The sequence below is a fragment of the Gymnodraco acuticeps genome, unplaced genomic scaffold, assembly GCF_902827175.1.
Source record: "Gymnodraco acuticeps unplaced genomic scaffold, fGymAcu1.1, whole genome shotgun sequence".
NCBI lineage: Eukaryota > Metazoa > Chordata > Actinopteri > Perciformes > Bathydraconidae > Gymnodraco > Gymnodraco acuticeps.
Window position 1 is genome coordinate 729173 of NW_022991436.1, and position 144179 is coordinate 873351.

Here is a 144179-nt window from a genome sequence, read left to right on the forward strand (position 1 = left end):
ATATCAAGGCAGCAAGAGGAGGATTTCAGAAGTTGAATAATGTCCTCTAGGTTTTTATCATTAATCTGATGGAATTGTGTCATGATGTCTGAATTGATGTTAAGTGGAGATAGGGACAACACATTTGCTGTTCCTGATGCAGAGGCACTGACTGCTTGTCTGATTTTCTGAATTTTGTCAGTGAAAAAGGAGGCAAAATCATTGCACGCCCTGGTGGATAGAAATTCAGAGGCTACTGACACTGGGGGGTTAGTTAGTCTGTCGACGGTAGCAAACAAGGCACGTGCGTTGTTTTTGTTTTTGGTAATGATGTCAGAGAAGAACGATTGTCGTGCGTTTTTCAATTCCAAATTATAAAGGCCAAGTCTCTCTTTATAGATTTCAAAGTGAACCTGGAGATTTGTTTTTCGCCACCTGCGTTCAGCTTTTCGACATTCTCTTTTTTCTGTTTTCACGGTCATGGCCTTTCTCCATGGAGATATTTTCTTGCCAGACACTTCCTTTACCTTAGTTGGAGCAATGGCATCTATAACATTTTTAATTTTTGAATTAAAATGATCTACTAGCTCATTTACTGAGATGTTGGCAGGGGCAAGTGTGGAAGAGAAATTCTGAGTAAACATTTCCCTAGTATTTTCAGTTAAATATCGCTTTGTGGTTACCTCTTTTGAACATTTTTGTGAACAGAAATAGAGCTCTCAAAGAAAACACAGGAATGGTCAGAGAGTGCAACATCAGTCACCACAACCTTAGAGATATTCAGACCCTTTGAGATAATTAAGTCCAGAGTGTGCCCCTTATTGTGCGTGGGCTCCGTCACATGCTGAGTCAGTCCATAGCTATCAAGAACACAAAACAGTTCTTTAGCCCCCTCTGTCCTGGGGCTAACAGGCCTACTCTCTTTATTTGCTTTAGTTTAGTAGATATCTACAAACAAAGAGTCGATATTTTTCTAAGACCATTGCTTCACATAATAAAATACACAACGGCTTATGCTTTAGGAGCTGTAGGTGTGTGTGGTACAGTGTGTAGGTGTGTGTTGTACAGTGCGTAAATGCGGAGGACAGACGGGTCTCAGTTGGTTTGGTGTCCTCTGCTTTCTTTTAATAGGCTACTTGTAAATACAACTTTTGGCCCGTAATTTCAATTCCCCATTTCAGCGACCAGAGAGAGGGGGGGATATATCCAGTCTCTGATTGTGTTACGTTATTATGAGAGTGCTCCAGTGCTTGAATTGGAATGAAAAAGGTGCCAGTACTCTAAAATCAGCAACTTTTTCAAGTCAATTTTATATATACAGCCCACAAACAAGAATTTGGCTACTATAATGCTGGTGGGTTTGTCTCTTTACTACTGTATATTTTAGAAAGGTTCACTGTACTTAACATTTTTATGATAGGCAGCGGATATGGCTAAAGCTCAGTAAGGTCAATATTAACTGAAAATATAGCAATCAAAGTCTAGATCTTCTGCTGAAGACACATGAAGCAGAGACCTTTCAGGTGAGAGCCCCTCTGGTGGTGTTCAACATTAATGACAAGGAAACAAAGCTCTGGTCAGAAGCATTTTTTATAAAAAGCTTTAACAAAATTAAGTATTCTGTACATTTTGAATGCAATCTAACTTTCCAACTCAGAAAACGAAAAACGAAAAAGTGCCAAAAAGTCTTCTCACATGGCTGAGCTGCTTTGCAATATACTTCACCACTGAAGAATACAAATATGTATAAAGTAAACTATGATGCAATCTAACTTTCCAACTCAGAAAAATGATAAAGAGCATGAACAAAGAACATGTAAAAACAAATGCAAAATTTGCACAATCTAAAATGAGAAACTGTAACTGCAAGTAACAAAGTCTGAGCCATGGTAAAGAGTTACATTGAACACCAAGTTGATCAGATAACTCCCTGGTTGGTCTGAAGTCCTTCTATCTCCAGGATCTGTACAAATCGGCACATTATGCCAAAAGTCTTCTCACTGGGTCAGCTGCTTTGCAATATACTTCACATTGTTAGAAAAGGCTCCAGAAGGCCTTAGGGACATCAGTATCAGGGGCTGGAGCTGGACAGGCTCTTTCATCAGCACTTCTCCTTCCATTTGCCAGCCAGGACCTCACATACTGTTCCGGATTGAACTGTCCTAGTGATGGTCCATTACATTTAATGAAAACCAGGCTGGACAGTCGGCTGACAGAGAGAGCATTCCTTTTTGCAGTAAGGATATCGTTCATGCAGCTGAATGCCCGCTCACACTCACTAGTGGAGACAGCGATGGTTCGGACTGCTTTCAGTAGAGGCTCCATGGCAGTAGGTGTACGGGATGCCCTGGTTTCCTTGTATTCGCGAAAGCCCTGAACAGTCTCTCTTCTGTCCACTTTCAGCACTTCGCACAAACGTAGCACCTCTACGTCCCCATACTGTACGTCTAACTCCTCTTCAGGCCAACTTCCAGGATGGATAACTTTCATGTCCTGGATTAGCTGATTGTCCCGGGCCTCCCGGCCATGTAATGGGATTTCTCTTGTGCTGACATGAGAGGAGGTTGTGGAAGTCATTCTGTGTCTCAGATTCTCTACCATACTGCGGAAAAACTGACCTGCATGAATCTGTACAAGCCTGCCATTCTCATGCAGGGCAACACCCTTGAAGGACTTCTCAGCTAGAGCTGTATGAACTGTAGTCATGTGTGCGCCAGGCATGGTGACCATGGATTCAAAAACTCGTATTTCTCGAGTTAAGAGCCTATCTGCTGTAGGCAGTGTCATCTCTCTTTTTTGGAGTTGCCGAGAGAGGTCGCTGAGCTCTGTGAGCGCATCGTACATCAGTCCCAGATTGCTGACAAACGTTGCAGATGTGAGCACATCATCCAGGCCCTTGTACTTTGCTCTGTCTCTGGAATCCCTGCTCGTGTCGTTTGCAGCATTTGTGAAGTGATCATGAAGCACTCGGTAGTTTTCCCAGACTGCTCTGACGCTCCTTTCACTTGAAGCCACCCAGCGGATGGACAAAACACGCCCTATCACCAGGAGACGCTGTCCGACTGCTTGCGCACACTGCGCTAACTGCCTCTGATTTTTGGGGGAGGCATGGAACAAGGAATAGAGTTTGTCAAAAAAGATCTGGAAATGATTGAGCCCTGAGACCTCCTTGACCACATCCCCAACTGCCAGCTCTAGACGATGATTGGAGCAGTGCCACACAAACAGGCTTGGGAATTTACTACACAACTGGGTAGCAACGCCTGTTCTCTTCCCTAGCATGACTGAAGCCCCATCACATGCAAAAGAAACGAAACACTGACCTAAAAAGTCCTCGTTAAAATCTCTTCCAAGACACTCCATTAATGCCTTTGTGATGTCATCAGCCGTTGTTCCATCCAACTCGATCAGCTCCCAAAAAAACGTTTCGGACTCAGCATCAGCTAATGCTGAGCGTAGACACACAACAAGCACCGTTTTACCACTAATAGTGGTAGATTCATCGACCAAAACACAGAGTTTTCTTTGGTTTTCTGTAATGTCTTTTGCCATTTTTTTCTTCAGCTCATGAGCTATGTGGTCGATGATTTCGCCACAGGTTTATTGGAGTGCAAAACCCTGCCCACGTTCAGCCCATTCAGTTTCTGTACATTCAAATCAATTGGCATGTCTGTGAATGGCCGGCTATGTTTGCCAATTTTATATGCCGTTCGAAAAAACTCTGATAGTGGTGTCTAATTCAGATGTATGCATAGACTGCACTTGATGTTGAATAGTTTCACGTGAAGCAGATGTAAGGATGTCAGCAGCTTTTACATGGGCTTGTGATTTTTTATGTTCTTTGATTTTTTTTCTCAGGCTAGCTTGTTGTTTGCCCTTGTCAACACCGAAATGAGACACTGTACACTCACCCCATTCAGTTGACAGTTTCAGTCCTTGTCCAGTGTGTATTCCCAAAGATTTGACATCTCTGCATATCCGACATCCTAGCTTCTTATCTTTAAGAAGGAGCCATGCATTGGTCTTGCAAAAATATTGCACCTGGTCCGTTGTCCAGCAGTCAGGTGCATCGCTTTGCCCGGTGTTGGTGGTGGCAGTTGCACCAGCAGCAGCTAACGTTAGAGGCTCTGGAGGAGGCGGCGGAGCTAGTGCTAATGCTAATGCACTAGAACTTGGAGCAGGAGGATCAACCAAAGAAAGCTCCCCATCAGACACAATTTCCAACACAGGCACAGCATTCTCTGTATTTGAAGTTTCTTCCGGCGACAACCGCTGTCTTTTTGCACTTTTATTAATCCACTCTAACATTTTAGAAATGCTAATTTGTGACGTGACTTGCTTTCCTTCTCTCGGGGGTGTGCCTGCTCTGTTCTATCACTCTACATAGCCACCCACTGGGTGGGAGTTGCACTGCATAAACACAACACACGTGCATCTAGGTATGTAAATTGTAAAGCATTAAAACATGGTTTTACTAACAGTTTTCAGTATGTTGTTACTTCGGCATTATTATTATTATTATTATTTTGAAACGTGTATTACTATTAAATCACGGTCAAATAGGTTAATTTTGACATAGTCGTTTCCACCACAGTATTTACATGGAGAAGATAAGCCCCGCCCCCTCTCCAGCACGTTCTGTTTGAATGACAGGAGTAAACAGCTGACAGCCGCTGTGAAACTCCAGCGGTTAGAGCGATGAGAATGTCCGTTCGGCACCTCATGACGCATCTACTGAGTAAAATAGGCGGCTGTATATATATATATATGGATGTATAATAAGAACGGCGGGAGAGTGTTGAGTACTGGCACGGACCCGGTGCATGAGTACCGGAGTACCGCCAGCATGCCGGTACTGAGCAAGAAGTGCCGGTACTCCATGGGTCAGAACCAGAAGTGCCGGTACTGCGTACCGGTGAGTACCGGCCCAATTCCAGCACTGGAGTGCTCTCATACTTTAAATTGTATATATTTATATAAATATATTTGTGTGTGTGTGTCCGCATCTGTAGCCTGTTATTGTCTCATTATACCGCACTCTCAATGAATTCAAAGTAAATATGTGGGGGAACAATGTTCAGCTGATCTAACAGAGATACAGCGCTATGACAAAACACTCGACAGCTGATGCAGCTGTTGCCACGTAATAATGAACGGACGTCTCTTTAAAATGACCGCTCAGAGGAGAGGAGTTCTCATTTCTTTAAACGTCTGCTGCTTCCCCTCCTCTCTCCTCGGTTCCCCTCCTCGGTCCTCCGCTCGCATCTCCTGTGGGCGGGTCTAAAGAGGCTTCTCAATACTCAAAATTTCCCCTCCTCGACTCCTCGGTCCTCGGTCCTCCGGTAGTGACCCGGAAAATGAAATTTCAGCGCGCCATTTTGGAAGGACGTCTCATTTCTCTAAATGCACACCGAGGATCGAGCGTCGAGGAGGCTCTCTGGAGGAGCTCTAACTCATGAGGTGCCGAACGGACATTCTCATCGCTCTAACCGCTGGAGTTTCACAGCGGCTGTCAGCTGTTTACTCCTGTCATTCAAACAGAACGTGCTGGAGAGGGGGCGGGGCTTATCTTCTCCATGTAAATACTGTGGTGGAAACGACTATGTCAAAATTAACCTATTTGACCGTGATTTAATAGTAATACACCTTTCAAAATAATAATAATAATAATGCCGAGTAAGTAACAACATACTGAAAACTGTTAGTAAAACCATGTTTTAATGCTTTACAATTTACATACCTAGATGCACGTGTGTTGTGTTTATGCAGTGCAACTCCCACCCAGTGGGTGGCTATGTAGAGTGATAGAACAGAGCCGGCACGCCCCCGAGAGAAGGAAAGCAAGTCACGTCACAAATTAGCATTTCTAAAATGTTAGCGTGGATTAATAAAAGTGCAAAAAGACAGCGGTTGTCGCCGGAAGAAACTTCAATACAGAGAATGCTGTGCCGTGTTGGAAATTGTGTCTGATGGGGAGCTTTCTTTGGTTTGATCCTCCTGCTCCAAGTTCTAGTGCATTAGCATTAGCACTAGCTCCGCCGCCTCCTCCAGAGCCTCTAACTTTAGCTGCTGCTGGCTCAACTGCCACCACCAACACCGGGCAAAGCGATGCACCTGACTGCTGGACAACGGACCAGGTGCAATATTTTTGCAAGACCAATGCATGGCTCCTTCTTAAAGATAAGAAGCTAGGATGTCGGATATGCAGAGATGTCAAATCTTTGGGAATACACACTGGACAAGGACTGAAACTGTCAACTGAATGGGGGTGAGTGTGCAGTGTCTCATTCGGTGTTGACAAGGGCAAACAACAAGCTAGCCTGAGAAAAAAATCAAAGAACATAAAGAATCACAAGCCATGTAAAAGCTGCTGACATCCTTACATCTGCTTCACGTGAAACTATTCAACATCAAGTGCAGTCTATGCATACATCTGAATTAGACACCACTATCAGAGTTTTCGAACGGCATATAAAATTGGCAAACATAGCCGGCCATTCACAGACATGCCAATTGATTTGAATGTACAGAAACTGAATGGGCTGAACGTGGGCAGGGTTTTGCACTCCAATAAAACCTGTGGCGAATCATCGACCACATAGCTCATGAGCTGAAGAAAAAAAATGGCAAAAGACATTACAGAAAACCAAAGAAAACTCTGTGTTTTGGTCGATGAATCTACCACTATTAGTGGTAAAACGGTGCTTGTTGTGTGTCTACGCTCAGCATTAGCTGATGCTGAGCCCGAAACGTTTTTTTGGGAGCTGATCGAGTTGGTGGAACAACGGCTGATGACATCACAAAGGCGTTAATGGAGTGTCTTGGAAGAGATTCTACGAGGACTTTTTAGGTCAGTGTTTCGTTTCTTTTGCATGTGATGGGGCTTCAGTCATGCTAGGGAAGAGAACAGGCGTTGCTACCCAGTTGTGTAGTAAATTCCCAAGCCTGTTTGTGTGGCACTGCTCCAATCATCGTCTAGAGCTGGCAGTTGGGGATGTGGGTCAAGGAGGTCTCAGGGCTCAATCATTTCCAGATCTTTTTTGACAAACTCTATTCCTTGTTCCATGCCTCCCCCAAAAATCAGAGGCAGTTAGCGCAGTGTGCGCAAGCAGTCGTACAGCGTCTCCTGGTGATAGGGCGTGTTTTGTCCATCCGCTGGGTGGCTTCAAGTGAAAGGAGTGTCAGAGCAGTCTGGGAAAACTACCGAGTGCTTCATGATCACTTCACAAATGCTGCAAACGACACGAGCAGGGATTCCAGAGACAGAGCAAAGTACAAGGGCCTGGATGATGTGCTCACATCTGCAACGTTTGTCAGCAATCTGGGACTGATGTACGATGCGCTCACAGAGCTCAGCGACCTCTCTCGACAACTCCAAAAAAGAGAGATGACACTGCCTACAGCAGATAGGTTCTTAACTCGAGAAATACGAGTTTTTGAATCCATGGTCACCATGCCTGGCCCACACATGACTACAGTTCATACAGCTCTAGCTGAGAAGTCCTTCAAGGGTGTTGCCCTGCGTGAGAATGGCAGGCTTGTACAGATTCATGCAGGTCAGTTTTTCCGCAGTATGGTAGAGAATCTGAGACACAGAATGACTTCCACAACCTCCTCTCATGTCAGCACAAGAGAAATCCCATTACATGGCCGGGAGGCCCGGGACAATCAGCTAATCAGGACATGAAGTTATCCATCCTGGAAGTTGGCCTGAAGAGGAGTTAGACGTACAGTATGGGGACGTAGAGGTGCTACGTTTGTGCGAAGTGCTGAAAGTGGACAGAAGAGAGACTGTTCAGGGCTTTCGCGAATACAAGGAAACCAGGGCATCCCGTACACCTGCTGCCATGGAGCCTCTACTGAAAGCAGTCCGAACCATCGCTGTCTCCACTAGTGAGTGTGAGCGGGCATTCAGCTGCATGAACGATATCCTTACTGCAAAAAGGAACGCTCTCTCTGTCAGCCGACTGTCCAGCCTGGTTTTCATTAAATGTAATGGACCATCACTAGGACAGTTCAATCCGGAACAGTATGTGAGGTCCTTGGCTGGCAAAGGGAAGGAGAAGTGCTGATGAAAGAGCCTGTCCAGCTCCAGCCCCTGATACTGATGTCCCCAAGGCCTTCTGGAGCCTTTTCTAACAATGTGAAGTATATTGCAAAGCAGCTCACCCAGTGAGAAGACTTTTGGCATAATGTGCCGATTTGTACAGATCCTGGAGATAGAAGGACTTCAGACCAACCAGGGAGTTATCTGATCAGCTTGGTGTTCAATGTAACTCTTTACCATGGCTCAGACTTTGTTACTTGCAGTTACAGTTTCTCATTTTAGATTGTGCAAATTTTGCATTTGTTTTTACATGTTCTTTGTTCATGCTCTTTATCATTTTTCTGAGTTGGAAAGTTAGATTGCATCATAGTTTACTTATATACATATTTGTATTCTTCAGTGGTGAAGTATATTGCAAAGCAGCTCAGCCATGTGAGAAGACTTTTGGCACTTTTTCGTTTTTTCGTTTTCTGAGTTGGAAAGTTAGATTGCATTCAAAATGTACAGAAATACTTAATTTTGTTAAAGCTTTTTATAAAAAATGCTTCTGACCAGAGCTTTGTTTCCTTGTCATTAATGTTGAACACCACCAGAGGGGCTCTCACCTGAAAGGTCTCTGCTTCATGTGTCTTCAGCAGAAGATCTAGACTTTGATTGCTATATTTTCAGTTAATATTGACCTTACTGAGCTTTAGCCATATCCGCTGCCTATCATAAAAATGTTAAGTACAGTGAACCTTTCTAAAATATACAGTAGTAAAGAGACAACCCACCAGCATTATAGTAGCCAAATTCTTGTTTGTGGGCTGTATATATAAAATTGACTTGAAAAAGTTGCTGATTTTAGAGTACTGGCACCTTTTTCATTCCAATTCAAGCACTGCCGAGGATACACTGATGGTTCCTCCACGGATGCATTTCCGGGAACGGTGGAGGCGTGACGCACGGCCGGACTTATCTCAGCCAATGACAGCTATGCATGCATCCCCTGGATATTATTTTAGAAACTGCTCTCATCGCGTCGCGATGTTTCCAGATAGAACAGCTGTAAGGTCCATGCAGAAAGCAGAGCAGTGTGTATAATATATATCACTCAGTATAACAGGCCTACTCTCTTTATTTGCTTTAGTTTAGTAGATATCTACAAACAGAGTCGATATTTTTCTAAGACCATTGCTTCACATAATAAAATACACAACGGCTTATGCTTTAGGAGCTGTAGGTGTGTGTGGTACAGTGTGTAGGTGTGTGTTGTACAGTGCGTAAATGCGGAGGACAGACGGGTCTCAGTTGGTTTGGTGTCCTCTGCTTTCTTTTAATAGGCTACTTGTAAATACAACTTTTGGCCCGTAATTTCAATTCCCCATTTCAGCGACCAGAGAGAGGGGGGGATATATCCAGTCTCTGATTGTGTTACGTTATTATGAGAGTGCTCTCATACTTTAAATTGTATATATTTATATAAATATATTTGTGTGTGTGTGTCCGCATCTGTAGCCTGTTATTGTCTCATTATACCGCACTCTCAATGAATTCAAAGTAAATATGTGGGGGAACAATGTTCAGCTGATCTAACAGAGATACAGCGCTATGACAAAACACTCGACAGCTGATGCAGCTGTTGCCACGTAATAATGAATGGACGTCTCTTTAAAATGACCGCTCAGAGGAGAGGAGTTCTCATTTCTTTAAACGTCTGCTGCTTCCCCTCCTCTCTCCTCGGTTCCCCTCCTCGGTCCTCCGCTCGGATCTCCTGTGGGTGGGTCTAAAGAGGCTTCTCAATACTCAAATTTCCCCTCCTCGACTCCTCGGTCCTCCGGTAGTGACCCGGAAATGAATTTCAGCGCGCCATTTTGAAGGACATCTCATTTCTCTAAATGCACACCGAGGATCGAGCGTCGAGGAGGCTCTCTGGAGGAGCTCTAACCGAGGATACACTGATGGTTCCTCCACGGCTCCTCCACGGATGCATTTCCGGGAACGGTGGAGGTGTGACGCACGGCCGGACTTATCTCAGCCAATGACAGCTATGCATGCATCCCCTGGATATTATTTTAGAAACTGCTTTCATCGCGTCGCGATGTTTCCAGAGAGAACAGCTGTAAGGTCCATGCAGAAAGCAGAGCAGTGTGTATAATATATATCACTCAGTATAACAGGCCTACTCTCTTTATTTGCTTTAGTTTAGTAGATATCTACAAACAAAGAGTCGATATTTTTCTAAGACCATTGCTTCACATAATAAAATACACAACGGCTTATGCTTTAGGAGCTGTAGGTGTGTGTGGTACAGTGTGTAGGTGTGTGTTGTACAGTGCGTAAATGCGGCGGACAGACGGGTCTCAGTTGGTTTGGTGCAGTGGCGGCGCCAGAGATTTTCTCTAGGGGGTGCTGTGGGGTAGCTTGACGTTTCATAGAGGGTGCTCAAACATTTAGGGTTTCCCATTAATGCACCAGCGCTACAGTTGCATTTTCTACTGCAACACTCCCCACGCACACACACACAGTGCACCCGCGACTGTTACAATGAAGGCTCGATAATTAGCTCACGGCATATAGGCAGGGGTAAAGTGCTATTTTTACAAGTGGGGAGCGGACCTCACCTCCTCTAGGAGGGTCCTCACCTCCTCTAGGGGGGTCCGGGGGCTAGCTCCCCCGGGAAGATTTTTTGTTACATATTTAATTTAAAAGCATCAATCTGGTGCACTTTGAGAGCAACATTAAGAGATCTATGGATACATCTCAACACCCATACGAAACAGAACTGTCAACAGATGTTCTATTTCTTTATAGATATTTTACAAATCACTCCCCTTTTAAAACAAACCGTTTGAGACCCACTGAGATAACTAGACTAAAGTTAACTATCTAAACACTGAGAGAGTCCTTTACTTCACCTGAGTTGAGGTTACCTGAGACTCTCCGTCTGACAGGAGAGAGTTCTCCCTCCACCTTGTTGTTGAAAAAGCTCCTTATATCCATTAGCTTGGCTAGCTAGCACCAGATGCTAACCACAACGATCTCCGGTAGATACCCACTGGTGCGCGAGGCGAGCTCTCTCGCTCGCTCGCGCACGCACGCACACAAAATGGCTCGTGCCACACACACACACAGAGCAGGGCTTGAATGAAACACAGAGACCCAGAAGTAAGCTACTTGTACTCACGAGGCCTATTATGTGCAGAATCCCTCTCGCTTTCAGTTGGTTTTGATTGAGTGTCCACACGTGGTCGTTTAAGGACTAGAAAACGATCAATTTTTCACTTTGCTGTTAGCAAATCATTTGGCGCTCTAGCTAACAGGAAGTCAATCAAGTGTCACAAAGTAATTTAGCCTATGGGTAGGTCAAAAATCGAATGGGTGCTGACCATTGGCCTAATCATATCACCTGTGTTGGCTTTATGTTTTTGGTCAAAAATGTGTTTGTTTCACATATGCATTGATGTAATCAATAATATTTCTAATTTAATTTAATAAAAATAATAATAATAATTTTCGAAAAAAAAAAAAAAAAACACATATTTCTTGGGGGTGCTTAGGGGGTGCTTTGGCAATCCTGGGGGGTGCTTCAGCACCCCCTAGCTCCCCCCTGGCGCCGCCCCTGGTTTGGTGTCCTCTGCTTACTTTTAATAGGCCTACTTGTAAATACAACTTTTGGCCCGTAATTTCAATTCCCCATTTCAGCGACCAGAGAGAGGGGGGGATATATCCAGTCTCTGATTGTGTTACGTTATTATGAAAGTGCTCTTATACTTTAAATTATATATATTTATATAAATATATTTGTGTGTGTGTCCGCATCTGTAGCCTGTTATTGTCTCATTATACCGCACTCTCAATGAATTCAAAGTAAATATGTGGGGGAACAATGTTCAGCTGATCTAACAGAGATACAGTGCTATGACAAAACACTCGACAGCTGATGCAGCTGTTGCCACGTAATAATGAACGGACGTCTCTTTAAAATGACCGCTCAGAGGAGAGGAGTTCTCATTAATTTAAACGTCTGCTGCTTCCCCTCCTCTCTCCTCGGTTCCCCTCCTCGGTCCTCCGCTCGCACCCACTGTGGGCGGGTCTAAGTCTCGAGGAGGGGAACCGAGGAGGGGAGTCGAGGAGGGGAAATTTGAGTATTGAGAAGCCTCTTAAGTCTCGAGGAGGGGAACCGAGGAGGGGAGTCGAGGAGGGGAAATTTGAGTATTGAGAAGCCTCTATGGTGTAGTCCCAAACGATAGCTGAGGATTCTGGGTAGTGTAGTGTCTTCGGCCATCCTAAACTGAACAAATATTTGTTTCTCCGAATCGAAGGGGAAAATTACAAAAGCATTGCACACAATTTAAACCAATCAATGTTGTGTAATCAACAAGGATAATCTGGTGTTTTTGAGTTGATGAGTAGTGCAGATATCACTGTACAATCAATCGACAGTAAAGAGAACTTACTTCCGGGTGTAAAATCCTCCGTTATCCAATGGGAATGGACGCTCACATTGCTCTCCGTAATACAATAAAAGGGACATGATCAAATAGGAATATAATGTTCTTTTAAAAAAAAAAACGTTAACTAAAAGGGAACAATCTATTTGACACAGCTGAAATGCAAAACCGCATCATTTATGAGAAAACATTTCATAACATTAACACAACATATTCGAGGTGGTTTTAAATAACATATCCGTATTTATTTATTTCTCCAAGTTATGTTTTTGTGTGCACTGAGGAGTCTCAAACAGGCGTTTGTTTAATCATTTTAAGATTGGCTTTAATCAATGTTTGAAAATGAATTCTTCATATGATAAATGAGAGGTAACATTTTGTTTATGGTATTATTTCCACATATTTCTCTCCATTCTTCCTTCTGCCAACGCGGTGTCGCAGTTTCTCGTCTCTCCCGTTTTTGTGCTTAGTGCGTACGCATGGGTTAGAGTTTGCGTGGAGGACCGCACGTTTTCCCGTCAAGTTAGTATTTTATAAATCGCAAACATTGCGTAGAAACTATGGGTTACTTACATAACCCCAGTTCTCAGAGTAACATGAAGTGAGATGTCTCACTATGGGATGCGCCTCATCGCGGAGCAAACAGAAGCATCAATCTCATTACGCCAATCCTGATTGGCTGGTGATCTTGACGTCAGCGTCAGGGAATTCACCCCCTATAAGTAGCTTGCGCCACGACATTCAAAATAAGCACCTCTTCTCGCTTCACCATAGCAAGGAGGGCCGTCTGGTGAGACATCTCACTTCATATACTCTGAGAACTGGGGTTAGGTAAGTAACCTATAGTTCTCATTCATAACACTCCGTTCGATGTCTCACTATGGGAAATTGTAGCTCCCGTATTGTCAGACGAGCTTATCTCGAAAATCACCAAACCAACCAGAACTTAACAGGCAGAGCTCTGACTCAACCAGGTGCCCAGCACTGCTTGAGTCACACTGGGAGCAGAACGTCCAGCCTGTTAAGAGGCGGACAAAAGTGAGCGGCGAGGACCAGCTCGCCGCTGCACCAATGTCTTGGATGGGAGACATCCTGGACAGAGCCCAGGATGCAGCCAGACCCTGAGTCGAGCTCGCAGACCCGAGGGTGCCAACCACACTCTGTTTGCCCTGGGGCGAACTGAGTGCACGAAGACTGTACAGATAGTGCATGAGTGCCACTGGCTCGCTTGGCAGCTGCCAGGGTCAGCTTCATGTCACACTGTATTCAGATTGTACCACTCACGGGCCAGGCCCATAGAGCCAAGCGCTCTGGGTGTGGGTGAAAAGATCGCCCCCCCCCCCCCCCCCCGCTTGGGACAGTATGTCCCTGCGTAGTGGGAGCTGCCATGGCTGCCCACACAGCAGCTGATATATCTCCGCTAGCCAGTACATAACTGGCCAGTGCGGAGCTATCAGGATAAGTGTGTGGCGTTGCTCTCTCACTCTGGCCAGAGTTGGGGGTATCAGAGCCAGGGGTGGGAACACGTACAGAAGGCCCGGGGGCCAATCGTGCGCGAGTGCATCCACGCCTAACTGTGCATTTAGATCGCGCATCGAAAAGAACAGCTGACACTGAGCATTGTCTTTCGATGCGAACAGAACCACCGCGGCTCTGCAGTAACGCACCCACAGCTGACTCACAATCCTTGGATGTAGAGTCCAGTCTGCATAAAGTGGTATACCTCTGGACAGTAGATCTGCCCCGAGGTTCATCACTCCCGGTACGTGCGTCGCTCTCAGAGAGAGGAGACGTCTACCGCTCCATAGGATCAGTTTGCGCGCAAGTGTGTGTAACTGGAGAGAACGCAAACCCCCTTGGCGGTTAATAGACGATATTGTGGTCGTATTGTCTGTCCTCACGAGGACGTGATGTCCCCTGAGGAAAGGCAGAAAGCGTTTTAGGGTGAGAAACACCGCTAAAAGCTCCAGGTAATTTATGTGCGCCCGCTGGAGGTCTCTGCTCCAGAGACCCCTCACCGGGCGACCTTCATAAATACCTCCCCAACCTGTCAGACATGCGTCCGTGGTGACCACTTTCCGTGAAAGGACAGCACCCATAGGCACACCTCGCACTAGAAAAGTCGGGTGCAGCCAGTGGCGCAGTGCCATTACGCATTTCACAGTAACCATCACTCTCCGCGCGCCATGTCCGGAGAGACAAAGGACATTTGTCTGCGTAAAGGCCCTGACACACCAAGCAGTCACCAGAGGACTCGCCGACGCTGACGTCGGCTGTTGCCTGGCCGTGTTCTCCTGCGTCTTGGCCATGTGTCGCACGGGAACACACCGCAAAGACTTCAGTGCGTGAGTGGCAATAACTCTCCTTACCAGCAGGCGGCGGTAGTGTGTATTCGTCATTCAAAAGAGGCAACAACCGGAAGACAGAGAAGAAGAACAGACCGTGATATAAACAACAAGAAATAGCTTGTGCGTTCCATTTTCCCTCTCGTCCATCTAAAACATGTTTCATGCGGCACTGGAGCTATCAGCCATTGCAGTGTTACTTGTGGAAGACATTCTCAAGCAACAGTCTCTCAAGAAGCGGAAGCGAAGAATTAGGAGAAACCGCACTAAATGGGTGAAGTCATGGATACTACAGCGAGAAGCTCACGGTGCTTTCCCAAACCTGTGTCGAGAGCTGGAATTCAATGAAGTGCCAGATTTCAGAAATTTCGCTCGGCTTTTTCCTGTGCAGTTCCACACGTTGGAGGAACTCATCACTCCAATCACCCAGAGGGAAAACACCAACTACCCGGATTGCATCTCCGTGGGGACACGTCAGATGGTTACGCTGCGATTTTTGGCAACAGGTATGCAAGCTAAAGATGTTGCTATATTTAAATATGAATAGCAGTCTGTGTGTGCCTTCTTCTTAAATCGTTTGTTTACGTCCCTCACTTCCGTATCGCTTCTCATGCACTGATTCGCTAGCTGAACAGCCAATCAGAGTGATTGTTTGGTACGACTGCCAGACCCGATCCATGGCCGGTTCAACATGTTGAATCGGCCATGGATCGGGTCAGGCAGTCCAAATAAGGCGTGTCACGGTCGACTGTTCGGGACACACCAAATTGAGTTTGGGCGACAGGACACGCTTCGTCTCCCGACTTACGAGAACAGCCGATATCGGCTTGGTGTGTCAGGGCCTTAACAGCCTCCTGCTCCGACTGTGCGAGAAGCAGCCAGTCGTCCAGGTAGGTCGCCAGGCGAATACCCTGTTGTCTTAACGGGGCTATCGCGGCTTCCGTACATCGTACAAACACCCTTGGACTGAGAGACAGACCGAAGGGGAGTACTCTGTATTCATAACAGATCCCCTGAAATGCGAATCTCAGATATTTCCTGTGTGGGTAAACCAGTCGTCTTGTCGCACGAGCCGCAGCAGAGATGTGTGAGTGAGCATTCTGAACTTATATATTTTTAGATATTTGTTCAGAGCCCTCAAATCAAGTATTGGCCGAATTCCGTTCCCTCCCCGTTTGGGAACGAGGAAGTAGGCCTACTTGGAATAAAAGCCGCCCTGACTCTGCTCGGCGGGTACAATAGATATAGCCCTCTTTTCTAGGAGTGAGAGAATCTCTCTCTCCATAATATGGGCTGACTCTCCTCGGGCCTGCGAATGCAGAATGCCCGAGAAGCGAGGGGGCGTGACAGCTAATTGGAGTCTGTAGCCCCGTGTTACTGTCTTGAAAACCCAAGCAGATGATGTGAGCATCTTCCACTGCATGCTCCTTAGAGCCAGTGGAGATGTCACGTCTCTTCCCCTCTGAGTCTCTATTTGTTGTGTTATGGGGTCCTCTAGTGTCTGAACACAGTGGTGCCCCTTTTCGACAATCCCCACCGACACTGCGCATGCGCATGACGGTGGTGCCTTCACAACCCCAGCCGGCACTGCGCATGCGCGTGACGGTGGTGCCTTTAAAGCCCCAGCCGGCACTGCGCATGCGCGTGGCGGTGGTGCCTTCACAGACCCACCTGTAATCCGCCTTTTGAGAGATGCCGTAGCTGCTCTCAGAAGGGGAACAGTTGACGGGCTGTTTATTGGTTTTATTTGTTTTCTTTTCATTTTTTTGAGCTCCGCCCTCGGCCTGAAGCCTGGATGCGTCAGCGGCAAATGTTTTATGACAGAAAAATCAACAAATGTGTGACATGTGTTTGTGCAGACTTGAGGATGGTGTTGAGGCATCTCTCGAGGCGGCGGGAACACATTTAGAGCTGGGGAACCGTGGACTTCCAGCTCTGTCACAGAGGGGAGAAGGAGGGGCTGTCACGCCGCTCGCTTCTTCTTCCTCGACTGCTGGCCGAAATTCTGGGTTGGCTGCGCCTGAGCTGCAGCCGGAACCGGAGATTTTCTAGGCCAGCTCGCCCTCGTCTCCAGCCTGGGCTGGGGACTCGGGGCGGGCTGCGACCTCTGCGTCTTCGGTGTTTTAAACCGACCAGGGTTCGAGGCAGCTTGGGCGAAGGACTGCTGCTGCGAAGGCAGCGGCTGGACCCTTTGAGGGAGGCAGAGGTGGAGTGCCTCGTCCTCCTTCTTTTTCGACTCACACCTCCTTTGCATGGAGGCGAGAGCGGAGCCAAAAATTCCCTCGGGAACGATGGGCATATCCAGCACATCCTCCTTTTCCCGGTCTGGGAGGTTGGTGAGGTTGAGCCATCTCGCTCTTTCCTGCACCACCATGATCCCCATTGCCTTGCCCGTGGCCTGGACGGCTCAGCGTTGGACACAAATGTCCGTGACCGCTGCCATCTCGTCCAGAGTGGCTGCCCCCGGGTTACCCGACAGGTCCTCGCAGAGCTCCGCTTGGTAAGCGGTTAGCAGCGAGGACACATTCAGGGCCCTGGCGGACAACGCTGCGGCTTTGTAGGACCGTTCAGTCATTGTCGACTGAAATCGGTCCAACTTTGCTGGCAGCGTGGGGTTCCTGCTTGGTGACAGGCCCATCCTCGGTAGGAGGTGGGCCGCTACCAGCGGTTCCATGGGCGGTATGCGGAGCATGCCGAGCTTCTCCATTCCGTCACAGTCTAGGGAGGAGGCACCCTGGATTGGGACCTTGTTGCTGAAGGGCCGGTCTCTCCACGAGACCGACACCTCATCCAACATCTCCGGGAAGACCGGGAGGAGTTGCCTCTTCGTCCGCGCTGCTTGGGGAAAATGTTTCCCTTCGTAGCGGGACCTGGAGGTCTCCTTGGCCATTTCAGGCCACGGGATGTCGAGTCTGGCCGCGGCGCGTTTACACACGGCCTGCAGGTCCATGCTCAGACAGGGCGAAGCTGGTGTGCTATCGCCCGGGAGAGCAGCCCTCGCTCCAGGCTTTGCAGCCTGAGCCGATGACATGAAGATGTCCTCTTCATGTTCATCCGACTCGGACAGGAGGAACACCGAGGCGTCCTCTTCGTCCTCATCGTAGTCCAGCTCGAGGACATCCTCCGCGGGTGAGACCATGGTGAGGTCTAACCAGGAGCCCCAGCTCGGTAAAGCGTGGGGTCCCGTTCCCGCGTGTCTTGCCGTCACCAGGTCCCGGCCTGCCAGGGCGCGGGATTCCGGTTCTGCAGCCATCGCAGATAATGAGCCCCAGACCGACACGGAGAGGGGTTCACTCTCTGCGTCTTGACTGCCGGCCGGCAGGTCAGTGGACATGGGGGGGTCCTGCTCCGACAGGCTAGCTTGGCGTGCTAGCCGTCGGCGGAGGCTCTTCACGGTGAAGCGGACACAATGTTCGCACGAGCCGGGGTTGTCGATAGCGCCTCGGGCGTGTTCCAGCCCGAGGCAGGACGAGCAGACCTGGTGTGTGTCTGTGCCCGAGATCTTCAACCCGCAGCCGCAGAGTCGAACCACCGAGTCCCTGACTCCTCTGGTGTGAGGGAGAGAGGCGTCCATCTTGTTCGCCTCGTGGCGTGGAGAGGACCCGCTCTCAACAGGTAAGAAAAAAGGTGTTACCACCCTGTCCTTAATCTGGAAAAAAGGACGGTGTGGGTCTTTTATTCCCGGAGAATACTGACTGGTGTGACAGTATGCTCCTTTAATCCTTTCCTCCTCTGTGGGGAAGAGAAAATAAAAAGCTTCCTCGCTACCGTGGTGTCGATAGTGAGGGAGCGAGCTAGCAACAGGTGTGTTGCTAGCTTGAAAAAATCAGACCTACCTTACTTTCCGGGGAAAGAGAACGGCGAGGTCGATTTCAATACTAACTGGCGTTAGTATTACCGTCTTCCTGCAAAGCAGAAGGAGTAGCCGGCGAGCGCCCGTCGACCAAAATGGTTTTATTTGGATTCAGTCTGTGGACCGTTAAGCTTGTCCGGCTACTATAGAGATGTGCTCTGAAGCGAGAAGAGGTGTTTGAATGACGCATGCGTCGTGGCGCAAGCTACTTATAGGGGGTGAATTCCCTGACGCTGACGTCAAGATCACCAGCCAATCAGGATTGGCGTAATGAGATTGATGCTTCTGTTTGCTCCGCGATGAGGCGCATCCCATAGTGAGACATCGAACGAAGTGTTATGAATGAGAACTGGCTTACGCCGTTTTTTGAGCGTATATCCCTTTATAAATGTGGCCCCAGAGCAGCAGACTTCAGATAGCAGTGTGCTAACAGTCCAGCCGTGAAGACATCTACGGGACAGTTTTGAGATTTCTTCAAATGCCGTTGCCATGGCAACACAATGCTCGTCTTGAAACACGGTTTTCTCATAACTTCAGTGAAAATACTCCAAACAGCCCAGAACTTCACAGGTTTGGTAACGATGCAGCCATCAACGCATCTAAGCGTAGTATGGGGTGTCATCAAATGTCGTTGCCATGGCAACAGACCACTCGCCATGAAACACGATGTGGCTGTTAATCCAATTGACACGTCCAATCGTCCCACAATCTTCACTTGTATATCACCGGTTCATGCCTCAACAGCTCTACGCCAAATCTGAGATCTCACCATATGCAAAACATGACTCTTATAAATCACTTTTAAAACCAGCGATGCACTACAGTGTCAGCTTTTCTAAAATAGAAACTTCAATGTTCACATCTTTCTAAATGATTCTACTTTTCAATGACCTACACATCATCCTAATAATAATCCCATTTTCAATCTTCCAACTGTTCATGTTTTTTGGTCAATTAACAAACTTGTTTGATTTATTATTTAATTTATATGAATACTGTGGTTTCTGTATTTTAGATTTTTTGTTCTTCAGATTGTTATTTTCTTTATTAATTGATATGAAACATTTCTATATATTGTTTGTTTTAACTCATTCACTTGTTGACTGATTTAAGAAAAAACTATTACAAAATGGATATGAATAGTTTCTGTATATACTGTATATATTTTTTTATCACTTGTTCTAACACACATTACTTTATTTTTTTTCACCTTTTCACTTGTGGCTTTACTGAATATATTTGTTAGTAATTGATTTGAAAAGTTTTATATATATATATAGTTTTTTTAAAGTTGTATTCATTTTTTTCACGTTCCCTTTGTCAGATTTTATTCAAATAAAAAATAACGCTAAAAACAGCGCAAATGTTTAAATATATAAAAAATGTTTCACCTCACATTTGATAACAAAATAAAAAGTCACCTTTTCACTTGTGGTTTCCTGAATATAAAAGTTTTATATAGTTTTTTCCCCCCATGTTCTGGTTTTTGAAAATAAAATGTGCCAAATGTTACTATTTCACCATGGAGCTTTTATTTTCATAACGCTGCCAGTGTTCTTTTTGCATTTTCTACTTTTCCTACGAATAACCCTACATTCAAAGTCTTACATCTTTAACATTATTTATACATTTGGAGTTTCAGGCTACCTTTTAACATAATATTCATTCATATGGAAACCATTCCGTCATCCAAATATTCCTGCTTCTTACACATTATAATTTCAGCATAAAGCATTCCCACTAGCAATTTCTTCAGGAATTGCATTCTCTAGTTTAGGACTGATCTGCTAAGTAACTAGGTGACTATGACTGTCGAATAAAAAAAGACGAGCATAACTACAATAGATTGTTCTGAAAAGTAGTGTTGTATCAGATGCACAGACAGATGTACTCAAACAATGCTCAGTTTTACAGCCCACATGGGTAGATTTGTATCACACCATCTTTGAAATGACAATCAGTTACAGTGAATAAACCAAATATGAACAAAGCCTTTTGTTGCAGCCATGAACTTTAATTTAGATTATCTTAAACATCAAATGTGAAAGCATCTATTCCCAGTGTGCAGTTCATACATGGCTTCTGTCTAACATTCCCAATCTAAGGAAATATTTACACATTGCTTTGTTTTTTTATCTGTGCTTACCGCATGTTCTACTGAAAAGCATCTTAAGAAATGTTGTTTATCAAAAATAGGACATGTGGATGTTTTGAGAATAACAGCCTTTGACCCTTCCAAGTGGAGAGCAGAGAGCTTTTCTAACAAAGTCTTTACAAGGAAAACAACCCGCTTCTCTCTCTTGTACTTGCCCAACTAACAATCTTATTATCATCAAACACATCCTTAAATAAACAACTGAAAACTATATGCTTACTTCACTTTATATATTCTTACAACAAAGTGCCTTATCTCACAATTATTTTCAAATAAATTAAATACAAAGAAAAACACAGCATATACATATTAACAAAGGTTTCATCTCACTTATTACCATATTTTGTCAAAACTCTCCTGTTTCTGTGATTCCATTAAATAAATGTGTTGACATAACAGGTTATTTTTTGCTCACATATAAGGCGGTGAAACTTAAATAGTTTGACTTAATAACTGATTCTTTGGACAGTTTATAAAACAAAGTAATTAAACCCTCAGGACTTTTTTATGAAAGAGTAACAATTTGCTCTTTATCTTCCAATCAGCCAATCGTTTTTTCTCCATTTTCTGAGAGGCGGGCTGTAGCTCAGGCATGGCTGACGGGCAGATGTGTCAGCGAATGAGACATGAGAGGCTGAAGCAGAAGTGGGTCTGGATTTTGAACTAGGGAAGGTAAAAAGAATGACAATTATTTATTAATCAAGAGGCTATACATTATATCTGAAACAAATAATGTAAATTCAAATGACAGATGTTCTAAAATAAATCTCAAATTCAAACTTTTCTAAATGCTGAGACTATTATAAGAATGTGATTCCTGGGTTAGGGCCTAGCTTTGGTTTTACCTGCCAGCCATAATATACACAGCTTTTCTATTGATTTATATTCTTAGCACTGAGCTAGCTGCGCACTAACTGTATTTATAATCTCCGTCAGTAATGGTGATGTGTGTACATGTTTCTTACCATCCATATAGGTCAGTGTAGTGAGGAGGGGTGCATCCTGGGAAATATAGGTTGTGTATTGCAGATCGTCCATCATAGGTGGCGTCAGCTGACCAGGAGCAAAGGATGCCATAAAGGTTGAGGAGGAGGAATGTGGGCTGATGTATTTCTTTTGACGAGCTCGACAGTTCTGAAACCAAACCTGAATGAGGAGACATGAGGTGAAAAGTGACTCCATCGATAACTTTGATTCCCAACACTAAGATATCATTCTTTCTCTATTGTGAGAATTTATCACAATTGTTGGAGTGAATTTCTCAATCAAGTTGTTGAAAGAAATATAAGCATTCACCAATATTAGCGTTCAGCAGAGCCCTATCTTTAGGGCAGTAACCGTTGCTTTACCTGAATGACCCTGCGCTTGAGACCAGTCCTTTCTGCCAATATCTGGAGGGTCTGGGCATCTGGGTTGTTATCTTTAGCAAACTCAGTTTGCATTACCTACACATGTAGAGATGAGGAGGACATACAAAGGATAACAGAATAAAAATATACAAATACATGTGTTCCAATACAATGTACAATAGAGGGCAAAACACATCCGGGTTTGGCTAACTGTTTTTCAGAGAATAGACATGGTTACTCATGTCATACTTATTATTATTAAACCATTTATTATTTCTGAAACCTCTATAAGAAAAAGTATTGCAGAGCATTTGCTAATGAAAGCATGCAGGTGGTCTCACACTTTAGTGGAAGTTAATCAAATCGACCAGAGTAAGAAAGAAACATGGCCCAGTAATCCTGCAGCAGTAAGCAGACTGGTACCTGTAGCTGGTCCACAGTGAAGCTGGTCCTGGCCCTCTTAGCCGGCCGGGGCATGGAGCTGGCCTCGTCTTTCTCCGACAGCTCTTCCTCCACTTGGGGTTGCTCTTTAAAAACAAGACACAAAGCATGTCAAACAGATCCTTTGACATTCTGAAATATAGGTCGGTTTCAAATGTGGATTCTGCTGCAGCACTTCCCTGGAATTGCTCTTGTGGGGACAGTCCACTATTGAGTGTATGTAAGTTGATTTGGGGAAAAGTGTCTGATCGGCAACAATGTAATCTTGATGATTTGGAATCAAAATCGACATTTCCAACTGCAAGTAAGCACAGTATAATACAGTGGGTTGATAAAGTCTGAATTATTCGGATTAATATGAAACTATCTACGGTGGGCTAGTTTCTGGAAACACTTGCTGCCCCTCCATTGTACTAAAGCAGAAGTAGTTGTTTTTATTTTATACTGGACATGTATTTGTTTTTACTTTTTAATGCCATTGTATTTCTAGTTCAGAAATATTTTGGATTGTTTATTTCTAGTGTCTTAAATTTCTCTTATGTACATTGCCTTGTTTTTGATGCAACAAACATTTCCCAAATTGGGATCAATAAATGACTTCTAGTACAGTGGCTGAGAGGTGCAATCGACAATTACAAAGTGTGAAACACTAACAAAGCTTGAGACAAATTTACATTTTCTAAAACAAAATTACATGAGCAAAAACACTTTTACCAAAGAAAAAATGATTTAACATTAACAAAAACAAATTAACAAGATGCGAAACACTTTTGCAAAGCTAGAGACACATCTACAAGTGTCGAAACACTTTAACAAACTAGAGAATCAAACTGGAAAGGGAATGCCCATCATACCAGAAGTGACGTGCAAGTGATTGACACAAACTGAAGTTTGTTTTGGCCGATAGACCGCCGGTACCTATGGACCTTTATGGTCGTTAAACATGTTTTGTCCGTTCTGTGGAAACCACCTGGGCCAAGTGACATGGTTTTGCTCATCACGATATACTTTCTCGTGCGCAAGAGATACGTTCTCGTGGACACGAGAAAGTTACAGGTTCGCCAAGTAGGAAGTGGAGCTGTGCCTTTTACACACAGCCTTCGCTGTGTTTACCTTCATTAGAACACTAAAGAGCGACTGCTGCTTCATTATAGCCACACACACATCGAACTGCCCGATTATTACGCCTTATTATTCTATTTATGAAGGAGATGTCCGGCCCCCAGGGCGTGTGTGTGACACTGGCATTTGTTTTCAGAAGATATTAAGATACTGTCGTCCGTTCCGGTACTGCGTTCTCTCGCGTTTGCTTGGTCAAATCAGCAGCTCTTCATTTTTGAGTGCGCAATTAAATCGGGCCTTTACGGTAATTGCAGAGAAGCGGCACTGACGCTAGTAGTAGGCTACAAGAGTAAAATAATGCATGTTTTTTCTGCTTTATTTGCGATACAAATCATTTGTACCATAATGCTGCGTTCACACCAGACACGATGCGAATATTCGCTTCGCTCTAATAGCTCCCATCGAATCGCTCTAGTCCAGTGCTTCTCAAAGTGTGGTCCACGGACCACTGGTGGTCCGTGAGCGCCCCCTAGTGGTCCGCGAGTATATTGGTAACATTTCACATTTGAAATAAATAAATACATTTAAGTTGTCCGCACTCTCGCGGGAATATCTCCGCAATGCGAGCTTAATTGTCACTTTCGATTGCATGATATAGCCCAGCGCAACACCTTCATCACACATGTTGCCACTTGTTTGTAGGCCTACTATTTTCAGGCGATTTGTAATTTGTTCTAGAAAAACGATGTGATTTTGGATATTTGTGGAGTTAGGTGGTCCGCGAGTGTTTTTTTATTTGTTAAGTGGTCCTTGGTATGAAAAAGTTTGAGAAACACTGCTCTAGTCTAACGGCCCCTACACACGGCAGTGTGCGTTGCCGCTTCAACGCTTCTGCCCATTCACTTTGAATGGGGTGACGTCATGATTCGCCAAACTGCATCGTGGGAGCAAAGCGTAGCTTCTCTCGTGGTGCTCGCTGCAAAAGTCACTGCAAAAACTGCAGATCTAACAAGTGTAATAATCATATATTTAGATTCTAAATCTAGTTTGTCTTGATTTGAGTTTAAATAGCTTATCTAGTGCTTTCTATGGAAGATTTTTTGACTTAATTCAAGTAAATGTTACTTGCCTTGTCTTGATAAGCAACTTTGTCTTTATTTTAGTTATGTTTAACTAGATACAAGGGACCTGTCTATAAAACATCCACTTCAAGGCTAAAAAGCCTTATTTTAAGCACTAGTATGGCAAGAAGAAACAAATGAATTTCAAGCATCAGCTCTGTGGTTAACATAAGTTATTTTCTCAGCTGGTAAAGACAGTAAAAGACACAATTCAAACAAGAATTAACATCTCTTTTAATGATCATCACAAAATGAACTGATAATCATCATAACACACTTTCCTAAAGGATATGGACCAGAATAACTGATGATATGCATGACATTGACTCTTGAGGTAGGTGTGCAATCTCTACTCTGTTACTGCCCTGGAACTGGTAAGAAGGTGGGGGTCCCCGAGCAGTGAGGACACTGTTGGGAGGGGCTGCCAGCTACTCAGTACCCCCTCCCTCTTCCTTCAAGGAACGTCTCTTTCCCCTGTTATCTGGTCTCTTATTATCTATGGCATAAGCAATACTGGACAAAGAACAATATCTTAATTTCTGAGGTTGTGGTGCTTTGCATTTATCACACCAAACTTGTTCAAACAATCCATGCCACATTACACATTTAAACATGAACAGCTTAACACACCAAGTATGGCTGAGCTATATGGATAACAAAAAAAAAAAATCACAATATCTTTGACTTGAATTTTCACACACTTCATCAGATGTGGACGACTATAACGATTGCTCTCAGTGGTGTGTGCGAATTTGGCGCTTGCTGCATTATTTAATTATGCGAAGACCCGCCCCTACTCTGCTTCTCATTGGCCCTGAAAGAAGAAAAACCTGGAATGTGCATCCATGATGTGTTTGTCATCTCTCATAAAGTCGGAAAATTAGTGACTTTATTTACCATGTGTTTGTCAGAAGCTGGATCAATGACAAGATCCACTAAAAGATGTAAACAACGAATGCCAGTACTATATTATTTACATCAAGAGATCCTCCTTAGTCCTCAGTGTTTACAAGTGGATTCTTTCACACAGTGACGTCACGAGCTACCCACAATGCAACACGCGCCATATATATATACGCCATTTTCAAGGAGGTGCAAATATCCTGGAAGTGCAAATATAAACAGCTAGCTAACGTAGCCAGGCAGAGTGCACTAGGTTTTTTTTCTGAATTAACGACCGAAGAAATCGCTGCATGTCTTCGGATTACATCTCTGGACTTGAGGGGTGTGCTCTAGGTCGTTACCAGCATAAACTAGAGCTGTGTGGGTTGTCGGATTGCCTTTACAGACTGCCTGCAGATGTATGGAAAAACGACCCTCAAAAGTGGCCTTCGTCGATTTTGGCTGCATCTACGTCTAATTTCTGGAAACACCAGGTGAATAGGCCTATCCCACTTGTCACAATAATATTATCATGCCATTGCATATATGTGGTATTTTAGAGTTGACTAGATATTGATTAAGGCAATAGACTATGATATTCAGTACAGGAAGCTTAGCAACACCTAGACGGTGTACGCTAAACCCTTGGCCTGCTTGCACCTTGCGTAAAACGGCGGATACCGGAAGTACGGTGTCGCCCTCGGCCCAATACCCGTATGTGTGTGTGAAAGAATGGCTGTTTGTGTCCAAATCATGGCAAACGGGGAATTTCCTATTTCACGAGGATCACCTGAACGCACCACAAGCCAAGCTCCGCAGCGCCAGTGGAATGTAACACGTTGTTCAGTTGGTTCACCTTCACCAGAGAGGCAGGACAGCGCCCAAGAAGTGCAGTTAAGGTAACGTTAGTAACTGAACATAGGAATAAAAGTCCATAGGCGTATGTAACATATTAGTGCTTTCAATTTATTAAGTAGAAGTACATTCATTGGTTAACTGTTAGCTGAATTAGCTAAGATAGCTAGCTAACTACGAAGCACGTGTTGCTAGCTAACCTTAACCTCACTAATGGGGTATGTAAAAATTAAGCTAGCTAACGTCAACTACTCAGATAAATAAACTGTCTGTAAGGAACACAAAATTAGCCGACGTTAATAGCATACGTTTTCTTTTGGTATTCAGTAATTGATCTGTTAAAAGCTAGCAGTTAGTTAAAAACGCAAAGGGTGGTGGTAGACTAGCTAACGTCGACCTGGCTAGTTCATAGTGAATCACAGCAATTTTACAATTTAGTGTCTGATGCCTTTTTTTAAATGTGATTTTTTTGGGGGTTGACTTTTAAAATGACAGTGGCCGTCTTTTCCTGTAAATTACAGAATGGTGAGATGGATAGATTTGATGACACAACTGTGTCACTCTTAAAAAGGTAAATCTCTTGTTAATTATTTAGACATCTAACATCTGTTTGCTGTTTTCTCTGTATCAAAGTTCTATTGATTTCTACACTCAGGTTTTGGACGAGATGGGCCGAATTCTAGAGGCAGGCAACAAGAATTTCACTGATCAGATCAAAGCCAGATGGGAAAGCTTTTGCGAAAATGCGCTGTTCTTTGGAGTGTGGAACAAGTCGTTGAAGCCACCAATGGGTCTGGATAAATGTAAGCATACTGTATAGATAACAGATGTTTTATAGGTTGGGGCAGTGGCGGTTCTAGACCAATTTCACTGGGGGGCCAGTTATTTTCTGAGGGGGGCACAATACATGCAGGACGAAAAAGAGAACTAGACAGTATGAAGTAATTGCGCATAAGAAAACAATGCAATACAGTTATTGGTATTTGTTTCAGTACACTTATTTATTTCAGATAGATCTTATAGTTATTACTGTTAGCTTCAGCTTAAGTTATAGTGCAATGTTTGCACTCACACCATATTTATATAAAAATAAAGGCAATGAACAGTTACATCTCTACTTTACATAAGGGTGTCTGCACAATCTCACATTACAGCAACAAAATCCTGCGGTTTTTGGCAAACCGAGTACCAGAAAATATACATTTAAAAAAAACAAAAAAAAAACTTTTCATTGTTAGGGGGGCCACAGGGGGGTCAGAGGTCAGTGTTAGGGGCACTGCCCCCCCCCTAGAACCACCCCTGGGTTGGGGGTGACCATTTAATGGCCGCATGGGATGTGATTGTATTAGCTTATTTTCATTATTTTGATAGGACAGGATCTCCTTTTTGATGACTGAATTATGGCAAAATGGTAGTTATAAGGTAGTAGTGGTCACTAGAGGGTTTAAACACTACTACCTTATGTCATGCATACAGGTGACCCTTATTGTTTTGCTTTCCCTTGTGCAACTGACAAGTGCTTTTTATATCCCCTGCAGTGAAAGTGTCAGGGATATTATAAATTCACCCCGACCGCTGCCCCCCCCCACTATCCAGCCAAACTTTCAGTTTGCTGATCCAATAACTGCAATCGTTTTTATTTCACTCTTTCATTTCGCTGTGCACATTCAATATCCCTAGGAGAACCATTTGATTTTGGTGATCCCACGCTCTCTGTCTCAGGCCAATTTTGAAAAAAAAGTAGCACCAGTTTATGTACAATTTCCCAAGGTGACATTAAGATTCATGTCGCTTCAGGGATACACGCATACACTGTCGTTCACCAACAGCATAGTTTTTCCATGATTAGCTTATACTCCCTTGGGCTCTGCACAGAAATATTTTTTTGCTTTTGTGCTTACTTTTCAGGAACACAATACTTAATGTCAAAGTCAAATTGCCTAACAAAACCAAGCACAATGTATTTGATCATGTATCCATATTGTTTTTCAGCTGGACAAGCGATTGCTTTGATAAAGGCACTTCCCTCAATGTTTCCTTCCCCAACTGCCCCACCCAAAAAGCTTGGGTCAGCAAGTGAGGCACTATTCCATGTTCTTGAGGTGAGTCTGAGTCAGTATCAGTTAAATTGAAATAAAACTTGATATGCCCTGAGGTTTAATTTGTTTCTACTTTTTGTCTCTACTTTGTTGCTCTCAGCCATCTGAGGACCCCAATACGTTTCTCCAGAAACGGCCCATCACCAGTCCAGTCATCCTAGACTCTACTAACCTCCTCCTGGCTGTTGGCAAAATCACACTGATGACCCTACCTAGGGAAATGATGCACGAGGCTCCACTCATCCTGATGGGGTGTTTTTACACCTTCCACCTCACCCAAATGTGTTGCTCCTCTCCTATCCGTCATCCAGACTGAGGTACTGAAGGACAGTATTCACGAGCGTGACCTTACTCATTCATACAAAAAATGGGCAGAATTCACAAAAAAGTAGAGAACTTGAATTCTGTGTCCAATGTTTGTCAGTTCTATAAGGATGTATATATGTTGAAGAGCTTTGTTCATTTAATAAATGATCCTGTTTGTTATGGACTGACTTAATAAAAACGTGTTTTTTGAAATAATTGTCATGTTTACTTATTTTAAGAGCATGTGTTCTAATTTAGCTCCCTAAAAACAAGAATTCCATTACATAAAAACAAGAATTTCATTACATGTAACTTGTTATCGCTTTTATCCAAAGCGACTTACATACTCAATACTGTGGGCAATCCCCAAAGGAGCAATTTGGGGTGAAGTGTCTTCAGGGACACAACGACATGCTGACTGCAGTGGGGTTTGAACCTATGCTCCCCTGATCCTAACACCAACGCACTACCAACTGCGCCACACGCCACCCTAAATCTAATTTTAAGTAATTTGATGCTAAAAGTACCCAAGTTTTGAGTGATAATAGGCTTCTTTTGCATTAAATAGGCTTAACTAGATTGCTTGAAATTAGTCTTTTTAATCTTATTTCAAGATTGTATGTGCTATAATGATAGTCGGACAGCCTGACTTGTTTTAAGACATCTTATCAAGTGAAATTTGCTTACTGCACTGGCAGCCAAATGTGCTTGTTTTAAGTGCAAGCATGCTTACATCTAGAACGTTTGGCCTTAAATTTGACAGGGCGTTTTTGCAGTGAGCAATGTTCTACTTTTGACGCCTCGACGGAGGCGTCAGCCAATCAAACCCCTTTTATGCAAATATGCCAGTACAAGCGCTAGCCAATCAAACCGTGTGTATGATGGGAGAGCTAGACCGCAGTTCATTTCCTCATATAACAAAAAAATTGAGGAGAAAATAATCGTAGCGGTAGGGAATCACCCGGTGCTTTATGATCAGTCCCTGTTCACCTACCGGGATACAAACCGGAGGAGGCATGGGGGGAGGTGGCAGAGACAGTGGGTGAAACTGGTAGGTTTTCGCCTGTTTGGAGAGTTTATATCCAGTTTACTTCGTTTGAATGGACAGCTAGCAGGCCTAGATAGTATTTAGCCAGCATGGAATGTTGCGTAAAATAGCACCATAGACATTAATGTCATAAATGTTCATCATGTAAAGTGTGACATGTAAAACCTTGTATGCAATTGACAGGAGAGATTCATGTGATTGGTTGTTGGTCGCGTAAACTCCCCAAGCTCAAGACACGCCCACTGCCAAGCGGCAACGCACGCCGCCGTGTGTAGGGGCCGTAATTGTGCGTTCACACCAGACGCGATGCAAATATTCGCTTCGCTCTAATCGCTCCAGTTTCACTGCGGCTGCCAGCTGTGGTTACTCGCATCATTCAAACAAGACGCGCTGGCTCGGGAGCTACAACAAAATTAACATATTTCACCGTGATTAAATTGTAATACACGTTTCTAAATGATGCCAAAGTAACTACATACTGATACCGGTTAGTAAAAACCATGAATTAATGCTTGACAAGTCTGCAGACAGACGGCAGGCGAAAAACCTTTTAGAATGCTTGTTTTCTGAATGGAGATTGGGTCGACCAGGCTAAGCTAACGTTGTATATGCTCACTCCACACTCATAACAACGGCCTACAGACATAAATATACCAGCGACTGTATTCGCCATGACACAGACAGTCTGTGGTTTGTACTTGTTTAACTTTTGTCCAGTTTCTGAACAGATATGAGGAGCTGTGATCTCTGTGTGTTAACAGCTAACGGCTGATGTTTTCCGGTTGAACATCAGTGACGGCAGGCTGAGATCCTCACCGCTGATTGGCTACAGCGAGATCGTGTCACGTGAATTTGAAAAAAATGGAACTCTCGCGTTTGACGCGGCACAGTTCAATCGCGTGATTCGAGCCGCGTCATGCTCGCTGTCGGAGCAAATTTGTGTCTGTCCGCGTCTCTGCATTGACTTTACATGTAATCGCGCCGCCCCCAAACATCGCATCGCGTCCGGTGTGAACGCAGCATAAGTTCTTAATAAAACTGACACTGTTTGACTCGGTCCTAGTTTGACTGCTACAATAAAATGAAGTAGGCTACTTTTACAGTGTACTTTTTGGGTAATACTCTCTCAAAGTCCCCTCCTACAAAATCATGCCACTTCTGCTATGTTTGATGAGATAAAATGATTTTTAGCCATAAGTTCTTAATAAAATTGGTACTGTTGGACTCAGTACTTCTTGGACTACTACCACAAATACAATGAGGTACTTTTACTGTGTACTTTTTGAGTCAAACTCCCATCCTTAGTACAATAATTCATGTATTCTGCTGAGGGATAAAATGATTTTTTGCAAAAAGTTCTACATGAAATTGATACTGTTGGACTCAGTCAGTACCAGTGTTGGGACTAACGCGTTACTGTAACGCCGTTACTTTTGGCAGTAACTAGTACGCTAACGGCCCATCCACACAGCAGCTTTTGGCGATTTGTCCACCGCTTCCAGCGCGTCTCCGCCCATTGACTTTGAATGGGGATGACGTCACTTTCCCTCGCTTGTCGCCGAACTGCATTGTGGGGGGGCGAGGCGAAGATTTCCAGGATTTCGAGGATGTTCAGGATTCCAAAGTTGAACATTGTTCAACTTTTGAGGCTGAGCTGGAAGCGACAGCCAATCAGATCCGTTTATGCAAATCTGACAGTTCAAGCGCTAGCCCAGGGGTGGCCAACCAGTCAGAGGTTAAGAGACAATTTTTTTCTATTTTACTGCAAAGAGCCACATCAAACACACAGTCACTGATACCGCTTGTTTCAGTTTTTTGTTTTCTGGAGACAAGATTTCAACCGTCACTGATGCATTTTTGTGGCATTGGGATATATATTTTTTAAATCCTCTGGAGCAGAGAGAGGAGCTGTGGATTATTGGTATTGATTAATGCATCAGTGTTTCTTAGGGTCAAAAACACTAAACTCACAACTTAAAATGAAAGCGTTTAGTTTATTTAATAAAAGAGCACATGTTCAATGTGAAAAGTGACAGTAGTTATAGATTATTTGCAATTTGGTGCTATGTATATATTAAAAAATAATAATAATTATATATATTTTTTAAACACCTTGAATTCCAGGGGGGGCGCGGGGCTCCGTTGGCGGGAAGCAGCACCCCTCCAAGACAATGGTAGGGGAAACACTGGATAGTGTTTAATCAACGATAGGTTTTCCCCCCCTCAAAGGTGATTGGTTCACTGCATCACAGGTATTATTGTGATTGGCTCTTGGGCCACATCAAAATTAGACGCGCTGTCATCCTCTCATACTGACTCCTGACACCACACATACACACGTAGGGAGAGCCGGGACGAAAGTAACACGGGACGAAAGTAACGGAGCGATTTTATCCGAGCCCAAACAACTTTGACCGGCCAAATTACGTCAGAATTATCAGCATTCAATACTTAACAGACCTACTAAATATCATGTTTAACTGTCAGGAGTAGCTAGCTAGTGTTGTCACGATACCAACATTTTGTTTTCGATACCAAATCAAGAATTGCGATTCCGATTCTTTTTCGATACTTTTCTTAAAAAAAGGGAAACAGTCTTAAATGTAATTATTGTGCTTTATTTCACACCAGAACCATAACACAAACTTTTAAACAATGAGAACAATAAATAAAACAAATGACAATAATTCGTATTAAATCAAATTAATACATTTCTTACAGACGGGCCTCGTGGTGTCCGTGGCTTGCCCTCACTGTCAGAGATATAGCTAAAATACTTCCAAATTTCGCTTCTGGCGTCTTTTTTGTCAACAAGCCGAGGCGCAGCGGCAATTGCACTCCCACTTGCAGCCATGCTTCTCATTTTCTCACATACTCTGGCAGCTAGCGCGTGCATGAGAGAGGGGAGGGACTTAGAACGTGCTTGAGAGGGGCGGGACTGCAGGCACGGCTGCAGTGCAGGGAATGGAAGCAGAGCGCTGAACACACACGGCTCTTATTAAACGGCGCTTTCTCACCGGAGTACTTTCCCCCGTCATTCTTAAAGTACCGATACTAATGAAACGGAGGAATAGTAACGTTTTTAACGGCAGGGTATCGCGGTACCTTTCAAGTATCGGTACACCGTGCAACACTAGTCAGGAGTCAGTGTCTCTCCCCCAAACTCACACAATTCGATATGAACTGAAGAGCCGCATGAAACTAGGCAAAGAGCCGCATGCGGCTCGAGAGCCGCGGGTTGGCCACCCCTGCGCTAGCCAATCAAACCGCGTGCAAGCTGGGAGAACGAGACCCGCAGTTCATTTCTATATTCCACAAAAATGAAGGAGAACTTAGTTATTGCGGTAGCAAATCACCCGGTTCTTTATGACCAGTCCCTATTTACTTACCGGGATACAAACCGGAGGAACCAGGCATGGAGGGAGGTGGCAGAGGCTGTGGGGGATTTTCGGATAGGTTTTCGCTCGTTTGGGGATTTTATATCCAGTTTACTTCGTTGCTAGTTTACTTCGTTGCTAGCAAGCATAGACAGTATCATTAGCCAACATGGAATGTAGCATAAAATAGCACCATAAACATTAATCTCATAAATGTTCAAAAAATAAATGTTCATCATAGCCCTTCCTATTTGACAATAGTGTAGAAGAACCGGGTTTTTTTGCTTTGTATGTCGGGGGCGGGATATTCATGTGATATTCATGTGATTGGTTGTTGGTCGCGAAATCCCCAAGCTGTCAGACACGCCCAGCTCCAGGATTTTCAAGATTTGGTCAAAGCTGCTGTGTGGACACACCGTAACGCATTACTTTTTAAATTCAGTAACGCAGTTACCGTTACTACATGGTGCGTTACTCCGTTAGTTTTTTTATATAGTCAACAGCCAGGCGAACAGAGATGAGAACTGTACTTAAGTACTTGAGTAAATGTACTTAGATACTTCCTGTGTCACATGCGGAGACGCGCTGTGGGCGTGTTTGTGTTTACTAACAAGACTATCATGGCGGCGGCGGAGCTCAAGTCTAGTTTCTCCACCTGGAGATATTCTCACTATTTCACTTTTGTCGAGCACAAATAAAAGAACGTTTTAGTTAAATGTAAGTTGTGTCCTGGCGGGTCAAAGATCCTATCTACTGCCCAAACCAGTCATTCAAATCTCTTAAAACATCTGCAAAAACAACATGCTGGGACGAAGCTAGTAGCTAAGACCACAGAGACTCAGCCGAAGCCACTCCACCTCCACCTAAGCAACAGCGGCTGGATTTTAACCAAGGGACTGCTGGCCAGGGAAAAGTCGATAAAGCCATTGCACGGTATGTTGTAGAACACATGCAGGCTATTGCTACAGTGGAGTCACCCGCTTTCAGGGAGCTAGTTAGCATGATGGCATGTCCGGGCGGCACACGGCATATGGGACGGAAAATGTTTTCCAACTACCTGGAGAAAGAATATACAAAAATGGAAAGCCAGCTAATATCGATGCAATCCAGATTGCATATAATGCATGTCAAGTTGATCAACAGATTGTATTATTCTCCAATGCAATAACAGTACTGAAAGGAAGGCTATAAGGGCATTAATGGGAGCCCATTTTTCAAGTAACAAAAACGTTACATTTCACAGTAACGCATTACTTTTGGGTGTAAGTAACTAGTAATGGTAACTAGTTACTGGTTTTCAGTAACTAGCACAACACTGGTCAGTACTAAGTACTACTAGCACTAGTACAATCAACTATTTTTACTGTGTACTTTTTGTTTAATACTCGGTCAAACTACAATAATAGAGTACAATAATTCCTGTATTGTATATGAACTATTGTACTAAGGGAAGGAGTTTAACCAAGTATTACTCAAAAAGTACAGAGTAAAATTACTTAATTGTACTTGTCGTAGTAGTCCAAGTAGTACTGAGTCCAACAGTATCAATTTCATGTAAATCTTATGGTAACACATATTTGTATCCCTCAACAAATATAGCAGAATACATGAATGATTGTACTCAGGAGGGGAGTTTGACAGAGTATTAATCAAAAAAGTACACAGTAAAAGTACTTCATTTTATTGTTGGTAGCAGTCAAACTAGTACTGAGTCCAACAGTGTCAGTTTTATAAAGAACCTATGGTAAAACATTTTTTTCGCAAATTGCATTATTTTACTCTTGTACTAGCGTCACAGCCGCTTTTTCGATTACATTACGCCTTTACGGTCACAAATGAAGAGCTGCTGATTTTACCAAGCAAACGCGAGAGACGACGGAGTTAACTGCAGTGTTCCACTGCACTCCGACAGCACTGAGCACCAGTGGCGTAACAAGGTTGTGATTGGCCCCGGTGCAAATATTGTTTTGTGTGGCTATAACGAAGCAGCAGTCGCTCTTTAGCGTTCTAATGAAGGTAAACACAGCAAAGGCTGTGTGTAAAAGGCACAGCTCCACTTCCTACTTGGCGAACCTGTAACTTTCTCGTGTCCACGAGAACGTATCTCTTGCGCACGAGAAAGTATATCGTGATGAGCAAAACCATGTCACTTGGCCCAGGTGGTTTCCACAGAACGGACAAAACATGTTTAACGACCATAAAGGTCCATAGGTACCGGCGGTCTATCGGCCAAAACAAACTTCAGTTTGTGTCAATCACTTGCACGTCACTTCTGGTATGATGGGCATTACCTTTCCGGTTTGATTCTCTAGTTTGTTAAAGTGTTTCGACACTTGTAAATGTGTCTCTAGCTTTGCAAAAGTGTTTCGCATCTTGTTAATTTGTTTTTGTTAATGTTAAATCATTTTTTCTTTGGTAAAAGTGTTTTGCTCATGTAATTTTGTTTTAGAAAATGTAAATTTGTCTCAAGCTCACACTAGACCAGAGGCAGGTACCCCTGAAACATCCTCCTCATGACCCATAAAATATATTTATAGAACACTAAATACCGTATTGTACTGGAATACTTGTTTTTCGGTAAAGTATGCTTAATTATTAGCTCAAACATAACTTATAGAGGGGCATCGTCTCTATAACTGTCATGCACAAACTCTGCCAAAGCCTCTCTCTAGGTGAGTAGCAAAGACTACAACAAAACTAAAACTCAATCTCCTTTTGCCATCACTCAGAAAGACCCTGGTTAAACATACACTCTTGCTGTAATTCATCACATATAGACTCACCATTTTCCTTAGTACGTTGGATATTCTCCATCATGATGTCGTAGTGTGGCCGGCAGAAGACCCTATTCTCCAGCACTCCACACTCCTCCCCGGTGGAGAGCTGGCGCTTACAGGAGATGCAGGAGAAGCAGGCCAGGTGGAAGGTGCTGCCCCGGGCCCGGCGCACCCAGTCACTGGAGTGGATGTTCCGGCCACAGCGAGCACAGCGGGTCCCGTACCTCCTGAGACAGATGGGGGACAGGGAAAGAGGCGGAACAATTATTTAAACCTTGTACCTTAATAGGCATTTTTTTTTTATACAAGTAGGATGTGTCTTTTAATATGTGATCATTGTTGCTGTTATTGCATTTTGTTTTTCTTAAAATTTTGAAGTAAAATAAAAAAAAGTCTATAATAAACTGTACCTAAAAGACAGACGTATGCATTTAAATCAATGTTTCTTATAATTGTCTTTTTTTCATATCGCAGTGGCATTATGTTAACCATCTGACATTCAAAGATTTCCTCACTAACCGCCCAGCGTGTGAGACTTGGCCCCCATCGCTCCTCCACCCGCACTCTCAGCACCGGCTCTCCTCAGGGCTGTGTGCTGAGCCCTCTCCTGTACCCACGACTGCAGTCCAGCCCACCCAGAGAACATCATCGCAAGTTTGCTGACGACACCACTGTGGTGGGGCTCATCTCAGGAGGAGACGAGTCGGCCTACAGGAGTGAGGTACTGAAGCTCTCAGCGTGGTGTTCAGTGAACAACCTGGCACTGACTGAACCCCACAAAAACCAAAGAGATCATCGTAGACTTCAGGAGGAATACTACCGACATCGCTCCCCTGGACATTAACGGCGAGTGTGTGGAGAGGGTCCACACCTTCAAGTTCCTCAGAGTCCTCATCACCAACAACCTTTCCTGGAAGGACAACACCACAGCTGTCATCAAGAAGGCCCAGCAGCGTCTGCACTTCTGGAGGGTGCTCAGGAAGAACAACTTGGCCACTAAGCTGCTGGTGACCTTCTACCGCTCTACCGTCGAGAGCCTATTGACATACTGCATCACAGTGTGGTACGCCAGCTGCACTGAGGCCGACAGGATGAGGCTCCAGAGAGTTGTAAAAGCAGCTCAGAGGATCATCGGCTGCCCTCTCCCCTCCCTGATGGACATTTACACCTCCCGCTGCCTCAGTAGAGCCCAAAACATTGTCAAGGACAGTTCACACCCCGGCTTTCACCTGTTCAACCTGCTGCCCTCCGGCAGGCGCTACAGGTGTATACAATCCAAAACAAACAGACTCAAAGACAGTTTTTTCCCCAAGAGCCATCATTGCTCTTAACACCTGAAATAATACCTCTTAATCATCATAAATGTGACTCTGTACATATATACCATTACTATTATTATTATAAATACATACTATTATTTATTACATTACAGATTTTATTTTTATACTCCTGGAAATAATTACTGCACTTTATTCCTTATTCCTAAGTATGTATGCTGCGTGTATTTTGTTGTGATGTTTTTGATGGCACCCTTGAAAGGGAGAAGCATTTATTATTATCTCATTGTACATGTATAATGACATTAAACAATTCTATTCTATTAACATTCTTTAAACAATTTTTTTTTTTAGGAGTTTAGAACAACTTTATATAAATATTACATTTTTAAAAAGGTGATTCTCTGACTTTGTCGCTCTGTTTCCCATTAATTTGACATTAAAACTTGTACCTTACATGTTTCCAATAATTACATTGACCTCGTGCTTTTCCTCGTCTGTGCTCTTATATCTTTTTGCTGTCCATATTGTATTACTTTAATCTTCCTTATTAATAAAAGGAAGTGACTGGAGGTACAGTTGTGTTACTGTAGTGATGACTTACCTGAAGTAATCAAGTTTGCAGAAAACCTGTTTATCTTTGATGAAGCAGCTCACGTGTCGCCCCAGTGACGTGTTGCACACACTGCACGAGAGGCAGCGCACATGCCAGCAAAAGTTGTTCACCTGAGATAGAGAAGAAAAAAGAGATTTTAACAACAATGCATCACTTTAACTGAAATAATAAATAATACATTTTATTTGGGGGGCACCTTTCATAGCACCCAAGGACACCTTACCGGGCATAGGGGCAGTATAGGGAACAATTAAAACAGTGGATTTAGTGAAATATCAGCCTGGGTAAAACAAGACAAACAACAGGAAATGGACTACAGAAGGACACAGGGTACAGTCTATAAAGAAAATGCCAGTTTGAACAGGTGGGTTTTGAATGTCGTTATGGAATCAGACTGTCAGATATGTGGCAGGGAGTTCCAGAGTCTGGGAGCCGCTGAAAGCTCGAGCACCCATGGTTTTGAGGCGGGAGCTTGGGATGGTGAGAAGTCCTACGGACGAAGAGTGGAGGGTGCGGGAGGTGGTGTACTCCTGAAGGAGGTCGGTGATGTAGATGGGGGGCTAGGCCATGGAGGAAATGCATTTTTTCTATGCTTGGACTCATAACCAATAATAATTTCAGAGCAAAAATCAATTTATTACGTTTCTATGATGCATAACAAGGGGATGTAATTTAGAAATGGAAAGCAACATATGTGCCAAATGAAACAATGGTTTGTACTGGTTATATGTAAAGAGAACACAAATAATAACCAATAACAATTGAACTGCAAGTTTTGAGTATTCTGGGCATTTTAAAATGGAATTGATTGCAGACAGTAACTAAAATAAATATATAGCGTCTTAAATAGATTTTTTTTTTAAACTGAAGAAATAAGTATCTACATACAAAAAAACACAAGTAGCTTAGACAAATGGCACTGAGCCTCAAGTCACGAGAGGCTGGAAACAGCAAGTTTTTCTGTCCACTTGTTCTAAAAGGAGGCACAATTTGTAAGTGTTGTCAAGCATACAATTGTCAGTCTGACCTTGAGGAGGTATCTGTCCACTATCTCCAGGCCGCAGGAGGTGCACAGGGTCTTCCCCTGCAGGGAGGTCACAGTGGGGAAGGAGGACGAGAAGGACGGAGAGTAGGCGTCCTCCTCAAAAAGATCATCAGGCCCAGAGGAACCCTGCAGGAGCATCTTACAATGTAACAACGTGTAAAACTTTCATAACTAAAACTGCATTCAAACTACACTGCTAGCATAGTCCTAAAGCAACTTATGGCTAGCTACACGTTGAAGTGCGAATACAGTCACGCGAGCGTCCTCTTCACTTTTTTTTTTTTTTTAACGCGAGCTCCAAATGTCCTCTTAACTTTTCACAATGTATTGGTTAGATATTGTTAACACCTACTGTGTCGACATAAATTTGTCCTTGTTGTAGCCGAGTGAAAACAGCCTCCGCTTGTCTCCTTTCTTCCTCCGACATGCTGTCAACGAGTCCAGAGTGATGCGAGAGACACAATGACACAGAAGGCTAACGTCCCCTTCATATTTCCTTCACAACCACGCTCATTAACCAATGCACTAAGAAAACAACATTTTCGACACATATATCATATATCGACACTAAATAGTGGAGGACAGTATTCGTCCACAATATTAACTTTACAATGTGAATGCTTACGTGTGTGCTACAATAAGCAAATCCTACCACCGGCCACGCTCACAGCTGAACGAGATCTGACTAATTATGATGAGCCGCGCACGTGCACATGATTAAGAGTTAGCCGGCTGCAGGTGTGTTCAACGTCTGGCTTTTATAAGTGACGGTGCGGTGTGTTCTCACAGTATTCACCTGTAGGCCTACACTTTTTATTTTTAAAGAAATTAAATTCACCTGTGATTCTGCTATTGTAACGAAGGATAACGAGTGTAATTAGAGTTAACCTATAAACTGTGGTCAAATATCAGCAAAGGTTGACTTTTCTAAATATGGTTCATATGAAGAATGATACAAATAATGACTTTTTTTGTGAGTGAGGGCAACATAGGCCTATCGGAATAATAACCGAAAAGCATAATTAAATATAAAATCACAACTTTATGCTGATACCCTTTAGCCTACATACAATTATTTTTGCAGTATGTAACTGATTTAGTTTGATGTTTAGGAGGTTTTAATATATGTAGCAGAACATTGAATATACCAATAAAGCCTGGAAACACTAGCACTAGCACCCGATAATACTTTTTGCCTTTAGACTTATGTCCTTAATGTAAATGTAGTTTTCAAAATAGGAAAGCTAGATTTTTATAACCTGTAAATAATTTAGTTCACTCACTGTATCAAAATGCAGCGTGGAGAAATTCTTAATTCACAAAATGAAATAAATGGGCCTATAGCCTCCAAAATAAGAATAGTTTTGTCTTTATTATATTGTATTTACTTTGTTTAGCTTCTGGAAACAAACGAAAATGAACAGTGTTGTGAAGTCGTAGTTTTGTAAATGTAAAATATATTGTTACTTACAACGCTGTTGGAGGCGCAGTTAGACATATCCACGGAGCGTCTTCCGCCCCCGGTGCATCCCTGTTCAGACAGATGTGGGGAGCCTGACCCCGGTGTTACTCCCCTGTACCCCCGCTTGACACCCCAACTCCTTTAGCCTCGCTTCTTGCTCTTCTGAGGACTTTTTTCACTCACCGTTTGTTTGTGAGATACATGCTTGTTTCATGTAATGTTAAGCAGCTCAGTGCACCTCCCACTGTGCTCGTACCCGCCTACTGCACCATCAAAGAACAGTTAATGTAATGTTAACCCATAAGGACCCACCGTGACACAGGTGTCACATTACATTTACATATGCTGGAAAGTTCCTCATACAGCTTTAGCCTTGTTTTTATCCCATGAAGTCCCTAAGTGACACACACTGAACAGTGTGGTGACGGGTCCTGGGCCAGATCATGTAATTTTGTGTTCCCATAACAACATGTCCATGTGCCAGGCTAACACATGTGACAGAACTAGCTACATTTCAGAAGCTTGTTTTTTGTTGCTAAAGGTAAAATTCAAGCCATTAAGAAATAAAATGCTTACATCACGTCCTTTATTACATTTAACCTGTTGTGGTTATCCATTATATTTAGTTAATATATTCTTTATTCTCCAATTCAAAGAATGTTCAAACAATTTTAAACCAAAAAATCATCCTCATTAATTAAGTTATAAATAAGACTTACTTTACCATTAAAGCCCATGTGACATATATGTCACTTTTCAGATATTTGACACTAGGGGGTTTCTTGTCCGAAATGTGTTCTAAGTGGTCTATTTAGTCTAAATGATGTTCCCCTTAATTTCCCCAAAAGTAGAAATGGGTCCGGGTTCTTATGTTAAGATGATTATTCTTTCCTATTTTTAATATTTTTGCAGACTGGAAATAAATGGAGGTAGCTGACTTTGCGAAATGCAGTAGAAAAAAGCCAAATATTTTCATTGTGATCAAGGGACTTCAATTCAGGCTAATGCATTGGACATCATAAAGAAAAGACTGCAGGATTTCTGTGTATAATAATATTTCTCACCAGGCCACTGAGACTGCACGACTTTAAGAAAACCAAATATTTTCCTTTGAGAGGCATTTAGATTCACTTATCCCGGTCTGACATTATCAGTATTTCTCATCTTTTCCTTTTTGACCATTGGGGATATTATGAACACAGCACAGGTCGAGTTTGAGGACTGAATTGTGTTTATTCAGACATCCACACTGTCTGCAGCACTCTCATGGCAGCTCAGCGACATGGCATAACTTTCCTCCAATTCCACTAACCTGGTCAGAGTAAGTCAGGAAAAAACTGTCTCATAATTTAAATGAGTCGACCACAGGGTGATATTCTACTTTTTGACATATAACACTGAAGTAGAACTCAATCTGTACCTCCATATCTATGAAATAAATAAATACAGAAATTCTAATAGCCTGTAATATTTTGCATAATTTCCATAACCAAGATTTATAAATGCTCCCTTTAGATTATTAGCATGAACAGCATTGCAATAGAGCAGGTCAGAAACCCCAAAAGGGCTTTTGGATTTATTTTTAAACTAATGATAGTTTTTCTTAACATAATGAGACATATACATTTAAAACAGGGCAAAACGGTTAAGTTGTTATAGTAATAATAATGACATTCATTCATTTTTTACATTGATTTATATTGCAAATATTTATTTCCGCATATTATAATATGCAGGACTTCATTCTACTATACAGTATTTATTGTGTTTTACCTTATTAGACTTTAGATGTTAAAATTATTCCTGCTTATTACTGTACTTTATTCGACCCCATATTTGCATTACTGTATGTCTTTTTCTTTAATGTCTTAAATATATTGCCTCACTTGTTAAAAGGAGCTTTGTATTGCCAACAACACACTATTGTTCATATGAAAATAAAGCCTTTGAATCTTTTAAGAATTTGCTATTTCAATCTCAGCTTTTATAAAGGTTGGGGGGCTCTTTAAGGGCCAAGTGGTCTCCCCCTCTTGATTCTACAGCGTGCCTTCTCCTTCACGAGTACCTCTTCAGACTTTAAGTGAAGGTGATGGCTAACCAAAGACTGGGGTCAAAAAGGCATGAATGAAAACATTTTCAGAGGGCACTTTGTGAATGGAGAGGCAAGAGAATGGGTCAAGAATCCCTCTGGGTCTTGTCTGCGCTGTGCATATACGTCTGCAACCCAATACATCAGCCTCTCAGCCTTCCAAACTTGAAATAGGAAAGACTAACCTCTAACAGAAAAAAGAAAAGCAGACTTTTAAAACTCATGTGAAAACTGAAAGAATCAGCATCACACTAATTTATAAATGTATAGATCAAGCCCACAAAAAATCAAGCCCACAACAAATACATGTTCTAATATACCTCACAATTGATCTGATTCTCCTTTTGGATTATTGTTGTTGTTGTTATAAAGTTATTTATATTTTAAATTGAAACATGTATAATCAATGTCTGGAATGTAACATCTTTGAAACTCTCTAAGAGCTTACAAATGAAAGAAAATTAAACAAGAAACCTTACTTTCTGTCATCAGTTACTCTTAATAAAACCAGGGAAAACTCAGTTAAGAGAACTCAGGTTAACAATCAGTAAAAAACCTTTGTTTTTGTTTCAGTTTGACAAAAACGTTTTGAGTGTAGCTTTTAGTAAACTTTTGAAAAAGGCACATGGATGTTTGTTGTAAGGTTTTTATAAAGCTATGCATATTGACAGTATAGTATACCCTTTTTATTTAATGCATCACAAGGAAACAATCAGTTTGAATTTAGACAGGAAATAAATCCTTCCTCATTGTGGCAAACCCTTCCACTCCACTGCTACTAATCCAGCCCTCCTCACAGAAGGATTTAGGACAACACTTCTGCAGACAGCATCTGATGATTTATTAAAAGAGAGGAGCGGGGGTTGTTGGGGATGGGGGTCATTTGCCCTCACGTCTTCATGTAAAGATTGTTTGGTCTTTGACCAGTCATTTCTCCCTCAGATGTAACCTTCTGTGGTTTATAAACCTGTCAGTGCTGCTTGATAGGTAGAAAACACTCCTGCTAAATTCATGAATCTGCCTGCCAATTTTGCCAGTTAAAATTACAACTACAATGCCTTAGCGGGCGCAATTACACAAGATTAAGTATGTTGCGTGGCTGCTTTTAAAACATTGATGAGTTAAGAAGGTCTGAGAGCTCTGAACAACACACACACTGCAGACACCTGCTCCTTATAGAAAGTGGGTCATTTAGCCGTCAAACCCCTTAGTGCAACCAAAAGTCAATCAGCCACAAGGAGGATTTCAAGTATCAGTTAAAACAGAAACATTACGTTTGCAGGGATTTATAGACATTTCAGTTTTGAGAAATTACACCAAAAATGATTTGACTATTGTTGCATTCACTCTTTTAAAGGGGCCCTATTATGCTAATTTCAGGTTTCATGATTGTCTCTTGTGCCTTTACTGTGACATGTTTACATGCTTTAATGTTCAAAAGGCTTTTAACTTTTCTCATACTGCCTGTGCTGCAGCACCTCTTTTCACCCTCTGTCTGAAACCAGAGCCCAGTCTGCTCTGATTGGTTAGCTGGCCGGCTCTGTTGTGATTGGTAAACTGCTTAGAACCGCTCAGCCCCTTAGCTTATCACGTACGATGTGTCAGAGCGCTAGCACGAATAGTACGTAGTGATGTCACAATGTTACATAAGTAAACAAAGTAGTCCAATCGGAGTGTGTGGGAGAGAAAACTCCTTCTGGAGGAAACTTTGCAGACCATTTACATGCACAAAAAACAACACACTACAGGAAAGGAAAAAGGCTAAAAAGCATGATAGGGCAATGCCGCTCTAAATCAGATCACATGTAATCACAGTTTATCATCATGGAGACAGGGTTCGTGAGCTTGGCTGTGTTTGTCAGTGGGCTTGGTTTCCCTTCTCAGCCAATAACATCCCAGCACTGTACAAAACACACAATTGTTTTTCACTTTAAAGTAGAAGTTGCTTCTGGTTTAGCCATGACATACCATGCTTATCTCGTTGTTTGGAGGTGTCACAGTATGGGTGTGTCACAAAACATAAATGTTTGTGTGTTTTTGAGCAAGTGCATCTGAGGTTACTTAGCTTGATGTCAGGAAGAGTCTAAGGTGAAGCAATTGGATGTGACTTTGTGTAAAACTGTCTGTACAAGATGTGTGTTTGTGACTGAGAGAGAACGAGAGTGATGCAGATATATTTTTCCTCACATGTTGCCATGTTTACACTGGTCACAAAACCTTAGTTGTGGCAGGTCTGGACGGAAACTGAAAAGATGTTGGGCCTTTCACTGAGCACATTGCAAAAATATACAGAAGGTTACTGTTAGGGGGGTGTATGTGATATAGGACCATAGGTAATCTCTGTGTGTGTGTTTGTGTCTTGACAAATACATGCATTTTACATTTTACAGCATTGGAGCATATCACATGGCTTGACATAGTTTTAGATATTGCACCATACATAATGTCTCTACAGTATATTCTGAAGTCAATCAGCACTTTCTTAAACATGGTATCAACTGCCATTGAAATGCTAGTGTTTTTTATTTCTTTTTGCGTTTCAGAATGTCACACTTTTTTTCTTGTCCTTGCATGTTCCCTCTTTCTCTTCTTTACTGGAATACATTACATTACATGTCACTTGTTAGACGCTTTTATCCAAAGCGACTTACATACATTCAGTACTGTGGGCAATCCCCACAGGAGCAATTTGGGGTGAAGTGTCTTTCCCAGGCACACAACGACATGCTGACTGCAGTGGGACTCAAACTTGCTCTCCCCTGATCCGAATCAGCGCACTATCCCAACAAGTCTCAGCCTCCCTGTATACTCATATACTTTATATCCATATCAACATGCAGTAAAAAAATCACTTTCTGAGAAAGTAGTCAATATCAACCCCCCTCTCGAACTGACTGGATATCAGAGAGCCTCGGAATTTCACACGTGAAAGTTCAAAGTCAACATGATGCAAAGAAAAAGACACAGGGTCAATTTGCAACCAGAAGTTTATATGTTTGGTTATCTTCTTCACTAAAATGGAGGGGGAGTGCATTTTTGCATGACTACCTTCAGTCTACACTTTTTTAGTGTTGGTCATTCTCTCTGTTTCATATGAAATATAGAGAATCATAAAAGATTATTTTATAATTATTTTATTTTATTATTTACTTTTGCAAATAAACAAACTTGTTACGACATCTGACTGGGCTGTTATTAATAAGCTAATGAGTGTATGTGCTCTGATCCCCCCATCATCTCCAGCTCTTCTTTCATCTTATGCTACAATATACCATCGCCAGGACAACCAAAATAAACAGTAGGAATCTGGGTTCTGTATTGCCGTGACAACAAAGGATAAGGGGGTGGGGCCGGATGGAACCAGAGGAGTTCCACATATGGGTTTCATTAGCATCACTGGCCAATGACAGATGACTTGTATTCTGCCTGGCGACACAACGTTAAGCTGGATGGTGGTCTCCTCTGACAGAGAGGGGAATTACATCATCAAGGAAAGCTGATGTTGCGAGCCTCAGGGAGCCCATTCTGGACCAGGAGGGATTCGGTTAGGTTGAGTTTTATTAGGTTTGCCCTTAACTGATAGGCAAGTGTTGGTCGACCTGTGGTCCTAAACAATTTGTATGAGGTCATAAAAGCTGAAGTTTACCTAAGTGCGAGTGTTCAGGTTGTCATAGGTATTTGTCATAATGGTGAATATATTCCCTTTTGTGTTTGGTCTTCTTGCTCTATTCTTATGAAATATTTGGGAATTTTGGAATCAGTGTTGGGTTTTTAAACACATTTCAAACATCTTTGATTAAATCAGACTGTCTGATTAAGTCATGTAAATATTTTACATTAGTCTCATGTCTGATTCAGACATGAGACTAAAGTAAAATATTTAAACAAATTAAGTTTGATTAACTTAATTATTCTTAATTATTTTGTCTCATCTAACACTCATTTTTGACATCCTCCTCTCCTGCTGCTATGCTGTTGTTTAGTAGCTACACTTAGGAGCAGTGGATGGAGTGAGGAAAGAAGAGAAAAACATTCAAGTAAAAGGAGGCATTTGCTCTTAATCATTATAACTTAGTGGACATTATCCAATCATAGACTGAGGAAGAAGATGAGGGGACATGAGCTGTATCCACATTTACAAGGCAACAAGTGTCTTCGTCCCTGTTAAATACGTGTTTGTGATCTCACACTCATAATAATCAAACATTTAGAAATATTATTCAATCTGTTTCCTGCATTTTCTTCACTCATCATCTGCAGTCAAACTGACTGAAAATACACTGACTGAAACAGAGATCCAAGGCTCCCTCACTGCTCCAAAGGAAACAGTGTTTTCTCCTCAGAGGCTAGCTAGCGTGCTAGTGCTCTACTGAGATTACTGTGGTCAGTGAAAACCTCTGGATTTCAGTGGTTTTATTTCAACAAGTGGCCAGTCTCTTTGATATAGGAACTCAAATATTCATATCATGAATAATGGATGGCGCTGTCATTTGTCTGGTGAAGCGTAAAAGCCTGAGATTTTATTGTTTTTACAACATGCTTATAATTGGACCTGCTAGCTAAAGTTTTTTGAGGTTAGAACTCATGGTAATATACATTCCAAATGTGCAATGTTTTTTTACCTTCCTCTCTATTCATGTTCATGGATTACTGGCCAGCATCGTTCATAAGGCGATATTTTTTATAACACCGTCCCAACCCTAATGTGTTTGCAGCTGTTATCACCACTGTTGCCATGGTTAGTGCTGTTAGCACCACTGATAAAGATACACAGTGGCGGGATGCTGTCATCCGAGCCATGACATGTTCTAATATTGTGGTCAAACGGAAAAAGTGGCCCACAAGTTATTGCTACTGCTGTTATTGACCCTCCACAGAGGAATACAGTAATCAACAATGACAATTTATCAAGAGCGACTCACACCGAAACCACCAATTGTCGAAGTGCCAGCACCCAGTGATTTAAAGTAAGCCTTGACAAGCATTACATCTCCAGACCTGGGGCAGTAGTCTCACATGACTCCTTACCTGGACTAAATGTTCTGTTTATACGGCCAATAAAGCAGCAGTCTGTTGCAGAAGAGTGTTTGTATTTGAAAACACTACACAACCCTCCATTGTTCAAGAACCTAGTGTCGATAGATTTTGCCTTAGGATTTGTCTATAATTTGATGTTACTTCATTTTCCCATCATTGACTCACGTGCAGTGTTGTGCTAGTTACTGAAAACCAGTAACTAGTTACCATTACTAGTTACTTCATTTCAAAAGTAACTCAGTTACTTTACTAGTTACTTACACCAAAAAGTAATGCGTTACTGTGAAAAGTAACGTTTTAGTTATTTACAAAAAGGGCTCCCATTAATGCACTTATAGCCTTCCTTTCAGTACTGTTATTGCATTGGAGAATAATACAATCTGTTGATCAACTTGACATGCATTATATGCAATCTGGATTACATCGATATTAGCTGGCTTTCCATTTTTGTATATTCTTTCTCCAGGTAGTTGGGAAACGTTTTCCGTCCCATATGCCGTGTGCCGCCCGGACATGCTATCATGCTAACTAGCTCCCTGAAAGCGGGTGACTCCACTGTAGCAATAGCCTGCATGTGTTCTACAACATACCGTGCAATGGCTTTATCGACTTTTCCCTGGCTAGCAGTCCCTTGGTTAAAATCCAGCCGCTGTTGCTTAGGTGGAGGTGGAGTGGCGTCGGCTGAGTCTCTGTGGTCTTAGCTACTAGCTTCGTCCCAGCATGTTGTTTTTGCAGATGTTTTAAGAGATTTGAATTACTGGTTTGGGCAGTAGATAGGATCTCAATCAATCAATCAATGTTTATTTATATAGCCCAATATCACAAATGTTACATTTGTCTCAGTGGACTTTACAGTTTGTACAAAATATCAGTATGACAATACGACACCCTCTGTCCTTAGACCCTCACATCGTACAAGGAAAAACTTCCGAAGAAAACCCACAGTTTAAAGGGAAACATGGGAGAAACCTCAGGGAGAGCAACAGAGGAGGGATCCCTCTCCCAGGACGGACAGACGTGCAATAGATTCCGTGTGTAAATTGAAAAGATAATACATTTGCAACATAGGTAGTCCAAATGTTTGGAAATGCATGTGTGTATAATAGGAAGATGAATCCACGAGGATATCCATCCAGGACCTATGATCCAGGACCACAGCCACGACTCAAGATCCAGGACAGAGGAGCGCAGGATCATCCATGACTCCGGATCCCGGCGTATACAGACACCAAAAAGAAAGACATTTGGGGAAGCTGGGTTAATCGGAACATGAGAGTACACAGGTATAGACAGAGAGAAGGAAGAAGTAAGATGTCCCCCGACAAACTAAGCCTATATCAGCAAAACTAGGGGCTGAATCTAATCAGCCCTAACTATAAGCTTTATCAAAAAGGAAGGTCTTAAGCGCACTCTTAAAAACGGATAGGGTGTCTGCCGCCCGAACACAAACTGGAAGCTGATTCCACAAATGTGGAGCTTGATAAGAAAAGGCTCTGGCTCCCATTGTACTTTTAGAGACTCTAGGAACAACCAACAACCCTGCATTCTTGGAACGCAATGCCCTAGTAGGACAGTAGGGTATAATGAGTTCTTTAAGGTAAGATGGCGCCTGCCCATTAAGGGCTTTGTAGGCGAGAAGAAGAATTTTAAATTCTATCCTGTGTTCTATAGGGAGCCAGTGTAAGGCAGCCAGAACAGGAGTAATGTGGTCCCTTTTCCTAACTCTGGTTAGTACACGAGCTGCAGCATTTTGAATCAGCTGAAGCGACTTGACTGACTTCTTGGTACACCCTGATAATAAAGAGTTACAATAATCCAGCCTTGAAGTAACAAATGCATGGACTAGTTTCTCTGCATCGTTTTGAGGCAAGATATGCCTGATTTTTGCAATGTTACGTAGATGGAAGTAGGCGGTCCTTGAAATTGATTTTATGTGGTCGTTAAAGGATAAATCCTGATCAAATATAACACCAAGATTCCTTACAGTCTCACTGGAGGCCAAATTAATGCCATCCATAGTTAGTATATCTTTAGATAATTTGTTTCGTAGATTCTTCGGGCCAAGTACAATAACTTCAGTTTTGGTCGTGTTTAACATCAAAAAGTTTAAGGTCATCCACGTTTTTAAGTCCTTAAGGCAGTCTTGAATTTTATTTAGATGATTAATTTCATCAGGCTTGATTGATAAATATAGTTGAGTGTCATCCGCATAACAATGAAAGTTTACAGAATGATTCCTTATAATATTGCCTAACGGAAGCATATATAATGTGAACAAAATAGGTCCGAGCACTGAGCCCTGTGGCACTCCATGGCTAACTTTGGTTTGCGTGGAAGATTCATCATTGACACGTACAAACTGAGAGCGTTCAGATAGATAGGACCTAAACCAGTCTAAAGCAGTTCCCTGTATACCAACTAAGTGCTCTAGTCTTTGCAATAGGATATCATGGTCGATAGTATCAAATGCAGCACTGAGATCGAGCAAAACAAGAATAGAGACACGTCCCTTGTCAGAGGCTATTAGAATGTCATTTGTGACTTTAACCAGAGCTGTCTCTGTGCTATGATGTGTTCTAAAGCCAGACTGAAAATCTTCAAATAAATCATTGTTTTTTAAGTAATCACACAACTGTTTTGCGACCGCTTTCTCAAGAATTTTTGAGAGGAACGGAAGATTGGAAATAGGTCTATAATTGGCTAAAACCTCTGGATCGAGGTTGTGCTTTTTAAGAAGCGGTTTTATCACTGCTACTTTGAATGATTGTGGAACATAGCCTGATAATAAAGACATATTCATAATATTTAATAAATAAGTGCTAATTAATGGAAAAAACTTCCTTCAACAGCTTAGTTGGAATTGGGTCTAACATACACGTTGATGGTTTAGAAGAGAGAATCATTGAATTTAATTGTTCAAGGTTTATGGCTGAAAAGCATTCTAGTTTACTATCTAGTGTAATATTAGAACTTACGTTTCCGGGAGCTGTTGATAACACTATACTGGTCAAAGGCAAGAGGTCATTAATTTTGTTAAGAGTAACAATTTTATCATTAAAAAAGCACATAAAATCATTACTACTGAGTGCTATGGGAATAGAAGGCTCAATTGAGCTATGGCTCTCTGTCAGCCTGGCTACAGTGCTGAAAAGAAATCTTGCATTATTCTTATTCTCATCTATTAATGAAGAGTAGTAGGCTGCTCTCGCTTTACGCAGTGCTTTCTTATATTCATTGAGAGTAATATGCCAAATTAAACGAGATTCTTCAAGTTTAGTGGAACGCCATATCCTTTCAAGTTGTCTCGACTTTTGCTTTATTTTGCGGGTTTCGGCATTATGCCATGGAGCTAATCTATGTTGTTTTATTTTCTTCTTTTTCAAAGGAGAAACAGAGTCTAATTGTATTCGCAGCGCATCTGTAGCACTATCAACAACATGATCAATTTGGGGTGGTGTACATTTTGTATAAGTTTCCTCCCTTACATGCAGACATGCTATCGAGTTAAGTATTGGTGGAATCTCTTCCTTAAATTTGGCTATAGCACTAACAGATAGGTTTCTGCTGCAGGAGCTTTTGACTAATGCTTTGTAGTCTCGTAACAGTACTTCAAAAGTTACTAAGAAATGGTCGGATAAAGCAGGATTATGCGGTTCGACTAATAGTTGCTCAATTTCAATACCATAAGTCAGAACAAGGTCGAGAGTGTGATTATAGCAGTGGGTTGGTTTATTTACACTCTGACAAAAACCAACAGAATCTAATATAGAGTTAAATGCAACAGTAAGGCTATTTTTATCATCGTCAACATGAATATTAAAGTCACCTACGATAATTACTTTATCTGTTTTAAGTACCAAAGTTGATAAAAACTCAGAGAATTCAGATAATAATTCTGAATAAGGACCTGGTGCACGGTACACTGTAACAAATAAGATTGGCTGCAAAGTTTTCCAGGTCTTTGACCCGCCAGGACACAACTTACATTTAACTAAAACTTTATTTTCTTTGTGCTCGACAAAAGTGAAATAGTGAGAATATCTCCAGGTGGAGAAACTAGACTTGAGCTCCGCCGCCGCCATGATAGTCTTGTTAGTAAACAACACAAACACGCCCACAGCGCGTCTCCGCATGTGACACAGGAAGTATCTAAGTACATTTACTCAAGTACTGTACTTAAGTACAGTTCTCATCTCTGTTCGCCTGGCTGTTGACTATATAAAACAAACTAACGCAGTAACGGAGTAACGCACCATGTAGTAACGGTAACTGAGTTACTGCATTTAGAACATGATGCGTTAGAGTACTAGTTACTGTCAAAAACAACGGCGTTACAGTAACGCGTTAGTCCCAACACTGCTCACGTGTAGATGCTAATAATACATGACAACAAAATAGGTTTAACATATGAGTTGTTATCTAACTTAGCTTTCAACGTTATTAAACATTATTTTGTTCAAGTAAAACTGCAAGCAAAAAGTATTTTTCCAAATGAGTCTTCTTGAGGCCTTACTGTGGTGCTGAGTGCTGCAGCCACAGCTTCAAAGCTCTGTCTGTCAGTTGGTTGGCTTGCAAAGCACCACATCAGACTGCAAACTCATTGTAAGCCTATTGTTGGTGTTGACGGACCACTTTCATCCCATTGCTTTATTCCTCTTTTAGCTCACGCAAATATGTCAGAATGCATCTGAGCGCTAAGGCAAAAACCCACAAAATATCTGTGTATGTTGGCCAGCATGTTTAATATCCATCAAGATACTTCCTCCTCCGTCACGCTTGTGTTACAAAATATAGGGTGTACTTCAAACACCCCACAGAAAACCCTTCCTGAGTATTCAACGTCATAAGGTAAACCCTAAAGGCTATTCAATTATTTGGAAAGCATTCCCTCTTAGCTTTAGATTACTATTGCCTGAGCACATACACACCTCCTTCTGAGAGTCTGAAATGCGTGTATCCTGTGAAGCGTATTTAAATGTGTAATTTCCTATAGGCAACCTTGAAAAATATATGGAAGTTTATCAATCTGAGAACATTTCTTGTATACTGTAGACATGCCTTTGTAATTATAAGTTTGAGCCTTGGCTGCCCCCAAACATTTGTATTACTATGCTCTGATTATACGGGAAATTGTAGTCCTTCAACCATCAGATTCTTGGCTTATGAACAGATACCTGGCTGTTTAGCTGTTAAATGCTCCATTGTTATTCTCTAACAAGTCTAAAGTGGCGTGGCCTATAAGAGGTTAATGTGCAAGACAACCCACACCCACAAAACTATTTTTATATAAATTATATTTGTATTGAATTACAGTTTGTTTGTTTAATTTTTTCAGTTTGTCCTCTTGACACTGGTAATCAAAGAAAGAGATCAAAGCTGCGTCTGTCAGTCTGCTGACGAACTCTGTTAAAAACCTAAACCTTTGAATCACTTCTGTTATTAGAAAAACTTTCATCACTTCATCTGCTGTGGCACCCACAGGAAGCCACCACTGTTTATCAAATGATATCAGAATCACAACATTGTATCTAAAAGTGGACTTCAAAGCTGAAGTAGGAATATTTTTGGCTGTCTTCATACGTTTTCTGTTATTTGTTCTCCTTACCGTCTTTATTAGTCATACACCTTCTCTCTTTCCTTCCTCCTGTCTTCTATTCTCCCTCTCTTTCTCCCCAAACCCCATTTACCACTTCACTTTACTTCACTTAATCTCTCCCTCCTATTCTCTTTGACATGTCTGTGTTTCCTGTCCTTTGTGAAACCCTCCTCTCTGTCACATCTTGTTTTCCTCATTCTATCCTGTTTTAATTCAGTTCCCTCCTCCTTGTACAGCAGAGTCACGCTATTGGAGGAAATGGGTGAATAGTGACTGCTGAGTGACAGGTTATTCTGGGCCACCAGTGGAGGAAAACATAGCGAAGTAATGGAGGTAAACGTCCGGCCAGTAGGCTGGCTGGTACACAAACAATAGGCTAGGAGGTTCTGAGCAGCGACACAGTCAGAACTGCTGCCAGCTCACCCAAATAAATACAGCTTGCCTTGTCCCTACTATTATGTCTATCTTCAAGTACCTAACCGTGTGTTAACACCTAAACTATGGATGGCTTGCTTTGTTCCGACTCCAGCTACATGATTCCACATTTTGAATTGTGTCTTAAAAATAAGACTTCTAACCTTTATTACGCCAAATTTCAGTTACCATATTTTTCACCAATAAAACATATTTGCTCTACTGTACGTAAAACATACCTTTTGTCTTGCCATAGTGCCAACATTAAGCCACTGTGTGATCTTTTCCAAGGCATACATATGCAAGTCGATCTGGTGACAGTTTTGGAAGATTTGTATTGCTGTAGCTGTAGACTAAATAAATAGTAAGGGATCTAACAGCAATCCTTGAGGCACACCCAAATATAAGGCCCACAAAATAATACAGAAGGATAAGTAAATTATAACTATATGTATTTGTTTGACATGTTTTTTTGCAAGTTTCACAAAATGTAAATATTTCAAAATGTACAATAAATCAGGAGAGGCCATAGGTAGGAGGCTCAGAGGTTATTGAGTTGCAAGCGGGCTTCAAACTCATAATGGGCAAAAACCAGGAGACAGGATACACAAAGGTTTACAGAAAATATTTCCACTACTGGCACAATATGCCCCATACTTAGATCACTACAAACTATTCTCACGACACAGCACAAATTAATTCGAAAATACCTAATATGCAAATTATCATATAATGCTCACTACGTTGGCTTGGGCAACAAACCAACCACATGAGCTGGAAAGCAGCTTAGGCCAACCAAACAACACACTGAAATGAAATAAGCATAACCAAAACAAAAGAATATCAGATTAGGGCAAAACAAAATCAAATCAAAGATGCAACTTAATGCAGACGAAAGGCACCTACAGTATCACAATTGAACAAAGCTGCAACTAAAGCAGAGATAGTAAACACAACACAACTAAAAAGGTAGAATAAAGGAAGGTGTAAAAGCATAGCAAGCCAACAGTTTAGGTCATCGCACAACAAGAGTAACAGGCGAAAATATCTCTGTATTCAATGGTGAAAGAGTCTCATTGCTCTGCACGCCAACAAGGTGTACATACACACATATCCCAAGGAACCAAAGCATCAGAGGTAGAAAAACAAACAAAGAGGGTAGCTACTGAGTGTAATTTGGCATGTGAGGAGGACAACATTCTCATTGGCTAGACATCAAACTAAGGGGGTGTGCACTTTCAACCAGCCAGTAAGGGCTGGACAATATGTTGATATAGTGATATGAGACGAGATATCAACTTAGATTTTGGATATCGTAATATGGCAAAAGTATTGTCTTTTCATTGTTCTAAAGGCTGCATTAATGTATTTTTTCAAATGTGTAATATTTTCTTTATTCACAAGTCATTTCCAGTTCACTAATGATAATCTATCAAAAATCTCATTGTGTTAATATTTTATGAAAACAGTGATTACCCAAACAGTTGACAGTTACATTATGTTCTAACCTATATTTGATATATCCCAGATCGCAAAGCCCTACAGCCAGTTACATTTCACTGTAAGAGTTAAAATAAAGGATGTACATGTTCTGAATTCAATTAGGTCCTGTTTTTAGTTGGTTCATACTGTATTCATTTCCAGAATTACCCTATGAAACATTATAAAACATAGCCACAAAGACAAATAGATTCACAATTGATACTGTCAACCAACCCGTAAATATGTAACTGACATCTATATCCTGTCTCTGTCTGGAGGCATTAGCCCAAGTGGGACACACACACACACACACACACACACACACACACACACACACACACACACACACACACACACACACACACACACACACACACACACACACACACACACACACACACACACACACACACACACACAAAGAGAGAGGGGGAGTATGAGAGGCCCTCGCTGTCTGGTAGAGTGGAAGACGATTCTCTAGGCTCAGTAATTTATTCACATTGTTGGCCAATACAAACCAACTCCATACATTACCATGTATCAAGTCTGTGTGAGGCCAACTTTGAGTAAATCATTAAAGTTGCTATTCAAATCATTAAAGTTGCTATTCAAATCATTAAAGTTGCTATTCAATCTCTCCATAGTAAAAATAGAACAATATGCAATGCAACAAGCTCTGATTAAATATGTATTTATGGTAGAAAACTGTTTTAAAAACCCCTATTTGCCATAACAGTGTGTGGACTGCAACTTCACAGGCATCCCAACATTACACAGATAATGAGTAAACAAAGATCTATAACCAATCAAACAAAAACCTACCGTTCCCAATCAATGAATTTGTTGAAAATACTATTATGTTGTGCGTAGACGGCTCTGCTAAGATTGTTCCCTAGTTTAGGTTTCATGTTATGTGTTTAGATAGGTTCCTGTTTTATTTTGATAGTCTTTACCCTCATGTGTCTAAAGTACGTTTCCTGCCTTGTCTGTTTTCCCACGGTTGTGATTGTCTAATTGTCTTCACCTGGTGTTGTCTGTCTAGTATAGTTCTCGTCTTCCCCGGTCTCGTTGCCAGATTGTCTTGTGTGTTCCAAGCCTTCCAGCGTAAGATCCTTTTGTCATTGTCCATAGAGTTATCGTCCATAGAGTTAGATTAGTGTATTAGTAGTTTTTGTTTTGTTGCTTTATGTATTCAGTGTGTTATGACCTGTCTACATTAAAACACTTTATTTTGATACTTTGTTTGTCTCTGCATCGTGCATTTGGTTCCACGCCCTTATACAGCCCTAACATATTACTATTTTTCCCACCTGTGGCTACTTTTCAAAACCCAGTCATCATAGGTAGGAGGGATCTGTCCTGGGGTTTCTCACATTGATGAGTTCTTCCTTGGCAGGTAAAAACAAGCTGAAAACAAAACAATTTTTTTTTAACTATTCAATATATTGACTTGGTATAGATAAATGTTGTCTTTAATTATGAGAAACTTCCACCATCTACCAACATGTCCCACAAGATTGTATTGCATGGTTTACAACCAGAACGCTGTCTCAGTCAGTGCCAGTTACAAGCTAGGAAACAACATAAACAAACAGAATATGCCAATTACACTTACTTTTCAGACAGGCCGGCTAGCCACCGAGTTAAGTGTATAACAAACTCCTAATTTGAGAATGCATGTATAGATGAATCTCAAAGAGTGTAAATGTTAAGACAACACACCTTTGAAATGACAGATACCAAAACGTATCATGATAGCTCCGGTGCACACAACACCATTGGCGCCATAGCTCGAACAGCGGTCCTCGGCCAGGAAAGTCCAAAACCAGTTTATCATGTTAAGCACTGTTAAAATATATTAACAGATTCAAACGTTCTCTAGGTAAGGAGAATCTGAATAGAATGCTAGGCTGTGTTGAATCACCCCTGACATGGAGCCAAAGTTATTTTGGGCCTGAATGTTTTTTAGGGTTGATTCTGTCAGTATATATACTCCCTGGCTGTCACTCTTCACACACATTACAAGGTTCATGTTATCCATTCAGAGCCAGTGAAACACAATCATGACCTTATTTCTTCCTCTGTGACTAGTGCTATCCATTCACCATGGTGCTGATCCTACTGCACTTCTCAGATGAATCTTGTGCACTTCCAAGATAAAGGATCTCTATTCTTAACAACCAATCATTAACTCAGAGGTTAAATACGCCTGCAAACAATATAGTGACCACAAAGGCTATGTTCTATGTTTAGAGACTCCATTAAATAACTCCATCTTTGATAGGCCTATATATGAGCCTTCTTCCAAAAGTGTAAAGACAGTCTTGAGTTCTTCCAAAAATGTAAAGCCAGAATTGAGTTCTTAAGTATAATTTCTATTTGTTTTAATATATGGTATGTATTGAATCATTGCTGTTAATAAACAACATCAGATGTATTTCAAGTTTGTTTCTTTTTCTTACAAAACAAAAAAAGCAAAGAAGTAAAGTAGACTCAATTAGTAAGACACAAATTAGAATCCATATTCATCCTCCATCTGTTGATAAGCGTAGATTCATATTTTAGATAACACACACACACACACACACACACACACACACACACACACACACACACACACACACACACACACACACACACACACACACACACACACACACACACACACACACACACACACACACACACACACACACACACACACACACAGAGAGAGACTAGCAGGACTAGCAACGGTTTCCATAGTCGACACAACAATTATATCTATTCAGTTGCCTTAAAATACTACTTTCACCCTCATCTTAAATGATGAGGGTGAAAGTAGTAACATGTAAAGATTTTCACCTTTGCATCTCTCCAAAATCATCTTGCAGCGCTCTCTGGTGGATAGCAAGAGCAACAGATTTAATATGACTGACATTTCAGAGAGCAAGGGCATTTTGACACGTAGGCTATGTGGTTGTTGTAACATTAAACTGTACAAATTCCCCTGACATTGAACTAAATCTTCCCTTAGTTGCAGATATGTGTAAATGCTATAATATTTCCTAGTTTGCATGTAAACCCATTGCAAAGACGTAATCTCATTATTTTATTTTGAAAAACACAATGTCCGGAAGTGGCGCTTGGAATTTGGCATGCGCATAATACAGAGGAAGAAAAACACCAGTGTTTAGCCGACGGTATACAATTGTAAACATTAGCAACCCGGTCAACTTCTTCCTGTCGTTAGGATGGAAATATAAGGTAAACCCCCGTCTTAATTAGCTTGAATTTTTTTAATAACTGTCACCGCAAACACATACCGTTTTGGAAGCGTTAACTTATTTAATGTTAGCATTACAGTTTAGTTCAACCGTGCATTCTGAATGATGTCTAGGCAGACTCAAGCGGCCACAGACACCCTAAACATGTCAGCCAACTTGGAAATGTCTTCATGTGTTGCTATATTTCGTTTTGTTTGTTTGCAACCATTTACCGTTTCGTGTGTTTTGAGTTAGGGGTCGCCTGTGGATTCCATACTGCTAAGTTAGCAATAGCACATAGCATCAACCGACATCCTCGGGAAGTAGCTTTTAATATTATGCGCAAACGCAATTTAACACAGGTGCAGGCACTTCTTCTTTTAGTATATGTATAATGTGTTTCTGTAACAACTTTTGATTAACCTCAATGAAGCCACATTCGTAGCATAACATTGTAAATGGTGGTTAACGTTTGGTAGCTAGCTAAGTGTTCTGCCTTCGCATCCGGTTCTGTATATCTGCTGAAACTGCTAACAACAAACAGTTAGCTTATCTTAACTACTTGTTAATCAAGCGAAGAATGTAGCTCCAAATAAATCACTCACAGGGAGTGATCTGATTAACTGTACTAACTTCAAATGAACTGATAGGACTGGCATTGGGGTTAATTGGACTTGAAGCTAATGTTTATAGTCAAGTCTGAGCCGCTGTCTTGCTGATCCCGTAAAACACCAATAGTTCTGCGTTCTTGGTTTCCCCAAGTAATCCTCATAAGGTTAATACAGTTAGTGCGATGCCATTTGAAAACCGTCCTTCATCTAGCTGCTGCCTTCTGTGAAAGCTGACTACCAAACCAACTGTTGTAGTTTACGAACACATACAGATGAATGAACAAAACAGGGAATGAGGACTTGAATTAACCAATTTGCAATCTAGCTAGTCTTTGTATTCCATTCATTCTCCAAACCCCACGGGATGCAACAGACAAGTAAGGACATACTGTACTTTACAATAGCAGGTATCACAACATTAAAACATTTCACAAGTGTAACTAGCGCACAATAGTGAAATAGATGCATTTGCTCAATATAATTACTTTTCAATGAACAGTAGCCCACCTTTCTGAACATTGTAGAAAACATTTATTTTGTAGACTTTGCCAGAAAAGTGTAGATTCAACTCCATGTTCCTTTTTAAGGCTGTAGTGAGTGTTGGTCTCTTAGAGGACTGTAATACATTTTAAGCAGTTTTCTAATCCCCATTTACCTGTATGTTTGGATAACAAATGCATAAAAAGTCACCTCATAGTTATATTGTCCACATGACCACACCATTATTGAAACACCCGTTTAACACGGTGTCAACTAAACCATTGTTAGTCTTACAGAAGCAGGGTTCATTGAACTGCGGCGTCTTTTGAACTTGATGGATTGTACAGGTGTGTCTAAATAACCTGTGACTCAGTGTAAGAAAACAGATCAATCTGATTCCTGTCTTTTCTCAGAGATATAGCTACAGATCCAATTTGGAAAGGTGTGTGGCACAAAGAAAATGAAAAAACAGTGCTACATTCACTTTTAATTCCTTTACTCCATCTCTTACATTTCAAATGAGGACAGACTGACTACAGACAACGTTTGATTAGTTTTGCTGTGTTTTAGGTCAACCCCAAGCTGTGGGACCCAACGTTTTTCTTCAGTGCATGGACGCAAAGCTAATGCGCAGGTAGGTGTGGTATTAAGGCTTTTTTTTTCAGATTGAAAAACATGTGGCTTTTTATCCAGAGTCTATCACTAGACCTTAAACAAGAATGTTTTTTAATCAAAGATAAGAATAAATGTCACACTTAATTATTATGTTGAGTTTCTGTTCAACTTAAATGTAGATGGCTTCCAGGCTGAACAAGATGAGTTGTTGAAAAATGTCAAGTGAAAACATATGGTACATTTACTTACTTTATTATTGCCCATCCGATTTCTTTTTAGGGCCACTAGCGCACGTCAAGACGCCACTGGAATGGACATCACCAGCCGCTGTACTCTGGGGGACCCCAACAAGCTCCCTGAAGGGGTCCCCCAGCCTGCACGCATGCCCTACGTCTCGGACAAACACCCGCGACAGACCCTGGAGGTGATCAACTTGCTGAGAAAACACCGTGAGCTCTGTGACGTGGTGCTGGTGGTGGGTGCCAAGAAGATCTACGCTCACCGTGTCATCCTGTCTGCCTGCAGCCCGTACTTCAGGTACCAAGAGACAAACACTGAATTCCACTCAGATATGGGGAAGGAAATCAATCCACTGAGGTCACATAAAAGTGCAGGTGGAATACTTTTGAGTGCTGGCTGTAACGGTGATATCTGTTCAGGGCGATGTTCACTGGAGAGCTGGCAGAGAGCAGGCAGACTGAAGTGGTGATCCGCGACATCGATGAGAGAGCCATGGAGCTGCTCATTGACTTTGCCTACACATCACAGGTAACGGCAGTGGCAGTAAACAGTGTTTATATTTGGCATCAGGCATTGGCGGTGTATCGTTTGTAGTAACACAAAATACAATGTTTCCCGCAGTTTCTCGCAAATCTACCACTGCTACCATCATGGCCAAAAATCTCAATAATATGACAAATAGTGATAATGGCCGCTAAATATGTCAAAAACGACAGCTACCTGCTCCAACAATTCTTTAAGTCTGAACAAGACATTAAATTACAGTGGATGTAATAACTATATTTTACGGTGGCCCTGAAGTGCAAGACACCATAGCATTTCACAAAATACTACAGCATTTCAACGTATACGGAAAGGGTATTCCAAAGTTCAGGGAGAACATTTCTTGTTTGTGATTGGACAGAGCCAGCCAGAGAAGCACTGCTGTGATTGGTTGTTTTTGCTGCAAGTCAAGAAATGACGCTTCGTGATTGGTCAGCACCCGACAGCGCAATATCTCCAAACACATCAGCCGTAATTAGCACACACTCAGAGCTCACAGCTCCTCATATCTGTTCAGAAACTGGACACAAGTTAAACATGTACAAACCACAGACTGTCTATGTCATGGCGAATACAGTCGCTGCTTTATTTATGTCTGTATGACGTTGTTGTGAGTGTGGACGGAGCAGCAACAGGTTAGTTTAGCCTGGTCGATCCGATTCCATTCAGAAAACACGCATTTTAAAAGCTTTTCGCCTGCCGTCTTGTCTGCAGACTTGTCAAAGCGTTAATTCATGGTTTTTACTAACCGTTATCAGTATGTAGTTACTTCGGCATCACTTTGAAACGTGTATTACAATTAAATCACGGTCAAATATGTTCATTTTGTTGTAGTTGGTATCTCCCATAGGATTTACATGGAGATACGCCCCGCCCCCCTCTCCAGCGCGTCTTGTTTGAATGACAGGAGCAAACACAGCTGACAGCCGCGGTGAAACTCGAGCGATTAGAGCGATGCGAATATTGGGTGGTCTACCATAGTATTTACATGGAGATAAGCCCCTTAAAAACCATGAATTAATAAAGCATTAATTCTGTGTTTACTCCTGTCATTCAAACAAGATGCTGGAGAGGGGGCGGGCCGTATCTCCATGTAAATCCTATCGGAATCGGATCGATCAGGCTAAACTAACCTGTAGCCGCTCCGTCCACACTCACAACAACGTCATACAGACATAAGTAAAGCAGCGACTGTATTCACCATGACATAGACAGTCTGTGTTTTTTACATGTTGAACTTTTGTCCAGTTTCTGAACAGATATGAGGAGCTGTGAGCTCTGAGTGTGTGCTAACAGCTAACGGTTGATGTGTTGGGCCAATCACGAAGCTCATTTCTTGACTGGCAGCAAAAACAACCAATCACAGCAGTGCTTCTCTGGCTGGCTCTGTCCAATCACAAACAAGAAGTGTTCTCCCTAAGGAATACCCTTTCCTTAGGGAGAAATGCTGTTGTGTTTTCTGAAATGCTGTGGTGTCTTGCACTTCAGGGCCACCGTAATATTTCCACACTTGCACACAATACAGCTAAGTCCACAACAAGGTAATTGATAAGTATCAATAAGGATATAAATACAGCATTTCCAAGATGCTGTATTTCCCTCACAGTACAGTAAAGTCTGTCATCATTAACCCAAAGAATAATGTACATGTTACTAGGTAATGTCACTCTCAAAGCATAAGAAATAGCTCAACACATCCGCAGTGAGGATGGAAATAACTAGTTTCACTCACGGGCCTCACAGCTTCATCAAGAGTGTCTGATGTCTCTACCTCCCTGCTCCTAGGTGACGGTAGAGGAGGGAAACGTGCAGACGCTGCTCCCCGCCGCCTGCCTTCTGCAGCTGGCTGAGATCCAGGAGGCCTGCTGCGAGTTCCTCAAGAGGCAGCTGGATCCCTCCAACTGTCTGGGCATCAGGGCCTTCGCAGACACACACTCCTGCCGAGAGCTGCTGCGCATCGCAGACAAGTTCACCCAGCACAATTTTCAGGAGGTAAGAACATGGATAAGAATGAGTGTTTCCACAGTCACTTGTTGTTTTAAACCCATACGATATAGTTTGATGATTCAAAGCTCCACTGATCAAGGAGCATTTGACTTTTCTGTTCTCTCTTTGTAAAACAGCTGCTGACAGACTGTTCTTCTCTCGTGTCGTAGGTAATGGAAAGTGAGGAGTTCATGCTGCTGCCTGCCAACCAGTTGATTGACATCATTTCCAGCGATGAGCTCAATGTGCGTAGCGAGGAGCAGGTTTTCAACGCTGTCATGGCCTGGGTGAAGTACAGCATCCAGGAGCGCAGACCACAGCTACCCCAGGTTTGTGGGTGTAGAAATATCAGTTATCAGTATATAACAGTTACTGGTTATTGTCTGTATAGTTGTTGGTGTACATTAAAGTCATTTATGCCCAGCATGACTTATTTCCTGTGTTGTGTAGGTCTTGCAGCATGTCCGTCTGCCGCTGCTCAGCCCCAAGTTCCTGGTGGGAACTGTCGGGTCAGACCCTCTCATAAAAAGTGACGAAGAGTGCAGGTGAGTGCTGTTTATCAGCCATTTCAATGTCATTGGTGAGAAAAATGCTTCTTGTGGTTGAAAAATACTGAGATGAAAAACATTTACCTTGATTTTGTATTCACAGAGACCTGGTTGACGAGGCTAAGAATTACCTGCTGCTACCACAGGAGAGGCCACTCATGCAGGGTCCCAGAACACGGCCGAGGAAACCTATTCGCTGTGGAGAAGTCCTATTTGCAGGTCAGTATTTTCCAACAAAGGTTTTGTTGTATGGTATTGATGTTTTTTGTTTGTTGTTAAAAATGAACTATATATTTTAATCTCTCCACTCATAATGTCTGGTGAAAATAAGACCATGTAATCATAATTTCTATTATGTTACAATTGGTTAAAGAATGTTCACATATCCTTTTTTATGAAATATATCATCCCAACAAGGGTTTTATAGAGCGTGGTGAAGAAGACTGGTTGGGTTGCCAGGTAATATTTGACCAAAATATCTGTTATTTTTCCAGGACATTCAAATCTTCCAGGACACACCCAGCGGCAATAAGGAAATAATTTAATAATTAAAAATAATCTGTTTTAGACGATAACTTAAATCAAGATTCCGTTGCAATCGAATATAGAGAATTATGTAGACACCACTGCCTGTTTGGAGGATGATTGTAGCTTACCTTGGTGAAGGAAATAGCTTGCATACATCATGTGCTAATTCAAAACTGTAAACCCTCTTTTTTGTCTCCTTGTCTTGTAGTTGGAGGTTGGTGCAGTGGTGATGCCATCTCCAGCGTTGAGCGTTATGATCCCCAGACCAACGAGTGGCGGATGGTGGCGTCGATGAGTAAACGGCGGTGTGGAGTGGGTGTCAGTGTTCTGGACGACTTGCTGTATGCGGTGGGAGGTCACGATGGCTCGTCGTACCTCAACTCTGTGGAGAGGTGTGGCACGATCACTCAGGATCTGTTGGAAATTAAGATCTAGAAAAAAATATATTTAACATCATTATTAATCGTCTTTAATTCATCTTTCCTGTCCAGATACGATCCTAAGACCAATCAGTGGAGCAGTGACGTGGCCCCTACTAGTACATGTCGTACCAGCGTAGGGGTGGCTGTCCTCGGAGGTTATCTGTATGCTGTAGGGGGACAGGATGGGGTTTCCTGTCTCAACATAGTAGAAAGGTATCTGTCATATTCTCAATGTATGACAAACCGTCCATGTAACCATCTCCACTTAGTGTATAGAAGTGTAATATTGTCCAATATTTGTCAAAGACTGAAAGAAGAAAAAGCGTCCGATAGCACCTCATCTGTAATGATGCTAAGATAATTAGCCAAATTAACTATTGCTATCTAACCCAACATAAGTTCCTCTGTGCATACAATAACTTTTTTATCTGTTGCTTGTTTTGCTGTGTTTGTGATTATTGTATTAATTCTGTTTCAGTGAAACCGATTTCTCTTTCTTGCGTGTTTTTTTTTTTAGTCCTCCATTTATTTCTTAATGCTTTCTTGCACCAGCCTTTTGATATGATGGCCCTTTTAGCATCCTATGTTATATAGCTTTAACTTGATGGCCACAGCCCTGCCCACTTTTGTCCGCGTCCACATTGACTTACTTCCAATCACATGGGCCCAAGAAAAGTTCTTAACATTACTGAAAAGCTGGTGTTTAGTCTTAATCCTAGAGATAAACGGTGTCCTTCTTGTGCTTTAGGTATGATCCTAAGGAGAACAAATGGACTCGTGTGGCCTCCATGAGCACCAGGAGGCTGGGTGTAGCCGTGGCGGTGCTCGGGGGCTTCCTGTACGCTGTAGGAGGGTCTGATGGGACGTCACCATTAAATACAGGTAGGTACTGAGTAAAGGGACAAGTACACTCTTAAAGCTAGGCGATGCAGTTTTTTGCTAAAGTTCTACAGTTAATAATCCCTTCTTATCTTTGGGTGCTTCTCTCCTCCTCAGTGGAGCGCTACAACCCTCAGGAGAACCGCTGGCACACGGTGTCTCCGATGGGAACCAGGAGGAAACACCTGGGCTGCGCGGTGTACCAGGACATGATTTACTCCGTGGGAGGGAGAGACGACACCACAGAGCTGAGCAGTGCGGAGCGATACAACCCCCGCACAAACCAGTGGTCTCCTGTCGTGGCCATGACGTCCAGACGGAGCGGGGTGAGTGTGTGCTGGGATTAAGTGCAATTTAAAAATAATGTACTTCTTTACAGGCTTATGGAAAAATCTATAGATACATAATATTATCTCAAAAATATTTTTTTTCAGTTAAGTTACCATATTTGATATGAAAGGAACTCAAATCCACCAATCTGGATACAGAGCTGAAGTGTTTGTGTTATTGTGTGTGTAGGTGGGCTTGGCTGTGGTGAACGGTCAGCTGATGGCAGTGGGAGGCTTCGATGGGACGACGTATCTCAAAACTATAGAAGTGTATGACCCTGACGCAAACACATGGAGGTAAGAGGCACCATGTGAAATAATAACGTTACTGAATACAGTTACTACATACAAGTTATTAGCTTTTTGCACTTTATGTTGTTGCAAGGCTGTTCAACTAAAATGAAGTTGCCTTTAGCTTAGTTCATCTTTTAAGTACTTGTGAATTTGGGTTAGGGTTAATGTTAGTGTTCCACAGCAACATGTGTTTCCAGAAACAATGTTCACAATCCTCTGTTTGGTGTCAGGCTGTTTTCATACGCGTCACATATGCTTTGTACAGATATTGGATATTTATCTGTAAAAACATTATCATAGAATATCACTTACATTATTGAATGTGCTGTTTCATAAAGACATGTCATAATTGACTGAGATCTTGTAATGTCACACTTCCTGTAAAGTTAGAAATGGCATGAAAATACCTAAAAAGTAGAAAGACCCAAAAGGAACCAGAACACATTCTTCCTACTGCACGAAATAGCACTTGAACTCCTCCTTCCTCATCATTTGCTTCTCTTCCCAGGTTGTACGGAGGAATGAACTACCGCCGGCTAGGTGGGGGGGTGGGCGTCATAAAAATGACTCACTGTGAATCCCACATATGGTAACCCCAAACCTTAGCCCCTCCCCCCCACACATACACAGTCACACACTTCTCATCACGCTGCAAAGGATGTCTCTTTTCACCGACTCCTGTGCCTCCAAAAGAGACGCTGCAATTCATGCGAGGATGAGAAAAAAGTGGTGGGTTGGGGAAGAGAAGGAAAGAGGGACAAACTTTGAACTCATCCCCCACTCTGAGGTCATTCACTTCAGAATGCCCTGCTTGTCTTCATTGATTGACCACCATGAAGTGCACTGAGAGCTGAACTCCACCGAGGAACATATAGCTTCCAGTTTCCCCAGTGTTCACCATCTTAGCCTCTCCGTGTGGGACATATCGAACTTTACAATGATTGCTGCTGCGGAAGATGACCTTACACATCTTAGGTTTGAAAAAGGTTTAAGCACCAGGTCCCTGGAAGAAGGATTTTCTCAGTCTGTCCAACTGTGAAAGCACCTATCACCTTCCCTTGTTGTCATATGCCAGCCCCCAAAACGTTGGTTACTGACCACCACCCTTAATGAGTTTCAAAGAAAACAGCAGACTAGAAAAGCTTCTGTTAATGGTGTATGATTCATATTTTTCAAGAAACTCAACATTAGTGTTAAATTGACTCTGTTACATTTTTAAATCTACACTTTTTTTTTTTTTTTTACCATGCATACATCTCAGCTGTGGCTGTCATGTCTCTGGGCCTCATTTGTAGCATCAAACAGTGGAAAGCTGTCAGGCAGTCTATTTTATGAAGGCTAGGTGTTATGGCTCGATACCCTGCGAGGAAAAACATAACTTATTTCACCAGAATGATGGATAGTGTCCCTTGTTTTTTTTGTATGAGGAAGTCACCGCAACATTTCCTTGTAAAGTTGTTGAAGGGGGGTCACTGCTTCTGCTCACCTGCGGCTGTTTGCTCCACAAGTTACCGAAAGAAGTTTGTTTTTAAAAAAAATCTAAACTTGTTTGATCTAGACAGCAACGAGGCCCAAGTCAGTTCAGAAATATTAATAGAAAAATGCAGGACTCATTTATTATTATAATATATAGAAAATAATTCTCTAGCCAACAGATGTTTTGCCGTTTCAGGAGTATACTGTATAAAGCCTGGGTCTTTTCTCTTTTTTTGAGTCAATCTCATAATATCCCTAATTCTGTTACAGGTTTAACATTTAGGATCAAAGTCTGACCGCTGAAATATTTCATGACTAATGCAGTAGTATTCCCAGTTTGCCGCACATGAACATGATTTTTAACTGTATATGCATTGAAAAGTCAGTGATTCAAAGTTGTGTTTTCTTGACAGTCATAGGGTTTAGAAACGCACAGGTCCTTTTTGTTCTTTATTCTCACTTCCAACATGTTGTATGTCAGTATATGCAGCACAGTGTAATGGCACCTCCTGCTGGAGGAGAGTTGTAGTGCAGCAATGACATAGAAAACAAGAAAGAGCCTTTAGACACAGACTTTTGCAAAGATTGGGGATCTTGCAAGGTTAATATTTAAAACACTACAACTAGATTCTGTTTGAGATTATTTCCCATCCTGCCCCAGGTAGAAATGCTCTCATGTTCACTGTGTAACACCAGTTTCTAAAACGTTTCCACAGTCCCAACATAACCCACACTTATTATGTTGTCTCCCTGTTTAATGTCTGCACAAAAGTGGTGGTTAATATAATAAAAGACTGACTAAAAACAGCTTGGTTTAACATCAACTTCACCAAGATCACAGGAGTGTGTAACAACTAGCAAAACTATTGTGATTTTATTAGACATTGTAATGTTTATGCGTCAGAGAAATAGCTTGAAGTGGTCCCTAAGTGATCTTAGCTCAATGTGAACTAAAGTGGAGATAGTTTGAATATATGGGGAAATTGGTTTGAATGAATCTCAAATTTGTTTGCACTGTGATTGGAAATGTATTTTAGATTGTATTTTTGTTCCCCCTTAAATATATTTTATATGGGTGTTCAGATGTGGGAGGGGGGGGGGGTCAACAATTCTTATGGGAAGACATTTCAGGCCCTCACATGGAGGATGTATTTCACAGATTCAACACAACATGGTTAGACTTGCTCTGTGTCACATACATGCGGAACAAATGCAACGTTACAACGCTGGTGTTATGCATTATAATAACCTCTTTTCCTAACCCTAATATTGGTGTTAATATTATGGCAACCCAACATTTTGCTGCCTTTAGTTTTTTAGGGAGATTTGAAGTCGCAGGATCAAAGTTTGGCTGATGAGGACATTTTGTGAATAGTTTGGGTTTTTTTGGGTTATTTTGAATTTGCATTTTTCTTAGAGTTTGACTTTATGAAAAAGGCTCCATAACACACCCTCCATATTGATTGTGGTGTGTGCTTCTCAAAATGAAATGTTCTTTCCGTTATCAAACAAAAAAAGGATGCAGATCAGCCAAATGTGTATGCCTGCTTCTTGAAAACTCTTCCAAGAATACTTTGCTATTTTCACTGCCACAGAATTACAAGGAACCCCCACTCAGTTTAAAACATATTGCTTTGGTTCCAGAACAACCTGTTGGATGTTTTTTTTCCAAATGTCATCAGCTTTGCAGTGATGTGCATTTCAGCTTATCCAATGAGGTTTCAATTATTTATTTAGTTTACATATTCATCCTTTTTAAACTACATGTTGAGATTTGTTGATGTTCATTGTTAAGCGGCAGAAAAACATTTGAACCTTTGATATTAAGGAAGTGTTTTATTCGGACACAAAAACCTTATTCCCCCCTTTTACCCACATCTTTATCGCTTTGATTTGGACTGTATTTGGTTTCCCAAACTGAGTGGGGTTTCCAGTAAACCATGTAAGCTACTAATGATGCATTTTGATTGTGATGAACAGAAGTCAGCCAGCCTGTGTGAAAATGTGTTTTCTTTTCAAGCCTCTGCAATTTGTCCAACATTGTTGTTTGTTCTCATGTGTCAAACAGCCGTCTCAACGCTGCACTCGTCACTACAGCAGCTTCGGCCTCACTATGTTCACTACGACAACGATTAAACTTCTTTTCTGGGAATAAACCCCCAAAACAAACCTGTGTCTGACTCATTCTAACTGACACTATTTTTTCGTTTGAGTGAGAAAACACAAGTGGTACACATGTTCCAACACTATAGTTTATAAGCTCAAAAAGCTCATGAGCAGCAAATGTGAAGAATTACAGCAAAAAAGGATCATTTATAGTTAACCTATAAACTGCAGAATACTCATGCAGGCTAAGCGCTGTTTATCCTGTGGGTTTTAAGAGTCATTCACCATAAAGTTGAATTCCGATGTCTGTGATATCGCGAGGCTCTGTTTTAAGTCGGTAAGCTGCTTAGCAGAGACTGCCTGTAGTGATGACTTCAGAGAGGAATCCTGGAGCTGCTCCACATTGTTGATTAAAGCCAAAAGTCTCTTACTCTGAGCCAGGAGTCGCTTAGCAGTAAGCATCACCATGGCGAACTTAAATCTCAGGTGGAAACGAAGAGCTCATTGAGGGGTGTAATCTTAGTTGTTGCTTTCATTTACAGCGTCTTTAAACATCTTTAAGCGTTCGAGAATTACTCGAACACTATTCTGTCAGCCATTAACCTCAAGTTGTAGAAACAACAGCAGGAACAAATGATCTTTTATTATCTCCTGCATTAATCCAGAATTGTATTCATTTCTAAGGAACTCAGTATCCATTTAAACCACAAACACACACCAACAGTTGGCACTTTGATTACACAGCATTTGTGTTGGGCTTACAGTATGTTTGCTGAAGGGAGAGTGTGTTTTGGGAGAATTGGCCTTGGAACAGTGGGGCAACTTGTTTGACTATTGGGATCTTGGCATAACAGTGTTTCAGGGGATGACGTGTATTTGTAGGTTGACCTCGAAAATGATTCCCTCGACAATAACGTTTTGCCAATGGATTTAGAATTTGTTTAGACTCATTCCTGCAGCTTTCTATAACCACGTGTGCAATAATTAAGGATAAAAAGGACAGGACACTTGCAGGATCACACAAAATCTCTTCAAAAGCATTCCTGTCATCATTATCACCTGTGTGGTCACTAACTAAACCACACTGTTTAAAAAAGAGGTTGACAAAAAAGCTTGGGCTATTCAATATTATAAAAAAAACTTTAGTTTTACTGTTGCATGCTGGTGTCGTGCTTGGTAGGAGTGGAAGCAGTGAACTGTGAAATGTCGATAGGCTCTATTTTTGTTCTGCTGTTTCCCTCAAGGCACCTAAGGGTGGACAAACACCCAGCACACCTCCAAACACACAATCGTGAGAACAGTACATACATCTCCTTCTGTTTCAGTACCACTTTGTATCTCTTTCTCATCTCGTTCTCCTTTTACGTCTCATGAATGAACACTGTGCCAATGGCTGCAGGCATTTCTTTACTGAACAATCTCTTGTGTCTGTCCCAGAAGATACACCCTTGCTCTAACATATACACTAAACCAACATTGGCTCTGGGCAACAAAAATGTTCAATTCTTATATTTCTGTGTGACTCGGCTGGAGCTGGCCTTTGCTCCTGTATGTTGACTTTATATATGTGCATCTCATCTTTCATCGCGTAACCTTAACACCGAGCCAGAAACACACTGCCCAACATGACCAGCTGCTCCTCAGAGAATACAAGGTACAGATGATGTGATCTTGAAAGGCCAAGGGTTATGGTTATCCATATTCACATTGACATAACAAGGGTAAGTTGTAGCATTACTAGCCATTGCCAAAGTGAAAGCTTTTTAAATGCAAACTGCCAAGTGAATTTAACTTGCAATATGGTTGACTTACATGTATTTGTGTAAGATATGAGAAATGTATGAAAAAAAAATAAGATCGGGCTCCTTTTTTATAAACAGATCTGCGATTGAAATATGTCGATGTTTGGGTTTGATTGACAGGAGCTGGCAAGCTGATCTCCGGCACGACCCTAACCCTAACCCTGTGGGTGAGATTGTATTGCTGAAAAGTTATTTTAAGCTATCTGTGCACTGTTAGAAATGAACTATTCCCTGATGTTTGTTGGAATGCTCATTCAAGAAGCTCAGCTGCAAAGTCCAAACTCCATTTCTGTTATGCTTGGCTCATGCTATAGCGTTATTATGATCAGCCAAGGAGGGAAACAGGGTTGATGCCAGCAGTCAAAGATAGGGAGTATGTAACAGCCAAGATATCTCCCACTTGGTGAGAACCGCACACAAGTGTGACATCTAAATAAAATCTAACATGCACATTTAAAGACCCCTTTTACATCTTCCATTGAAATACCTCTCGAATCCAGATGGTATTAAAATAAGATGTAACCAGATTAGTTTACTAAATGGACTCCATTAGTTTACCAAATGGCGAAGTAATGAATCCTGAGTGCAGATATATGACTTATTCCCACCAAAATTGATATTGGACCCGTTTTTCATGAGCAACATTCTGGAAATAAAATCTTATATTTACAGACCAACAAATCCAGAGAAAGTGAGTTTTATCACGCCTTTTTGGTATCGGCTCCATGTCTGCTCTCCAAAAAATGCTGATATAAACATATTAATTAGTAAGGCTATGTCTTGCACTTCTGTTTACATAATCCTTTATATTTATATACTGTATGTTCAGTGTTATTTATTTATTAGCACTCCTGCTTTTTTTTAATAGGCAGAATATAGAAATGATTTCCTCTGGATGAGACTCTCTTCAAAGTATGTATAAGTATTATATCCTTGTGTGCCGTTATTTTTTAAAAACACAAGCATAGCATGGATAAATACTTGTATAAGACATTGTAAAGTTACAAAAATTTCATTAAAAGTATCTCCTCCTCCTCCTCCTCCTCCTCCTCCTCCTCCTCCTCCTCCTCCTCCTCCTCCTCCTGAGGAACACCATGAAGGTCAGTGTGTGATGAAGGTTGATTATCCTGATGAGATGCTGATTACAGAGTAGGTTCTCTTCAAGGTTCACAGACAGTCTGCTGCAAATTGGTCTGGGTCAATATGGATGTGAAGAAAGAATGAAACTCTGCTATTATGTTGATTGTTATAGCTGCTGTTTCTGAAAACTGTCTTGTTGTCTATAATGGTGATAACTGCTGGAAGTTGGCAGTGCAAAAACGTCCTTGTCTAAAAAAGAAAAGAAAAGGTCCTCGACATGAGGAACAGGTTGAAAGGAACATGACTTATCCCTTCAGATGTTCACTCTACAATATGCAACACTTTACCTTGAGGCACTTTGCAAACGCTGTCATCTTGAGGAACTGTCTACGCTGAAATGGTATCTAGTCTGAAGTAACAGGCAGAAATAAAGCCGGCACAGATGTTAGAGAAGCAAACGGCAAATTGTAAAAGCCAAATTATAATTCTTGACGTTTTTGAACAGATAATGCTTAAGGTTTACTGTAACAATCAGTTCATTTGATCTTTTCTGCATGTATAAAGTGACCACCATGAGTTTTCACATTAGTATTGTAGAGATACAGTCTATAACATTTCTGGATCCCCTGGTGTTTTTCTATCTATCGGAGTGATTTGATTGCTATTTTGAGGTAATTGCATTCTTCCCCTGCTGTTTTCTGACCAGCAAGTCATGATGATTTCAGCTGATTGCAGTCTCTGCAAGAAAAGCCATTTCTATTCTCTTTCCTTTCCCTGCAAAACATCCTCAGAACATTGCCACATCCAGATATAGAAAATGTATTATTTATTTGCAAGTTTAGCAGTGTACAGACTTCTTGAGTTTCTCACAAAGACTCTTGAAACACTTGCAAGTGAATGCATTGTCTGAATGTTGTTTGAGCATTTCCTTGGAACAAAATGCTACATGTTTGATACATTCTGAAAATGTTGACGAAAACCTAATGGCTGAAATCCTTTTTCTTTCCACACCCGTTTTCTTTCTTAGCGTCTTTCAGCACATTGTTTTGGGCCTATGGTCGCTTACTTTACTGTACTGGTTCAGTTTCAATCAGAAGAGACTTCCTTTTTTGCTTGAAGAACATTTATTGACACCTGCGACATTTGATAGAAATGTTAATAGTCTTTGGCGATTAGACCCCGATCCTGATATCCGTATTTTATGCAGCTGTGGAGTGAATGAATACCCAGCCTTCCTGCTTGAACTTGCGCTGAGCTTCATTTCACCAACCTCATTGCTTCTAAAGACAGCTGCCTACGGCTGATGAACTCTACTGTACGAAACTTGCTCAGCACCAAATGGCAGACAAGCTGGTGAACATAGTGAAGCATTTAGCAGCTAAAGACCTTGATATATTTCTACCCAGTAAATATTGGACTCACACATTTCACGCAGATGGACACAAACATGACTCAAAAATAAATAAGATTGCTTTATCTCTTTTAGAATAAGCAAAGGTATAATCCCATCCATGACCACCTATGAAAACACTAATAGCCAATACAACATTAATGCAGTTCAGTCAGACAACTCACGTGTTTCTTTGATATGTTTATTAGAAGCAGCATATAGTTTGGCGTCTAGGCTCGGGGCTCTTCACTCCACAGATAGCACGATGAGTGATGATTAAATAACTAACGCCCCGAGCCTACAGGTGGAAGCTGGGGTGGAAGCTGGGGTGGAAGCTGGGGTGGTGGTGGGGCAGACAAACAGTAGCAACGTGGAAGTATGTGCAGCATTAGCAGCAGCAAGCAAAGCATAGAGAGATCTGGCAGGTTAAATAGAGTGGCATATTAAGGTGACTCTGTTTGGTTGGTTGTAGAGGGGCAAGGGGCGTTATGTATGAATGCATCATTAGTGCTTGAGTTGACTGCCTGAACTAGCTCGCAGGCTTCGCCCCATTTCAACAATATTGTTTTATAATGTTCAGTTATGTATATGTTGTAAATAATTGGAATAAGGGGATATGTTTTACTTAAAAACCGCCAGTCACATACATTGTTAAGAAATTATTTCATCACAAGCTTTAGATGTCTACAGTTTACTTCCATCTAACATTGTCCTTTCTTTTCTTTTTTTTATCAAAGTTTAATCAAGTCTTTTTGGGAATTGATTCTACATTCTCTACCATTTATTTTCCATTATGAGTGAGGATATGGGAGTGTGCAATCATAGACCTTGGCCCTGGTAAACAAACAATGTTAAATAAAAAATCAGATACCGGAAGTTTCTGGGGTTGGTTTTATCTATTTGTTTCTCTCTTTTAAGTTGTGTAGACTTTACTGTTTTATGGCATTAGTTTTTTCAAATGTAGTGTATATGAAATAAATATATGGGTGAAGATGTGTATTATCGATTAACGTATTGTTCATATATTTTTACGATAGTTTGCCATTTATAGATATATTTTGTATTACAAATGTAAATTCTGTTTCTGTTCATCATATGTTGTCACTCATCATAAATCTCAGTTGGAAACTTTATGTGATTTATGTACCTGCTGAAATGCATCAGTAGAGTGTTTCACCCCCGCTCTTGATGAAAAGACATGTCACATATCGCAGCTATATTTTCCACAACTCTAGGACACATTCCCATTGCTAGTTTCCATAGTTACAGTCATTATTCTGCCATAGACTTATGCAATCACACAATATTTTCCTTATATAGTTATAAAAATGTGTTTATGTATCAAGAATTGAGGATAAACAGGCAGCAATTCAAAATGAATGTATTATTTGTCCATCAAGCATGGGCGTCGAATATGTCAAATATGTCTTATATGTCTTAAATGATATGATGAATTGGAAATGGGGGACCCTGATGTAAACAAGACGAAAGTCTTTCTCTGGTCTGCATCCCCTTAACAATTGTATGTTTTGAGCTGTACTGTACTGTACCCAATATACAAGCTGTTAATAAACTTTTCAATCAATCAATCAATCAGTCGCAGCCATTATATGTGGGTGGGACACGTCCCCCCCACTTTTTGAAATGATTAGTTTAGACCCCCCCACTTTTACCATGTGGAAAGTCCGTGAATCGGTCTATCCACTCGCCGCACTTTGTAGAGCGCTGTGTCAGTGCTTCACTATCAAATCCATTCCACTTGCTTATTGAGAGAATGCCCAACACTACGGTGGCCCTGAAGTGCAAGACACCACAGCATTTCAGAAAACACTACAGCATTTCAGAAAACACCACAGCATTTCAGAAAACGACACAGTATTTCACAAAACACCACAGCATTTCACAAAACATTACAGCATTTCAGAAAACGCCGCAGTATTTCAGAAAACACCACAACATTTCACAAAACACTACAGCATTTCAGAAAACGACACAGTATTTCACAAAACACCACAGCATTTCACAAAATATTACAGCATTTCAGAAAACGCCGCAGTATTTCAGAAAACACTACAGCATTTCAGAAAACACCACAGCATTTCAGAAAACGACACAGTATTTCACAAAACACCACAGCATTTCACAAAACATTACAGCATTTCAGAAAACGCCGCAGTATTTCAGAAAACACCACAACATTTCACAAAACACTGCAGCATTTCAGAAAACGACACAGTATTTCACAAAACACCACAGCATTTCACAAAACATTACAGCATTTCAGAAAACGCCGCAGTATTTCAGAAAACACCACAGCATTTCACAAAACACTACAGCATTTCAGAAAACACCACAGCATTTCAGAAAACATCACAGCATTTCACATTGGACGGAAAGGGTATTCCTTTAGGGAGAAACACTTTGTTTGTGATTGGACAGAGCCAGCCAGAGAAGCACTGCTGTGATTGGTTGTTTTTGCTGCCAGTCAAGAAATGACGCTTCGTGATTGGTCAACACCCGACAGCGAAATATGTCCCAACACATCAGCCGTTAGCAGACACTCAGAGCTCACAGCTCCTCATATCTGTTCAGAAACTGGACACATGTTAAACATGTACAAACCACAGACTGTCTATGTCATGGCGAATACAGTTGCTGCTTTATTTATGTCTGTATGACGTTGTTGTGAGTGTGGACGGAGCAGCAACAGGTTAGTTTAGCCTGATGGGTCCGATTCCATTCAGAAAACACGCATTTTAAAAGCTTTTCGCATGCCGTCTTATCTGCAGACTTGTCAAAGCGTTAATTCATGGTTTTTACTAACCGTTATCAGTATGTAGTTACGATCGGCATCACTTTGAAACTTGTATTACAATTAAATCACGGTCAAATATGTTCATTTTGTTGTAGTTGGTATCTCCCATAGGATTTACATGGAGATACTTCCCGTCCCCTCTCCAGCGCGTCTTGTTTGAATGACAGGAGCAAACACAGCTGACAGCCGCGGTGAAACTCGAGCGATTAGAGCGATGCGAATATTGGGTGGTCTACCATAGTATTTACATGGAGATAAGCCCCTTAAAAAACATGAATTAATAAAGCATTAATTCTGTGTTTACTCCTGTTATTCAAACAAGACGCTGGAGAGGGGGCGGGCCGTATCTCCATGTAAATCCTATCGGAATCGGATCGATCAGGCTAAACTAACCTGTAGCTGCTCCGTCCACACTCACAACAACGTCATACATACAGACATAAATAAAGCAGTGACTGTATTCAAAATGACATAGACAGTCTGTGTTTTGTATATGTTTAACTTTTGTCCAGTTTCTGAACAGATATGAGGAGCTGTGAGCTCTGAGTGTGTGCTAACGGCTGATGTGTTGGGCCAATCACGCAGCGTCATTTCTTGACTGGCAGCAAAAACAACCAATCACAGCAGTGCTTCTATGGCTGGCTCTGTCCAATCACAAACAAGAAGTGTTCTCCCTAAGGAATACCCTTTCCGTCCAATGTGAAATGCTGTGGTGTTTTCTGAAATGCTGTGGTGTTTTCTGAAATGCTGTTGTGTTTGTGAAATGCTGTGGCGTTTTGTGAAATGCTGTAGTTACATTGCATTTAGCTGACGCTTTTGTCCAAAGCGACTTACAATAAGTACATTCGACCAGGAAGACACAACCTTGAAGAAAACAGAATCATATAAGTATATCAGGTTTCATAGAGCCAAACATTTCAAGTGCTACTCAACTGGCTTTAGGTAAGCCAGTCCTTTATTAGTATATAAGTGCTTCGTTAATAGTTCTAACGCTCGAAGTGGAGTCGAAAGAGATGAGTTTTCAGTTTGCGCCGGAAGATGTGCAAGCTATCTGCCGTCCTGATGTCAATGGGGAGCTCATTCCACCATCTTGGAGCCAGGACAGCAAACCCACGTGTTTTCGCCGATGGGAACTTGGGTCCCCCTCGCAGCGAGGGCGCAACGAGTCGTTTGGCTGATGCAGAGCGTAGTGCACGCGCTGGGGTGTACGGTTTAACCATGTCCTGGATGTAGGAAGGGCCAGATCCTTTCGCAGCACGGTAAGCAAGTACCAGTGTCTTGAAGTGGATTCTAGCAGTTACCGGAAGCCAGTGAAGGGAGCGGAGGAGCGGAGTGGTGTGGGAGAATTTAGGAAGGTTGAAAACCAGACGAGCCGCTGCATTCTGGATGAGCTGCAGAGGTCGGATGGCACATGCAGGTAGACCAGCCAGGAGGGAGTTGCAGTAGTCTAGGCGTGAGATGACGAGAGCCTGGACCAGAACCTGAGTCGCCTTCTGTGTCAGCTGGGGACGTATCTTCCTGATGTTGTAAAGCGTGTATCTGCAGCAGCGGGTTGTAGCAGCGATGTTTGCAGTGAAGGACAGGTTGTTATCTAGGGTCACACCCAGATTCCTTGCAGTCTGAGTCGGGGGAACAACTGAGGTGCCGATGTTGATTGTCAGGTCAAGAGTTGGACAATCTTTTCCCGGGAGGTAGAGCAGCTCAGTCTTGTCAAGGTTGAGCTTGAGGTGGTGAGCAGACATCCACTGAGAGATGTCAGCTAGACAAGCAGAGATGCGTGCAACGACCTGGGTCTCTGAGCGGGGAAAGGACAGAATTAATTGGGTGTCGTCAGCGTAGCAGTGGTAAGAAAAACCATGCGGGCTAATGACTGATCCGAGCGAGTTTGTGTACAAGGAGAAGAGGAGGGGACCAAGAACAGAGCCCTGAGGGACCCCCGTAGTTAATTGACAAGGGTCGGACTCAGACCCTCTCCAAGTCACCCTGTAGGTACGGTCTTTGAGGTATGAGGTGAGGAGGGAAAGTGCAGAGCCTGAAACTCCAAGTTTTTGGAGAGTGCGAAGGAGGATCTGATGATTCACCGTGTCGAATGCAGCAGACAGGTCCAACAGGATGATGACAGAGGAGAGGGATGCAATTTTGGCAGTGTGCAGTTCCTCCGTGACAGCAATGAGAGCAGTTTCTGTGGAGTGACCTGCCTTGAAACCAGACTGGTGCGGATCCAGAAGGTTGTTCTGATTGAGATAACAGGAGAGTTGTTTAAAGACAGCGCGTTCAAGTGATTTAGACAGGAACGGGAGGAGAGAGACAGGCCTGTAGTTTATAACATCAGACGGGTTGAGAGTGGGTTTCTTTAGGAGAGGGTTTACTCTTGCCTCCTTGAGACTGTTTGGAAAGTGACCAGAAGTTAGAGAACTGGTTGATGAAATGGGTGAGAAACGGTAGAATATCAGGAGCGATAGTCTGAAGGAGGTTTGAAGGGATAGGGTCCAGAGGACAGGTGGTAGGGCGGGCAGAGGTAATGAGGGTAAGAACCTCACTTGGAGAGAGAGGGGAAAAGGAGGTTAGTGTGTTGGTGGAAGGAAGGTCTGGTGACCCAGCGGTGAGTAAAGGTGAGTCAGAAAAAGAAGAGCGAATATCATTAACCTTTTTTTCAAAGTGGGTAACAAAGTCGCTTGACAGAAGTGAGGAGGGGGGAGGAGCTTTTGGAGGGTCCAAGAGGGTGGAGAAGATGGAAAATAGTTTTTTAGGATTGGAATAGGAAGATTGGATCTTATCTTGAAAGAAAGTGCTTTTTGCCTGAGAGATCGAAGCAGAGAAAGAGGAGAGGAGAGCTTGATAGGTTAGGAGGTCGTCACGGTGTTTGGATTTCCACCATTTCCGCTCTGCTGCCCTAAGGACGGTTCTATTAGCACGCAGTGCATCATTTAGCCAGGGAGCCGGAGGGGACTGACGAGCCTGCCGAGATGTCAGAGGACAGAGCGAGTCCAGAGTGGATGAGAGAGTAGAGAGGAGAGTTTCTGCAGCAGAGTTTGGAGGCAGTAGTTGGAACGAATCAGAGGAAGGGAGGGCTGAGAGCACCGACGAGGCAAAGGTACAGGGAGAGAGGGAGCGAAGGTTACGGCGGACAAGTGTAGGATGGGAAGAGATTAGTTTGTTATGTTTGGAAAGGGATAGAGAGAATGAAATGAAGAAGTGATCGGATGTGTGGAGCGGGTTTACAGAGAGGTTAGAAGTAGCGCAGTTCCTTGAGAATATGAGATCAAGGACATTGCCAGCTTTATGAGTCGGTGGGGACGGAGAGAGTGAGAAAGCAAAGGCGGTTAACAGAGATGTTAGTTCGTCTATCTTCCCCATCTGGAGGTTGAAGTCTCCGAGAAGTACAGCGGGAGGGCCAGTTTCAGGGATGTGTGAGAGGAGATGATCTAATTCCTCCAAGAAGTCCCCCAAGGCGCCTGGTGGACGGTAGAGAACAACAATGGTTAACTGTATAGGATGGGTTACTGTGACGGCATGGAACTCAAAGGTGGAAGGAGCAAAGTTCGGTAGCTTGAAGAGGGAAAAGCTCCATTTGGGAGAGAGCAGGAGACCAGTGCCACCTCCTCTGCCAGTGGGTCTGGGTGTATGGGAGAAGGAATATGCAGTGGAGAGAGCTGCTGGGGTGGATGTGTTGGATGGAGTAATCCAGGTCTCAGTGAGAGCAAGGAAATCCAGAGACTGCAGGGAGGTGTAGCCAGAGATGAAGTCAGCCTTAGGAACAGCTGACTGGCAGTTCCACAGGCCACCTGAAACTAGATGTTGGATCTCAGTGGAGCACGTGGGATAGACGAGAGCAGGCCGGTTATATCGATTACGAGATACACGGGGCCAGTGATAATTGCGAGAAGACACATGAACAGGAATGGAGAAAATACACATGATTATAGCATGAGGGGCTAAACAACAAAATTAAAAATTAAAAACACCAACGATACTTAGCTCAATCAAAGTAGGATTTGCCTCCTCTTTGCCTCCCTCGTGACTCCTGTAGGACTCTAATGTCTTTGTCAGTCTTAGCCTGTCTGCCGCTGACGCTCCAGGAAAGAGCTACCCGAAATGGACGCCTGATTGCTCAGTTCTCACAGCTGAAGTTAATTAGTTAACTATCTACAGCTGATGGGCGACAATAGACTGTAGTGTTTTCTGAAATGCTGTTGTGTTTTGTGAAATGCTGTGGCGTTTTGTGAAATGCTGTAGTGTTTTGTGAAATGCTGTGGTGTTTGTGAAATGCTGTGGCGTTTTGTGAAATGCTGTGGTGTTTTCTGAAATGCTGTTGTGTTTTCTTAAATGCTGTGGCGTTTTGTGAAATGCTGTTGTGTTTTGTGAAATGCTGTAGTGTTTTGTGAAATGCTGCGGCGTTTTGTGAAATGCTGTTGTGTTTTGTGAAATGCTGTAGTGTTTTGTGAAATGCTGCGGCGTTTTGTGAAATGCTGTGGTGTCTTGCACTTCAGGGCCACCGTACAGATCAATGAAAATCCGTACCATGTTTTCACTGCTACTTTGTACCAAGGCAGATTCTCCCATAGCGCGCGCGTTCAAGGACTGTTGTCATAGTTGGACAGCTCAGATCTGTTGTATGAAGCAATGCCGATAGCGGAGGGTACACTGTTGTTAACTGATTAACTGCTACCAGCTGATGACTTACTTTCCTCTTCTTTGAAAAAAATGTTCTTATGTCCATGTTGTCTGGGGGAGAAAATATATCAACCCAAGAGATCGTCAGCTTTGATTTTCGCTGTATTAACAATGTCCTGAACATTTGGTGTGTGTGCCAACGGCCCGTCTACACTACAGGCGTCGAAAAAGCTTGAAGCTGGGCGTGTCTGACGGCCCGTCTACACTACAGGCGTCAAAAAATGCTTTCAACGCTTCGCCCATTCATTTGAATGGGGTGACGTGGATATTTTCAAACTTCGCCGAACTGCATTGTGGGTAGCATGGCAAGGCGTTGCAAGCATCGCGAGCGTCTATCGGCGTCAAAAGTTGAACAATGTTCAACTTTTGAGGCTCGATGCTTGCTCGAAGCTGGCGTCAGCCAATGAAATCCCGTTTATGCAAATCTGCCAGTACAAGCTAGCCAATCAAACCGCGTGTATGCTGGGAGAGACTACGCAGGTCATTTCCTCATATTCAAAAAAATGGAGGGAAAATTCATTATAGCGGTAGTGAATCACCCGGTGCTGTATGATCAGTCTCTGTTCATCTACCGGGATACAAACCGGAGGAGCGAGGCATGGAGGGAGGTGGCAGAGACAGTGGGTGAAACTGGTAGGTTTTTGCCTGTTTGGGGATTTTATATCCAGTTTACTTCGTTTTAACATTGCTATTGCTTTGTATGTCGGGGGCGGGAGATTCATGTGATTGGTTGTTGGTTGCGTTGCTCGCAAAAAATCGCCAAGCCTCATGACCAATATAGACAGAAGAGCAACATTTAAGTCCATGATACCATTCCTAGGTGAACTTAACATCAGTATGGAGTCAGATCAGTCTCAATATTAATAAATTCTCACAGAAGGATTCACAAATGTATTTTGCGATTTATATATAAATGACTCTCCACAACAATATCTCTCAATGCACTCACAAATATGTATTGTTGTATATATAAATGTACAACAAATGGGCATTTAAACTGCTTTTTATTAACTCAAAGACGGCTCTGAATAAATAATCAAATATGTTTCCTTTCTTTACTACTGGATGAAATTACAAAATGTACCCATCATTTTCCTCATGCTAGTATAGCCACATAAAAGTATCAAACCACCCCCGTTAAAAATGCCCCCCCCCCCCACATTCAGGATGCTTCCTACGCCCATGCCATCAAGTACTACAACTCATATACGTTTGTTCTAGTGCATAATACCCACAGGACCCACATGATATCATGGTTTGGGGTTAAATAAGTATATTTGTTACAAAGGCTACATAAATTAACATATTTATATATTTAATGGAATACAGACATACCAAACCCGATCCTAACCAAAACAAAGGTCTACTTTAAATATTGAAGGAAAAGTCAAGAGCCTGATTATCACTGAACATATGATTATAATTTATTTAACACTGGTGGGTTTTTGATTCCTGTGTGTTCAATGGCTTTGCAGTGGATCCTTTAAGCCCCTGTCACACTGTCCCGAAATTGACACCCGATGGACACACGATAAAGGAAATGTTCAAATTCGGCTCTGATCGTAGAAACATCGGGCCATTCGTGAGGGCATCTAAGCCATCGTATGACCGCCGGTGGAGTTTCTCAGGCTCCGGCAGCAACTTCGTGAGCGGCAACTTCGTAAGGCACTCGTGAGGGCATCTTGTCAAATCGTGTCATCTTCGTGTTATCATCGGTGCCATCGGGCATTCGCCTTCACTCTGATCGGGGCGAATGCCCGATGGCACCGATGATAACAAGATGCCCTCACGATGGCCTTACGAAGGGCACAATTGACACACGAATTCAACACGAAAATGAACCTTCGCAAGGTCCTTCGGCAATTTTTTGGCATGCCAAAGATTTTGCCACTGCTCACAAAGTTGCTGCCGGAGCCTGAGAAACTCCACCGGCGGTCATACGATGGCTTAAGATGCCCTCACGAATGGCCCGATGTTGCTACGATCATAGCCGAATTTGAACATTTCCTTTATCGTGTTGTTTTATTGCACAACAAAATCATGTAAACATATTATGTAAATTACCAAATTTGTGTTCTGTGAAACTAAAAAGGATATAATATATTATTTTGAAGGACAGTTGACAGGAAGTTGTTGTTGTTATGGAAACAACATTACGGAGAAAACGTAATATTTTCTACATATAAAGACGGATAAAGTAAAGAACAAAGTCTGAAGATATCAGTACAGTATCATAGTACTGTAACATAATTGTTTTTGGTACTTTCATTGCAGTTGTATGTCTTAAATGTAATGTAAATGTTGCCTTCGTGTGTGGTTCGGGGCCATCTTCGTGCGAAATTCACAATTCCATATTCGTGTGTCCATCGGGTGTCAATTTCGGGACAGTGTGACAGGGGCTTTACAGGCTGTATCCGTGTCTTTGTGCAGCAGTTGTCCTCCCACATTTCTGTCAGTAAACAAACTGAGAGATGAAGAGACTTAACGCAAGAACAAATATCGGGGGAGGAGTGACGCCTGATTCTGTAATCAACACTCTGTGTTTTAAGATGCCTCTAATACTGACAGACAGGACTATAAATGCCAGATTACATGTTAAATACATACATATTAATACAACAGCATATGCCTTAGTATTTGAATAATTACAACCATGACCAAAAAGGAGAGCGGTTTGGCTTCCATAATGCCAATCATCTCATAATGTATTCCGAAACCTATAACCATATACATTGGTGGATGTAATGTGGGGGGGGGGGGGGGTTACATCTTTAGCAGCATGCCTGTTTAGGTGCTTAAGGGCTTCCAAATATCGCTGTCTAAAAGACATAGCAATTGCCTAAGAAGGTTGTTTATGTTTATGTGTGAGGAACAGTAATATCACACTTACAAAGATGATAAATGCCAGATAACAGGAAATGTAGACCCAGAATACAAACGCCATACAGAGATAAGAGGTGCAATATTAAACAACAGTGCAGATTCTTCTATTTCAAATGTACAGATTAGTAATAAGTTTAGAGAATGTGCTGTTTCACTTTTAACAGATAATAACATTTCAGTATTGAAGATAAGACCAATGGTTGGAAGCTGGCATAGGTCGGGTGAGTTTCAGTCTGTAATGAAAAAAAAGAAAAAAGGAATGTCATTGCACTGCTCATTCTACCACTGTGGATCCAGAACAGAGAGCTTTGACCGAGATGAGCTGATTTAAATACAGGGGCTTTGAAGTGACCTAGCTGCCAATTGCCCAGAGGCAGAGAAGCATGATGGTTGCCTGGAGAGTAGAGCGCGGACATCCTTTCAACTGAAAGAACACAAGCCCAGTCTTGTCCAGGTTAAGCTTTGGTGGGTGTGTTGGCATTCAATCAGAGATATATCTTAGTGTGTTTAGCATAGCATTGGTAGAAGAGGCACCACTTGCATAATATCCACCTGTCCCTTTGACTATTCTCTCTGCTATTATCAATCCATCTGCCATGATTATAACAATACAGGTGTGGACGCTAATCTGCGTCACCTTCAATTACCACCATGTGCTGAAAGGCTAACTAGCAGCAGTGAGATTTTGCCTCTCAAGGCTGCACTCAGCCCTCTGATTTGCCTGTTCATTAATGTACCCTTCTGAATGCTGGTTGGAAATCAAAGCTGAAATGAAAAGGATCGAGGCATTACACAATGGATGCCTGAGCAGGCTGTGTAGCATGTTCTGGTCTAACAAGATTACATCCTTGGAATTATATAGACAAACCAAAAGAACATCATCACTGAAATAAGGCTGCTGTGATCACTGGGCCATGTGCTTCAAATAGAGACACACAGCATCTCAAAGGTTCATCTGAGATGGACTCCTCCCAGCCTATCTTTCAAAGAAGAGAGACAAAATCGGTGGTTTTCGCCGGAACACTAAAAGCGACACATGTGGAAAAGCCCTCTGTGGTAATTATCGTATGACTATAATCTTACCATCACCTTGGCAGGAGTTGACAAGTGTTAATTATGTCAACAGAACCTTTGAGCCTCTGCTGACCCCACACGTAGTAGGACAACCATTGACGAAGAAGGTTTGGGTAATACCATTTTGTAGACCATAGATTGGCATTTGACAGTCACCATCTTTGTTTTTGGCCATATTGTCTTGGTTTTTGAACCAGAAGTGACACAATAGGGCGGAGCAAAGCACAACTGACCACTGAACAAGACATTTTGAAAACATACTCTGAAAGGGTTAAAGTTCGAAGAAGAAAACACTGTCTACACACAATCGTTATCAGCCTTTAAAGACTACTTTGCTCTAATGGGACCATACAATTATTGTATTGAAGAAGACATAAAACTAGTAATTATAAACATACAGTAAACCCATTAGGAAAATGTTTACTGAGGTAATAAATCAAGTGAGAAGTACAGTAGTGTCATTTTCTCATTGACTTCTACACAAGCTGACTTCATATCACAACCTATTGGTCTTTACAAAGAAATAGGTTTGCCACATTGACTTCACTTTTCAGACCTGGTGCTCCTAAATGCTTGAAATAAAACACTCACACATGATGAATGTGCTTTTGAAAACAAAAGATGTGCTATGTGGTTTTCACATGTCATATCAGAAAGTTTAGGAAAGTCTTATATTTGTTGCAAAAACATGATCTATCTGATGGTATGAAGCTCAGAACTTCCTGCATTGAACACACATATTGATCACACACTTTAGTGGATAGTTGTGGAACCTTTTCCATCACTACCCAAGCCTTTACACTGTATTGAATGTATTTGGGGATTACATGGTTTTACATTGATTCTAAATCAAACACTCCTGCTTTTGTTTACCAAGATTACAGACACATTGTCAGCCAAACAAGCAGAAACAGTCTATTTTAAGATCATTGTCATCTAAAATGTCAAAGATGTGTCACAGTAGCTCTGCTTGTCGGGTTGTGATCTTCATGAACGGGTTCTATTCTCTCTGTTCTCTCACATGTCAGATCCAATAGAAAATAAGAAGACGGTTTGTAAATGTTTAAGTTACACAGCCTGTGCTTTGTTGTCTTACACACTCTTTGATGCCGCTGACTTTAGCCCTGCCACAAGAGACCCTCTATGCAACTGCTGTTTCTTAAGATGCGTCCATCTTGCTGCACCAACTAATTTACTTTTTGGTCTGTCTACATAGCATTACGCTTCAACTTGATTCAGTTTGTGATGCTGGTGCATGTTGGAGTTTATGTAATCATCATCCTTTAAAGGTGGGGTAGGTAAGTTTGAGAAACCGGCTCGAGATACACTTTTTGTTATATTCCATGGGATGCTCTTAACATCCCGATAGCAATGAATATCTTAAGTGCTTTGACAAAAAATCCATAAAAAAACGTCATCCATGGAAGCCGTAGTACTGTCAAAAGCACGACCAATCATTTGAGCCGGCCCGGCTAAAATAACTGGATGGCCTACCTGCCTGTCAGCCTTCCATCTGTGCACAAACTTATCTCGTGCCCTCATTGGTCATGTGCACGTTCGTGTGTGTTGGAGGAGGGGCTCTGTAAGGAAGTGGCAGATTTTTTCCAGCTGTGTATTTTCAAATTCTAGCTCACTCGAGCTGGTTTCTCCAAAATTACCTATACCCACCTTTAAATGTTTGTATATTTAATTTGTGTTAGCTCTTATTTGTAAAACAAGTTCTGTGTATCCATATTTAATGAATGGTGGCTGCGTCCTGTCATGGAAGTCATGGAAATGCCAATACCCAGAATTTAGACCCTCCAGAAAAAACGCCAAAAATCCTTAATTATGCGGGCTAAAATCCTTGATTATGCGATCAAACATGCAGGGTTTTATGTGATTTTTGGCAACCCAGTCTCATGGCATTTCGTGTTCACCAACACGATTTTTAATCTATTGATTCGTGTTCACCAACACGATTTTCCTATTTTTTTCATGTTGCACAGCACGATTTTAAAAGCAATGTATTTCTACTGGTAATGTGTTTCGTGCCTGCAGCAGCACGTCTTTTTCTCCGGTCGGGTCGTGGAAGACCGAAAGCTGTGTGGTTCATAAAAACATGTTCTTACTCAATATCAAGCCACAATTATTGCTTTTATTTTAAATCGTATAATTTCGGACTTTTGTTGCCGTCTGTGAGGAAAATAAATGGGGCTCAGAGCCTCAGAATACTGAAATCTGTATTTTTAAATCTTTTTTTCCTTCTAATTTGTTATTCTTTTCAAAATAACACACTGTTATTTACTCACCAATAACAGACAATTATCCTTGCTTTTATTTATTGGTTTAATTCCATAATCTCGGGCTTTTTTGGCGTCCGTCAGGAACTGAATTTCAAAATGAAATAACCGGAAACAGACGTAGGCCTATAAGAGACATTTCGAGCATCATTGCGATTGTCAACATTTCTGAGTTTAGGATGGCCGAAGACACTACATTACCCATAATCCCCAGCTATCGTTTAGGACTACAGTCCCCGTGATTAATCTTCAAACTTTGGGATTGGATGTTGGAGTGGCAGTGCGCCAAGGTTACGCCGAGCGTCAAACAGCTGTTTGAAATGGAACGAAACCACGCCAGACTATCCAAAACTGGAATCGAACGCCCCCCCCCAGAACTACACATGCTGGCTATTGTGTTTCGCAAAATGTTCTATGGGACGTCTCTACTGAACGTTTTCGTTTTTCCCACAATTAGAAGTTGCCAGTATTAAACACATTGGTGTTATCAAATGTAAAACATATAATTAATAAATGGGTGAAAATCGCTTGTGTCCATAATGCGCAGCATTAATACCCACATGACAGCTCATTGTTACTTTGTAATTCTACTCCACTACAATTCAGAGGTTAACCTGGTATTTTTACTCCACTCCACTCCACTCTATTTGAGTTACTTTGCAGATTCTGATTAATGATGTGAAATATAAACAACCCTTAAATCAGACTTTAGTTACACCTGAGTAAAATTCAGGGAAGGTGATTGTCAAGTGCCAACAATCAGGAGAGATATTTGATAGTTGGTGCTTGAGAAGACTAAACATGTATCTGCAATTGACATGAATGGAAACGAGTAATAAAGTATATTCATTACTCGTTATTCTCTACTAATAGTTAATTAAAGACTGTATATTATGGCTATTTTGCACATCCCTTTCAAGATTTCAAGATGTTCAAAGGTTTATTGACATATCATATACACAACTACGGTGTATGCAATGAATGAACAACTTGGGTCACAGGTTCCTCAACAGTGCATTACAAGACATCTATCAATATGTGTGTACCTCCACCATTAAACTGTCATATTCTGCACATTTCTTATTCTATCTACATACATAAGAGTATAATTCCTATGTATAATATCAGTTAAAATAAGTGCTTCAACATAGTTAACATTGCAGGAAAGCAATATAGACGTTAAGTACTTTGTCAGGCTTAATATTGATCTGTAGATAGATACCCCCAATGTTTTTTTCTTATTTAAAAGAAGACCTTAATCTGTTATTTAATATTTGAATAAAGGTTAATTCGTTTTTCTGTTTTGCACCTCCTCCTATTAATATCTTTGTACATCCTGCACTAAACTGTTTTATTGTAGAGATCACTTAGAGTATCTTCTTGATTTTGTATATTCTATATTTCTATCATCTACTTTTCCCCATATGAAAGTATGTACTCTTAATATTTTTTTAATCAAATATAACACATAAAAACAATAATTCAATAACGTGCTTTAACCACTAGGCGGTGCACACAAGGTACACACAGCCATAATAACTTTGTATTATTAGTGTAGGACACTTATGTATGTACAACATCTGAATATATGTAGTTTTATTCATGCTTTCACATCATTTTACTATATATTTACATTTTACATATTGCTATACTATTTCAGACTCAGTATTTACATTCTTATATTCAAAGAAAATCAGTAATATCTTTTAAAACTACAAGTCCTTTCATATCAGCTGTGCACCGTTATGGTGTAAATATAACCTATCTATGAATTAGATCAAATATGAAAGTCAGCCGAATTAGTGTTGATACGGCAAGGAGACGTATTGTGTGAAGAGAAATTTAAGATGTTGTTTAATTGTTGATATATTTATGATCCACGTCAAGTATTCAGTTTCGGCGGCATTTCTTCAGTTTTTCCAAAGGTCTTCTCATCAGGGCTCTATAAATAAAGAACTACGGCAGATCTGTAATATGTAATGCAGCCGAACCGTGTATTACAATGCCGTTATGTGATGACTTTCAAAGAGAAAAGCAAGAGCACTCGGAATTAAGTATTATTTTATTCTTTTAAAATGTTTTCCGGATTTCATATAATATAAACACCAAATCCCAGCATGCATTGCGGCTAAAACATCCAATCAGCGAGCTTGAACCATAGCTGAGGATCTTGGGTAATCGCTCGAAATGCCTACGTCTGTTTCCGGTTATTTTTATTTTGAAATTCAGTTCCTGACGGACGCCAAAAAAGCCCGAGATTACGGAATTAAACCAATAAATAAAAGCAAGGATAATTGTGTGTTATTGGTGAGTAAATAACAGTGTGTTATTTTGAAAAGAATAACAAATTAGAAGGAAAAAAATATTTAAAAATACAGATTTCAGTATTCTGAGGCTCTGAGCCCCATTTATTTTCCTCACAGACGGCAACAAAAGTCCGAAATTATACGATTTAAAATAAAAGCAATAATTGTGGCTTGATATTGAGTAAGAACATGTTTTTATGAACCACACAGCTTTCGGTCTTACACGACCCGACCGGAGAAAAAGACGTGCTGCTGCAGGCACGAAACACATTACCAGTAGAAATACATTGCTTTTAAAATCGTGCTGTGTAACACGAAAAAAAGGGGGAAATCGTGTTGGTGAACACGAATCAATAGATTAAAAATCGTGTTGGTGAACACGAAATCCCATGAGACTGGGTTGTTTTATGCGGTGAAATTGCGGGAAGTTGCGAAATATGCGGAAAGTTGCGAAATATGCGGAAAAAATAAATATTGGGCTGTCTTATTTATTTATTCTCTCTCACACACAACCTGCCACTAACGTTAAACCCCTTTACTATTCAATTACACACATTCAATGTTTATTTATTGTAAAAGCAATTGGGCTATTTTAATCACACTCTCTCACACACACACACACAAACACACACACACACACACACACACACGCACACGCACACGCACACACACACACTTCTCCGCCTCATTCTGTTTTCATTTACTCGTTCGTTATCTGACCAGCTTCAATCTTGTAGGCTACTCACTTCGTTTCTTGTAGCCCTCGAAAGGGTTTTGGAGGTTGATGCCTCGGTGAACGTGAGTTGTTTGGCTTTCTTCTCCGCAGCAGCAGAAAGCATTTTCGAATCTTTGAATGAATCAAAGTGGGTCGTCACCGTCGATGTTCTCTTATGCTCCAACACAGTTGCACGGGGTGCAGAATAGTTTCCCCCCACTTTCGTGCAAGACATCAGGGTACTGCTTTGCCCGGTCTTTAGCAGAAATGTTCGTCGGTAAATGAGATGGATTAGATTTTTTCATCTTGGTGAAGAGAAACTCTCGTGTGAGCTCCACACGTTCACTCTACGGTGTTGTTTACCTTCTGTGATGCACGAGCTGATGACGTCGCGCATCATCATCACTTCACGTCAAGACGAGTTAACTTTTTTTTCTCTCAACTTTGTGTGGAAAAATGCGGGGATTATGCGGCCTTTTGATAAATATGCGGCTTTTTAAAAATCTGCGCCATTTTGCTGATTATGCGGTAAATTCTGCGATCGCAGAATCGCATTTTTCTGGAGGGTCTAAGAATTGCCTGCTTGTAGTCAATTAAAAAAAGATTTGAAAGATAGAAGCAAATGACTCTCTAATGGCACATTTCCACTGCAGGGCCTCGCACGGCTTAGTACGGTATAGTTAGGCCTTGCTAGGCCAGGCTCACTTTATGCTGCGTTTCCATTACAGTTTAGGAACTAGGGTAGTAACTATAGTAACACAGTGTAGGCGGAGCCGTGACGTCATCTTCAATGCGAACCACAAAACCAACATCAGCCGTTAGCTGTTAGCCCTCAGAGCTCACAGCTCCTCATATCTGTTCAGAAACTAGACAAAAGTTAAACAAGTACAAACCACAGACGTGTCATGGCGAATACAGTCACTGGTTTATTTATGTCTGTATAGGCCGTTGTTGTGAGTGTGGACGGTCGGAGCATATACTGCGTTAGCTTAGCCGATCTCCATACAGAAAACACACATTTTAAAAGGTTTTTTGCCTGCCGTCTGTCTGCAAACTTGTCAAAGCATTAATTCATGGTTTTTACTAACCGGTATCAGTATGTTGTTACTTCGGCATCATTTTGAAACGTGTATGGAAATTAAATCACTGTAACATATGTTCATTTTGTTGTAGTTGCCAGCGATTCTCTCACTAGTTCAGCATACTCAGCCCGGTTGTTGGCCCGGAAAGAACCTCGATTTTGGAGAGCCAGAAAACTGTGAAACAGTACCCGCTAGCCGGAACTACGCCTAGTGGAAACACAAACAAAAACGGGCACGGCACGCTTAAACCACGCTCCGCGCTGTAGTGGAAATGCGCCATAAGTCCCGCCCTTGGAAAGCGAATGGCCAATCATAGTGTAGCATTAGCCAGGTCAGGTTCAACAAATACATGGAGTAGCTCCATAGTAAATCACTTTTCCGTTCAGAATAGTTTCAAACATTTATATCACTTCAGAGTTTCATAGTCACTAAATATATAGTTTGTTAAGATAATAATTGCTTCATTGTTCAAATGCGCTTGAGTACATATAATTAGGAATTAAATAGACAAAATATGATGTGTTAATAAGTAATCTTTTGAGGTGTCGGTAGCAGATCTGTGTAACTTCTTAAATATCCTGTAGAGACATGAATATGGTATTAATCTGAACATCTACGTCTCAGCAAACATTTTTTTAATTAAACAAAAAATGTGAATTTGAGAAAGAAAGTTCCTATTTTCCTCATCCTTCCTCTTTGTTACAGAAAACATTGTTTGCTTGCCTTTTACTCTGAAATGTATACCCAATTTGTTTAAAATCTTGTCCCACTGAGAATAAAAGTTTGGCCAGGTTTTGTAACTTTCATGGTCGGACATTTTGCCTGGCATCTGTATATTGTTGAATCCAAGCTAAACATCCATCTGTTTAAAGGAGCTGTGATACTAATAGTGCAGCCATTAAAAGCTGCAATAAGCGTTTTGTCCAGAGCAGAAATCCCTGCTGACCTTTCCACTGTAAATTAAACCTGCTCCATGAGCACATTTCTCTGCAGGGAATGTTAACCTTGGTGATATTGCAAATGTATGCACATATCCTATATAATAAGTTTGATGTGAGAAACGATCTGTTCTCACTGATTTCTATTAATTAACACCTGAACTCTGAGAGCAATTGAACGCAAACGTGGGTGAAAAGACAGGTTACTTGGATGACAGTTTCATTTAACATCGGGAAAAAATAAAGATGTGTTTATACAAAACCAATTCACACTGATCACACTAATAAGTTCAACCTAAAGAAGCTATGAATGTGCGATTTTACACAAGCAAGGCTCTGCAGTCTGTGCTCTACTGCTGCCATGTATTAACCTTTACACAGGGGTTCTGACTAAACATGGTAAAACCAAAAAGATTCCCTTTTCATTTTGTGAGATTTTTGCATCTTGAATCTACTAAAAGACACATTTTAACGGTGCAGAAAATTGTGGAAAATACATTTACTAGTTCAATTAGTATTTTTTAGGGGAGCTGTTAGGCATGAGGATAGGTAGCTTTTCAGTAAGTGTTTTATTGACCTCCAACAAGAAGAAAACAAATACAAATAAGAACACATAGCCTACTTTTGATAATTTTCAAAGGACCCATTCCTGACAAAGAGTGCTTTTATTACTGCAGGGCCGTCCCTCCCTACAGGCCGATCATGCAGGCTGCATGGGGCCTCACATTGCGCAGGGGGCCTCGGCTTATGAGCTCGGCATGTGCGCAGCTCTCATCGCAGTTCTCAGCGCACCCCCCCGGCTGACACGCGAGAGTGAGAGGTGACAAGGGGAGCACGTCTGTAACCCGACACTGTTGCAATTAATCGACATCTGACCAATCACGGCTTTGATACGGCCACTAGTGCAGGTGAAGAGATGTCGGCGAAAAGACAGTTTCAGTCCGGCGCAAGCAAGAGGGGAAAAAAACAAAACATGAAGAAACTAGAGCATCAGTCGAAGGTGTGTTATTGTATAAGTCAAATGTCAAACTTTTGCCAATTGCCATATTAAAACATCAGCTGCAATTCAGGACATGAAGAAGGCAGTCTCTGCATGGCATATAGGCTAATGGAGATGCAGTTATTTCCAGCATTCTTTATTTACCATTCATTCAAGTATTTTATGCCTTTAATCTGCTAATGTACAGGAGGAAGAGTAATCAACTGTCTGTCTAGTTGGCTTACATAACAGTTAAAGCTTACAGCCTAAAAAACATGGAGCATTTTTTCATTTTTACGTCAATTTGCACATTTCATGGTGATGCTCAGCCTCTCCCCTTAACTCCTCACAGTTATCATCATGTCAACCACAACACAGAGAAATACTGATAGAAATGTGTGTGTAGTTGTTGATACATTGCTGACAGAGGGAACTACATTTGAATACAGATTTAAGAAATATCCGTTTTTGAGCATGTAATAAGCATGTTTTGTCTTGACTATATTACAACTATATTATAATAAAATAACATAGTATTTATAGTATTGAATTGATTATGATTATTAGTAGAAGTAGTTTATTTGTCTTCATTATATTTTAATCTTTTTTTCCTGTAAACGCATACTGAACAACATACATGCACATTTACCATTTACCTCACTGTATACAAAAGTAACTGTGTTGATAATAATAATAAACAGGAATTATATTTGCAAAGTAGTTTGTTTCCAAAAAAAATTGTTTTCACCCCTGCCGGTGGGTGGGGGGGGGGGGGGGGGGCTCATCTCACAATGTCGCTTGGGGCCCCAAGTTGGCCAGGGACGGCCCTGCTCTCTAGTGTATTACATTTCACTGCAACTATGCAGCATTTTAATTGCAGGAATTTTACTTGTGATTTTCAGTGCTTCTAAGTAAGCAAAGCATCATAATAAAGATTAGTCAAAACATTTTAGTCAGTGTTGTTCTCAGTATCAGCATATGGGGGCAGCATAGCTCCACAGCTACCCACCCCACTTTGTTTTGCTGTGGCCTGTATCAGGGACAGGGTTACATTAAGGGAAGCAGTTAAAGGTTAAACACTTTTCTCAAGGGTGTTCCACACAATCCCTCACCATACGGTAAAACCCTAACACAAGAAGCTGCAACCTGCAGCTCACAGATCGCCACATTACAACGGCCATTATGGCTGGACTGCTGAAATTCAGCTTTAGGGCTGTATGCTAATCACCTGGCTCAGACTCGGCCGTAATTATATTTCCAGTGATGTTGAATGATGTGAGGGGAGGATTAAGGAGTTTGAAGGCTTAGAAGCACAGCATGACTGTTAATTTTTGATGATTCTTCCTCAGTGTTTGCCGTTTCAACAATCTTCAATGTTTACTGCAGTGTATGAAAACCTTCTCAGCTTTCTCTACACAGCTAGCTTTAAAACAGACATTAAATGCTTGTGATCTCAGTCTACAGATCTGTGTGCATGAGTCTGGCTGTCAAATGAAGCAGGCTTGGGTCAGTCATATTTCATCAGTGAGGATGAAACATTGATGCCCTAAATCACTGGGGAATATCTCCCACGTGTTTAATCTAGGACGGAAAATGTTCAACTGCAGCTCAAAAGGTATTAACGGATTGTGAAGGCAAAACGTTTCTGTGACAATCCACAGTTTTATAGTGTTACACATTTGGAACAACATATAAGCTCTTGCCTTTTCGATGATGTTAAATCCATATGATTTCAAAATATCAATTTTAATTTAAGTTTGTCACTGTGTATTTGGGCTATGCAAGTCAGATAAGAGTGTTTACAAACGGTTACATGGCAATTCTGGCCCAAAATGTACACGATAATGCTGATGATGTGGCTGTTGGTGCACTGAATTGCACCATTGCCAAGATAGTGTGGCAGACATTCCATTCAAAGTTGTATGCACCTAAAAAGAAGGAACTTTCCCAAGAACTGTTCGAGGCACTCTGGAATTTGACTAAGTGTTTAGTCTAAAAAACATTTAGTTCCTGCTTGATTTATAATAAGGCCCCATCAAAGTACAATAATGCATTAACAATCACTCATGACTGGAGTTACATTTTTTTTACGGTTGCAGAGACAAATACGGCTCATATGATTATCCAACCCAGTCTCATGGGATTTCGTGTTCACCAACACGATTTTTAATCTATTGATTCGTGTTCACCAACACGATTTTCCCCTTTTTTTCGTGTTGCACAGCACGATTTTAAAAGCAATATATTTCTACTGGTAATGTGTTTCGTGCCTGCAGCAGCACGTCTTTTTCTCCGGTCGGGTCGTGTAAGACCGAAAGCTGTGTGGTTCATAAAAACATGTTCTTACTCAATATCAAGCCACAATTATTGCTTTTATTTTAAATCGTATAATTTCGGACTTTTTTTTTTTTTTTGCATGCTGGGATTTGGTGTTTATATTATATGAAATCCGGAAAACATTTTAAAAGAATAAAATAATACTTAATTCCGAGTGCTCTTGCTTTTCTCTTTGAAAGTCATCACATAACGGCATTGTAATACACGGTTCGGCTGCATTACATATTACAGATCTGCCGTAGTTCTTTATTTATAGAGCCCTGATGAGAAGACCTTTGGAAAAACTGAAGAAATGCCGCCGAAACTGAATACTTGACGTGGATCATAAATATATCAACAATTAAACAACATCTTCAATTTCTCTTCACACAATACGTCTCCTTGCAGTATCAACACTAATTCGGCTGACTTTTATATTTGATCTAATTCATAGATAGGTTATATTTACACCATAACGGTGCACAGCTGATATAAAAGGACTTGTAGTTTTAAAAGATATTACTGATTTTCTTTGAATATAAGAATGTAAATACTGAATCTGAAATAGTATAGCAATATGCTGTAAAATGATGTGAAAGCATGAATAAAACTACACATCTTCAGATGTTGTACATACATAAGTGTCCTACACTAATAATACAAAGTTTATTATGGCTGTGTGTACCTTGTGTGCACCGCCTAGTGGTTAAAGCACGTTATTGAATTATTGTTTTTATGTGTTATATTTGATTAAAAAAATATTAAGAGTACATACTTTCATATGGGGAAAAGTAGATGATAGAAATATAGAATATACAAAATCAAGAACATACTGTAAGTGATCTCTACAATAAAACAGTTTAGTGCAGGATGTACAAAGATATTAATAGGAGGAGGTGCAAAACAGAAAAACGAATTAACCTTTATTTAAACATTAAATAACAGATTAAGGTCTTCTTTTAAATAAGAAAAAAACGTTGGGGGTATCTATCTACAGATAAATATTAAGCCTGACAAAGTACTTAACGTCTAATATATTGCTTTCCTGCAATGTTAACTATGTTGAAGCACTTATTTTAACTGATATTATACATATGAATTATACTCTTATGTATGTAGATAGAATAAGAAATGTGCAGAATATGACAGTTTAATGGTGGAGGTACACACATATTGATAGATGTCTTGTTGAGGAACCTGTGACCCAAGTTTTTCATTCATTGCATACACCGTAGTTGTGTATATGATATGACAATAAACCTTTGAACATCTTGAAATCTTGAAAGGGATGTGCAAAATAGCCATAATATACAGTCTTTAATGAACTATTAGTAGAGAATAACGAGTAATGAATATACTTTATTACTCGTTTCCATTCATGTCAATTGCAGATACATGTTTAGTCTTCTCAAGCACCAACTATCAAATATCTCTCCTGATTGTTGGCACTTGACAATCACCTTCCCTGAATTTTACTCAGGTGTAACTAAAGTCTGATTTAAGGGTTGTTTATATTTCACATAATTAATCAGAATCTGCAAAGTAACTCAAATAAATGCAGTGGAGTAAAAATACCAGGTTAACCTCTGAATTGTAGTGGAGTAGAATTACAAAGTAACAATGAGCTGTCATGTGGGTATTAATGCTGCGCATTATGGACACAAGCGATTTTCACCCATTTATTAATTATATGTTTTACATTTGATAACACCAATGTGTTTAATACTGGCAACTTCTAATTGTGGGAAAAACGAAAACGTTCAGTAGAGACGTCCCATAGAACATTTTGCAAAACACAATAGCCAGCATGTGTAGTTCTGGGGGGGCGTTCGATTCCAGTTTTGGATAGTCTGGCGTGGTTTCGTTCCATTTCAAACAGCTGTTTGACGCTCGGCGTAACCTTGGCGCACTGCCACTCCAACATCCAATCCCAAAGTTTGAAGATTAATCACGGGGACTGTAGTCCTAAACGATAGCTGGGGATTATGGGTAATGTAGTGTCTTCGGCCATCCTAAACTCAGAAATGTTGACAATCGCAATGATGCTAGAAATGTCCCTTATAGGCCTACGTCTGTTTCCGGTTATTTTATTTTGAAATTCAGTTCCTGACGGACGCCAAAAAAGCCCGAGATTATGGAATTAAACCAATAAATAAAAGCAAGGATAATTGTGTGTTATTGGTGAGTAAATACTGCTGCTGGTTTATAAAGCACTGAATGGTTTAGGCCCAAAATACATTTCTGACCTCCTGCTAAATTATGAACCATCCAGATCTCTCAGGTCTTCAGGGACTGGTCAGCTTTCTGTCCCCAGAGTCAGAACTAAACATGGTAAAGCAGCGTTCAGTTATTATGCTCCAAATATCTGGAACAAACTCCCAGAAACCTGCAGGTCCGCTGCAACTCTTACTACTTTTAAATCCAGGCTGAAGACTTTTCTTTTTGTCGCTGCTTTTAATTGAACTATTCATATCTTAGACTGCACTGTAACTTTTATCCATGTACTTTTTTCTTTTAATGTTTAATTGACAGCACTGTAACTTTTATCCATGTATTTTTTCTTTTAATGTTTATTTTATTAGCTTTTCTTTTTAATGACTGATTTTAAATGCCATTTTCTTAATCTCTTTCATTTTTTGTAAAGCACTTTGAATTGCCTTGTGTTGAAAAGTGCTATATAAATAAACTTGCCTTGCCTTGCCTTAAATAACAGTGTGTTATTTTGAAAAGAATAACAAATTAGAAGGAAAAAAAGATTTAAAAATACAGATTTCAGTATCCTGAGGCTCTGAGCCCCATTTATTTTCCTCACAGACGGCAACAAAAGTCCGAAATTATACGATTTAAAATAAAAGCAATAATTGTGGCTTGATATTGAGTAAGAACATGTTTTTATGAACCACACAGCTTTCGGTCTTCCACGACCCGACCGGAGAAAAAGACGTGCTGCTGCAGGCACGAAACACATTACCAGTAGAAATACATTGCTTTTAAAATCGTGCTGTGCAACATGAAAAAAAGGGGAAAATCGTGTTGGTGAACACGAAATGCCATGAGACTGGGGTTGGATTATCAGGAATAATGGCTGTTTTTTGCCAAATATGTTTGGGCTCCTTTTGCATTCAACTGAGTCCGTGATTTGAAACAGAAGTGTTCCTGACTAAAAATATAAAAAAGGGAACTTTGAAGAGTGAACAAAAAAAGGGAAAAAAACCTTAATTTGCAGATTGTGAACTAAACTTTTCCACCTGTCCTCTTTGCATTGATTTATTACTGCCAAGTACAAACGCACCGCAGCAACTGTGTTTCTTCATGCGTGAAAATTGCTTGGTATTTTGTTTCCAACCATTTTGTCATTTTTCGCTCACAGCTGACTGAACAGATTTAATATTTATAATATTAATACTTTGTCTACAAATATATTCCCCATACAACATCACTACAGTGGCTGTATATTGGGCTCTGAGAGCTCACAAAGTGCAGATCTTTCAGTTCTGATAAACTACTTTTGCCCCTCTTTTCTGTTTCCAGTAAACATTGTGTTTTATCCATAGACTGTATATAAACCAGTCTGAGGGGTATGATGTGATTGGATAGGAGAAAAACACCGGAACAGAAAAGGAGCTGATTGGCTGGAAATAATTAACGAAGCTGATTCAGCACAGGTGTGTATATTTGATTTAACCTCACTGATCACATTGTTATTCAACTTAGTCATTTTAGGTTGAGGTTCAACAAATGCTTTTCACACTATAAATTAATTTTGTTGTGAAATCATGTATGCGAAAAGTAATTTCAAAATGTTTCACATGACTGGCATTTCCGTTGCATTGATGCATTTTGATTCCCCCTGAAATGACAGTTAAGACAAATTGTATTTCATACTGAAGGTGTTTGCAGTTACCGTCCATATTTTTGCTTTCTCTGAGACTTGTTATACACTTTTGAATAGTGGCAGTGGCAGTCATCCAGTAAACATAACTGGGCATTTTGTCTTGTCTTTATCTTGTATTTATTAGGATCCCTACATGTACTAGCATGAGCATTGGATATTCACAACGTGGTCCACACACAGACACACACATTACACACGATAAACACAACACACTTCATCATTAACTGAACTTCAGTATTCTTTGCGCAGTGAATAAGGGAACGAACCCTTTCCCATCATGCAACCTTTTTGTTTGAAATTGTGTCCATATTTCCAGGTTTATACAAAGTTTTAGATGCACATTTTCCCGAGTGACACAAACGAGAACGATGCATCCACACCAGTTGAAGATTTTGGAATGTGATTTAAATATTTAGGATCACCCTGGGGCAACATTCAAAGACAAGAGAAAGTAGCAGAGAGCCTGTAGGAAAATAGCAGAAAGAAGTTCTGAACACTGACCTGAAAACACCTGCGCACTCTCAAGGTTGATGCGACTTGTGCTGCAGTAGCTTACAGCTATTGTCATTAAGACTGGTACATTCACTGATTGGGGCTCTTAAACACAGACCATCCAACGATCATATTCAAGTTAATGACACTAGCTTAAAATGATCTTCTTTCTGTCTGTATAATCGCAAGGGATGGAACCAAAGCACCTATATTATGTCTTTAAAAATACCTGAAACAAAAAACGCCATATAACTGTTACCTTGGTATTTAAAAAAACCTAAAAAGCCCTTTGTCAAGCTTATAAATCTTAATGGAAAAATAGAAAACCATCTTTCTGTTCAATTCACTTTCATCTTTTGAGAAGCAATTACATATAAAATATCAACTATTTACTGAGAATACAGAGAATTCAAGGTGACTGCGGTGGGACTTTTATAATAGTGCACCAGTGTAAACACATTTTATACTGGTGCATTGAACAAGAGTGTTCACTTTCACACTTGGATTTTGGGGGCGAAGCAGCTTGTTATTCGAGTCTCATTTCTAAGGCAGAATCAGGGATGCTACTAGGCTAACTGAGCTGCCATACTTAGTGGTACCAGCTGTTGGGCCTACACGCATGCACTGATGCACTCTTTTTCGTCGCCTCTCCTTCTGTCTGTCTCTCCCTCAGATGTTCTCATTAGGGAACAGAAAGAAAAGCCCCCTGACAGCAGGAGCAACCAACCTTTCCTCTGTTATAAAATCATGGGTGTCAATTGGGTAGGTCGAGATATGTGCACTTACTTTACCCTTAGCAAGCTGAAATTTGAACCTGAACTTCTGATAGCTGTAATTGGAAGAGCAAAGGCAAAGTGACAGAGATGTCGTTAGAAACCATATGGAAAAGTAATATCATGGGAGAATGTGACACTGATGCCCCCTTTAAAATGACAAGGTGGGTCTAATAATTTATCATGCTGACCCAGTATCACATCCTGTCAGTCATCGCTCATCGCTCCACTTACAACCAGAGAGATTCAGTGCTCATTGTACATTTAAAAAGATACAAATGACAAGGTGCTGGGACAGGATATCAGAGAGATGAAACTAAAACTACCCCTGATTTGTGAAGATTAAAGAACATTTTAAAGTTTAAGAAAAATGAAGCCTGAACCTGGATATAGCTACCCACATGTTGAATTTGTTTAGCAATGCGTAGATGTTGTGCTTGTCCCCCTTAGGGTTAGGGTTATGAAAAGAACAGGAGCATCATCTTTTTAGCTTGTATCCTAGCTAGCTATAAACAAGCTAAACTCTTTAAATATACAGTTGCTTGTAAAGTATGCCAGCTAGCTAAGATTCTGTTAAAAACATGTGACCTGGCTGTAGAAGTTGTGAGTTCTCTTACAGAAATAACAATATATTGGATATAGATATTTGTTTGTGTCTTAGCATTGCCTTGCTATATCCAGCCTAGCTTTTAAAATTGCCATTTCATTTATCCTAAAACAGACCAGTGTTTTCTTGTTTCTAAGAGTTACTTCATTGAAATGTACACCTCACCCAATTTTGTGTCAGTCTCCAAATGACTTCGATATTTGGTGTAATAGGAGATACATTGTTGCATCACGTTGTTTTTTGGTTTAAGGTGTGGCCCATTGACTAGATAATGCTGTTAGGGAGATTGAGAACCTTGATGACAGTGACACAAATATCTCAAATTTACAAATTCCTCCTGGATTTGTTATTTTGGAATTACTTTGTAAAAAAGTCCCCCTGCTCAGTTGGAGAGGAACTATACTGTCTGATCACACAGTCAAAGTATATAGGGGTTTGGGAGGAGAGATAAACAAAAAAAAGACAGACAAAGAAAATTAAATGAGAAATTACAGAAAGATAAATGGCAATATGAGACAGGAGACAAAGTGAGAGAAGAGAAGACGAGAAAGGGAGACAACCCACACATGCTGGTGGTGAATCGTGATAGAGAATAAGGCCACGCTCTGCCTTTCTATCTCCACTCTGAGGGGGAGGCAGTCTGTGTGTATCGGGATCTGTGAGTGTGAGTGTTTGTGTGTGTGCAATGGAGATCTGCTGCTTACTGCAGGCACAGTTTCCTTCATTTGCACATTTCAAGAGCCGCCCCCGTGTCCTGGGGTCGCTAGTTATTTCATAAAATTCAGAATCCCTCACAGGCGCCGGCAGGGGATGAATTTCTCCACAGGAAATTACTTTGAAAACATGAAAAGGTGATGGAGAAGACAATGGCACGTTTAGCCAGGCTCAGATGGAGGGAAAGTTCAAATTAAGTGTGAAATGCAGAGTGCCAAAAAGGGCAAAGGACGCAATATCAGCACGGCCTGCGACAACCAAAGACAAGCTGTGAATACTATCTCAGCGAAGCATCAGAGAGGTGTTGATTGGGTGCTGTTCCTGTAAAGATGGGTGTTGTTCCTGTAAAGATGGGTGCTGTTCCTGTAAAGATGGGTGTTGTTCCTGTAAAGATGGGTGCTGTTCCTGTAAAGATGGGTGTTGTTCCTGTAAAGATCTCATTATGTGTTGCAGGTGTACTTTATATGTTTGACCTTCTTGTGTTGGGTGGATAGACAGTGTTGTGAGTTTTCATAGTATGTTTAATACTTAAAAACGAAAGTTAGTTATAATCAAATATAATCAATTATATTCTTGTATAACCCACAATGAAAATGCTTCATATTTTAGGTTTTCTATAGTTACAGTATAAACAAAACAAAGTGGTATGTTTAGGTTGAGTTTTCTTCCTCTCCTCTGGCAGCAGTCCACAGAGGGGGGGGGGGGGCTTCACACTAAGGGGAGAAACATTAGAGGCCAAAGAGAGTTCATGTCCTTTTTACCTCATATGAAAGGGTGTCTTATCCCATAACAGCTGTGGAACATGTTGAGACATGTTTAGCCTTGTACATTAGTGCGCATGCGCAGTTTTCAACTGAATTGGGTGAAGAGGAGGAGTTTGTTTTTTGGGTTTAGGATCCAGTTTTTAGGATTTTCAATATTTGACATTATTTATTTCCAACATTCCTTTTTCCTGAATATCATGTCTAACAATGTGTGTTTTTTTTTTCTAGGAGTAGTAGATGGGATACTCCTAAATGGCATTTTTTTTTAGCTTTTATCCCTGTATGGTGGAGATAGGGTCTCAAACATTATACCACCTGCTTGTTGCTCTCTGTCAAACGGTAGTCTGACAGGAAAGTATTTTGGTCGCGGTACGCCCGTGGGTCTGGGCTAAGCTGACCAGGGCGGGCAGAAGCTCCGGATTTTGCTTCTGTGTATCCCCCCTGTGTGGTTGGCTCCGAGTCATTAAAAACTGCGTTCTAACCTCGTCCGCCATTTATTTTTGTTTGTTTGTTTAAAAAACAACACAAAAATGTATTAAAGGATTCAAGTTCACTCTTTTATACACATGCAAGTTCCTAGGCTTTACTCTCGACGGGTGATCAGTCCGACTATACCGTCACTTGGTTCTAAGTTCTCTTTCTGGATTCAGTTAGTACATGCGGGTACCTCAGCTAAGAGTGTTATGTACTGAGCTTCGAATTTTTTAAACAGCATAGGTACCTTTAGATCTATGTTTATCTTTATTAAATCTCCTATTAACTCTTCCCCACGTTATGTTTTAACGCAAAAGTTCAAACCGCAGCTCTTGGTCAAGTCCTACCTATAAGTTTCAAAGTAATTGGACAAGTACTGAGCAGTGCTCCTATGCAGGGTCGGCTTCATGGGGGGTCATTCGCGGGCCATGCCCCCCAAATGAGTCACTGTGCGCAGGGTTGGCAAGCCTTGCCACTTTGCCGTTTTTTTCTTTTTTTAATCATATAAGTGAAAACGTTTCTGCTAAAGGTTTTTTGTGTGAAATTCATCAGAAATAAAGAATACAAATATAAAACACAGCCTGAGGTGTGCTCACTGCTGCTCTCTGATTGGTGTGTTGCTTGACCAATGACCCCCGACCTTTGTTTTGTTATCATTACGTGGCTGTGTGTTTAGATGAAAGCCGGTGGCGATCTGTTCATCTGTTACACTGATTATACAGTAAACCCATCGAAAATAATATGATATACAGTAGCCTACAGTACAAGTACATGGGTCTCTGTGTTTCATTCAAGCTCGGCTCTGTGTGGCACGAGCGCATTTTGTGTGTGCGCGAGTGGTAACGTAACGTGGAATGTTGTTAGCATCTGGTTAGCTAGCTATGCTAACGGATATAAAGGGCTGTTTCTACACCAAGGTGGAGGAGAGTCCTCTCCTGTCAGACTGAGAGGATCTTATAACGTCAGCTCAGTGAGGTAAGGACTCTCTCAGTGTTTAGATAGTTCACTTTAGTGTAGGTTAACTTATCTCAGTGGGTCTCAAACGGTTTGGTCACCATTTATGTAAGTATTTTCGAGGAATACCTTATATGATCATTATAGTTGTTAAAGAGAATAAATGAAAAACGGGTATGAAATACTATAGGACAGTAACACAAGAATACAGTTTAAAAGGGGAGTGATTAGTAAAATATCCATAAAGAAAAAGTAAATCTGTGTACAGTTCTGTTTCATATGGATGCTGAGAGATGTCGGCTATCCATAGATCTCTTCATTTTACTCTCAAAGTGCACCAGATTGATGCTTTTAACTTCAATATTTTAAAAATAATCTTCCCGGGGGAGCATCCCCCCAGACCCTCCTAGAGGAGGTTAGGTCCACCCCCACCTAAAACATGTTCACATGGATAGGATACTAAATACATTTGCACACTTTTATATGGTGGCCTATGTCCATATCAAATCAAATCAAGTTTTATTCATATAGCAAATTTTTCAACGATTTTTGGTCGAGCTAAAGTGCTGTACATATAATAAAAAATAACCTACAGTAAAGACACTTTACAACAAATACAACAGCACAGTTTGTGCAGAATATAAGTATGAGAAAAACGACAACCCTCTGTCCTTATATGTTTCTGTTTTGGTCGTCGTGCCACAACCGTGCATGTCTGCACAAGTCATAGGTGCACTATACAATAGCACTACACCCTGCAATGTGTGTGAAAGACAATAGACTTTACAGCATGTTTTTTTAAATTGAAGTTGCGTTGGTGTTTGTGTGTTGGTTGTTGACGGCAGTGTGTGCCCCCCCTTGGTAAATGATTTCCCCCCCATTCGATTTGTTCTAGAGCCGACCCTGCTCCTATGGCTGACTTCACTTTAGCCACCTAAACCTGTGTTAAAGGGACCACAGGCTTCTCAATTTGACTAGGGGAAAATGAACCTTCTTTAGCTTCTTTAATCAGACAGCTATATCCGATATAATATAACCCTCAGTCCGGTGCAATAGTATTAACTTAAATTACTACACTTTCAGGTTTAATTATATATATTCTAGGATTTGGGGTAGGTATTTTAACAAGGACTTTCAGCCTGTATTTCGCTGATTTGTATTCCTCGACTTTTTTTCACTAGGTCGTTTTGGTTCTTGTATTTTGACTCTGTACAATATTACTTTTCACAGAGGCCCCACGTTGGGCGCCATGTTTAGAGTTTTGAGAGGTCTGATAATTTATTCCGGTAAATTACTCTGACCTCCTAATTGACCTTTCCGAAGATTATTGAGTCTATGTAAGGTTGCTGCTTGGCTCAGATCCACCAACGTCAGCAAGATCTCACCTCTTCCTAACCCCCCCGAAGAACCAGGTTCAATTATCTGCTGTTTCAATTCAGACAACTCTTTTTTAATCTGTTTAAGCGATCCCGAAGGATTTTGATATCAGTAAATGGATGTGTGCTCCTACCTAAGTGTGTGTGGGCAGGGTGCAATCTTACCTTTGACGGCAGGAGAGGAGGGCACAGGTGTCTTTTAAAGGATCCCAATCCAACAGGTGGGATTCAGTTTATTTGAAGAAAAAATAGGTCCAAACTAATACAGGGTTTTTACCTTCTCTCTCACAACATTATAATCATACTAACAAAAAACCCGTGCTGTGATCATGTTCAAATGAAACTTTAATTCACAGTCTTACATTTATTACCAAAATGTTTGAATTCCAACTGCCCATTTCAGTTGTGACATTTTAAAATTCTCCCGATAGAATTTAGAGGTATTTCCTCGTAAAAAGACCGGTGACAATAAAAAGAGCATTCAACTTTTTCATTTTCACAACTCAATTCACATCAGTTTCATACCGTTTTTTTCCGACACGGACGGGCGGGTATAACATTTAAAAACCCATAACCTATCTGCAATTTCGGAGGGGAGATTTTCCTCACAGATGGCAGTATTTATAACATTCCTACACTTTTTCCGACACAGACGGCGGGTATAACATTTAAAAACCCATACCTATCTGCAATTTCGGAGGGGAGATTTTTCCTCACAGATGGCAGTATTTATAACATTCCATACACTTTTTCTCTCATCAAATCATTCCACTCAGCCAACAACCAATACATTCGAGAGATATTTACCCCGTCTGGGAGGACCTTACCGAGAGCTATTAACCCAGCTCTGAAGCACACAGCCTACCGGGAGAGAGTCTACCAGGGGTCCACCCCCCCTCTCTCGCGCTCTCTCAAAAAACCAGTCTCTTTATGCTAAAAAAACTGGATCCTAAACCCAAAAAACAAAACTCCTCCTCTTCACCCAATTCAGTTGAAAACTGCGCATGCGCACTAATGTACAAGGCTAAAACATGTCTCAACATGTTCCACAAGCTGTTATGGGATAAGACACCCTTTCATATGAGGTAATAAAAGGACATGAACTCTCTTTGGCCTCTAATGTTTCTCCCCTTAGTGTGAAGCCCCCCCCCCCTCTGTGGACTGCTGCCAGAGGAGAGGAAGAAAACTCAACCTAAACATACCACTTTGTTTTGTTTATACTGTAACTATAGAAAACCTAAAATATGAAGCATTTTCATTGTGGGTTATACAAGAATATAATTGATTATATTTGATTATAACTAACTTTCGTTTTTAAGTATTAAACATACTATGAAAACTCACAACACCCTCTTTTCAAAACGCAAAGTTCTCAAAATAGCAACAGAAAAAGATTGTAAGCATAGATACAATATTCAAAAACCGTCAAGAAGCATTCTCATTATGGGTTTATACAAGGAATATGATTGATCATGTATGATTTATAATTAACTTTCGTTTTTTAAGTATTCACTTCATACCATGATCTCATTAACTTTCGTTTAAGTATTTCACTTCATATGAAGATCTCAACAAACAGTTGGCAAGAAAAATGAACCCTTTGGATTCTCCACACATAGCGTTGTGTGTTCCTTTCCCAAACAACTCACTTGGTTTGCATCTGTCCACAGAATATTTTGCCAGTAGTGCTGGACAATCCTGTGCTCTTTTGCAAACTTCAAACGTGCCAGCAATGTTTTTTCTGGACAGCAGTGGCTTCCTCCGTGTGTCCTCCCATGAACTCCATTCTTGTTCAGTGTTTTAACGTATCGTAGATTCGTCAACAGAGATGTTAGCATGTGCCAGAGATTTCTTTAAGTCTCTCGCTGACACTCTAGGATTCTTCTTCACCTCATTGAGCATTCTGCGCTGTGCTCTTGCAGTCATCTTTACAGGACGGCCACTCCTAGGGAGAGTAGCAACAGTGCTGAACTTTCTCCATTTATAGACAATTTGTCTTACCAGTGGACTGATGAACATCAAGGCTTTTAGAGATACTTTTGTAAAAAACCCTTTCCAGCTTATGCAAGTCAACAATTCTTAATCGTAGGTCTTCTGAGAGCTCTTTTTGTGCGAGGCATGGTTTCACATCTGGGCAATGCTCTTAAGAATAAGCAAATTCAAAAAACTGGTGTGTATTTTCTATAGGGGCAGGGCAGCTTTTAACCAACACCCTCCAATCTCGTCTCATTGATTGGACTCCAGGTTGGCTGACTCCTGACTCCAATTAGCTCTTGAAGAAGTCTTAGCCTAGGGGTTCACATACTTTTCCACCCTGCACTGTGAATGTTTATATGGTGTGTTCAATAAAAAACATGAAAACATATAATTGTTTTGTGTGGTATTAGTTTAAGCAGGACTGTGTTTGTCTATTGTTGTGACTTAGATGAAGATCAGAACACATTTTATGACCAATTTATGCAGAAATCCAGGTAATTCCAAAAGGGTTCACATACTTTTTCTTGCAACTGTAACTGTCTATAATGTCCTCTTCACGTTGACATTCGTTCTTTATAACTAAGCTCTTACTTTAACTGTTTACTCCACAATCTCGTCCGTCCCGATCCTGCCTCAGTAGTGTTTCCTTCTGAGGCTTAAGCCTTAAGTTGGCTGATGCGCAGAGACTTCTTCACAATATCCCACAGCTGTCTTGGCGAGAGGATCGTTTGCCATGGAGAGAGACATACAGAAGACACGAGGTAGAGCTTAAGAGATGCCTGCCTGTTTGTTGAAGGCTGTCCAATCTACAAGACAGTGTTTGTACTGGCTTGTAATGCCAGTACAAATACATTGTCTTTTGAGTGGATACACACATACATACACCTGATATATAGAGGAGATGAGAAACGTAAGCTTGTTCCTTTGCAGAGGACAGCAGTTCTATTCAGAATGGATTTACAACAGTTATAAATTCCTATAAAGAGACAACTCATGTTTAATATGTTTTATAAACAGCAGCATAGAGTTGGAGTTTGGTGCTCCGGCCTCATCCACTCCCTGAATTTTATTTTTACAATAAAACATTGAGGAGGAAGATTAGAAACAACCCCCCGGATCCCACAGGAGAATGCTGGGGTTGTGGTGAGGCAGTAAAGCAGCAGCGTGGTAGAGGTAGAGATAGGAAAAAAACTTGCAGCTTAAATAGAGCGCACAGATACGGAGAATGTGTTTCATGGTTGTATGAGGGGATAAGGCATGTCATGTGTTTGTGTATCTTGGTGCTCGAGTTGACTGCCTGAAATTAGCTCGGAGGCTTCGCTCTATATATATATCACTACAAACAAAACAAAAAAGACATAAAGCCCCCAATAGCCCTAACCATTTCACATAATAACAAAAATGCCTGATGATGAAGCTTCATTTGAATGTATTCTTCAGTAAGGTCTTTTGATATTGTGCGTAACCATGGGCAACAATTTCTTTCATTGCCTTTGTTAAGTAATTGTTACAACGTCTGGGACTTAACTTGAGGAGGTTTGCTGGTCTTTCAAACATACTTCAGCTTCAGTAATATAATACAAAAAGTCAAACTACACAACACTATGGTATTGTAAAAAGTGTGCATGTAAAACTGAAGTAACCTGTTTATCTTGCATGATATTCTACATACCCAGCAGAAGCTTTGGTCTGCAATCACTTCAGGGCTGAATATGTGTATTCAGTAAACATTCATTAGTCCAACTGAGGGCTAACAACGACATGGTAAGAACAAGAAAATAGTGGGAAGGACATGTGCCAAATTCAATACACTCTCAGTTGTTTATTCATTACCATGCTATGGAAGTTTTCCTGTATCATCATGCATCCCCATTACCATTATCAGACTCTATTCTCCTAGGCAGCAGAGTAACAGCGCTTCACAAGAACTCATTTATGTTGTGGTGGAGAAGAAAAAAAAGACTTCTTCTCAGACGAAAATTGCCACATGAAGTCTCATCAATACCCAAGCCAGACTAAACAATTTTCAGAGTCTATTTTTTTTAACAGTCATTAGAGTGTGACAGGCTGTGTGTCTATCACTGAGTTTCTGGGTTGACATGATTTGTTTCTGTCTAGCGTGTCCGCGATTTCATAACTCGTACAAGAAAATGTATGTGGAGTCAGGCCAGTACATGGTAGTGACACAAACAGGTGTATACACAAAGATGGCCTTAGAAACCAAATACCCTCACACCGTAATGTAACTTTGTCTCTGTTGACAATTTAAACACATGTGCGACCATGTCATTATTACTGTCCACTATTATTGACTACACCAGCAAAAGAAAAACCTGCTGAGTTCGAAGAGGTGATCTGAAAAAAAAGTTACTGGATGACTTCTGCTCCAATTATTTATTTTAAACTATTTTGGGATGAGAGAAATTCTCCAACTTTCGACATTAAAAGTGTAGCTATATTTCTGTTTGAGAAGGTCAAACTCAAATTTCTCGATCTCAGAACTCAACGACTACTAGCCAATCAGAGGCAGATCCCCAGCTAACGGGGAACGTTCTCACAACTTTGCTAACGTTACCCTATTGGTTCTAATAGGTTTTAAAAGAAACGTTTTAATCTGATGTTCAAAGAACCTTTTTAGGATGTTATTTTTTCAAATAATGTTCCTATAAGGTTTAAGTTAACTATGACATAAGGTTTTAACTGCAACATTCAAAGGATGTTTTGAGGATGTTTATGAAGGCCTGAGATGACAGAAAGTGTTTTATAAAATGTCCCTTAATATGATATGTTAACAAAGGTGGAACGTTTTGCCTCCAACATTCTAAGGATGTGTTTTGGACGTTGTTTGGGGTAACACATTAAAGATGTTCTTTATAAAACGTTCCCTCAATGTTACATGATAACAAATGAAGAACATTCTCCAAGCAACATTCTGAAAATGTTTTCAAGATGTTATTCTTTTTTATAAACGTTCCTGTGATGGCAAATTAACACGGTCATGGTCATGTCAGATTTATTTCTAGAGCGCTTTAAAAAACAAACTTGTTGCATTTGTTTGAAAGGATGTTTTAAAAAATCTGATGTCACCATAATTTCCTTTTGAAAAAAAACAAATAAGCACGTAATTCATGATAAGCTGTAAACTGATATTGCATGTTTGCGGTGACATGTGTGAGTTCCCAGCTAGAAATATTTGTTACCAATCATTGTTCTAGGAATGTTTTCAGCGGGACGTTTTAATTTTGGTTCCCAGAATGTTCTTCTGAAAGGTAAGATAACGTTCTTTAAAAACATTCTTAACATTTTTGTTGATAACTTTCTTAAGATCTATGAACGCATTGAGACAATGAATAGGACGTATAAAAACGAATTTGCATGCCAATATTCACTCACATGCCTTATAATCACACTAAAGGTATGTAGGGCCCACAGTATTCATAATGTCATATGCGTAAAATATCAGAAAATAATCACACTTTTTTTCTGACTATAAAGGGTTGTGTCTCGTATGTAGGTTCTAACTGTTAGATAAGCTATCTGCCGTGTGTGGTTTGTGAGGGGCTGCGTATAAACATGTCCGCTGTTTATGCATAGTGGAGAAAAATCGTTATTGCACCCTTTAGATTGAGACCGACAGACATATAGAAGACCGGACCGACTGTTACCTGCCCGTCCCTGAAACTCCTGTTAGTGTTTGTATGTGTGTTGTTTCTACTGTGTGTGGCTCTCTCTCTGTGGAATTGTAATATCAAAACAACTTTGATATTTGAACTAAACTAAATGTAACTCTTAGAAACTGGTTTACAAACGGTGTGGTGCTTCATGGGTAAGATTGTATTACCATACTGTGAACATACTTGGAATTAACTAATTACATTTTGGGCAGCTAATAATCAAAATACATTATAAATGTAAATTGCTTTCACCATGTAATCTAGGAGAAATATGTTATTACAATACAGTTGCTATTCAAAATCTTAGAGATGATAAACGCAACATCAGAACATATTCAACATAAATATGGGGAAAAAGCTTTTGCTGCAAGGACATGCAATTATATGGTCTATTGGCTAAACTGTCTCATTATGTCATGTTACATCTCTGTCTTGATGGTAACATTGATATGCCTCTTGCCTGGATGCACCTGTAAGCCTTCTGTATCTATATATTCTCTTGTATACTTATTATAGTACATATCTGTAGTGTGATCAATACCGAAGAGTAAATCTTGTACTTTTGTTCAATGTAATACAATTCAGTTATGTTATCCAGCATTTACTCCAGCTGCAGTGTTTGGCCTTTGACCTCTGAACTTCCCTGAAACTTCTGATAAGCTACACAATTCATGCTGGGAAGAGAAAAATATGGCAGCCTCAAAAAATGAAACGCATCCAAGAAACTTGTGGAGCTCACGCAAAGTTTCACACATCAAGCTATGTCAAGCTAAAAACGAACACCTTCTTCTGGATGTCACAACGTCTCACCCCCTTTCACTCTTCACTATGTATCTACAGATTTAGGTGAAACATAAGGTGAGTTACAACTCGATTCATGAAAGAGGCGATGGGAAAAATCGATGTAGAATTTTTGAACATCAGTTTAGGAAACCACTGAATATTGTCTTTTATTTTGACACCATGAAATCCTAGCTAACCCTGACTAGTTTTGGTCCCTAGTATTAGATCAACTATATTCCTGCCTCTCCAGTAAATCCTTGATGATCCTTATTGAGGAATGTAATATCAATAAAATAAATACAACTCATTATCCACCGCTAGATTTCTAGGTGCCTTGAGCGACTACCTTGAGGCAGAAAGCATTAGTCATTTCATTTCATTTTCAAACCTTTATTTAATCAGATTGGTCCCTTGAGATCATAGATCACTTTTTCAAGGGAGACCTGCAGCATATAGGTTTCCACATGAAACATAAAACATAAAGGACATCATACATTATATTTACAGGATAACATTTACATAGTTATATACATTTTACAAGTGCCCATAGTATCAACGAGCATTTCATTTAGCCTAGCTTTAAAAACATGCAGAGGAATGAGATTGCTCAGTTTCAATTCTTGCTGAAGATTGTTCCAAGCAAGTGGAGCTGCGCACATAAAAGCTATCTTACCTAAGACAGTCCTTGCTCTTGGCACATCTAACAATACTACATCATGCAATCTCAGACAATAGCTGCTTGCAACTCTCTGTGTTATCAGAGAGCAGATATAACACGGGAGTTTACCCAACAAAGCTTTATGAATAAACGTGTACCAATGACTGAGCCTCTTTACAGTAAGTGATGGCAAACCTGCCTTGGCATACAGGGTACAGTGATGTGTAAGTGCTTTACAATTTGTGACAAATCTCAGTGCGCTTTGATAGGCGGCATCTAACTTGTTCAGGCAATGGGCAGGTGCATTCATATACAACAAATCACCATAGTCCAGCACAGGTAAAAAGGTCACAGTGACAGCCTTTTCCTGGCTTCAAGCGAGAAACAGGACTTGTTTTTGAAAAAGAAACCTAGTCTAACCCTCAGCTTTTTAAGCAGGTTATTGACATGCAGTTTAAAAGTAAGACAATCATCAAGCCAGATACCTAGGTATTTATAACAGGTAACCACTTCAAGTATTTGTCCTTGCATAGTAACAATATCTAAAACAGGCTCTGGTGTTTTTTTAGCTTTTGAAAATAGCATTACCTTGGTTTTATCAACATTTAAAAGAAGCTTTAATTCAGCGATCTGAGTCTGAATAATGTTAAAAACAGCCTGTAATTTAACACCAGCCTCCTTAATGGAGGGACCTGCACAGTACATAACGGTATCGTCCGCATAAAAATGTAAAGTAGCTTCATTCACATTTTCACCTAAACTGTTGATATATATGGAGAATAAAAGTGGACCTAAAACAGAACCTTGAGGAACACCATTAGCAATGTTTAACCACTCAGAAGACAGCCCATCAAAGTGAACACATTGGGACCTTTCAGAGAGGTAGTTCACAAACCACCCTACTGCATGGCTGGATATGCCAATACTGAGTAGCCTCTGCTTTAAGATGCGATGATCGACGGTATCAAACGCTTTGGAAAGGTCAATAAATAGAGCTGCACAACTCTGCTTATTATCTAAAATACTCGTAATGTCATTCACCACTTTCATTGTCGCAGTGATGGTGCTATGTTGCTTTCTGAAGCCTGACTGATGTTTAGACAGGATATCATTTTTACATAAAAACTCCTTTACTTGTTCACTCACTAGACGTTCGAGCACCTTCGCCAGAACTGACAATTTAGAGATTGGCCTATAGTTATTTAAAATAGTTGCCTCCCCTCCTTTTAGTAAAGGCAAGACATAAGCTGACTTCCATACTTTTGGAATTGCATTGCATGGAGAGGTTAAAAAGAGTAGTGAGAGGAGGAGCAATAAAATCTGCAGCTATCTTTAAAAAGAAAGGTTCTACGTTGTCCGGGCCAGCCGGTTTCTTAGGATCTAACTTAGATAAGGCTTCATGAACAACATTAACAGTAAAAGGAGTCAAACTGAAAGGGTTTTCCAGACCACATTGTTTTAGAGTCACGGATTGGGGTGTTCACAGAAGCAGAGTTAGAAACAGAATCAAACAGAGAACCACAGGACACAAAATGCTTATTAAAGAAATTTAACAGGTGGCCCTGTCCGATATAGAGCCAGATGCTGTGGTAAGGCAAGGAGGTAGCTCATTACGGATCTCACCGGTGGATATCGATTTTATGGCTTTCCAACATTTCGTTGGATTATTTAGGTTTTCTGTGGTAACTGACAAATAGTACTTCGACTTAGCACTTTTGACATGTGAAGTGAAGCTATTTCTTAGCTGCCTAAAACGCAGCCATTCTGCTTCTGAGCCTGATTGCCTAGCCTTTGCCCAGGCCTTGTTTCTCTCATGAAGGAGACTAGACAGTCAGCAGAAAACCAAGGATTGTCTCGTCCCTTTACTCTAAATGTACGCAGGGGTGCATGTCTATCAATGATCTTCTTAAAACCAAGATAAAAATAAGACCATGCAGTTTCTACATCAGCACACAGATCGATTTTTCCACAATCAAACCCAAACAGATCATGAACAAAACCCTGCTCCACAAAATGTTTTATGTCTCTCTTAATGATAATACGAGGTTTAACCTTTTGGACCTTAGTGTCCCTAATTGTGGCTACAGCACAGTGGTCACTCACATCATTCGCAAATACTCCTACAGATGAGTATTTATAGGGAACATTAGTTAGAATGAGATCAATTAGGGAGGATTTATTACGGGACTTAATGTTAGGGCAAGTACTAGTAGGACTGTCAACAATCTGAGTAACATTTAAAGAGATACAAAGGTTTTTAAAATCCTCTGATACTGCAGTTAACCAGTCCCAGTTAAAATCACCAAGTAGCACTATTTCCTTGTAGTCTAGCTGCGATAAAAGATTTGCTAGCGAAGACAAGGAGTCCTTGACAGCTGAGGGGGGTCTGTAACAGCCCACCACCATGACCTGTTGCCCCTTTGCCACTTCTATATTTAAGGCTAAAAATTCGAATTGCTTACTGATAGATTTGGAAACTAATGTGGATACACTGAACTTATTCTTAACATAAATGGCAACGCCACCACCTTTATTAGGCCGGTCGGAACGATACACATTATAACCATTTAAGGCAATGTCAGAGGCCAAAATAGATTTCTTTAGCCATGTTTCTGATAAGACAATGACGTCAGCGTCAGTCGAGCTCGCTCAAATGCGGACAAAATCTAGTTTACCTAACAGACTGCGCACGTTCAAATGGATGAGACCCAACCCAGACCTAGCTTTAAAATCAGCAGGAGTAGCGATCTGACTACTACTACTGGGCGGACCAAGGTTAGGTTGTACATTTCCTGACAGTAAATAGCAACAACAAAAAACAGGCATCTTTTCCTCTTAATCGACACACATACATTGTCATCTACTTTAGAAACACCGGAAAAGTCTGCGAGAGTGTGATTTGAGCTTAAGAAGCAGTCCTGAAGAACCATCATCGCAGGAAAACAAAAAAGACAAACATATTTTGTCGGGCAGATTGTCTGTGACAAGGCAACCGGTAATTGTTTGTGCAACACATCCGAACCTTTGCAGGGGATGCCCACTGCGGGTGGCAGAACAGACCTGAATCCAGTAGACTTCTCAGAATGACTAGAGATCTTCTCATAGTCCAAAACAGTTAACAGGCACATTAATTCATTAATTCATTAATGAGTCATGCTATTTTAAATAAAGTTTTACAATTCTTGAACATAATCTGAAATATTCACTTTAGCTCCCTATTGATAACATTATTCCAATATGTCAACATTCAGAATGTTCATGATGTTCTAAGGCTAGAGATAATACTTGATATGTATATGAGCACTCCTAAACATTCAGTCATCTGGGACTAACATGCTATTGTAATGGGAGTAGTTAGGACCCAATTGCAGCATGCTACACCAGCATATCATTTCGTACGGACTTTAATTAAACTGGATGCAGGCATAAAGCAGTTTGCAATGTCCAACACAATCCCACGGAAACTCTCAGCAGATCTGATGTTGCCTCTCAGTTCAGGGCAGGATAAATCCACAGCAGGCTCCACACCTGGGAGACCAGTTCGGGATGGAGGCTCCAGTCCCGCTGGCGAGGACCTCCTCATAAGGTCCGCCCCTCTGTTCAATTCGCCGGGAACATACATTGCTCTGATGGAGAGCAAGTGTGCGCGCACCCAGAGCAGCAGCCGCCTGGCTGTGTTCAGAAGCTGCGCTGAGCGTACTCCGCCCTGGCGATTGATGTAGGCTGCCGCGGCCTTGTTGTCTGTGCGAATCAACACATGCTGATTCCGCAGCAGCGGGGCAAAGTGCTGGGTTACTTTCCGTACGGAGAGCAATTCCAGCACGTTTATGTGGAGAGACAAAAAAACGTGCTGCCTATTAACTGATACAGCTGGTTTATGCCGCAAGCCCTGCTGCCTACTAACCGACAGTTTAGAGGCAGCCGGCTTCTGCAGCGAGCCCTGCTGGCTACTGACCGTTAGGCTAGAGGCAGCCGGCTTAAATAGCAAGCTCTGCAGTTTATTAACCGATAGGTTCGAAACTGCTGGCTTTGGCAGCGAGCCCTGCTGGCTACTAACCGACAGGTTAGAGGCAACTGGCTTACACAGGGTGGGGGATATGTGAGAAACAGTTGTAACTGATGAGACAGACACACTGTTGGAAATTGAAATGTTTTTATTTCCTCCTTCACAGTCCCCCCCAAAACGTCAGTATCGGCGCTGCTTCCTCGGAGGCTCTCGTGGAGCAGACCAGGAGCGGGGGTGCCTCAATCCCCTCCGACTCGCCACCGGGAGACCCTGCCTTCAGGCTCCTAGGGTCCGCCGCCGCCCCCTCCTGGTACCTCCTGATGGCCGGGAAGCGTGGCCAGATCGGGTCACTCCAGGCACCCGGCTCCAACTCCGTATGGAGAACCATACGGTGATCCGTGGATGGAGGCGGGGTAGGAGTCGTCCGACTCCTGCCCGGCACTCGGATCCAGGAACTCCAGGGCTTGGTCCACGGAGAAGGACTCCTGGAGTGGCCAATCATCCTCGGCCGCAGCAGCGAGAGCGTCGGCCAGAGGGAGACGGGCACAATGAGCACATGACACCTGCTGGGCGAGAGCCGCGTGCTCTGAGCCCAGGCAGGATTCGCATCTTGAGTGCCGGTCATAACTCATTATGTACCCCGTCTGGCATGAGGAGCAAACTCTAATGGCGCGTTTCCACTGCAGCGGGTAGCCCCGTTTAAGCGTCCTTAACCGTCCTCAAGCGGCCAGGCCGGTTTTTGGTGGCATTTCCATATAGCCTAGTACCGGCCAGCGGGTACTTTTTCCCTCTTTTTCCGGCCTCATAAAATCGCGGTTCCCTCAGACCAGGGCCAGGGCTGAACTAGTGACGTCAACACTCTCGACTGCTGATTGGTCAGAGAGAATCGTCACAAGATTGCGCGCGAGTTCATCCCTATCGTCGCATATATATATCTAGAAGCAAGCTTGCAGCATTTTTATAAACAGCATTTTGTAAACGGATGAGCTACAAAAATGGCTACGTCTAATAAGAAAAGCACACCGTGGTCGACCGAGGAGGTGACGACGTTCCTACATCTCATTGGGGATGATCAAATCCAGCGGGAGCTCGACGGAACAACTCGAAATGTGAACAAAAACAAAGCCGATCGCCCCGCCTACACTGCGTTGCTACCCCAGGTCCTAAACTGTAATGGAAATGCGCCACGGCCTGGGCCGGCCAGCGAGGCAGCCCGAGGCCAGAGCGAGGACGCTTAGGGACGCTTAAACGGGGCTACCCCGCTGCAGTGGAAACGCGCCATAACACAACCCTGTGTACTCATGATTAAGGTATCAAAGCTTTTTAGAGGAATATTTGCTCTTTAGTGTCTCTACAGTGCAAGAAAAGTGGTAGCAGATTGTCGGGCCTCCTTCCTATTTATACCGGAACTGAGTCCGTAGGTGGGGTCCACCCATGGATGTATAATAAGAACTGGATACAGCGCGGAAGGCGGGGCCTCATTCATTCCTATGAGAGTTGCTCATTGGCGCATGGATGACAAAATGGCCCAACTTTTGAGAGAGTGAAACGTCACAGATTACCCAGCATGCCTGAGAAGTACCCATATGTGCGCTCATAGAGCATGCACAACTTTAACCACGCCCTCCAACAGGCTTGTTCACATCAAGCACGTCAATTTGCGTACACGTAACAGCACCGCGCGTTCTGGATTGTTATGATGGATTTGATATTAACGAATAACGAGACGGCCGCGGCAGTTAGCAGCTAGCAGCTAGCGGCTAGCTAGTGTAACGTCCGAGCCATTAGTAATTATGCTAATGTTCACATCAATCGTTATGTACTTTTATATTACGCTGATGTAACAGGATCTAGTGATGGTTTTGTTCAGCATTGCCAGCTTCACTGTTGAGCTTTATGTTGTGCCCAGCATTCTCCTGTGCTCTGAAATCAAAATGTGGATAAGCATAAAACAACACTAAAATAAACACTACAATACAACTTGTTATTTGTCACACACAAGGTTTTTCATTTGTGTGTATAAATATACAACACAGGCTATATACATATATATATATATATATATATATATATATATATATATACATACATATACAAGTATAATTAATACAACTGTTAATTTGATTAGAGCTTTGACACATATACTGTATCTTTATTTATGTATAAGTATGACGACTTCCTCGGGCGATATCATATGGTAGCCTATAGCTAATTAATCTGGGTCAAAACGTGTTGTGCCCACATGCAAAGGTTGTAAATTCTGGCTTATCCCTGTGTGGTATTATAGTAATAGCAAACAGCAACGTTCAACTCCTTTAATGGTATATTGCAAGTGCAATAAGTAGCTACAGGGACGTTAATCTACGTCGGTAATATTAACTTTATTTAATACAAGATTTACATCATACAGCCCATGTAGTATAATATTTTACAAATGATGAATTACAGCAAACATGTGCAATATATCCATTATTACAGCTCCGTGGGCTGGCAGTAAGGCAATATGGGTCCGTTCTTATTGTGCATCCATGGGTAAAGGTAAAACTCATGTAGTACTGAACACGTCACATCACATGAACGTGCCGGGCGGCGTGGTCCCGTGGGTTGGATGCACGTTCATAATGCAGAGGGAAATAACTCTCAGAATAACGTTAGCACATTTTTACAACTTAATAATATAATAATATATTTAATTTGTTAGTGCTTTTACAGGTGCTCAAAGACGCTTTACAGATATAGTGAAGAGAAAAGAAAAGGAAGGAACAACAAATAAATATATAGTTAAAGTTAAAGTCAAATAATACAAAAACAATCACACAATTAAAAGCCAGATTGAAGAGGTGAGTTTTTGTGAGTTTTTTGAAGGTGGTGAGGTCAGTGCAGTCTCTGATGGGTTGTGGGAGTGAGTTCCAGAGGGAGGGGGCAGCGACGGAGAAGGCTCTGTCCCCCCAGGTCTGGTGATTGGTGCGGGTGGGGATGGATAGGATGTTGGCTTCTGATGAGCGGAGGCAGCGGGAAGGGGCGTGGTGGTGCAGCAGGTCTGTGAGGTAGGGGGGGGGGCCTGATTGAGCATTGAGCTTGAACTTGAGGAACGAATGTTTTTAATAAGGGCTATACAAGTGTTCATACTGGGTAGTTAAAAAAATTATCCAACGATTTACAGACCATTCTTTCCCCATGTAAGTCAATGGGAAAAAGTGTTTCCGGGCCTGGCAACCAAACGGAAGTGTAGTACGGCCATTTGGCCACCACAAATATTTTCATCTGAGTCCGGCGCACTTCCTGGGGGCTTGGGTCCACCTCGCAGGTGGATTTCCAGTGCTGCGCGGGTGTGCAGCATGGATGTATAATAAGAACTGGATACAGCGTGGGAGGCGGGGCCTCATTCATTCCTATGAGAGTTGCTCAATGGCGCATGATGACAAAATGGCCCAACTTTTGAGAGAGCGAAACGTCACAGATTACCCGGCATGTCTGAGAAGTACCCGTATGTGCGCTCATAGCGCATGCGCAACTTTAACCAAAATGCTCGTTCACATCAAGCACGTCAATTTGCGTACACGTAACAGAACCGCGCATTCATGACAGCATGGTAATGATTTGTTATTATGATGGATTTGATATTAACGAGGCGGCAGTTAGCAGCTAGCGGCTAGCTAGTAATTATGCTAATGTTACATCAATCATTATGTAGCCTACTTATATTACGCTGTAACAGGATCTAGTGATATCCAAGCAACAGAGCTTCATTTAGCATGAAATAATTATTGCACTGTATATATATATATATATATATATATATATATATATATATATATACAGTGCAATAAGCTTCTTAGTGCAATACGAAGCTACAGGGACGTTATTAACGTTGGTAATATTAACTTTATTTAATACAACATTTACGGTACAACATTTAATCATACAGCCCATGTAGTATAATAATGAATTACAACAAACATGTGCAATATATCCATTATTACAGCTCCGTGGGATGGCAGTAAGACGTTATGGGTCCATTCTTATTGTGCATCCATGGGTAAAGATAAACGCAACTCACATTGGTTTCTCATACAGCATCTCTGTAAACTACATGTATTCACTGAATTTCACTTTCTGCCTTTAACGGCTCGTTGTAGCTCCCCACCCTCCCTGTGAGCACAGTGTGCTCTGATTGGTCGGGACCATGCTGAACACGTAACTTGAACATGCCGGGCGGCGTGGTCCTGTGGGTTAGATGCGCGTTCATAATGCAGAGGGAAATAACTCATTTTTACAACTTGAGGAACGAATGTTTTTAATAAGGGCTATACAAGTGTTCATACTGGGTAGTTTATTTAGTTTAAAAAAAATTATCCAACGATTTACAGACCACTCTTTCCCCATGTAAGTCAATGGGAAAAAGTGTTTCCGGGCCTGGCAACCAAACGGAAGTGTAGTCCCGCCGTTTGGCCACCACGAATATTTTCATCTGAGTCCGGCGCACTTGCTGAGCGCTTGGTGTGTGTCACTACCCGATCCGTCCCCCTGCCCGATCGGTACTGCGCATGTGCGAGATGGTCCGCCATATTGGACACTCCGGACGGCAACCCAAGATGGACACTTGACACAGTGGCTTTTTCAAAGCTCAAAAAGAAAACTCGAGAGAGATGAGTTATTGTTATTACAACGTGACTTCACTATTATTTAACAACTCTTTTTATTGGGTTCTTTTATTTGGGGTTAAGTACATTGTCAGAATAAGTGAGAAATGGATTTAACTTCTGTTAGACAGCTATCATACTGACTAAATATTTACTGTGAATGTATTAAACATGTATGGCATATGGCTGTCTAACAGAAGTTAAATTCATTTCTCACTTATTCTGACAATGTACTTAACCCCAAATAAAAGAACCCAATAAAAACAGTTGTTAAATAATAGTGAAGTCATGTTGTAATAACAATAACTCATCCCTCTCGAGTTTTCTTTTTGAGCTTTGCTAAAAGCCACTGTGTCAATGTTGTCCTACTTGGGTTGCCGTCCGGAGTTGTCCAATATGGCGGACCATCTCGCACATGCGCAGTACCGATCGGGCAGGGGGACGGTCAAGCTCAACCTTGACAAGACTGAACTGCTTTTCCTTCCGGGAACAGATTGTCCCACTCTTGACCTGACAATCAACATCGGCACCTCTGTTGTTTCCCCGACTCAGACTGCAAGGAATCTGGGTGTGATCCTAGATAACAACCTGTCCTTCACTGCAAACATCGCTGCTACAACCCGTTGCTGCAGATACACGCTTTACAACATCAGGAAGATACGTCCCCAGCTGACCCAGAGAGCCACGCAGGTTCTGGTCCAGGCTCTCGTCACCTCACGCCTAGACTACTGCAACTCCCTCCTGGCTGGTCTACCTGCATGTGCCATCCGACCTTTGCAGCTCATCCAGAATACAGCGGCTCGTCTGGTCTTCAACCTTCCTAAATGTTCCCACACCACTCCCCCGCTCCCTTCACTGGCTTCCGGTAACTGCTAGAATCCACTTCAAGACACTGGTACTTGCATACCATGCTGCGAATGGATCTGGCCCTTCCTACATCCAGGACATGGTTAAACTGTACACCCCAGCGCATGCACTACGCTCTGCATCAGCCAAACGACTCGCTGCACCCTCGCTGCGAGGGGGACCCAAGTTCCCATCAGCAAAAACACGTGGGTTTGCTATCCTGGCTCCAAAATGGTGGAATGAGCTCCCCATTGACATCAGGACAGCAGAAAGCCTGCACATCTTCCGGCGCAGACTGAAAACTCATCTCTTTCGACTCCACCTCGAGCGATAGAATTACTAACAAAGAACTGCTAACAGAGCACTTATATACTAATAAAGGACTGGCTTATCTATAGCCAGTTGAGTAGCACTTGAAATGTTTGGCTCTATGAAACCTGATGTACTTATATGATTCTGTTTTCTTCAAGGTTGTGTCTTCCTGGTCGAATGTACTTATTGTAAGTCGCTTTGGATAAAAGCGTCAGCTAAATGCAAGTGTAATGTAATGTAGTGACAGTGTGCAGGGGATTACCCAATAGTGATAGCCTTAGAGGGCGAAACGGAGCCTATACGAAATAGAACAGGCAAACAGGAACCAGGAAACACACGGGCTGTAATCGAGGTCGGGGACAGAAGGCTGAGACGTTCAATGGGAAATCAGTCCGGAAAAGAGAGCGGGAAGGGCTTGCATGTAGAGGGCTTCTTCTTCTTCTTCTTCTTCTTCTTCTTCTTCTTCTTCTTCTTCTTCTTCTTCTTCTTCTTCTTCTTCTTCTTCTTCTTCTTCTTCTTCTTCTTCTTCTTCTTCTTCTTCTTCTTCTTCTTCTTCTTCTTCTTCTTCTTCTTCTTCTTCTTCTTCTTCTTCTTCTTCTTCTTCATTGGTGTTTTACGGCAGTTTGCATCCATAGTGTTTCATTACTGCCTCCTGGCAAAGAGGTGTAGTGAGGCAGGAGCTTAAATAGCAGGCTGATTGGATGTGATGCAGGTGAGTGAGCAGGTAAGCAGAGTCAGGCTGATGAGAGGGTGATGTGATTAATAGTGATGGCGAAATGAAGCCTTATGAAGCTTTGAAGCTTTCCAGCCAATTGGTTCGCAAAAGGGTTCATCTCATGAGGCTTCATCATGGGCTTCATTTGAACACAACCCCCCCTGTTGGTCAAAGTGTGTAAAACAGGCAGATTGGACATCTCAACAGTGTGCTCTATCTCATACCGAGTTCCCAATGAGTAAAGCCTTAGAATACATCTAAACAACGAACATAAAATCATATTTTCATGTTAACAATATTGTATTTATTCCAGTTTAATGATTGTGATTGAAAAGCCTAAGGACGCTGGTAAACATTGCAAAGAGGGATTTGTATTCCTTAATAATATTCGTAAACTTAACCATGTTGTAGCCTGAGAAAGGCTTAACCATATCAAAGAATACATTTATTAACTACATTATCTCATTTAGCTGTATCTTTTATAAACAAAACAAAAAATACGTATTGACCAGTTGTTGAACCAGGGACCCTGCGGTTGTGATTCACTGCTTTCCAGCTGAGCCACAGCACACACACTAAATTCATCTGAAAACACTACACGCTATTTATTCCTGTGTTTATTCATTTATTTATTCATTGATGTTTTTATTCATACTTTTATTTATGCTTTTATTTATTTATACTTAAAACATGTTCCAACCTCTATATAAGTGAGGGTCTGAGCTCTCTTAATTCCATCGTGTCACCGGGCACGGGTACAGGAGGGGTAATATGGTTCTTATTATACATCCATGGGTAATATGAGCGTTGTGGTTCAACCGATCTAAAACGCTTTCTGCTTCCAGCAAATCGGTTCATTAAAAGGTTCATCTGAGGCTTCATCATGGGCTTCATGTGCACACAAGACCCCATGTTGGTGAACAGGTGTAAAACAGCCAAATATTATTTGTAATCTTTGACATACTAAAAATACTGGAAATAATTATACAAAAGTGTAAAAGATGTAAAATGTATTTGTAATCCTGTATTAACAGGATTGTGCACCAGTAAGTGTTTTAAAATGACTGTAAATAATAATAAAAACAATGTATCAATACAGTACAGTATCTTGTTGTTATATCTATACATAAATAAATGTAAATGTCTGCTACCTTCTATAAAGACAAAAGAAGCAATATATGTTCGAAAACTGGAAAAGAAGAAGGGTTTAACTTTCCAGAGGGCAGTGAATATGCTTGTGTGACTTTGCAGAGGGCAGTGAAAATGCTTGTGATTCATGGAACAATTTTATTGGTTTTTGTTTAAAAACAATATTTTTTCCACCGTTTTCGGGCTTAGGCGATTTATTTTCTTTGACACAACTTCTCCTGCCTTTGAAAATACCCTTTCACACGGGACTGAGGAAGCAGGTGTGCACAAAAAAGTGACTGCAAGTTTATGCAGGTTTGGATAAACATGTTTTTGTGTCTGCCGTTCAGAGGGTCCTCCAAGCGTCCGATATTTGGTTCGGCCAGGTACCGCTGGATTTCAACAGTTGCGTCAGCTGTGGCATTCTTGGTCTTCCTGGACATCTTCACAGTCTGATCCAATTTATGCCAGAGTTTGTTTCCTGAAAAGTATACACAGAGAGTGTCAGTGGATGTAGTAATTACTTCAAATTGCTTTAAAATTAATAAAATTACCTGGGGTTTCTTGTTCAGGTTGAGATGTGGATGGACTTTCTTGGGGCACGGCTTCAGGTGTTCGGATCAGTGCACCACATTCAGTCACAAGCCTTTTTGTGGCTTCTGCAGCTTTTAAAGGGCTAAAAGATCAGATCAGTTTGAACCTAGGGTCCAGTAGCGTTGCCAATGACATGATGCTCATAGATTGGAGTGTGTGGAGCCTCTCTCTTAGCTGCCTTAAGAGGTGTTCTCCCATTTCTTTGGCCACTGCTATTACAGTTGTTGCCATCTCCTCATGAAGCATTTGCTCCAGCATTTTGAGGAGGGGCACAACCTTGGAACCAGATACATTTTTCTCCTCAGAAAGCTCAATGGTCGCATCATTGAATCCAGACAGCAGAGAGAGGCACCCACTTATGGTGGTGAACTCAGCAGAGGTCAGTGTGGTGATTTCTGTGTTCAAACTGGCTAATGCCGCACCAACTGGTTCTCTGAGGTCCACCAGACGTTGCAGCATGTGATATGTGCTGTTCCAGCGGGTCTCCACCTCTTGCAGGAGCTTCAGTGTGGGCCTTCCCAATTGCCTTTGCACCGATACAAGCTTCTCCTTTAACACAAAATTAAAGATGTATTTAATTGTCAAATTAGCAGTAACATAAACATAGCATTATTATTATTATTATTATTCATTATTAACCAATGTAAGAAAGGTCAAAGCACATACCTTAGCAAGGGTGCTGCTCCTGAAATATCCCACCAGCTGTGTTAATAATGAGTATCTTGTAACTTTCTTTTATTTGCATGATAAAGTGAAGTTAACATGGTTAAATTATAAAATATATTATTCCAAAATATTAAATGATGAACCTTTAGCAGGTCCACCTCCATGTCCCTCCTTGTTCTCATGTATGGCACGATAATGCCTTAGCATGGATGAAGTATTATTATTGTATCCCAGTTCCCTGGAGCACAATAAACACTTCACCTTTGAATGAAATAGAAAAAGTAAAAAAATGAACCATACAAAATCTAACATAATACTGTACATCTGTTGTAATATACTATGTATGCAACCTACCTTATTGGGTGAAATCAGATCAAAGTGTTCCCACACAGGGGAAGTCCTTCTCTTCTTTGCTGGCTCCATTCTAACGAGTGGCAAAAATATCGTACAACCAAAACTGGCAAACGACAGTGTTCTCCTCTCACAAGGTTCACACATCTTGATTCGAATCCCATGGGTTTTTATCTGTCAGAAGCACGCGCCAAGATCTGAAGCGCTTCCTGAAGAGGTCACGTGGTATCGACAGGCAGCGAGGCTTCGTTTGTCATTGATGACGTCACTGGCCCAAAACGATACAAGCCTCGATACAGGCTTCACAAAAAGCTTTGGGGATTACTCGACACATGCTCTGTCACATATGCATACAATCAGGGCCGCCCCTGGCCAACTTGGGGCCCCAAGCGACATTGTGAGATGAGGCCCCCGACCGACAGGAGTGAAACATTTAATTTTATAAATACTATATTATTTTATTATTGTAATATAGTCAAGACAAAACATGCCTATGACATGCTCAAAAAACTGATATTTCTTAAATCTGTATTCAAATGTAGTTCCCTCTGTCAGCAATGTATCAACAACTACACACACATTTCTATCAGTATTTCTCTGTGTTGTGGTTGACATGATGATGACTGTTAGGAGTTAAGGGGAGAGGCTGAGCATCACCATCACATGTGCAAATTGACATAAAAATGAATAAAAGGGGAACAAATGCTCCATGTTTTTTAGGCTGTAAACTTTAACTGTTATGCAAGCCAACTAGACAGACAGTCAGGGCCAAATGCAGACACTCACTATGACTCGCGAAAGTCAGAAATGACCACCAAAACAGAAAGATATGGACACAAGATGTGTGCAACTGTATTTAGTTTCCTATCCATTTGAACATGATTTAAGTGGGGGGGGGGGGGGGGGGAACTCACCTCCTCTAGGGGAGTCCGGGGGAATGCACCCCCGGGAGGACTTTTGTTTTTTAATATTGAAGTTAAAAGCATCAATCTGGTGCACTTTGAGAGCAACATTAGGAGATCTATGGATACATCTCTCAACACGATATGAAACAGAACTGTAAGCAGATTTTCTTTTTCTTTATGGATATTTTACAAATCACTCCCCTTTCAAACTGTATTCTTTTTTATTAATAACAACTTTTTTGTACTGTCATATAGTATTTTATACCTGTTTTTCACCTATTCTCTTATTTTTTTATAACTATAATGATCATATAAAGGTGTGCCTTTACCTCACTGAGCTGAGGTTATCAGAGCCTCTCAGTCTTTCAGGAGAGAGCTCTCTAAAGCTCTCCCCCCACGGCCGCTTACAATGTAAATTCCAATGTTAATAAAAGCACACAGAAGCTGTGTACGTTTTTTGGGAGTTTGATTTATTTTAAATGAACACAAATACAAAATTAAAACCTATAATTGCACACTAAAACCATTATTTTAAAAAAAGAACAATTTCACACAAACCTCTGGTTTTTACTGGGGCTGGGGCAGTTCAATTTGAAGTTGGGGGGGGGGGGGGGTGTGCCATAGTTTATGGGCGCTGTACGCAATATAGGCGTAGTTATGTTAGTATAAGATAATAAGATTTACTTTGTTGATCCAAAATCGGGAAACTGTGTTGTTATGAAATAAAAAATAAAAATAAATTTAAATTTCGAACTTTTTTTTTTTCTCCCCAATTTTCGGCGCCCCCTATGGGTCGATGCGCCCTTAGCATTCGCCTATACTGCCTATGCCGAGGGCCGGCCCTGCAGACAGTTTATTACTCTTCCTCCTGTACATTAGCAGATAAAAGGCATAACATACTTGAATTAATGGTAAATAAAGAATGCTGGAAATAACTGCATCTATGTAATAGCCTGTATGCTCTGCAGAGACTGCCTTCTTCATGTCGTGAATTGCAGCTGATGTTTTATTGGCAATTGGCAATTTGACTTATACAACATTCGCAAGTTGTACATTTGACTCATACAATAACCCACCTTCGAGTGATGCTCTAGTTTCTTCATGTTTTGTTTTTTTCCCTCTTGCTTGTGCCGGACTGAAACTGTCTTTTCACTGACATCTCTTCACCTGCACTAGTGGCCGTATCAAAGCCGTGATTGGTCAGATGTCGATTCATTGCAACGGTGTCGGGTTACAGACGTGCTCCCCTTGTCACCTCTCACTCTCGCGTGTCAGCGGGTGCGCGGAGAACTGCACACAGCAGCTGAGGCCCTCTGGGCGGGGCCCCCTGCGCAAGGCGGGGCCCCATGCAGCCTGCGTGATTGGCCTGTAGGGAGGGGCGGTCCTGCATACAATGCATACAGAGTTAAGGCTGTTATGACCATAGATATATATAAACACTAGATGGCTCATGGGAGATTTTCCAGCGTAGCTGACCGGCCGCCATCTTGCTACAGTTAACAGTTACTCTGATTCGCGTTATGGTAGCTGTTGTAAGGTGAGTGATCTGCACACAAATACTCTTAACTCGCTGACATCTTGACTGATTTACAAACGGTTTGGTTTATTATAAACATTATTAGCATGCCTATGATACAGGATGCTTGGACATGTTGAAATTGCAGCTTTTCTTTGTGTATGTGGTTGTATTTATTAGCTGACTAATAACAAGAGGCTGTGAGTGAGACCTAGTATTACAAAGTTGACCCAGCAACTTTACACCAGTGGGAGAGGCAGAACTGCTCTTTCTTTTCAACATAACTTAATTTACACATGATTTCTTCCAAGTGGTTTGGCTTGTTAAAAACATCTTGCATTATGATACAGGAATTTGCTAGCTTTGTGTTTACAGAAGTACCTGACTATGCCGGACTTTTGTGCAGCCTACGGATGCTCTAATCACCGCAGTCTGCAAACAAGAACCCGTGGGATTATGAAGGTAGATATGGTGCAAAATGCGAGAGTGTGTAAAACCTGATGTGAGCACTTGCAGAAAAAAAATCTGAGTTTGTGTGCATACATTTACACTTGTATAAAATATCCACGTAACTGTGAACCAAATGTACACTTGTATAAAATATCCACGTAACTGTGAACCAAAATCGAAGTCACAGAAGAAAAAAAAAGTTTTGTAGCTTGTAGAAAAAAAATGAACTTAGTGATGAAATGTTCACTTGCAGAAAAATACATATTTTTTAAATATATTTTCCATTACAACTGCAACTTTATTTATTACAACCTCTCAAATCAGTCATTACAACTTGACGAATCTGCTCTGTGGCAGTATAAATCGACGAATCTGCGGTCTTGACTTTTGCTACACTTCTTGCGATAAATGTGTCGCACAAGTAATTTTCACCTGTAGATGTGGGGGGAGGGAGGGGGGTTGGAGCGAAGGGGCGGAGCTATCAGAACAACGAGGCTCGGGTCAGTCACACAGTCACAGCCACAGTCAGTCACGTCGAACCGGATGACTGCGGGGCTAACGGTTCGTGTCGCTACCAGTCCGCTGACATGGCGCATCAATCAACGGTAAATGTTCTCCATTACTACTTTGAATATTATTATTGTGATTCAGGATTAAATCCGCTTTCCGAAATAATGACAAGTTTTATAATTGTCTTGGGCTCCTGCTGTGTTTTCAAAGCCTTTGTAAATTATCCATGCTATTTTCTATTTAGAACGAAGACTTCAGAATCTTAAAATCCCTTAACGTTTGTATGCAATTGTGCTAAATTCAACTCTAGAATCAAGCAAATATTAATATGTTTGCATGACATTAGTTATTTATATTTTGCCATCACTGAACTATACGTTTAATACATTTAAGTCAAGCTAAGGTACATGTGATGGTAGCTAGTTAGTGCTCTTACCTGTGAGGCCTCCTCCAAACAGCATAATAACCAGACTGTATCATTAAAACTAAGTACCAGTTCTAGATCCTTGACATTAGACAAACAATTCAAAAGACAACATGTATTTAAAGACCAATCTTTATTTTAATGTGCCTCTTAACCTGAGATATTAGTTATACAGTAATAGTATTGACAATCTAAAAAAACTGAGCAACTCAACAGTCAACTTTATATTTCTTATTGTCTAAAGCATTTATTATTTTCATTTTCCCCCTCTCATATTCAGTGTGGACGGATTGAGACAGCGTGGTGTCCAGAGAGCAGGAGAGACTTCATGGAGAAACCTCTGTGTGATGGACGTCCTGTCTGTTGGTTTGGAGAGGACTGAGGGTCTTTCCTCTGCGAGGAGGACCAGGCCTGATGGAGGAGCCCATGCTGGGCAAAGCTGATACCAACTGCACAGGCCTAGTCTGTCACTTTATTTGACTAAATGTGTTTACTTATACATTTAATAGGTTTACACCTTCTGTCCATATGTGTTTTTTATTTAAAACATTTGATTAACTTTTGGTTCACATTTCAATAAATTGTATTTGTATTTGCACTCCTTTTGTCCATTATTCTTACTGAAAATGTTAATTACACATTCACATCTGACTGAAGATTGGCCCCATTTATTTGTGACGTTGCAAACTCTGCGGTACAAGGCACAGGTGATGTGAAGCTCATAAAGTGAGGCAAATAGAAATAATCAGCTGATGGAGTGTAGATGTGGAAATAGATGCATCCCATCAGCTGACTATGTTTTTCGCCACACTTTATAAGCCTGACTATAACCACCCCTTCTCTGAGGTGCAGGCAGCGTCACAAACAAATGATGGTCCTGATAGACTACAAAAATATTCGGTGTGCAGATCTTTTTGTTCACAATAAAAGTAGTTTCTTAGTGAATGTCCTGTACTGGTCTTAAAATCTCATAACATCAGCTTTTAATGTTCCTCTTGGATGTTCTTCTTGACCCTCAGAGAAGGAGAAGATGTCGTGTCTTTCAGGCATGTCCTTCCCTAATAAAAATGACAGGAAACATAAAACATATTATTGCAGAACAAGTGTGTTATTTATGAAAGAGGTGTGTTTGTGTTTAGGGGCTGTTGATATAATTATTTTTTAATTGTAATCAGATTATGAATGAACAGTATGAAATTCATCAACATTGAAATATATGTTATCAAAATAATATTGAACTGTTATCAAAACGTAGTGCAACTGTAGAAGCTTGCTCTGTTGTCTCACTGAAAGAATAACTTTTACCACGTTTTTTACAGACAATATTGAGAGATAAATAGTAGCAGTTCTCACTATGTGTTAAATATCTTTGCCTTCAATACATTAAATTAGAAAGCTGACAAAGTCATATTGCTTGTTAACATCTAAATGTAACCTTTTGCATGGAAAAAAACCTCAACTTCACTGATGTGTAGGTGATCTAGTATTTAGTATTGTTTAATGGAATGTATATCAGTGTATTCAAGTCAATACTTCATTCATTTAAACCAATATCTTTCTTGTTTCTTTGTACAGTATGAAAAAAGAGTCTTTGTACCTGAGCTGAAGTTCACTGCTGTGAGGAGTCCAGTTCTGTCTCTCACTCTCTGGTCCAGCCTGTCTGCATCACCTGGACACCTTAAACAAACAGATATATATATATATAAAGAACCATGTGTACAAACAATATAACTGATTATCTTCTGTTGAACATGTTGGATTGTGTATTGTCCGAGTCAGGGTCCTTTTTATTTTACTGTAACTTTGGAAATTGTGTTACCAATGCTTACTGTTTATTTGATATCAATTTGGTAATACAATTAATAAAAACAACAAAGTTTGGGTTCGTTCTTCAGATGACTGTGACGTTAACGTGTAAGCTCAATAATGAACTCCAGCTCAACCAACCATATTGTAATATCTAAGTAATCATCTTGAAATATGACATTAATAATTGTAATATACACACATCTTATTGTGAGGCTGATTTCACGTACACTACTTCGACGTTAGCTAAATAGAAAATAGCATGGATAATTTACAAAGGCTTTAAAAACACAGCAGGAGCCCAAGACAATTATAAAACTTGTCATTATTTCAGTACAGTTCAATTGGTTTTATTTTCATAAACGGTTATCAACCGTTAGTGCCAAAGCAGTAGGCTATAATATATTAATTACTGCTGTAGACTACAACCACTACTTGTTTAGCTAGCATAAACTCAACAAAGCTAGCGTTAGCTGGCTGACTGACGTTATTTTGCCGCTAAACTGCACGATATAAAACGGTGGTCTTCAAAGCGGATTTAATCCTCAATCACAATAATAATATTCAAAGTAATACTGGGCAAGTAATGGGCAAAATGTACCGTTGATTGATGCGCCATGTCAGCGGACTGGTAGCGACACAAACCGTGAGCCCCGCAGTCTCCAGTCACCCGAGCCTCGTCCTTCTGATAGCTCCGCCCCTTCGCTCCCTCCCCCCACATCTACAGGTGAAAATTACTTTTGCAACACATTTATCGCAAGAAGTGTAGCAAAAGTCAAGACCGCAGATTCGTCGATTTATACTGCCACAGAGCAGATTCGTCAAGTTGTAATGACTGATTTGAGAGGTTGTAATAAATAAAGCTGCAGTTATAATGGAAAATATATTTTCAAAATATGTATCTTTCTGCAAGTGAACATTTCATAACTAAGTTAATTTGTGTATACAAGCTACAAAACTTTTTTTTTTCTTCTGTGACTTCAAATTTGGTTCACAGTTACGTGGATATTTTTTACAAGTGTAAATTTGGTTCACAGTTACGTGGATATGTTATACAAGTGTACATTTGGTTCACAGTTACGTGGATATTTTATACAAGTGTAAATGTATGCACACAAACTCAGATTTTTTTTCTGCAAGTGCTCACATCAGGTTTTCACGCTCTCGCATTTTGCACCATATCTACCTTCATAGGGATCACCTTTCACGTGTAAGATATGACAATATTATGACTAAAATTAGGATAATCGTTAATTACTTAGTGGATGTATGTACATTACAAGTCCTGCTACACAGGATCAGTGGGGCTATGTGAGATAATAGTATTGCAAGATTGTTGTTGACCCAGCCTCTTTAGAATATGTTGTTACCATTTCTTTACACAATTATTTAATGTTTCTTTTGGACACCTTTTTTATTACTCTTAGTGTGGTTGTCTTATTCTTAAAGTAGGCTATACATACATGCATACATGTCAAAAATATGATAATTTCGGTGTGTATTTTTGTCCTTACCCTTAATGTTAAAGGAAAGAAGGGAGGAAAATGTTGACAATAATTTATATATCTGGCTACCTTTCTCATGTTTTTAAGGTTTCCCAAAACCGAAGAGAGGAGGAGGCAGTGGGAACTCGCCCTAAGAAGGGACGGTTTTGTTTCCTGTGACAGGACACTGCTCTGCAGTGAGCACTTCAGGAGTGAGGAATTTGACCGGACAGGGCAGACTAATGGCGAATCGCTACCACTAGGAGCATATATCGCCACCTACTATGTATTTATTAAATCTTCATGTTCCATGAGACGCAGCACTATGTTCCCCACATATGTTTATGTTTGCTCAGTCTAATAAACCCATAACATGGTTGTGAAAGAATACCAAAGCTGAGGCTGGACGATGATTGATTGTTGGTGTGCCATGTGTCACCGTGTGTCTTATTGGTTTTGTGTTATACTGTATTTTATTGTGTGCAGCTGGTCCTTATCTCCAAGACACATTTAAAACAAATAACCTTGAACCTTGAAGCCCCATCTCTCCCCACCTGCTCCTGCTTCCTACATCCCCTCCACACCACACCAAGTTGTTCTTCTTAATAATAATAATAATACATTTATTTTGGGAGGCCGCCTTTCCCAAGGACCCAAGGACACCTTACAGGGGCATAGGGGCAATATAGGGAACAATTTAAACAGTGGATTTTGTGATATATCAGCCGGGGTGAGACAAGACAAACCACAAATGGACTACAGAAGGACACAAAAGGACACATGGTACAGTTTATATTATTCTTGGTCTTTTTTCAATAACATATTTCAAAGGTTCTGGATTTGTTTACAAATCTAGAAACTAAATACAAAACTAGTATAGTAATATGAAGATCTCATGTCAAAAATAATTAGACAGATAAATTAGACACAATAAATTAGACAGAACTGGCCTGTCTGTGAGCACATTTTATGTTGGTTTGGTTCTTCTGATAAAGGTGTGAATATCTAAATAATATACCAACATATGCTATTGTCATTAGTTGTGTCCCTGTTCTTAAAGCTAAGGCATTGCTAAATTAACAACTCTTGGCTTACAGAGTGGTAACATGAGACCGATTTTTATATATAAAATATAAATGTATTTTAATTTTATAATTTATTTTAAATATTAACAATATAATAAAAATAAATGGAAATATATACACCGGCAAATATTTAATATAAATACCTTGTGTGTGTGTGTGTGTGTGTGTGTGTATAGCTATTGCATTATCTGATTAATGTTATTTTCATATGAAAGTCCATGATTATAAGTATGCAGTATCATAACTACATCTTTGATGTTTATAAAAAACCAAACCGTTTGAAAATTGGTTGAAAATTGAGCAAGCTATGGTTATTTAAATAGTAAACCATAATGTTATGAATGAGAGAACTCCCTGTAGCAAGATGGCGGCCAAGTGGCAACGTCGGTCTCCATTGGCCAGCAGCGCGGGTGAGTCATCTAGTGTATGGTTATGACCATATCTCTATGGTTATGACAGTGTTGCGACATGCTTTACGGTATGCGAGGGATTGCTTTACTTCAGAGTAAGCCCGCGAGTTGTGTTGTTGCTGCCTACTGTAATGTCTTGACTTACTGTACAATAAACCTGAGTCGTTAAAGATACTCGACCCTCGATCATTCTACATGGTGTCAGAAGTGGCCGGTGAGTCACAGGAATTAAACAAGACAAAGTAGAGGAATATAGACGGCGGAATGGCCAAATGTAATCCCCCAGCGAACTTTTTGTTTGATAAGCCGACTGAATGGCCAGAATGGAGGCAACGCTTTGAGCGGTACAGACTCGCTACTAAACTCGACAAAGATGACGGGATAGTGCAGGTGAGCTGCTTGATTTATGCCATGGGCAACGAGGCAGAAAACATTTTCAAGTCTTTCACTTTTGCCGAAGAAGCAGACGGCGATGACTTTGCCGTTGTGGTGGGAAAGTTCAACGAGTACTTTTTCCCGAGGAGGAACGTTATCCACGAGAGGGCATGTATCCACCAGCGGGTCCAGCGGCCAGGGGAGAAGGCAGAGGGTTTCATCCGAGCCCTGTATGATCTATCTGAACACTTGTGAGTCTGAGTTTGGCGTAAGCCGAGATGAGAATATCCGCGACCGAATCGTTGTCGGGATACGAGACAGAGAGCTCTCGCGCAGACTGCAGCTGACGGCGGACCTAACACTAGCACTGACGATACGGACCGTCAGGCAGTCAGAGGAGGTCGCAGCACAAGTGAGTCTGCAGGAAGACACAGTGGGATCAGTACAGGAGGTGAGATTCAAAGAAAGAAATAACAAATGGAAACCTCAACAACATCAAGGCAAGTCAAAAGACAGAAAATGGGGGGGAAGTGAAAGGAAATGTGGGAAATCACAGCATAGCAAGGAAGAAGGGTGTCCTGCAGCTAAAGCTACATGCCACAAGTGCAACAAAATAGGACATTGGGCCAGTGTGCCGAAACAGCAATAGATCAGTGAATGAGGTCACAGGGACTGTACAGGCTGAGCAGACCCATTATTTCTTAGGCTCAGTGTGCAGTGCAGATGAGAAAGAGCAGTGGACAGTACAGCTCCAGGTGGATTCTACTCCAATGGAATTTAAAATGGACACAGGAGCTGATGTCAGCGTCTTATGTGAGGATGCATTTCACACACTCACTCCACCAAAAACACAGAAACCAGCTGACATCCCATTAGACAGCCCAGGAGGTGAACTGTTGTGTCTGGGACGCTTTAATGCTACAGTTAGTTACAAGGGAAATAACTACCTATTTGAAGCATATGTAGTCCGTGGCCAGAGTGTCAAAAACCTACTCAGCCGGGATTTGTCAGTGGAGATGAACCTGGTGAGGCGTGTTGATGAAGTGAAATTCACTACCAGTGAACACCTTCAAGCCTATGGTGAGCACGGCACACTAAAAACTGAACCTGTTAAAATCCAATTAAAGGATGGGGCTCAACCATATGCAGTACATACAGCACGTCGTGTGCCCTTCCCAATGTTACAGATGGTAAAAGAGGAACTGCAGAGGATGGAGAAGAACGGTGTCATCGAGAAGGTAACACAGCCAACTGAATGGTGTGCTCCTATGGTGCCCGTTCTAAAGAAAACCACAGGCAAAGCCAGGATCTGTGTGGACCTGAAAAGACTAAATGAGTCAGTAAAAAGAGAGCGCTACATCTTACCTACCTCTGATGAAATAACTGCAAAGCTAAGTGGTGCAACTGTGTTTTCCTCTCTCGACGCTGCAAGTGGGTTCTGGCAAATCCCACTGCACCCAGTCAGCTGTAAATTAACAACCTTTATAACACCGTTTGGCAGTTACTGTTTCAAAAGGTTACCTTTCGGGATTTCCAGTGCGCCTGAGATCTTCCAGCGGAAAATGCTAGAGACTCTGCAGGGGCTGGAAGGCGTTGAAGTCTTCATGGACGATATCCTGGTCTATGGGACATCGACAGAACAGCACGACGCCAGACTCGAGAAGGTACTACAGCGTGTTGAGTCAGCAGGCTTAAAACTCAATAAAGATAAATGCTCCCTCAGACAAAGCCAGCTACGCTTTCTGGGACATCTCATCGACCAGTCAGGAGTCAGGCCCGACCCTGATAAAGTTGAAGCCATACATCAGCTGGCTCCACCAGGAAACGTCCATGAGCTAAAAAGAGTCCTGGGCATGGTGAACTACCTGGGTAGGTACGTTCCAAACCTTTCCACAATAGGTCAACCACTGTACGAGCTTCTGAAGAGCAGGAACATCTGGACCTGGGGTCACTCACAGCAGTCAGCTTTTGAGAACATTAAGACAATGCTGACCACAGCACCGGTTCAATTGTCTTCTATGATGTGGCTAAAGCCACAGCGGTGTCTGCTGATGCCAGTAGCTATGGCCTGGGGGGGGTCCTCCTCCAGCTCCATGAAGAGGAGTGGAAGCTAGTAGCCTACTGTTCGAGGCGTCTCACAGAAGCGGAGACACGCTACGCCCAGATAGAAAAGGAGTGCTTGGCTAGCGTATGGGCCTGTGAGAAGTTTGACAAGTATCTATGTGGCTTGGATCAGTTCAGGCTGGAGACCGACCACAAACCATTAGTGCCACTGATCAACAAACAAAGCCTTGATAACGTCCCCTTGAGATGTCAGCGTCTACTAATGAGGCTCATGAGGTACAAACCTTTAGCAGAGCATGTGCCTGGGAAGACCCTTGTTGTCGCCGACACACTGTCCCGAAGCCCACAGACACATACAAAGGAAGAGACTGACACTCAAGAAGATGTGGCATGCTATGTAGCCACGAGCAACGAGCATGGAGAATATCAGAAAAGAGACAGCAGCCGACAGTGAGCTTCAGGCTGTCATCAAGCTGATTAGGGCAGGATGGCCTGAATACAGTAGTAATGTTCCACTGAACATCAGGGACTACACCAAAGTGAAAAATGAGCTATCGGAAGCTGATGGCTTAGTCATACGAGGAAACAGGATTGTGGTTCCGGGGTCACTGAGAGCAGACATTTTGCAGAAAATACATGAGGGACACCAGGGGCTCTCAAAATGCAGAGAAAGGGCGAATGCATCAGTTTGGTGGCCGGGGCTCTCTGTAGACATTAAGAACATTGTCAACATATGCAGGAGCTGCCAGGAGCAGAAGCGGGCTCAACAAAAGGAGCCGCTTATTTCCACACCGCTGCCTGATCGTCCGTGGAAAAGAATCGCTCTCGACCTCTGTGAACATAACAAGCACAACTACCTTGTTATTTCAGACTACTATTCACGGTACCTGGAGATACTACAACTACCATCTACGACCAGTGCCCTTGTCATCCAGAGACTTAAAACGACCTTTGCTAGGTTTGGAATTCCTGAAGAGGTTGTGAGTGACAATGGTCCCCAATTCTCCAGTGCAGAATTCCGGGAGCTGGCACAGCGGTTGGACTTCAGACACATCACGTCTAGTCCTCACCATCCTCAAGGAAACGGTCATGCAGAAAGAACAGTACAGACCGCTAAGAGAATCCTTCGTCAGGAAGATCCACTGATAGCCCTTATGTGCTATAGATCGACTCCCTATACTACCACAGGAGTCAGTCCAGCAGAACTGCTAATGGGGAGAAAGATCAGAACGATGCTCCCGACACTCGAGAAAAATCTACGGCCTAAATGGCCTAACAGACAGATTGTCAAACTAAAAGACACGAGTGAGAAAGCAAAACAAGCTTTTTATTACAACCGACGACACGGTGCCAGGCATCTACCAGCTCTACAGCCAGGAGACACAGTCTACACCAAGCTCGACAATGAGAAGTCCTGGAAGACACCTGCGATCGTCTCAAAAGAGTGTGTTACTCCGAGGTCTTACCTCATTAACACACAAGGAGGTGCAGTGCTGCGGCGGAACCGACTTCATCTCCGGGCAGAACCAACTTCCCGACCTGCACAGCACATCCCACTAACACCAGCAGAGTGCTGTGGCGATTTCCCAGCCTGTAAGCGCCAACACACCAGAGACTGTTACCCTGAAACCAAGTGAGGTGACAACCCATACACCAACACCAGGACGTGTTCAGACCAGGTCTGGCCGTGTCAGTAAGCCGGCCACTAGGTTGGACTTGTAGACAGGAGTGTTTTGGGTGTTTCACAATGACCTCTGGGGGCGAATGAAAAAAACACCTATGGCCTTTGGGGGGGAGAAAATGAATAGGGAAACACAGGTGGACTCTGAGTCTGCTGAATTTTGGGTTCTGTTTATTGTGAATGTTATGCACACATGTGATATTACTGCTGCAATGTTTAGAAAAGAAAACTTGCATCTTGAATTTTATTTTATAACAGCACTACTGAAGGTATTGGTTACCCATCTTTATCAACATTAAGTTGACCTGTATTCATAGGACATTTTTGGTTAGTCAGTACGACTGAATGAACATTTGCTATCAAAGTTTGACTGTTGTTTACTATTACAGGATGATGCTGTGACTAATCTGTCAAAACTCTTTACAGTTATTTAAAATTAAATAACTAGGAAAAAGGGGCGATGTCACATATGCATACAATGCATACAGAGTTAAGGCTGTTATGACAGTGTTGCGACATGCTTTACGGCATGTGAGGGATTGCTTTACTTCAGAGTAAGCCCGCGAGTTGTGTTGTTGCTGCCTACTGTAATGTCTTGACTTACTGTACAATAAACCTGAGTCGTGAAAGATACTCGACCCTCGATCATTCGACATGCTCCAAAGCAGGGCCGGCCCTGACCAATTTGCTGCCCTAGGCAAGATTTTAGCTGGCGCCCCCCCCCCACCCCCCCCCCCCCCCCCCCAAATGCAGACACTTACACTTACTATGACTCACGCGTGCACGGTTGTGGCATGACCACCAAGACAGAAAGACTGTAACTGTATCTAGTTTCCTATCCATTTGATATGCATGCACCCCCGGGAAGACTTTTTTTTTTAATATTGAAGTTAAAAGCATCAATCTGGTGTACTTTGAGAGCAACATTAGGAAATCTATGGATACATCTCTCAACACCCATATGAAACAGAACTCTAAGCAGATTTTCTTTTTCTTTATGGATATTTTACAAATCACTCCCCTTTCAAACTGTATTCTTGTTTATTAATAACAACTTTTTTGTACTGTCATATAGTATTTTATACCTGTTTTTCACCTATTCTCTTATTTTTTTATAACTATAATGATCATATAAAGGTGTGCCTTTACCTCACTGAGCTGAGGTTATCAGAGCCGCTCAGTCTTTCAGGAGAGAGCTCTCTAAAGCTCTCCCCCCCCGCGGCCGCTTACACAGTAAATTCCAATGTTAATAAAAGCACACAGAAGCTGTGTACGTTTTTTGGGAGTTAGATTTATTTTTAAATTAACACAAATACAAAATTAAAACCTATAATTGCACACTAAAACCATTATTTAAAAAAAAGAACAATTTCACATAAACCTCTGGTTTTTACTGGGGCAGTTCAACTTGATTTGGTGGGGGGGGGGGGGGGGTAGTTTATGGGCGCTGTACGCAATATATGCGTAGTTCTGTTACTATAAGATAATAATATGTACTTTGTTGATCCAAAATTGGGGATTTTTTTTTTTTCTTCCTTTTCTCCCCAATTTTCGGCGCCCCCTATTCGCCTATACTGCCTATGCCGAGGGCCGGCCCTGCTCCAAAGCCTCGGCGCAATACGTAACATCACTAGTGCTTAACAGTGTTTGGACTAACGTCGTTATTTTTGGCAGTAACTAGTACTCTAACGCATTACTTTTAAACTTCAGTAACTCAGTTACCGTTACTACATGGCGCGTTACTGCGTTAGTTTTTTTATATAGTCAACAGCCAGGCGAACAGAGATGAGAACTGTACTTAAGTACAGTACTTGAGTAAATGTACTTAAATACTTCCTGTGTCACATGCGGAGACGGGCTGTGGGCGTGTTTGTGTTGTTTACTAACAAGACTATCATGGCGGCGGCGGAGCTCAAGTCTAGTTTCTCCACCTGGAGATATTCTAACTATTTCACTTTTGTCGAGCACAAAGAAAAGAACGTTTTAGTTAAATGTAAGTTGTGTCCTGGCGGGTCAAATATCCTATCTACTGCCCAAACCAGTAATTCAAATCTCTTAAATGGAAGGCCAGCTAATATCGATGCAATCCAGATTGCATATAATGCATGTCAAGTTGATCAACAGATTGTATTATTCTCCAATGCAATAACAGTACTGAAATGAAGGCTATAAGGGCATTAATGGGAGCCCTTTTTTCAACTAACGAAAACGTTACTTTTCACAGTAACGCATTACTTTTTGTGTAGGTGATCAGTAAAGTAACCGAGTTACTTTTTAAATGAAGTAACTAGTAATGGTAACTAGTTACTGGTTTTCAGTAACTAGCACAACACTGGTGATTAACAGACTCATTTATCCCATTTGAAGAATTAAGGTTTGATTTTGTGAGTGTTCTCAATCATTTGCCAAGAGTGAAATTCTGATAAATTAGTAATTGTGTTCAATAACACTCAAATCCTTTTCGCATCCATTATTTCTTGAGAAGTGTTTAACTGTATTGTAATCAATAGCTGACACCGGAGGCTCCTTTACAACAGACTTAACCCCATTTAGCCTGTATTGAGTTATTCTATAATTCCTATTTTATAGGACCACTTCACCATTTAAATATAATACAATTCAAAAAGCATTAAAAGAAAAAGTCTGATGCAGTAAAAATCCTCTGGATGGGAATGTTTGTGTGTGGATTCTTGCCAAAATGAACTATCAGACTGTAGGAAGATTGGATACTCAGAAGCTGAATAGAAGTGTCTTGACACTCCAGATGTTGTTTGAAAAGTCTCCCTTCTCAGTCTTTCGTTCTGAATGTCTTTGGCTTCTTTGTTTTCCACAAAAGTAAGCAATCATTTGTGACATGATGCATTGACTGCTTTCTGCTGTGCTCACACTGCATCTATCCAGAATGCAATCTTTTTTTCATATTTCAAAGGGCATCAGGCAATTAATTTTGGATTAACAAAAGCTCAGTGGGAATCTCTCACTGTGTGTTTACACTGTGTGAGTTTAAAAGGGGTTTCGTTATCCTGAACCACAGTGACAACATCCTTGGTTAAACTCTGGAGCACTTAGCTTTCGTCCTGTGACAAATACACCCATCGACATCAGAGAAGGAAGAACATAGATTTGATGAAGTGCATTGGATTTTAAGATGATCACTTCTAAAGGTATTATCCAACCCAGCCATAAACAGCGTCATGGAGGGTGGGGTGACAACCAAGGGAGCGAAGGTAGGAGAGCTAAGCTTACCCCGCTAGGAACAAAGGCTATTCCACTCCCCAACACGCTGGCTGGTTGAAGGAATATAAAATGGTTGAAATAAGATATCAGGATTATCCAACAACTTCAGATTGGATTCTGTTGTGTCAACATATTTTGGATCAAAGCTATTGTACCTGACGGTGTGGACCCAAAGTGCAAGGATGCAGAGATAGATGGACAATATTTCCTCAATGTCAAGAAGAAGTTAAGAAGCCAGCCATATAATGTGCCCAGGGAATTTCCCATTAGTTTTTGCTTCTTCTGTATACTGTTTATATATTCCTCCTGGAGCAATTCAATGTTTCAGTTTTGTTATGTTTTTGTTGTGTAGCATCAATGGACTGCAACAACATTTTGTTGTGCATTATGAGAATAAATAATCCTTTGGGGAAAACAGAGGGAGGTTGGGTGATGACATGAAATGGGTTACAAATATTTGTATGGCTTTGTAATAATTTCTAAAGCCTCATCACTAATTAAAACCCTTTTCACGTTACTAATAGTAATTTGATCTAACGTAAAAAAGATATATTGATGGAAGCAGCTGCAAAGATACTGTTCTGTCCTTGATGTTTGTTTTTGGTGTATATCTGTCGTGTATGTGTTTTCTTGGCTGTGTTTTGGCACCACCTTGTGGTGGTTGGTTGACACTGCTGCCCCAAGTGGTTTATTCGATTCCTGTTGCTAGGAGAACGAACTTGTTTGTTTCCGATTGTGCTCCACGTGTAGCTTGGGTTGTTTCATGAACGGACGTCTGCTCTCCATGGGCTGTGCTTCGTATTTCCCGCTGGTTCACGCATCGTCTGTGAGTGTTATTGTCCGACAGGCTGTGGCTTAATGGGAATATGTTGTATGTAACATTTTTATGTTTGTAGGAATGCAGTGAATATTCCTTGTGGCTAAGCTACTAGCGGCTAGGCTGATTAGCTTCTCAGTTTGTGCGCCGTAGCTCATTGTGTGAAGTAATCTTTTTATTTAGCTCGTCAGTCGGGCAGTCAATAATAAACTGTTATGTCTGTATTGTCTTTACAGTTTCACCAAGTAAAGAGACTTCAGTAAAACTGACAACTGCGCTGGAGTTTTCTTTCAAACGGTTTAACTGGATGGATAGCTAGCTCAGTGCGAATGAGACCTTTACAGATACACTGTATTATTTCCACTCATGCTCAGCAAATTATTCCTCGACATTCAAGCATGCTATCTCAAATGTTGTTTACCTTTCATAACATTGTTCAGTATAATAACACGTTGATTCTGTAATGTGGAGGAATTAATGCTTACATCAATAAATGGTAATTGTTGTCTCTGAATCTGCGTTAAATGGAAATTGAACTGTGGGAACTTTGATCAATAGCAATTACTGCCGTGGCACGTTGATTGATACTGTCGTTAATATTTAATCGGCACTGGGATACTCTTCTTCACATCCTTTATCTCTTTTATGTCTGTTCTCCAAAAGTTAAAGATGTATGCATTCCAGGGTTATGGCTCTTCTACATCAATGGCTGTCCATTTGAGATGATTGCTTAAGGAATAAAAGTCACTACATTTACGAACGCCCTATTCTCAGTGTCAACTGCTGCAATGCTACTGGCCGTAAACGTGGAAACCTCATTGCTCATCTCTTTTTCCCAGACGCCTTAACCTCCATCTTCTCTGGTCCATTCAGACAGTGAGGTTTTAAGCATTTGGACTCAATGTAATGTCACGCATTGATGAGCTGAGGCATTTTGCAAAAATGAGGGCATTTTTATGATAAAATGGCTGCCAATTAAGTGGTTAGTGAGATTCCTTCCCAACTGGAGGGACATGGGATTGATGCCTGTTGGCATCAATGTATACTGTATGTCTATCAATCAGAAAACCAAAATAAAACACCCACAATACTAACACACAGAGTGTAATGTACAAAGTACTTACACATCCACCTGATTGTGTGTTGCATCTTTATCGGCTTTCTGTGTATAGATTTTCATATTCAACATTGCAATTTCAGCATAGGCTTACGGATCAATTACTGTAGC

At 41.3% G+C, this 144179-nt stretch overlaps 3 protein-coding genes across 5 annotated transcripts; 2 read left to right on the plus strand and 1 right to left on the minus strand.

Annotated features, from left to right (window-relative positions):
- Nucleotides 1–14899: 14899 nt before the first annotated feature.
- Nucleotides 14900–29140, plus strand: LOC117532765. 2 transcript variants are annotated; one of them, XM_034196257.1, is made up of 5 exons: nt 26448–26566; nt 27044–27093; nt 27178–27325; nt 28515–28624; nt 28722–29140. In XM_034196257.1, the coding sequence occupies exons 3-5, from the start codon at nt 27190–27192 to the stop codon at nt 28935–28937; spliced, it is 462 nt and encodes a 153-aa protein (XP_034052148.1). In that variant the 5' UTR covers nt 26448–26566; nt 27044–27093; nt 27178–27189; the 3' UTR covers nt 28938–29140. The 2 variants fall into 2 exon arrangements, with proteins under 2 accessions (XP_034052146.1, XP_034052148.1); XM_034196255.1 differs by lacking the exons at nt 26448–26566; nt 27044–27093; nt 27178–27325 and adding an exon at nt 14900–15310.
- On the minus strand, nt 20720–40670 carry LOC117532763 (LIM/homeobox protein Lhx8-like). Its single transcript, XM_034196253.1, has 8 exons — nt 40539–40670; nt 39050–39193; nt 38011–38132; nt 36136–36356; nt 22585–22688; nt 22162–22257; nt 21778–21958; nt 20720–21475 (listed from the first exon to the last, which is right to left on the minus strand). The coding sequence occupies exons 1-8, from the start codon at nt 40563–40565 to the stop codon at nt 21399–21401; spliced, it is 972 nt and encodes a 323-aa protein (XP_034052144.1). The 5' UTR covers nt 40566–40670; the 3' UTR covers nt 20720–21398.
- A 17601-nt stretch (nt 40671–58271) lies between these two features.
- klhl20 (kelch-like family member 20) lies at nt 58272–69512 on the plus strand. 2 transcript variants are annotated; one of them, XM_034196243.1, is made up of 14 exons: nt 58272–58393; nt 60054–60117; nt 60378–60635; nt 60758–60866; nt 62667–62873; nt 63038–63196; nt 63318–63412; nt 63519–63634; nt 64152–64335; nt 64435–64578; nt 65114–65247; nt 65362–65570; nt 65764–65870; nt 66376–69512. In XM_034196243.1, exons 2-14 carry the CDS (start codon nt 60095–60097, stop codon nt 66458–66460), a joined length of 1830 nt encoding a protein of 609 aa, XP_034052134.1. In that variant the 5' UTR covers nt 58272–58393; nt 60054–60094; the 3' UTR covers nt 66461–69512. The 2 variants fall into 2 exon arrangements, with proteins under 2 accessions (XP_034052134.1, XP_034052133.1); XM_034196242.1 differs by lacking the exon at nt 58272–58393 and adding an exon at nt 58424–59380.
- The last annotated feature ends 74667 nt before the right edge of the window (nt 69513–144179 follow it).

Coding starts and splice junctions, on each gene's coding strand:
- LOC117532765 (XM_034196255.1), top strand. CDS start 14,962: ATGTTTCATGCGGCACTGGAGCTATCAGCCATTGCAGTGTTACTTGTG. Junction 15,311..28,514: donor GCTGCGATTTTTGGCAACAG/GTATGCAAGCTA, acceptor ATTGTTTTTCAG/CTGGACAAGCGATTGCTTTG. Junction 28,625..28,721: donor CACTATTCCATGTTCTTGAG/GTGAGTCTGAGT, acceptor TGTTGCTCTCAG/CCATCTGAGGACCCCAATAC.
- LOC117532763 (XM_034196253.1), bottom strand. CDS start 40,565: ATGTCTAACTGCGCCTCCAACAGCGTT. Junction 38,133..39,049: donor TGGACAGATACCTCCTCAAG/GTCAGACTGACA, acceptor TCTCTATCTCAG/GTGAACAACTTTTGCTGGCA. Junction 22,258..22,584: donor TCACTGTGGACCAGCTACAG/GTACCAGTCTGC, acceptor CTACATGTGTAG/GTAATGCAAACTGAGTTTGC.
- klhl20 (XM_034196242.1), top strand. Junction 63,197..63,317: donor GCAGACCACAGCTACCCCAG/GTTTGTGGGTGT, acceptor TGTGTTGTGTAG/GTCTTGCAGCATGTCCGTCT. Junction 65,871..66,375: donor CCTGACGCAAACACATGGAG/GTAAGAGGCACC, acceptor TTCTCTTCCCAG/GTTGTACGGAGGAATGAACT.